Source organism: Dendrobium catenatum, unplaced genomic scaffold (genome assembly GCF_001605985.2).
Source record: "Dendrobium catenatum unplaced genomic scaffold, ASM160598v2 fragScaff_scaffold_43, whole genome shotgun sequence".
NCBI classification, from domain to species: domain Eukaryota; kingdom Viridiplantae; phylum Streptophyta; class Magnoliopsida; order Asparagales; family Orchidaceae; genus Dendrobium; species Dendrobium catenatum.
The window spans coordinates 2158787-2302965 of record NW_021318505.1 but is presented as its reverse complement, the minus strand read 5'-3'; the positions used below and the strand labels follow the sequence as shown (position 1 = coordinate 2302965).

The 144179-nt window shown below is 34.4% G+C and overlaps 5 protein-coding genes and 1 non-coding gene across 13 annotated transcripts; 1 reads left to right on the top strand and 5 right to left on the bottom strand.

Moving 5' to 3' along the window:
* Positions 1 to 5342: 5342 nt before the first annotated feature.
* TRNAV-AAC lies at positions 5343 to 5416 on the bottom strand. Its single transcript has one exon. It is a non-coding gene; the product is annotated as a tRNA-Val (tRNA).
* A 2471-nt stretch (positions 5417 to 7887) lies between these two features.
* Positions 7888 to 19990, bottom strand: LOC110092906 (protein LOL2). Its single transcript, XM_020817603.2, has 7 exons — positions 19659 to 19990; positions 16701 to 16818; positions 10988 to 11095; positions 9349 to 9458; positions 9195 to 9269; positions 8230 to 8301; positions 7888 to 8126 (listed from the first exon to the last, which is right to left on the bottom strand). The coding sequence occupies exons 2-7, from the start codon at positions 16816 to 16818 to the stop codon at positions 8085 to 8087; spliced, it is 525 nt and encodes a 174-aa protein (XP_020673262.1). The 5' UTR covers positions 19659 to 19990; the 3' UTR covers positions 7888 to 8084.
* Positions 19991 to 23556: 3566 nt separating this feature from the next.
* On the bottom strand, positions 23557 to 37481 carry LOC110092901 (cold-responsive protein kinase 1). Of its 2 annotated transcripts, XM_028693819.1 has the most exons (8): positions 37333 to 37481; positions 37149 to 37256; positions 29203 to 29318; positions 26228 to 26334; positions 25935 to 26145; positions 25601 to 25838; positions 25072 to 25222; positions 23557 to 24113 (listed from the first exon to the last, which is right to left on the bottom strand). In XM_028693819.1, the coding sequence occupies exons 3-8, from the start codon at positions 29270 to 29272 to the stop codon at positions 23751 to 23753; spliced, it is 1140 nt and encodes a 379-aa protein (XP_028549652.1). In that variant the 5' UTR covers positions 29273 to 29318; positions 37149 to 37256; positions 37333 to 37481; the 3' UTR covers positions 23557 to 23750. The 2 variants fall into 2 exon arrangements, with proteins under 2 accessions (XP_028549652.1, XP_020673253.1); XM_020817594.2 differs by having other exon boundaries at positions 37149 to 37469.
* Positions 37482 to 47872: 10391 nt separating this feature from the next.
* On the bottom strand, positions 47873 to 50987 carry LOC110092902 (protein POLLENLESS 3-LIKE 2-like). The gene is made up of 5 exons (XM_020817596.2): positions 50687 to 50987; positions 49834 to 50046; positions 49609 to 49757; positions 49455 to 49523; positions 47873 to 49292 (listed from the first exon to the last, which is right to left on the bottom strand). The coding sequence occupies exons 1-5, from the start codon at positions 50780 to 50782 to the stop codon at positions 48041 to 48043; spliced, it is 1779 nt and encodes a 592-aa protein (XP_020673255.1). The 5' UTR covers positions 50783 to 50987; the 3' UTR covers positions 47873 to 48040.
* A 7052-nt stretch (positions 50988 to 58039) lies between these two features.
* Positions 58040 to 58669, bottom strand: LOC110092903. Its single transcript, XM_020817597.1, has one exon. The coding sequence runs from the start codon at positions 58667 to 58669 to the stop codon at positions 58040 to 58042; it is 630 nt and encodes a 209-aa protein (XP_020673256.1).
* Positions 58670 to 60674: 2005 nt separating this feature from the next.
* Positions 60675 to 126419, top strand: LOC110092904 (DNA topoisomerase 3-alpha). 7 transcript variants are annotated; one of them, XM_020817602.2, is made up of 25 exons: positions 60676 to 61063; positions 61465 to 61643; positions 61737 to 61809; positions 62051 to 62173; positions 62285 to 62406; positions 62505 to 62577; positions 62656 to 62772; positions 63277 to 63360; positions 63606 to 63785; positions 63970 to 64098; positions 70649 to 70723; positions 81043 to 81132; positions 81336 to 81440; positions 89618 to 89652; positions 92525 to 92654; positions 93891 to 93943; positions 94011 to 94104; positions 94186 to 94224; positions 96877 to 96955; positions 97097 to 97168; positions 103088 to 103171; positions 114194 to 114361; positions 115667 to 115778; positions 116381 to 116611; positions 126287 to 126419. In XM_020817602.2, the coding sequence occupies exons 1-25, from the start codon at positions 60767 to 60769 to the stop codon at positions 126402 to 126404; spliced, it is 2862 nt and encodes a 953-aa protein (XP_020673261.2). In that variant the 5' UTR covers positions 60676 to 60766; the 3' UTR covers positions 126405 to 126419. The 7 variants fall into 7 exon arrangements, with proteins under 7 accessions (XP_028549636.1, XP_020673261.2, XP_028549644.1 ...); XM_028693811.1 differs by lacking the exon at positions 126287 to 126419 and adding an exon at positions 125249 to 125267 and having other exon boundaries at positions 60767 to 61063; XM_028693808.1 differs by lacking the exon at positions 126287 to 126419 and adding an exon at positions 124027 to 124171 and having other exon boundaries at positions 60767 to 61063.
* Positions 126420 to 144179: the final 17760 nt, after the last annotated feature.

The following is a 144179-nucleotide window of genomic DNA, read 5'->3' as shown; positions in this document are numbered from 1 at the left end:
AATTATTTTAATAATGAATAACAGTGTAAAGCTCTTCAGAACGGAGACCTATATCTTGTTATCTAGATATGATTAAGGCTTATATTTAAACAGAGTTACAACATACAATATATACTCATATATTATAATTCTAAATATGATCAATTTTAGTTTCATTAGTAATTTTTACTGTTATTTATTATTTTAATAATAATCAGTATTACTATTAGGCTCTCCCAATATAAATTATAATTCGATTTCTCAGAACCAAAAAATATTATGATATAAACCATTATTTTATTTTGGTGTTTGATAAAATTTAACCATCTTTGTACAATTAAAATAAAGTAATTTTAAGATGACTAATTCATTTAGTTGAGTTGTCTAACTATTAATTCAATTTACTTCAATTAATTTACTTTTATTAATATTAATATAAATATTATACATACAAAAATTTAATTATATATATGAAGTCAAATAAAATATACTTGTACTCTAGAAAATTAACTATTTTAAGTACAATAAATAAAATCCTCGGAAAAATAAAATTTCTTTTTCAAACCCTATGAATGTAGTAGTTAACATTATAAATAGTGGGTGCTAGATAATAAATTATTATAATACAAAATATTTTTGAAAAATAAATTAATAAAAGTTTTGGATTATAGTAGAAAATTAAGGTAATGATATTTGGATGGTAAGGCAATAATGTGAATAGGTTGAATTGGAACTTTTTATTATCAATAATTCTATTCTTTAATATTTGCTTGTCCTCTGTTCACGTTAATAGTGGCTATTTAAGTATTTGTAAGCAATCCAGCCCTTTAGACTTTCCATTTATTGTTCATGGCAATTAATATTAATTAAATATAAACAGTTATTAATATGTTTCACGTGTGTAAATAATGGCATATTATATCCATATAATTTATGAAATGAGAAAATATTAGGAACTAACTTGAAAGAGGTAATTATATTACTTACTATAGTTTTATTTATAATAATTAATTAGAGTCAGTCTTCAAAATACTGCATATATAATTATTAGTTGAGGAACCCTCTGAAATTGTTTTTACAGGGCTTGTAATAAAAGCGAAAGTACTGTTTAGTTATTATTATTAAGCTCGCATATGAGCTCAAATTCTGACATCGATGTTTGGACAAAACAACAGCTTCAATTAGAGTTAATATACCAAAAGTCGTTAAATAGTGTAGTAAAGTAAATATAACGAGGTGCATTCAAACAAACGACGGCCGTATATCGGGTAGAGTCGAGCTTTTGATATGATATATGCCGCCTCAACAATTTGAAGCTTGAACTTTCAAGACTCGTGGGCTCATAAAGTTGTAAGATCTAAGAGTGGAGCGTTGTCCAAAGTTATCGTCATCATAACTGGATGAGTGATTTACACCTACAGGTAGAATGTCCAAGGAGTATATACGTGAAAAGCTTAAGATACGAATTTTGTGGGTACACAATTAAATACATTAGCAAATACATTAGTTTTAATTATTTTGGGCTATGTATTTGTTGTCAGTATACCTACAATAATCAGGACGCATCTCCCATTCGACAACTCGGTACAGTAACTGCATCTCTCAGTGGATTTATAATTTGAGGAGTTGTCTTAGATTGATTTGTCGCATTAAATGTTGGTCTTTGATGATCTTAGTTAAGGAAGTAGATGTATTAGATCCAGTTTACATTTAGATTACAAGATATAGTTAGACTAAAAAATAAGTTGTTTATATAATAAAAAATTGTATTATATATTTAAATGAAAATTGAGATCTAAAGAATTTCATTATTGTTATTGTCAACTTAAAAATGAGAAGAAAATGTGCAATAGAAAAAATAAAAGTCAGGGATGTCATTCTCTATGTTCATCCCTCAGATCTAATATGTTATACATGAAAAATTATAATTGTCGATATTTCTTAATATTTATTATTATGAAGAAAATTCTTAATTTTTTCTTAAAGTTCATTTTCAGCAATCTAATTAGGTTTCTGTCATCCAATGATCGCTTAAAAGAGGTTTTGTAAAACAATCATGATTATAAATAATAGAGAAAAATAATTGTAAAAAATATAATAAAAGATCAAATAAATAGTATCATTTATAAAAATATAAATTCAAATACAATATTCAAATATTATGTCATATAAATCAATAAATATAAAATTGCATATATTTTAAATCATAAAATGACTAATTATATATATAATATATATATATAGATATATATATATATATATATATATATATATATATATATATATATATATATATATATGCTTCTATAAAGATTTAAAAAATAAGTATTGTGAAAGAGTAATGTAAATGAACAGAAAGAAATTAATTGGGACATACTTCAGTCACTTGGCTTCGAAATATAAAAAAATTTATAGTTTTTTACTTTTTGTTATTGTGAAATTATTAATTTATTTTTTCTTATGGTAATGAAGAAAAATTAATATTTTGACTATTTCAAATATTATATATTCTTAGTAGTTTCTAAAAAAAAATATCTTTCGCTATAATAAGGCTTTCATTGGACAAATTTTTATTACCTTCTTAAAGCAGTTTTCAAGTACAAAATTTTTAACTTTTTTATTATAAAAAAAAAGCTTTAAGAAACAATTAAAAAATATTCTCAGAAGCATATACCTTTAGAACAATCTTTATAAAACGCTACAAGCTACAGCTATTGATACATCATTCAAAAAATTATCTTGAACCAAGCACGAATCTGAGACAAAATCAAATTCGCGAAGCTTAAAAAAAATAATAAGAGACCATCACTCAAAGTGCAAACTTTACAGTCAACTTAGCATCTCTCTCAAAACATGAAGAGGACATTGTAAGTGCTACTCGAAGCTGGAGATGCCCCTAAACACTCTGAAGTGTGCTTGCACAGACCCACAGTCCTAACACCGAATAGGCTCGGACACCAAGGGACACCGGAGTCTGTCGAACCACAACCAGAACATGAAAAGACGTTGAAGTGCCACCCGAAGCCGGAAGTACCCCCTGACGCTAAAGTGCCACTACCGGACACCACTTCACACACCAAGAGGGCTGTCAGTGGACCACCCTGACATTGGGGACATGTTGACGAGTTATGACATTGCAAAACTTTCAGGTGACATTTTAAATGGTCATCTTTAAGGACGATCAGACCATTGTACTTTACTCAAATTCTATATGAATCATTTCAACTGGGCTAGGCCCCGTTTTTTCACTTTCTCGATTTTTCCACGTAAAAAATATTGCATTATCTTGTGTGTGAGCTAGATATTCATGCCAACACTAAGACGTATAATTATAGCTCCATCGTTGCGTATATTCTAGCCCGCAATAACTATTTCAAACAAACCCTTAGTCTTTTAAGAAAACAATAATGAAAATATATAATTCTTATTCTTCATATATAATATTAAGATGCTGCCATCATCTTTATAAAAAAAATTTTCAAAAACATAAAAATAAAAAGTATCATCTTTATTATTTTGTAAATGAAATAATTAATTTTTTTAACTTTTAAACTAATAATTATTAAATTCAAGTAATTTATTTTTTTTGAATATTTGAGTTTATAATTTATTTAATTTATTATTATTATATTATGTTTGTATTCCATACATCTATATCAAACTCAATCAATAGATATGCTTTTACTTGAAACAACTAAAAACCAAGAAGTTGATGTATGGTGTGAAAAGCACATGTGTTGACATTACCATTTAATAGGCATGGCTTACTCTTTCATCACTGTCATTATCATCAATGTCATCATCTTCTTCATCATCATCCTATAAATTTTCAAAGCTTTTCAATTCCTTTGGGAGAGCTTTCTTCCTACTTTTTAAAGTCTTTTTTTATTTATAAAAATTATCTTTAAAAACAGTAAGAAAATCATCCCAAATAAAAACTAATGATTTGTACAAATAAAAACCTATTTTCACTTATTATAGTTTTTTAATCAATCCCTCTTTTATTTTGAGAATAAGGTATCAATATTTATAATTTATTACATTAAGGATATTTTAAGAATTTCTAATATATTTTATTATATGTATATGCCTTAAACTTTTATTTATGAAAAAGAGGTGTATAAGAGGAATTAGGTTAATGAAATTTTTATATGTTACATTTCCTTTTTTTTTTTCTATTTTTATTTAGTTTTAGAGGGCGGGATTTAGGTAAAATATGATAAACTTACATACACATCACATAGGCAAGAGTTAATCCAAGAACTCTTAATTTATAGTTAAAGCACCCATGCTTAGGTTTAAACTTTAAGGGTTCGTTTTGAGATAGCTTTCCTAATGCTTTCTTAAATGATTTTAGTTATAAAATTTTTTGAATTAGAATATTTGTACAAAAATGTTTTAGAAAACAATGAGAAGTTATTCCAAATAAAAACTTTAATCATTGATTGGAAAAAGTTTAATTTCAAATTAAAATTTGAATGTCCCAAAAAAAAATTTAAAATTTTGGGGATTTACATACATGCGCTTTATATCATGATATTTATTACATATCGAATACAAACTCTTTAATATTTCACTAATAATGATTAGTTACAATATTTAATATAAAAACTTTAATATTTCATATCTAATCATTCATAGATAACTTTACAATATCAATATGTCACTTCAATATCTCATTTAATAATACACATACTCATCCTACAAATTTTTAATATTTCATTCATTACACTCATACTTGATCTATGAGTGTTATGTATGAAAATATTAAATTTTGGATGTTAGATATAATAATTGAATTAAAGGAGATAATTTATGGTAATCTTCCTTATAATGATGTAGAGATTTGTACTATTCCCTAATTAGTTTGTATAAGAGCCTTATGATTGATTTGAGTTGTCTTAATCCATAGTATATCAAGGAATTTAGCGATTTGTTGCTACGACAAAATACTATAATATAATATATTATTATAGTATTAATTATATAATATAATATAAATATATAGTATATAATATATATATATATATAATTATATATAATTCTTTTTTACGAGTTAAAGTCATCGCTTTTAAAGATAAAAACAATAAAAGAAAAAAAACACAAAAAAAAAAAAAAAAAAATAAAAAAAAAAAAAAAAGAAAAAAAAAAAAAAAAAAAAAAAAAAAAAAAAAAAAAAAAAAAAAACATGTAAAATTTAAAATCTCGATGTAATATATAATTACATTTAATCAATTAATGAATTTTTCAAATATATTATTTAAAAAAATATATAATTTTTAAATTAAATCAACTAAATGACCTGCGCCTGCGCAAGAGTCGAAAAAATAAAAAATAAAAAAAATTCACTGGAAAAATAAGGATGGCGTCGCCCGGGTTCGAACCGGAGACCTTCAGTGTGTTAGACTGACGTGATAACCAACTACACCACGACACCATATTTTAATTATGTTCACAAAAGTAGTTTTTTAATCAGCTAATGGTAAAGAGTGAGATTTTAGGTTTCTTTTTTGACGACCTTTTTATTATTTCTTAAATTAGCTTTCTGGTATAAAATTTTTAATTTTTGCACTAAAAAAGTAGTTTATGAAGCAATAAGAATGTCGTCCCAAACGAAACCTTAGTCTTCGACATTTGAAAGTTTTTTTTTTTTCAGGGACATTTAGGCCAATTATGACAAATTCATACACACATCTCATACACAAGATTGATATTCAATATATTTTGATTGGAATTCAAAGCTCTGAACAAACAGATCAAAATGAGTTGTAAATGCCAATGAACAAATCGTGCAATAGCCACGGGATACCGGAAAGAAGTAGGAAAATATGGCAAGTGACCAAAAAATGAGTGCTTGCTAGGATGGGTAAGACCATAGCGCGCTAGCTGGAAAGAGCATATGAGCGAATATTTGGTTGGTTAAAAAAGGATTGTCGTGTATTTGAAATATTTTAGAGTTGTTCGATAAGGATAAAATAAATGCATGTGATAATTTTATTTATTTGAAGTAAAATAAATACAATACAAAGTTTAAAGATAATGGTGATTAATAACCGACAATTGCGGTGGTGGATGACAAAAAAGGGTTGGAGGTAGTAGATAATGATGATTGATGGTGGTAGTAGTATGTGATGATAAGTGGCATAATAATGGTGGCTAGAGACAGGTGGCGGCGACGACAATGAACAAAGACGAGGGCGGTGGGGGATGGCTAGCATCTGTGGCAACGGGTGTTTATGGCGATGGAAAAGATGATTACAAGATGCAACAAGAGCAATAAATTTATAGTATATTTGAAAATCGCCTAAATCTGATGAAATTCCAAATACATTAAATTTATAAAAGACTAACATTTCAAATACATCAAAATTTGCTCGTTGTTTTCTATATTTTTTTGTGGTTTGAATTTGATTTTTATAACAAGAGTTGCTGATATGTGGTAGCTTTAAGAAAAGAGTTGTTCGATTAAAAAAAAAACATATTTATAATATTAACAGTCGATTTCCAAGAAGTTGTTTTTCAAATAATAATAGCTTCACAATCACTTTCTAAAACGCTTAAGCACTGTCAAACAAACCCAAATATATATTATTGGACAAAAATCTTAATTTTAATAAACACATTGTTTTTAATTTAAAATATAAATGTAATTTTCTATTTGGATTGGTGAAGTTTTTGTAAAAATGATTATAAAACCAATGTGGTAAGGCAATATTTTTGAAAGCTATTGTGAAAATCAATTTTATAGTACATAATTTTTAAAAAATAGTAAGAAATTAATAGACAAACAAAATTTTAGTTGCGCTCCAAAAAAGTAGAGCATGAAAAAAGCTATCCTAAATAGAGCTTAAATTAAAGGTATCAATAAATGACCCAACTCGAACCTGGGCTGAAAAATTCAAATGCGGGTTGACCAGTTTAATAGTGGGGCGAAGTTCGGGTCATGTATTTCGAACTGTTTATTAAACATGTCAAATTCGGGTTGACCCGACAATCCTATTTTGACTCAAAAAATGACTCATTTAATATTATTTTCCTTAAAAATATTTTTAAGGGTCTTATCTAAGAATTGCTACAATAAGTTAATCAATGAAATTTTCAATTTCATCCCACTTTTCTTATGTAATTGCCGTTTATTCTCATAATCAGTTAATCACATCCTCATAGTTCTAAGAACAAAAATCAGCTAGATTTTTAGATTAAAATTTGTTCATAGATAACATCAGAACATACTAGCTATCATGAAATATTTAGAAACGTGAGAACAAAGATCGAGAGAGACATGAAGAAATTCTGAAAAGAAGCTCAGAATTTTCTTTTTCTTAGGAAGTTAGAGATTTGATCATTAAAAAAAATTTGTTAAATGTAACTCTTTTATTAAATTAGATAAGCATCAGTGATTTCCGAATAAATAATGAATCTATATGAGGCCAATGGCTGACTTAAGCTTTGTTTGTGATAGCTTTCTTACTACTTTCTAAAACTATTTTTTAGTAATAAAAATTTCTATTTCAAAAAAAAATTGTCTTAGAAAGCAGTAAGAAAACTATACCAAACGAAACCTTAACTTAAGGTTGGCCAAATTTTGGTGAGTACATATTCTGTTCATCTTCTATGGCTGAATGTGTCGATGAATTGCTTTTGTCGGCTTGAGATTTCATTTGGGACAAATTCTTATTGCTTCTTAAAGCAATTTTTAAATAAAAAAATTTCAAATTTTTATACTAAAAAACTGCTTGAAGAAGCAATAAAAAAGCCGTCCCAAGCAAAGCCTGAATTACTCTATATAATCTACTATTGGGCTTGGTATGTTCACTATAGAGATGACTCTAAAAACTTCAGAAAGAGTAAATAATCTATTTAAGAGAGAAAAACATAAATGTACATAACATAACAAATATTAGCTTCCAGAAAACGAGCAAACTTCAGATGACTAGTAATATTTTGATATATAATCTTCCACAAAAATGTACATAGAAAAAATATTTTTCCTTGTAAAATAACGCTACAGGCTATATGCCTAGAGACATTTGACACTAGTTCATGTCCTGATTGTTTCGTAATGGCACAGCAATTACAGGTATCAGAGTATCAGAACAGAAGAATCATTTTTTTCCTGTGGTTACTCCAACTACAACATTGGTCACCTATATAATTGATAAATAAATAAAATAAAGTTTTTTTTTTCACTATAGACTTATAATGGAAACAGTCGGAACTGTAAATCAAAATGTAGGAAAGAAATCGTACCAGCTTGCCGCTTTGGTCCATTGACATAGGATTCTCAACAACAACAGTCTGGTTGTTCGAGTTTGGCAATGGCTGCAAGCATAGAAAAGAAGAAGCAGGTCAGTAAATAATGTAAGACTATGAGATGTTGTAGATAGGATTGTCATAAAAGATCATAATTTGCGTTCAATCCTATCAGCTTGATTGCTTTAGCTCAATAATGGCTTAATTATGTTTATATATATGGTGATATGTATATTATATGGCTTTTAAGTCGATTTTATGTTCATGAATGGCAAGTTAACTAGCCAAATACAGATAACAATATTTTAGCTCGTATACATAACAAACAAGAGAAAAGTCCGCCTCAAACTTAAGGGAAAATTCTATAAGATGAGTGGTGAGACCTGCAATGCTTTATGGTGCAAAAATGTCGGCCATTAAAAGAGAAGCATAATACTAAGTTAAGTGTTGCAGAGATTAGGATGCTTAGGTGGATGACTGGCTTTACTCTTAGAGATATGATACTAAATGATCATATACATGAAAAGGGTGGAGTAGCTCCAGTGGATGATAAGATAAGAGAGAGTCTCCTTAGATGATTTGGTCATATTAAATGGAGACCTTCCGATGACCCAGTTAGAAAAGTTGAGGTATTAGATTTGACTTATGTATTGAAAGGTAGAGGTAGACCTAAAAAGACTTAGTTAGAAAATATTAGAAATGATATTTTTTTATTAGATTTAAATGAGAATTTAACTTTTAGCATGACACAATGGAGAAAAAGGATTCATGTAGCCGACCCCACATAGTAGGACAAAGGCTTGATGTTGTTGTTGTTGTTGTATACATAACAAACAAGCCGAGCTGAAAAAATTTGAGTTCACTCAAACTTGGCTCATTAACTCAAACTTGGCTCATTAACGCACCTAGTTGTATTGCCATCAATTTCAAAAGAAAATAAGTGGTAAAAGTATATAACATACAGCTGAAGTGGATGGATGGGTTGGGGTGGCTCCATTTGGCATGTTTACTAGGATTGGCACCATTCCACTATTTGTCTGCACAATAAGAAAATCAGAATCAAAACAAATGCTTTTATGAGGTTAAAGAAAGAACTGTACAAGTTGTTAGTCTTACCGCAACACTAGTAACAAAATTGCATAACGCACATTTAACACAAGGTGCTCCATGAGGATACACAAGCATTGTATGGCACTGGGCACAGTTCACATGAGCAAGTTGATTTGCTGCGTAAATTGAATGATATAACATTAATCTTTAGAAGGATAGAAGTGCAACAAATACACAAATATTCAGTGCTGAATTCACGAAGTGATGAGCACATGATATTTGAAAAAACCGAATCAATAATACTTTGAAGTGGGTTTTTATTATCTCAGAATTTAGAAATCACAACTTTATGTTTGAAGTTCTATCTAAGACGACATATAATTTTGAAACTCTCCATGAATCCATTGAACAGATGCAGATGAGGCTTCAGACTCTAGAAATCAATTGGAAACGTAAAACCTAGTGGAGGAAAGGACATCCAAAGATAATAGAAAACTCATGGGAAAGGGGAGCACCATTTTGATACGTAGTTAGCAAGAAAATAGCTTACATAAAGGTTACAACAACAACAAACACAAGCTTGTTTATTGTTGATCACCTGGATAGAACAAAAGAAAGCACTAGAGCATCTGAGTAAAAGTTGATTACCAATTTCTGTTAGATAACTTGAATAAGTCAAATAATTAATCAATAGTGATCAAAGTGAAAAGTGAAAACTATTAGGACTTCCTGATATAAAGTCCTAGCCATGGGTATGATTTACCTCACTACTGGATTTGCCAGCCCTGACATGAAAAGTTTAGGTGTAGTTGTGCATATTCGACTTTAGGCCCCTACAGTTTGTTCAATTCCGCTTTTGCCACTCTTTTTGGTTTCCTGTTTCATTCTTCCTTCAGTGGAGTTCGAGCAAGGAAGAAATAAAAAATCGTAAAGAATAATTCTTCATTCCTATGTTTAGGTTCACTTAAAATAAATACAATTTTGAAACCCATTAGATTCATATTTTTTACGACCCAAGAAAATTTCATATATTCCTTCTAAATCATACAAGCATACATGTTTTCTGCACATCCTCTTCAGAGATAACAGAAGTACCTCAATGAAATACATGTGCAACCACAGAATTAAGAACATTCTCCAGATTGAAAAAAGAAAGTTAAAGATAACACTAGTATATAACAAAAAAATGCTTAAGAAATTGCCAAGGAAAATCAAAGTTTCCTGTTTTTATGTTTTAATCATATCCTCAAATCCTGATAAAAAGGTTGTCTTATTATTGGGAGCAAGTTAACAGCTACATTGTGCCTAACAACACAGTGGTACACAAAGGGGATGCCTTTAGGCTGTTTATTGAATAATTTTTCAAAGAGGCTACCATAATCACCTTTCTTGTGATAATTATACAAAATTAACCTCAGATTCGACACTATCTACTGTAGCACACTCAAAAGTGATATCAGTACTCAATTATAGAAGTATTACCGCAAAAGAAGACTGAAAAAAGTCGTGTATCGTCATCAAACAATTAGATGAGTAGAGGCATCTCAAATTAAGTAAAATAGGATGGTCAAATAACATAAACTCTTAATAAAGTTAAGAAAGCATGGATAACTGCAATTTGTGTTGGTTGACTTGGTTCTCACCATTCAAGCATCAAAAGCATGTAGATATTTAATATGAATTCAAGACTAAAAAATTTTCATACCAGATCTAGCATGATTTATGGTGTTACAACAGGAACACCGGACGCTTGTTGCACCCCGAGCATACATTAGCATTCTATGACAACCTCCACAAACAAGTTGGGCTGCATCTGTATCATCAAACAATTCTGTCATACCATTAATTCTAAATAGAAAATACTAAGAGTAGGTGAATTCTTTTCATACAATGGATGATGCTATCAAAGTTGATAATAGCAATTGCACCATAATATTATGCATAAGATTAGTATAATAAAGGTATGGATAATCTTATTATGGCCGACAGCAATCCCATAAACACTAAAGACTGTAAAACAAGAGAAAGACTGATACAAAATGTAAAATATGTTGAAATCTCCATAAAATTTCACATTCATGATGACCGATAGCATCACTGATGCCAAAAGAAAGAAAAATGGCTGGTACAAACATAATCATTAGTGATTTCCCAACTGTCCATCATCAGGTATTACACTTATCAACTTTTCCCAATTTTCAAAAATTTGTGCCAGAAGCTAGCGTATTCACCAGCGAAGTGATTCTCCTACAGAAAGACAACTGCCCGCACCATATCTTACTAGACTGAAGAGTGAAGATACAGCACTTCTTGTAACATTAGGAATCATGAAGGACATGCCACACTTGTATAAGTAACAGAACTCCAATATATTTTTATTGATGCAGCTTATCCAGTAAAAAAATGACACTATAATTCAACAGGTCAAAGTGAAATAAGACAGTTTGGATAACGATCAAGTTAACTCTTGCCTTTCATTTATAATTAAGGCTTTCGCAAGGACATGCATATAGCTTAAATTGGATAAAGAAAGAAAAAAAAAAAAGAGATATTTCCTAATTAGAGATGGCTGATTTGCGAGGAAATTGAGGGACCGTTGTTTTGGAATTTTTTGTTGCATTGTTTGCGATAAGTAGTAGGATTTATGTTATGTTTGTATACAAAATTTGATTTGAGAGTGTTGTAGCATTCTTTTTGTGAGGGATCCTAGCGGCGTCTAGGGTTTGGGAGAAAATGTCATCCTCTCAAAAGAGGATCATTGTTTCTTGCTTTGTTCGTATTTGATTTTCTATCAATATAAATCTGTTTTTGTGTTGAATCTCTTGGAGTTTGTTGCTACTTTTCATATCAAGGCGCATCAATGTCCTATTATCGTCGAGTGGCTTCTAGATTAGTTTAGGATTAAGTGGACCATGGATGGTTTAGCTAAACCCACGGCCTACCTAAGGATATTTTTTAATTAGCTTTTGGTTTTAACTTCAACCCTTTACAAATATATTTGGACGGGTTTATAGAAAGTAGCCGAAGATTTTTTTTTAGAATGGGGCTTACTGCTCTATTTATGAGTTGCACAAAGATGGATCTTACAACCCGACTCTACAGCGAGGCTGCCCGAGGATTTTAAATTTTATTTTTTAGTTAGATTTGGATTTTAGGGTCATTTGCAATTCATTTAACAATTCTCCAAAACGTGGGTCTTATGGCTTCACTTAAAAGTTGGCCGTTAATTTATTTAGTTTGGGGCTTACGGCTCCAAATAGGAGTTACCCGTGTGATTTTGATTTGGATAGGGACTTATGGCTTCCTTAGAAGTTGCCGGTTAATTTATTTAGTTTGAGGCTTACGGCTCCAATTAGGAGTTGCCCGTGTGAAATCATCCTCGTCAATCCAAAGCCCAAATAAGAGAGATTGAAAATTGATGTTAGGTTAACTATATCATATAATTTAGGCCAAAAATGCATGAAATGTATCTTAATTGCATTAGTTAGTGCCAAGGAGTAGAAAGTACACAAAAATTGGCTAGGAAATTAGCAATATAATATGCACAACTTCAATGAAAATTACGTGAGGTTTGGTTGGGGCCCTAATCAAAAGTGAGGGGCCACAAGCCAACTCAATTGTATTAAAAAATAAGTACAGGTTAATTAGATCCAAAATAACGAGCAAATTTGTTACATGGAATTTAAGGAACTTCAATAAAATATTAGTATACACGAAGATAAAAAAAAAAATACTATTGTAAATTTGAAAGAAACGAATGAAAGGAAAAAAAAAATACAAAGACAACTAGGAAACTTTATTGGATATTATATAACGAGAATGACAGAAGGAATGAACTGGAGAGAACAGTGGATAAATGGATAAAAAAAATTGTTGAGGTCATAGGGTTAATGATGTTATAAATGAACTTGATGCTTATACTGTCAAGATGTAAAATAGTTTTTAAAACAAAAACAAAAATTTAGTAAGAAAATGGATGGATAATTGCAATAGATATCTCATGAAAAGGAAAGAATCATTGGTGATGGTTGAAATGGACATGCGGATTGTGGGATGTATTACAAGTGGATTAATGACAAATATGGAATAGAAGAAAGTATCGTTATGGGAGAAGCTATATTAGATTTCATAATTGCATAAGATCTTGCAATAATAAAAACATAAATTGAGAAATGATTAAATACTTGGTTACCGTTGAAAGTGAAGTTGCCAAATAACAAACCTTCTATACATTTGGAAAGAAAAAATTCTTTTGCTGCAAATAATATAAGGTAATATTATAAGGTAATATGAGGATAAAATTTGAACACGTAATATGGACTTGTAGTTTGAGGTATATCTATAAGTAATAATCAGAAGAAAGAATTTCCTAGGATAAATTTGTGAAACATAAAAAATAAGAAGTTATTCATTTTGTAAGATAGAAAATTGTAACTTCAAAGCTGAGCCAAACGGCATGAGTAAATCAAAAGAAATAATTTCTTAGCATGATTTTTTCTCCAGATTGATCTAAAAAAGTGAATTCAAGTAAACTTTGAAGATGTGTCAAGTCAATGGTAAAGTTCCAAATGATACGTTTATAAAGATTTTAAGAGTTATGTATGATGTTCGACTAGTTTGAGCAATATTTTTTTTCAAAGAGATCTTAAAGACTAAGGGTGCCAAATAATTAAAAAAAAAGTATTCTTGTTGTAGCGTTTTTTAAAATAAGACGCCTAAAATTATGATATTTATATTTATGAGTCATCTAAAAATTTTATGAGAGGGTATTGAAACATAAGCTTACAAAAATCATGTTTGGTTTTTTGTGCCAAGATTGTTAATGTAATTATATAGAGTAATGAAAGCATAATAATATGGCCTTTAATAATCTTGAAAAGATATGAACAAATGCCAGACTTGATTTTGTGGGCACTAAAGAAAAGAATGTGTATAAGATTATGTGGTAGGCATCAAAAAAATGTACGATAAAATAGTGACTATTATTAGAATTAGTTGCGGAATGATGAGTCTCCGATCAAATAGGGTTTTTTGTATTAGCAATGTTGATGCTTGCAAAAGATACAATCTCAGATATCTTGATAAGATGCCGGCTGAGGTTTGGAGAATAATGAAAGATGTCGGAATATTTGGGTTAACAAACTTCATATAATTTTGAAGAGATATGTGAATAAATAACGTGAGAAATGATTTTGTGGTGAAAAAGAGAAAAAAGTGTATTAAGTTGCACTAAAGTTACAAAGATATGCATAATGGTGCAATGACTGTATTGAGAGTAGTTGTAAAGTGAATAAAGAGCTTCTAATCAAATAGGATTACATCAAGATCAACGTCGAGACAATATCTTTATATTTTTTAAAGAGCTGCTTACAAAAAATACACAAAACTAAGTAACTGGATTTATGCTAGATTGTTAGAGATCTTCAAGAGTAAAAATTTAACACAAAGAAGACAAATGTGTAGTACGTTCAGCTTTATCTCAACATTTGACAATCAAGTACGGAAAAATCAATACAAAAGCAAACTCCAACTAGCTCAAATGAATATTAATAATGCATCGAGTTTGCATTATCACTCAACATGAATGTATAGAGCATGTTCAGCTTCAAGACTCAACATTTGACACTCAACTACTACCAAAGTCAATACATATACATGCTCCCATTAATCCACATACATATTAAAATACAAAAGATCGATGCAATGCATCAAGTTTGCATTATCAGTTATGAATATAGAGTATAGACCTTGAAATCCACAAAAATTTAAATGACCAATAACTTTAGTTTTGTATGAAAATATATCCATATTGGATGTTGGTTGACACTGCGCAAGGTTATAAAGATAGCTAGTTGGGACTGTTGAAGGATACCTTATATTGAATAGCACCCATATACACAAGCACAACCAGGAAAATCAAATGAAACATATAAGAAATGAGTATTTGATTGGCAGAGGAAGATCAAAATTTTCTTTGTGATCAAAGCTTCTCACTGCACGTGACATATTGGCAATATAAAGCATAAGTTTGGAGTTATTAGGCATCCCTCAAGATTATCAAAAACTTTAAAAAGATATGCACTCAAATTAAGAACCTACTAAATTTGGCACGCATTTAAGTGTAAATTATATGTAGGCTCCTAAGGTTTGATTAATATAATAGCTATAATTGTATTCAAACTTATGAAAACCTTTTCACAAGTTCTTGATGTTAATTGTCTGCTCACACATTTTGCTTCAGATGTTTGGACTAATAAGGCATTGAAAGATAGGAAAAATTTCTAATATGGCAGAAATTTTAGGAATAGAAGGTTGCATGTCGTGGAGAAGGCTATTTCTATTGCTAGTTTTTCGTGGCACAGGGGTGGGGGTTGTTGGCCGGGGAGGAATGGAGGAACTTGGCAAGAAAGGAAAGATTGTGGGGTCAAAAGAAAGGCATGGGATCCCATTAAGGGGTTTGGGTTGGTTACATTTTTTATCTTATCCACACGTATTATACACAATTGTACTTTCAAAGTTTTTAATAGATAGAAATCAACTCTGAAATGAATGTGTCCAGAGGTGTCAATATTGGACCCGACCCGAAAATTTCGGATTCGGGTTCGGGTCAACCCGAACCCGAACCGGGTCTGTTCGGGTTAGGGATTTCGACCCGTTTGTAAAACTGGGTAGGGTTCGGGTTGACCCGAAAACCCGAAATCGACCCGGTTTGATCCGTTTTTAATTAATTTAGGAGGATTTTAAGGGATTTTTATGAAATAAGTAAATGATATTTCAAAAAATTATAAACATTGTTGCCCAAATTAAATTAATCTTAATTTATTTTAAATTAATTGAAGTAAATCTTACCTTAATTTGATTTAGATTTAAATAAATTGAATTAAATAAAAAAATTTAATAAAATATACCCAAAGCGAGTCGGGTTCGGAAAACTGACCCGTTTGCAAAAACGGGTCGGTTGAACACTGTCGGGTCAATTTCGGGTTGGACCCGAACCCGACCCGTGACCCGTTTTTGACAGCCCTAAATGTGTCATAGAGGATTGTCTCTACGAAATCAAAACTTTTTGTTGTCACTCTCTTGCACAAGGAAAGATACTTATTCTCATCAGCGTATAGTTGGTACTTGATACATCTAAGTATATCAATCTATAAAGAAAAATAAAATACAAAAAAACATACATAAATATAAGAAAATGTATCTCTATCACTGAACATCAACAGTGTGATTGTGTTATTTCTATAGCATGCATGAAATCGATGATTAGCTAAACATAATGGTCATGGTCAAGCAAAAACTATCAAGGGTTTCCTAACTGATGTTCAAGTGTTCAAGAAGGCATGTTCAATAAGAAAAGTGTTCTATAATTCTAATTGAAGATCCAAACACCGAGGGTCTGAATGAAAATTAAAGCAAACCTTGTGACTGCAGGAGCACTGGAGTTATTGTGTTGCATATTGCACAACGAACACTATTTGTTACACTTTCATAACGGAGTAAGCTCCTGCAACCGGAGCAGACAAGTTCACCAGGCATCTGCAATTCCAACAATCCAAAGCTAATCATAAAGCGAGAATTAAATTATTTATTGTAATGGAGATATGAAGTGATGCAGATCGATAAGTAGGGAGCAAGCACCCTGTTCAAAGAAAATTACCAGTAGCATCCATGTCAAACATTCCTGGACTAAAAAGAGTCTTATTTTTTGCTTCTGTTAATTCTTCCATGTCATTCTAGTAAAACAGATTCTTGAATCTAATGCAAGACATGTAGCACAACAGAAATAAGTGCATAACATCAACATAGCAGGACATGTAACACTGAGGAAATATGTTTTATGATCAGCATCTCACTATATCAATATGAATGCTCATAGATTTTCTTCTTCCTATGATTCAAAAGCAACCTTCTCAGGATAGCAGCAAGCAAATACACACAAGCCTACAAAAAGTAAGGGTATTTTTCATCTTAGCAATAAGAGGGTCTTCCAATCTTCTTCATGAGTGAGCTATTAAGACATGGAAACACACAAATGCCTAGCACATGTGCACATGTGTGTGAAAACATGCAAAGATTCACCATGATGTCATAATCATATACCTCTTCATCATGACATCCATACCCATAGCAAAAAAGCGCAAGAATGCAACAAACTTTTGGTATGATTTGATAAAATCTTCCGCTATAATGGCATGATAATTAAGGTTTCATGTTCTATCAAAATTGGTGGCTTATTATGTGTTTTTCATATTCAGTTAAACTTTAAAGCTCTTCCACCATATTTTCCTTTAAGACTTGGCAAAACTATTATAAAGAAGTCACACTTTATTACGTATGTTTCCATTTGAATAAATTATATTTGATTGAAGAGATAAATGATAATTTTATTTTGGGTTATTAAGTTCCAATGGATCTCTTTAATTTCCTAAAGTAACTCCTCCATCGCATATACGTTTCACATCAAATAGTGTTCTTTTATTCCATACATCCATCATTGCCTCAACATCCATTTCTCCATGTTTTCCCCCATATTCTCTCTCCCTCACCAATCCTCTTGCTTGGCATGACTTATTTGGTTTAAAACCCAACCTCAACTCTAAGCTTATGATGATGGGGCATCATGATAGCCCGTTATAAGCTTTACAACATTGAATTCCTAGTCATGTTTTTTTATAGCCACTAAATAGTGGTCAAGTAGTCAATCCATGCTATTATCAATAAATTTTCTTCCATGTGAAATCTACATATATCTATTAATTTATAATAATAATCGACACTAAATAGACTTCTTTCAAATAATTAATTAGATCTATTTAAATTATTAAATTACAAGGTTAAAAGTTACTTAAAAGTTGTCCATAAAACATAATACCACCTCATGCAACACCAAACATTATGAATAGAGGAGGATTCATTAACCCTACTCCAAATAGTTGCAAAATGGGTAATGTTGATGATGATATTTTAATGAAGAAATTTTTTCTACTATATCAAATCTCCAAAACTCTTTAAATATTCCTCTGTTCTCAATTTCAACTCCACTTACCACAAGTCCTCTTCTGTACTCACTCCTCTTAACTTATCCTCCTTACTATTCATCAGAGTCTTTGATGACACATAAAGTCATGTATTAAACATTCTCAGTTTTGCAAATGCAAGTTTTCTTTATGTTTTGCAATTTGCTTAATAAGATATATTGAGATTCTAGTCATATGATATGCTAAACCCATGTGTAAGCTAAATGTTTTTACATTATCTACTTGCATAAAAGTGAAAAAAGTGTTAAGCAGCTAGCATGTACATGAACAAAGATAGTGGGAGGGATTAGTGATGTCAGTTGCTCTTATAATTTAACATTCTAAGCGATTAATGTAGCTTTGGAAATATATAGGGGTGTGGCAGTCCAATTTCCTCGCTTCTAACCAAATTAAAACAAAAGTGGCAATTGTTTGTACATTATCATTAGTTGCAGAGACCCATTGAAGTTTGAATCTCACAAAGATATATATACCAGTGATATAATACACCTGAAAAACTTATATATCTCCCTTTGCAAATGAAAACAAAAATTTTCCCATCCATTTAAAAAAAATAACAAAGCGTAAGATGATAAAGAAAAGGATAATGCTAATATCCATATTTTAATTAATATAAAAATAGCAAGAAACAGTGAAGCTAAAGAATGAATCCCCAACATTATGGTGTGCCAATATGCAACAAAACAATGTGGCATCCCTTTTAGAGAAAATCATGAAATCTTGCACCTTTTAGAACCAGGAGAATGTGAAACAAGTGGAGGAAACGCATTATTACATTCAGTTTTCATGCCAATGCTGATGGGAATGCGTCTGTGGATGTGTTGAGGGGAGAAAATTGGTCACCTGGGCGGAAGGAAAGTTGTTTAAAATGGCCCTAGGCACTGTGCTAATTGCCTTAGCTGCCATAGCTTATGTGCCTTCAAAGCATGCCTTATATAATATCCTTTTGATCTCAATAGACTCCTTTCTATTAGATTTTTCATTACACCCAAATCCATAATTTCTCATATCACCACCCATCAGCCAAATTTTTTTGGTATGTTCACACATGTTGCCGAGGGACAACTAGGCAATTCAGTGCTGCTAAGTTTAAAGAAACTTCACGAAGAAAATTCATAACAAGAAAACCAATGCTGAATCCTGCAATTTACTTCACAAAACTAACTACATGAATTAAATTCAAACTTTAAAAGAGTAACTTTTTTCTTCCGTGAAGAACACAGGTGTAACATCAATGGAAACATTAATCATTCAACATCTATCACAACTCCAGGTAAAAATCAAACACCACTTACAACTCCAAATAGAAATTCAAAGCAAATAGAGTCGAAAATTCACCTCCGAAGAACAACGGCGTCCAATCAGTACGAGCCCGGGATTCCAAACAGGAAAATCGTGCAGATCCGCAAGACCTTGCCTTTCTGCTTCCAGCAACGATCCGGAACAAAAAAACAACAGCCCAGCAGCAAAATCACGCAGACAGTACCTTCAATTAACACGCTCAGAATCAATCGTCTCGATTTCCCTTTGCTTCTCTTCCAAGGCTAATTTGGAGACGAAACCCTATTTGTTTCTTCTTCGTTTGATTTCCTTTCCCCAAAGCGTGTTGTTGCCGTTGAGAAAATGAGAATTATAAGACTGTAAGGAGAAGAAACCGAGAAGAGAGATGATTTGATCCGTCTTACTTTGCCCCCTCACAGCTATAACATATATTGATGTTATTTGCAATTAGCCCCGTTAAAATACCTGAAATTATATAAAATTTTATGGGATTTTTTAATACATTATTTTTATCAGCAAAATCAGATATGATCAACTAAGGCCATAATCTGATCTTTGAGAATTCTTACCAATTTGAAAAAATTCATATTATGAGAACAATTTGTTATAACATTAAGATAATCTAAAGATTAAATTAATAAAAATCTAATAATTTTTTTTATTTAAATTAACAAAATCCAAATCAAAGTATTAGGAAGAACATTTTAAAAAAGTTTACTAAAATTCGACGTGTTAATGAGTTTAGCCAAGTCATGAGCTAGTTCAAATTTGACTCTCTAGTGAGCTCATGAGTTGAACTTATCAAGCCATGAGCTCAATTTCGAATTGGATTGAACTCAGCTCATCAGCTCACTAGCTAGCTTAAATAAATCAAAATTACAATTTTTTATTAATTTTTAATATATTAAGTAAAATTATGGATTAAAAAGAGTTGTACAATGGATGATATAATAATAACAATATTATTAAAATAATATTTTATATAAATTTAATTTACATATAAGTATATAATTTAATATAAACTATTTCTAATTCATGTTAAATATTTTAAAATAATATACATATATAACTAGGTTATACTTATAATTTTAAATTTAAGTATTTTCTAAATGAAATAATGACGATATAATCATCATACAAAAATATAAATGTATTACTACAAATTTTAAAAAATAAAAAGATAAAAAGAATAGTTTCTATAATTTTAAATTTAAACCAATTTTTAAATTTTATTCACATTTAATATAAATCTAATTCACATATTAATTTATAATTTTAATATAAATTATTATCAATTTATGTTCTATACTAATATATAATTTATATCTATATATTATGTATCAAATTTATTTGAATATTGTATATAATTTTTTTTTCAAAAAAAATTATCTTGAAAGTAATCCATCATGCACGCACATGATTCAACTAGTTGTTTAGTTCCACATCACTTAGAGAGATTTTTCTTATATTGTTTATGAAAGAAATAAATAAATAAATAAAAAGTAAAGTACTCGTAGTAGGAATCATGTGAGTATGATTAATTAATACTTAATATATTATTTTTAAAAAACTATGGCTAAAACAACAAAATAACTAACTTTGATGTCACTCTTTGTCTTTGCCAAACCAACAAAATTATTGAAGCTAATTTGTTTCACTAATTGTTGATACTCATTAAGGACAGATTGATATTCTTATAATTCTATACTGAGATTCAATTCAAGTTTGATCTTTTATAGCATTATTTCTTTTTGGTTTCGTTTGGGACAGTTGTTTTTACTATTTTCTAAAGTAGCTTTTTAGTGCAAAAATTTTTTTAACTAAAAAATTTTGTACTAAAAAGTTGTTTCAAAAATCAATAAGAAAATTGTCCCAAAATGAAGCCTCAATAACGAGATTAGAATGACATTCATTCATCTGTTTTATGATTTACATTAGTTTTATAGTATAAATAAAAATAAAAATTTTATTGACGCAATAGGTTTAATTTGATCTTTTGTGTTAACAAAATTTTATCAAAACTTCGACTTCGTTTGGGACAGCTTTTTTATTGTTTCGATTTTTAGACCGCAATCACCTTTATAACTTTATAAAAATTGTAACCGTCTCAAATGAATCCTTCATCTCAATTTTCATGGTTTTGCAAACTTTTTATTTACATAATTTTTCTTCAAAATTTTATGGTCTTCAATAATGCTAGTTCTTCAAAATTATATAACAATATATTTTAATAGTTTATTTATTATCATATGAGGTAAGTGATTACTTTTAATTATTTTCTATTAGAGAGAAGATAATGACAAAATAATTGTGACAAATTGTTGAAGTTGTAAAGAGCAAATTGTCCTTATTGTTGTGATTATGGCTTCACCCACAATAACATATAGATCATAGAATACAAATATTTGAATTTATTTTAATAATAAAGGATAATGTTTTGTAATATGAAAAGTATTGGAAAATGTTTGATGCTTAATTAGTGATTGTTTTTATTTTCTTAATGATTTATGGGATTATTTTCTTAGAAAAAGTATGAACTCCTTTATATAGTGGTTTGTGTCAAGCAAACATATAATTTGAACCATTTTTTGGGGCTCTTATTGGTGTTGAAGAATAATTGCCTCAATTGATGTATGGTATAATAGTTTTGGACATGCTTCTAATAAAATGTTGCATTATTGCATTCTTTCCCAATTGAAATATGATATGCTAAGGCTAATGAGCTTAATCCCTAATGTATTTCCCCCCTAGCTAAACAATTTTAATTGCTCTTTATTTCACATAATCACATGACATGGCATCCTTTTGATTGAATACATTGCAATGTGTGGGGATCCCATTCAGGCTTATTTGAGACAACTTTTTTACTGCTTCTTGAAGCAGCTTTCTAGTACAAAATTTTAATATTTATAATAAAAAACTACATCTAATAAAAAATTCGTCTCTAATGAAACCTCAGTTTCGAATATTTCTACTTCCTCAATTTAGTCAATGACAACAAGAGGTTCATATGGGTATACTTAAAACAAAATTTAGCACCATTAATGTTGTTCCAAAATTTGTTAACATGATTCATAATCAATTTGACATCACATATCTCAATTCACTTTGGCTCTATTCACATTTCCAGCTTCTCTTGAACTCGGGAGTATTATATCTGAGGGGCAACTTGTTCTCTTCAGCTTTGTTTAGATGCTATTAACTTAGATGAATAGGAAATAAACAGAGTTGGATTCATAACCAAGCCACTTTGTGTGTATTTCATTTTATTTTCTTTCACTCGAAACAAATTAATGCTTCGTTTGGGAAGGCTTTATTTCTGCTTTTTAAAGCAGCTTTTTAGTACAAAATTAAAAAAAAAATTTACTGAAAAGCTGCTTTAAGAAACATTAAGAAAGGCATCCCAAATGAAGCCTAAGCTTTCAATAATATCGTGATCATCTTCATATGATTTGTATTACTCTAACATCACTTCTTGATCCATACTTATCAAAAGTATACAACTTGAGATAAAAGAGATTTGATAACAAAACTGGTATGAAACATGAAACCAAAATTATACAATTTACAACAGTGGACTTTTAGGGGCTATTTGGTAGCAGGATTTAGGCAAACGGCCTAAAATGCAAAATCAAATCTCACGGCAAATGAAAGCCGCCGTAGACGAAAAATTCCGCCTTTTCATGCTAAATTCCCGATTTCCCAAATCTTGTTTTTTGTCGGATTTACGAAATCCATTGGCTCGAGAAGAAGAGTCCGCTTATTAGATCCCTTCTATAGCCAAACAGCCACACGGGATTTAATAAGTGATACGGCATCACAAAATTAGCTTGATCGGGTACGAATCTCGAGGCGAAAGCTAGTTGCAAACTTCAAAAATTAATTCCGAGAGCACCCCAACTCCGATTTCAGCAAGCTTATAGTCGAACTGAGCGTCTCGGAAATACGAACTCAACGACAAAAAAAGATAGATCATTTGATGTGTTTCTCTTGAGTTACCCATAGCAAATTGCTTTCATGGGTTATATACAAATTTATTGTCTCTATCTACAATAACAAAGGCAGAATACACTTCATAAAGAATAAAGAAATCACTAAAGATACAAAATAAAAATTTCATAATCATATATCTATATTTGAGGTAATATCTTACTCTCGGTTCTCAATTGCAGTGAAAGTCAATGAACCGTGTGTGTTGTTACCTGAAGATTCTGGATTTGATGAAGAGGTGGATGATGAAGATAACAACAAGTCATTTGCCTTCTTCCTTGTAACCTTCAGTTCCATGAAGTCTGCAACAAGACCAGGTTTGGTAATCTTCATGGACTCAACGTCTACTTCACCGGTCAACATCTTCACAACAGTGGACATTGTGGGTCGAAGATTTGATGAATCTTGGGTGCACAGAAGGCCAACCTTCACGAATAAGCAAGCCTTCTTGATGTCTAAGTCATCAGATAGTGTTGCATCTATGATCAACTCCAGTTTTTCTTGCTCGTAAAGTGCCCAAACCTGCAAGATAAAAACTCAATTCATGATATAAGAAGGAAAAAGAAACCAGAACTGTTACAGCATAAAATAAGAAATGGAACATGTCGCACTTACCCTTACAGATTAATCTGAAACATAATAGGTAGAGGACAGCTTAAGTTCGCGGTTCTTTTTTTGTATTTTATTATTTTCTATGATACTGAACGGAGATCTATTCTTTAAAGAAGCCACTATTATAGGTAAGTTTAATCGTGATTATGATGAACTTACCTTTCTCTTCAGAGAATAGGTAAAACATGCAAGATTAAAATTGATCATCTTATGGCATAACAAAATAAATTCCCCATATTTTTCTAAGCAATCACAAAATACCAGAAAAAATGAATTGATTTTTAAACGTGGCATCAGGGAAAAGGAATAAACAAGGAATAAAATACTGTTTTTCTAAGTAACAATCAAATCCTACAGGTTGAAACTTGTATAGTTTTAATGGTAGAAGCATGGCTCAAAGCAGTCATGGGCATTGCCAAATACACTACTTTAAGGAAGCGTGGGCACAAGCATAAGGGTTCGTTTGGGACAACTTTCTTATTGCTTTTTAAAGCAACTTTTTAGTACAAAATTTTTAATTTTTATACTAAAAAGCTGCTTTAAAAAGCAACAAAAAAGTCATCCCAAACGAAATCTAAATCTGGTTCAAACCGTCGTGCTGCTGGATCCTCTCATTCAATAAATGTATCAGAAAACATGTACAGAAGACAACAACGGTCAAAAGTCTGGCTGCATTATGTGCAAGATGGTATTCATATCAGAATCTAAGTAGGATGTAATATAGCCTCAGAAAGACTAAATGAAAAATAAATAGAATTGTAAAGAAGATGAAGCAAAAAGGATGCGATGTTCATAAAAATTTTCATCAACCATATGATATATGAGCAAAATAATCAGTGAAAGCATCTTCCTTGAAAAACTCACTCACCCTATCAAGAAGAAATTGTTCTCCATGTGGCAGTCTTGTGTTTGTATTACTTCTGCCGCTAACTATTTCCAATAGAAGAACTCCAAAACTGTAAACATCTGACTTTCGTGTAACCTGCCCGCGGATGGCATACTCAGGTGCCAAGTATCCACTATAAAACATTAGTACATCAGTAAAGACGAATAAGCATATCCCAACTCTAGGAATGCTAACTTCACCAACTTTCAGCTGCGTTTATTGTTATTTTCAGATATCCAAAAACAAGTAAATAACATGACCAGTATAAGGCTTCGTTGGGACAGCTTTTTTTTTCTGCTTCTTAAAGCACCTTTCTAATAAAAATATTAAAAAATTTGTACTAGAAAGCTGCCTTATGAAGCAATAAGAAAGCTGCTTTCTGAAGCAATAAGAAAAAGTTTTTACGGGCTTTCTTATTTGACTTTTCAAACTTTTTCTCACCAACATCACATATAATAGGACCGTAAAAACTAAAACGCATTGAAACGGAATTCACAGTATATAAACTCACGCTGTTCCTGCAACTCGAGTGCTGACATGGGTTGCATTTGGAGGTAACAGTTTTGCTAAACCAAAATCTGATATCTTGGGAGTGAGATCTTTGTCAAGAAGAATATTGCTTGCTTTGATATCACGATGAACTATGTGGGGTTCAACTTCCTCATGAAGGAATGCAAGCCCACGTGCTACTCCAATGCAGATTTTACATCTTGTTTTCCAGCTAAACTGAATGTTACTGCGGTTAGCACCTAAGAGCAAGAAAAATGAAATAACTTTATAGGGATTAATCAAAGAGAAAACTCAGACTTCATTATATTACCGTTAATAATCCTTATTTAAATTACCAAGAAGAGTTTGAGCGAGACTATTGTTCTCAAGATAATTGTAGACAAGTATTCTGTAATCTCCTTCCATGCAGGCACCATATAACTTGACAAGGTTCTCATGCACTATATCTGTTATTGCAGCAATCTCTGATAAGAATTCCTTCGCTCCTTGTGTTGACTCAGTTGACAGCACTTTTACAGCAATATTAGTCCCATTCGAAAGTGTTCCCTACAGCAATCAATCAAAAACCTAAATAACGGTACTCTCTTAAAACTTAGATGCTGCTAATTTTACAAGAAAATATAGTCACCTTAAAGACAGGTCCAAAGCCTCCTTTGCCCACTTTATTGCCTGGACTGAAGTCTTCAGTAGCTGCTTTTAATTCTTCAAAAGAGTATAATTTTACATTTCCCGCAACTGAAATTTATAAAATCAAAACCAAAACATTATTTCGAAAGAAGAATTAGATATCCTAATAATTTACCACATCAAAATACAATGAGAATAAAGCATGCTACAGGACTTCTCAGAGTTGAGATTTTCTAATGTAACTAATATGATGAATAGTATACTTTCACAAAAAAAAAAGAGGTTCACAAAATCACAAATTACCAATAAATCCAATAACGCACTTTCTATAAATGAAATCACGAAATACTAGAATTTAAGAACAATTCATAATGAAATTATCAAAAATATCCAAGAATTTCAACCAGAAATAAGAAACAGACATGAATACTTTAATACATTTTGTATAGATTTTTGAAACAAATAAAATCTATGAGCAAATTAAATTAATTTCAACAACTCAAATCTTTGACATCACTTTTTTATCACAATGAATGAATTTATCGAATTTAAAAAAATAAAAAATAAAAATAAAAACCTCAAACCAATATAAAGAAAACTTATTCCTCAAAATCATAAAGTCCGAGTAGTAGCACACTCAAATAAATTGCACATCAAATTTATATTTACAAGATTGAAAACTAGGAAAAAAAATTACCCAGGGCAAAAGTTGTGAATTTCATGCCATAGACCTGATGAGGACATCCGACCTTGGAGAGTCTACCAGAGACGGGGCTGTCGATCTACAGCCACGATTGCATCGCTTTACTTATTATTATTGTATTAGATTTATTATTGATGAATTAGTTTATTATGTTTATGAGTTTTATTGTACCTTTCCTTTTATACCCTCACTTGAGGGCCTAGTCATGAGTATGCCCTAGGGGTAAGTTGGTATTTTGTATTTTCTTCATTGTATTGGCTATTTAAAGCCTCCTCCTCCTTTGAGAGGATGGTGATTATTGAAAATAGAAATTCTGCACTTATGTCTTTGGTAAGGTTTGAGAGCTCTAGTGAAAGAAGTCCCTAGGTGAGGGCAACAAATCACCCACCAGCTGCAGGAAAAGTCCAGGCTCGTGGTCTATCTCTTCTTCTTCCTCCCTATCGCCGGCCACCCCTCCTTTTTCTTCCATATACCGCCGGCCAAGCCCCCTAGCAGCTGACCAAAACCAAAAGGTACCCAACTCCTCCACCGCCAGCCAATCAGCACCCCCCCCCCCCCCCCCCCCCCCCAATTCCACTACCAACCCTAGCAGCTAGCTCCTAGTCTCTTTCCCTCCTTAACTTCCCTCTTTCCTAAATTAGTTTGATATTAATTTGGAAAGATTTGAATTCAAATTCAAATCCTTTCTTAAATTAATTAATATATTTTAAAACCCCCTTCCCTCCCCCCTTCAATCTTGGATTGATTAAAATCTGAGATTAATTAGCATTAATTGCCCCTCCACACTCAATGAATGTGGACACCTCTCTCTCATCTCTCTTGGCCGGTCCCATTCCTCTCCTATTTTAATTAATTTTTTCCCAAAATTGGAACTCCAATTAAGAAATTAATTAAGTACCCTTTCCCTCCCTTCCACAATTAATTTAGGAATTTGAAACTCAAATTTCCCTCCCCTTTCTCCACTAAAATATGAACCAAAAGTCACCTAGCCCTCCCAAACAAAATCTGAATTACTTTCCCTCCCGCTTACACTATTACCAGAGGTTCTTGACATCGGAAAGCTGCTGCCCTGTGTTCCAAAAGCAGCCCACTTGTTGTTCCGCTGCAGCAAGGTTCCCTGTTGCTATCCTGAAGATCCCTAACTGCTGTCCAGAGGTTCCAGCAGTTTCTATTACTATCCTGCCGTCCGGAAGGTTCCTATTTGCTGCCCGGAAGGCTCCATACAGCTGTCCTCACAAAAAACTTCCTCGAAATCAGCCGCCAAGACTCCGGATCTTCCTTCTCGCACATCAAATCAAGCCTACTAACTTGACGAAGGTGAACTCTTCCTCCAAATCTTATATCTTCCTAATTGCTCCCAATTGTAGCATTAATTGATTCATAAAGATCATGTTAACTCCCTCGACTAAGCCTAGTAATTTAGAGAGTGAGCGAGTGGATCCACGTAGTGACTAATCTCATTGTTAATTTAGGGATTTCTCGTTGAAAATCCTTCATGTATGCTATGATTGAATAATTGATTATTTTGTGATCTTAACTTCTAGTTGTGTGACTTGGCCTAAGCTAGTTTCAACCCTCTTTCGTTTTCATTCATTGTTTAAAATCACTACAAATTTAATATTTAATATTGCTCTCAAATAAAAGCGTGCAACTTCTTATATTTAGCATTGCCTAAGCATTTAAGTCCTACATCAAGACCACTATTTATAAACCCCTCGTAACCTGACCTAGTATATAATGTTCGTGCGAGGTCAATTTCAATTTAATTTTAAATTAATTTCACCCAAAAAAATTACCCAATTTGTACTGCACTCAAATGACTTGCTCATCAAACTTATATTCATAAGATTGAAAACTAGGAAAAAAATTACCCAGGTCAAAAGTTGTGAATTTCATGTCGTAGACCACTATTTACATATTCAAGTTCAAAAATCACCCCTAGTAACCTAACCTAGTATATAATGTTTGTACGGGGATCATTTTCAATTTAAGTTTAAATTAATTTCACCATAAAATTATCCATTTTGGATTAAAATCTCCAAACTCAACCAATAGTTAACACAGACCTTAATTAAATTTCAAAGATCCCTATGCCAGTCGAATGCAAATAGCACCACCATTACAATAACTGCTGTACTAACCACAGATACAATAACCAACAGATACAATGTCGCAGCCTCAAGAATGTTGTTAGTCATCATTTATTTCTTTTTTCGTTTTTTTCAAAATTACAAACGCCACCATTGCACCGCCTATGGGCATAACATGCTCACCTTCACAGGGTCGGAAAGTCTCTTTCTCCAAAGTCCCTTTTCTTCGAGAAAAGGACAAACAACAACCCATAACTGTGGATTAATAGAAAATTGCAGCTTATATCGGCTTAGAACCCCTGCAAAATTAAATCAGATCATTCAGAACGACATAATCCAGATTTATTTTGGATTCAGTGTACTTTTTTAAATAAGAATTTGATTTGAGAGGAACTGAGTTTGTGCATTTTAGAAATGGAATCAATGCTAGTATCCACAACTGTTTGATGAAAATCAGTACAAAACGACCATGGTTTTATGACAGCTCACAGTTTTAATTACGTGCCAATTGCCCCAGAAATAAATATTAGATTGCTGGAAGCATTTCTATTTGTGTGAAACTAGAAGACTCTTGTCCTCAACAAATAATCTTTGACTGGAATTTAAAATACCGAATGGTGAGACTTAGGTCAGATAAATTAAGAACCCAAATCCACATCCTTGAAGAAAAGGAAATGTTTAAAATCAATATTTGAGGATGAAAGAAAGCTTGCAGCAAACGAGCAATGGAGTCCATATTCAAGTTCAAATCAGTCATTAACTAGTTAGCAAAAAAAATCAAAATTGTTTGCTTCTATAAAAAAATTCTTGTTTTTTATAATTATTGTGTATTAAGTGGTTTTCCTCATTTCATAAAAGCATATTTTTTACTTAATAAACTTTTGATGATTATTTTTTAACTCTCCTGAAACTTCTATAGACGACATCTTTCTGAGCAAAATTAACCATTTTATCTCATATAAAATTTGATTCAACTTTGAAGTTCTAATTTGCTATCTATCATAGGATATTGGAAATTCAATAACCCCACATATTTTAAATTCAAGTACTATCTAAAGGTCCTAATTTCTTTTGATTACTTTCTTTATATTTCTAAGATATACATGCAAATTTACTTTGTTGGGTGTTTAAACTTTCTATTGAAGTTATCTTAGAAAAGTATCCATAAAGCATCCAATTTCACTAGCAAATGCCATATTGGATAATTTTAGCCTAATTCACAATATCTAGATTATGCCACCCATTTAACATGAAGCAATTGGAAAAAGGTGCATCAAACCCTTCTGCATGCACACCTACAACCGGAGGAAACTTATAATTTCCACATAGCCACAAATCTCCAAACCAAGGGTCTTCTCCATCGCACCAAGCTCCGTAATGCCAAAACTCCTTGCTAAACAAGGACCATACAATTTACACTATCCATACTATTTTTAGCAACTGTCATAACATACACATATATCATAAGCAAAACATAAAACTACCTGTCAGACGCTTTATATAATAGTGATAGAAATCATATTCACTGCGAACCTATTCTTGCTTATTTTCCGAAGTACTTCTTTCACTACCTTTACAGAATTCTTTTTTCCTGACTTCTTCAACCAGAAAAGTTAGATCTTTTTCTCATGCTCGATGCCACATTTAGGTTTTCCCAGTAATATTTACCCCTCAAATCTTCATCTAGAAACACGCTCTAGCCATATAGCTAGTTCATGAAAATTTTTCTGCCGTATATAACAGCAATTTAACTAAATTATGTTTCAAAAGTAGCAAAACGAATTACGGTAATATATTTCTTCTTTGTGGGTAACCTGTTATTTCATGTTAATTATAAAGGTTACATCTTCATTTGAATGAATTTAATATTAGTAAAAGCATGTCTACATAAAGGAAAGAAAATATAGTAATAAGGAGAGTACAAATAAAGGAGAATATTCCCCATATTGAGGATATATTATTTCAAAGATCCCGTGAGGATCTCATGAAGATCATGTTTTTTGAAGATATATTGGAACACCTTGGATGATTGGATGAGTTTTGTTTGAGGTGTGGGAGGTGTGGTCAAAGGATGAGGGTCAGCCAAGTGTGGAGGTTAGGTGAGACTAAAGAGCATAACCTTTGGATTTAAGGCTTACAGTTTGGACTGGGGATGGATCTACAGAATGAAACTACTTGGCAATGTTAGGGGAATATCCGGAGGTGTGATATGAAATTTTTGGTCGAGATCATAAAAGTATAGTGAGTTTAGTGGAAGTGAATAATGAATATACAATTCGCAATAGATTCTGTAAATATTCTTTAGCGCCGTCAGCCCAGCCGAGAACTAAAACGCATAGCGATAATCTGTAGACATGCATGAAGATCATGTCTAATGAGGATATATTATTTCCTTGGAAGGGTCGATCTTTAGGTTTCCAATTGTTGTGATGGAAGGCTAAGTATGTGTGGAACACCCTTGGATGATTGAATGAGTTTTATTTGAGGTGTGGTCAAAGGATGAGGGTCAATCAAGTGTGAATGGTAGGTGAGACTAAAGAGCATAACCTTGAAATTCAAGGCTTAGGATTTGGACTGTGGATGGATCTAGAGAATGAAACAATTTGAAAATGTTAGGGGATATCAGGGATGTGACATGAAATTTTTGGTGGAAATCATAAAAGTTTAGTTGGTGTAGTGGAAGTTAGACCAAGATTAGATAGAGGTGCCCATACAGGGCAGATTTTGGCTAGTCCTAAAATATTGCCTTGGTGGAAGTTCTAATGGTGTCTTTGGGGGTTGAAGAGGCTTTGAAGTATTAGAGAGATGTGTGAATATCAAATTTGGTGGGAATTCAAGGGATTTTGAAGTTGAAGGATGAGGGAGGATATGACCAAGTCAAGTAATACACTAGTTTGCCAGCTCCCTACAAGAGGCTTGGGTAATTTTTTATTATTATAGGGAGGAGAGAAAACATGTACAATGATGCTGGAAATGTAGAAGAAGGGGTTAGAAGAGGTCGGTAGAGAAATCAACACGTAAAAAAAGATACCTGAGGCTTCCACCAAGAAAACCCAAGAGAGGGGTGAGGTGGAGTGTTCAGCCACCTAGCACACAAACTTCGAGTTTTCACTCCCAAATATTGAACTTTTATTACATCCGGTGAACGCACGCTCCTCTACGTTCGGTTTTAGATCAAAACAGCGCAATACCGAGTTTTTTGAAAAAACTCGGTACAACTCGGTACTCGGTACTCGGTACTCGGTAGCTCGATCTCGAGCTCGAGCTCGAGCTCATTAAGGACTAAACGAGCCAGGCTTGATAAGGCAAATACTCGACTCGACTCGACTCGTTTACACCCCTAGTTGGTATCAAAGCCTGGAGCTTGCGAAGATCGATGTATTGCAGAAGGTCGGCTGTCGACGACGATCGAAGCCGCAAAACAAGATTGGCGGTCGACGATGATCGACTCCAAGGAAGGTGGGCTGTCGACGATGATCGAAGCTGGATCGCCTTCTATCAAGCTCAATCGAAGAAGTCGCTCGATCAGGTAGATAGAAACCTTGATCGGATTCGCGAAACCCTTCGGTCAATAAGGAGGATGAGGATGTCGTCGGCAACCATACCGAGACATTCTTCTTCTTCGATCCCCTCGTCCGCTTCCCGCAGACTCCATCTATCCCGCCATACTCCCACGGTCGCTGATGATTACGCTCCGCTCGAACTCCCGCTCAAATGGTGTGATGCACCGCCGGAATACCCACTGCTCGAGCTTCCATTGCGATGGCGAGATCCTCTGCCTGATCGCAAAGTTCGCAAACATCCCTTGCCCAACGACTCGCTTCCGCATCCGCCTCCACAGACTACTTCCGCATCCTCTATTTCTCCGCCGATCTTCTCTACTGTTTCCGCATCCGAGCGCGATTCCGCGCCTGGCGGCGAGCGCGAATTCGTGCCTGGCGACGACCACGATTCCCTACCCGACGAAACAATCGTCTCAGCAACTCAACATGATCACAGCCGGCTCCTGCTCCCGGCCCCAACCCCATTTTCACCTTCTGTTCTGCCCGACGAAGTTTCCAGTTCGGACTTGCTGGACCGTGAGACTAATGCCGATCATGGCCTAACACCGAAAGAAAACATTTCCTCGCCGTGGAGGATAACTGATGAAGCAACTGCCCATTCCACCCCAGTTCAGCTAATCGGAACACGCATATAGCGCACGTATTCCATTCCTCTGGACTCGGAGATGCCAGATCCGACACTCACAGTTGATACTCCGATTCAATCTGACCACAGCTTGCCCGTCCAGTCCACTCGACTCAACTTGCCGACAGCAGCCGATCAGGCCACCGCCGACCCCCGCGCACCCAGCCGCCGATACCAGTCCTCCGTTCGGTCTGAATTCAACTCGATGGGTTTCTGAATCGGATTTGGAAGGACATTTCGCTTTCAGAGCCGGCCGAAGCCTTATGCTTCACTCGTCAGAATCTGATTATCTCCCTTCGCCTCACTCGTCGGAACCGATTATCTCCCTTCGCCGCTGAAACCTTTGATGGAGAGCCCGAGGCTCAATGCATCAGGTAAAGTTATTTTTCAGGGGCTCGAAATGGCCGTTTTCACGGCCACCGGCGAGGAGGCGTTGGAGCTTGACGCAGCAGTAGTCTGGCTGGGACCGATTGATTTTCAGATCCACTTTCCTCGGTGTGACTTCACAGCGTTCAAGATGATGGCGGGAAGCTACCTCGACGTGACAAAACATAAGCTATACGCGCAAGTTGAAAAAGGTTTTCAAAGTGGTGGAAAGCAGAGTCATGCTGAGCTTGGAGAGATCTTGATGGCTAGCCGTTGTTCACCTAGCAGGACAATTAAGAACCTTATAAGCGCTATGCAATAGTCAGTTTCTTCGAATCTGGCGACGGTGGAGAATAAAGAGGTTGATGTTATTTCAGTCCAGATGGGTATCTGCTCAACACATCCACTTTATTTTGGAGAAGCTACAACAATGACGGGAACATCACACAAGGAAGACAGAGCTTCGGCTTCCATACAGCCCTTGGTTGAGGAAGTCGTGAATAGTGATTGGGAGAACGCTCCTTTGGCAACAGCGGTTTAGTTTGCTAAGCGACGTGAGCGGCGAAATGGGGATATTGAGTTAATTGATAACTACTTTGTCACTGCAGGTGTGAAAATGCCTGGTATAAATTCTAGTGACAAGGCTGATTCAACACAACGCTCTCAAACTGTTCGACCAAATGTCAATAAGGGTTGTGATCTCAATTTGGAACTGTCAGGCTCTGGGAGCAAAGAAAATAGGAAACTTACATTTTATGGCCCCACTACCCCTATTGAGGAGCAAGGAATCAAGGAGCTCGACATGAGGCCTGGCGGTATTTCTTCTCTCTTCCTTATTACTGAACTCAAGGGCTGCAAAGAGTATCAATTGGAAAGTGAGAACTGGGACTTTTCTATTGCAAGCCTTGTTTCCTGCGCATCTTCTGTTAGACTAAGCAATTCTTGCGGAGATTCAATTGGTATCAAGATAACCTCTCTTGGTGCATTGCTTCAACAACAGCAACAATTTAGAATGCCATTTCTTGACAATGAGAGCAGACAACCATCCCTTCCTTCTGTTATTGTAATTAGTGCAGGATTTGCAGGCTTTGCAGGCTTTGCCGCCGCCCGTGCTCTCAAGAACGCATCCTTTCAGGTGGTTGTTTTGGGATCTGAGGATAGAGTTGGTGGTCGTGTGCACACTGATTACTCTTTTGGGTCTCCTGTTGACATGGGTGTCTCCAATGAAAATCCGTTGGCACCTTTGATTGGAAGACTTGGGCTTCCCCATTATCGCACCAGCAATGACAATTTTGTATTAATTGATCACAACATTGAGAGCTATGCCCTCTTTGATAATGATGGGAATCACGTCCCCCAAGAGCTTGTCAAAAAAGTTGGTGAGTTATTTGAGAGAATATTGGAAGATGCAAATGATGAGAACAAAATCTTCGATCCGAGAATCTGTCTTCTGCAATAATCTCTTTTTCAATAAGGCGTCTCGACGGAGTCGAGCCTTTTTTACGCTAGGGGAGAATGATGCGGTGCATTTTAAGCTAGGATAGTCCTTAGGAGTACTTTATCCATTTTGTTCTAGAATGCTCCTTTTGCTTTATAAATAGCAAGTTTTGTAATAGGGAATTCATTGAATGAAATATTAGCCTTTGAAGCTTGTGAAGCTCTCTTCTTCTTCTTCCCTGGATTGGGAATCCTAAAATCCTTCTTGCAGATATCATCTTCCGACGATCCACTACATCAGACATCCTCTCCAACTTCAAATTAGAAGGAGAATAGAAGGTTGGCGGATCAATAATCATTGATTAATTGTGTCTTCTTATCCAGTTCAAACAAAAGAATAGAGTAATAAACAATAAAAGAGAACATCCTCCATAATGAGGATAAATTAAAAAATTAAAAAACTATAAATTCCAAATAAATATTTAGCACATATGATTATAATAATATGGCAACCTAATAATTATAATAGATCCAAGAGGAATGTTATCGAATTGCTCAAGCCTCATCGGCTAGGTCACAGAAGTCATCAATTGTGGAGGATAGTAAGGGTAAGGAATAGAGATCACACTGGCTCAATGATCCCGAACAGCGAGATTGTGAGGAGCCTGCAACTCGAAGGAGGTATTGTGTGTCAAGGAGGGAGGGGAAAATCGTAGATGACGAATCCCGATGTCGACAAACAACTAGATCGATGCGAACAAGAGATAACTTGTGGCATTGATTCTAATACTATGGTATAAATCATAAATGCTACATCATTATTTGAATGAATTTGATGTTAATACAAACATATATATAAAGGCAAGAAAATATAACAATTAGGAAAGTATATACAAAAGAATATACTCCATAGTTAGGATATATCACAAGAATACATACCATGAATTCCTAATAAACATTTGGCATATGTGAAAATATTAATATGATAATCTAATAATTCTACTACTCTTAACATTTACGACCATCCTGAAGCTAATATTTTCTCTTGCTAATGCTTACTCTTTCTCCCAATCTATTCATTTGACCTATATGAATTTTTTTCGTAAAAAATTCACAACTTCTAAGTTTCAAAACCTGTATAAGTTTCTACCTCCTCAAGAATAGCTTTTAACATTCTACTTTTCTCTGGATTAGAAATAAAATCTACTAAAGGGACAGGATCTCCATCGCACATAAATAGTACAAATGAAGCAAATTCTGTCAAAGCAAACCTCCATGATGATTTGAGGATGAATTTTCATATCCTTAGTTCAATGCTCTACTATTGGCACTATCAATGTTAATTTTCATTGCAGAAAGCATACTCCAGCGCCTCCTATAGGAATTTCATCTCTGAAAATTCACATATCAAGCTTCACTTGCACCTCTAAAAAAAATACCAAATAAAGAAGGAGTTCATGTACACATTCTTACCCTACAATGTAAATAGATTATCTCAATGATTCAACCCTTGACCTCAGGACAAATGGACGCAACTTATAATCACTGCTTCAGGGAAGCCCTCGATTCTTCATCTTTAATCCTTTAAAATCAGCCTTCTTTTAATTATGATATCCACTATACTTAGCATAGATGGCTCATCAAACATTGCATCAATCCTCCTCACCACCTGTCATCATTGGCTCCCAACCATACTTCTCCGTCATTTTTTTTCACACCCGATCATAAATAAGGTGGCTTTGAACCAGTGCCTAGATCCACAGCTCGGTGAGGCCCACCTTTCTGCATGGCCAGGCTGAGCTTGCTTCCCGTGACTCCCAATTATATGCGCAACAAACTTAACAGAAATATAAATTGTCACTTCATCATTGAAAAGAGAGGGCTCAAGATCTATTTCATCATCCACAATCCCAAACACTTAAAGATGAAAAAAAAAAAGGTAAGAAGTGTTCATCCCCCTAGACCAGGCATTGAGGAACCCTCTAATATAAATTCATGTTTTCTCGTAACTTGTAAGAACCATAAGATTGCCAAAACAAAAAACAAAATTTAATAAAAGGAAATATCAAAGACGTCAGAGCTAAAGCGCGATTATAACATCAAAATTTGCACAAATACACGTTCTCAAAGCAGATCACCTGAAAAAACGCAATCCAAATGCACAGAATTCTCCGAAACCAGTAATAAGACTAGAAATCAAGAATCTCGTTCGAGACCCGCCTCAGTACCCCGACTCCACAATCCCCCTGAACGAACATTGAAGACTAAGAAAGCAGCAAAAGCTTGTAAATAAACAATGGACACCAAGCCCACAAATCTCACTCAAAAGAGAACAATCTAGAACCAGAAACCCAGTCTCAATGGGGAAAGAAGGCACCAAAGTTGAAAAGCGGCGGCGGCGGCGGCGGCGGCGGCAGCAGCGGCGGCGTAAACAAAGCTAGATGAGATAAGAATGGAGTGAAAAGAGTAGGAGAGGAAAAGAAGTAGGGGGCAAGGCTTCGACCCGCGTGGGTCAGTCAAACCCCGATGGGCCCATATTAAATGAGGACAGGGCCCGATGGGCCCCACGACTGCCAACTGGTTGACCATATATCGAATTTTGTTTCTTGCTGTGGATCCACACAAATATTGTAAATTTATTAAATTTCGTGTACTAAAAGGACAAAATTTTCTTCAGAATATCTTGCGGGGAATTTTTTTTTCAGAATATTCGAATTAAAAATATTATCATAAAACAATTTTAAATTATTAAATTTATTTTTTTAATGTGATAAATTACTATAATAAAACTTTCTATGGATAATTATTTTGTTTACATATATTTGATGGTTCAAATATATGGCCTAAAGGCGTCGGGATTAATTAGATCTTACATCTAAATTAATAAAATAAAGGTTAAATTAAATAATTTTCCAAAAAAAAATATCACATTTAATTAATTCACACGTGCTCATTTGATGAAAATAATTATTTTATTAATGGGAGGTGGCTACTAAAAAATAAGAATCCTAATTATAATTCTTATTGGCTATAAAAAAAATCATGTTTCACTTTGCCTTATGTGACTTTTCGATCCATCCAAATTAAGACTTTTGTTTTATTTGGTTAAAGCAACTTTTAGTATCAAATTTTAAAATTTGAAGCTTTTAGTATCAAAATTTTAAAATTTGAACTAAAAAATTATTTTAAAAAGCAGTAAAAAAGTGTTTCTAAACGAATCCAAAAAAGACAATGAAGTACCACACAGATCAGTATAGTTTAATGATTATATTTTTTTTTAGCTGAACTTTGATGAAATTAACGAACTTTTATTAGGTCCGATGTAAGGACGTAGAAAAACGTCTGATCGGAGGCAAAATCCCACCAAAAAACTCAGTATTGCTAGGTAGTAGTTGATAATAACGAGGAATACCGCTCTGTGAAGACCATTACCGAGTTATACCGAACTATACCGAGCAATACCAAGTTGTGCCGAGTTTTTTCTAGGAAAAACTCGGTAAAACTTTTGTATAACCCATTATAGCTCGGTGTAACTCGGTATTGGGTCTTCATGTGATGGTATTCCTCGTTATAGTTTGGTATTGCTCGGTATTTCTCGTTTTTTGGCGCGATTTGGCCTCTGACTGGACGTTCCTCTACGTCCGGTCGGAGGACGTAATAATTACTTTCAACGTAAATAAGCTGAGTATTCAACAAGCTATTTAAGTTTAACTCGAATACAAATCAAATAAGTTTAAATAATTTTTAAAATACTCAATTTTTAAATAAATAAATTTGAATAACTGTTTATTCTATTTATTTTTGTTTATGAATAACATGAATTAAAGTTCCTGAATAGTCTAGATAAAAAAAATATATATTTAAAATAAAATTTAATTAATAAAGTTAATTGTGAATCTGCTTTTATTAAATTGCTATTTTTTTTCTTTTGACAAAATATTTAGCATTCAAACACAGCTTAACTGAACTCGTTTTTTAAAAATAAATGCGAGAAAACTTTTCTCCATTAGGTACGTATTGTGAAATCTATGAGAAAAAATCATTAAACATTCACAAGCATTTTGACCAAGTACAGAAGTATTTTGTTTTTTATAAAATTCCCCAAAAAAGTTTATAAAAAAATAGATTTATTAACTCTTTTTGTAAGCCGACCATTAATTTTGGAACATCCCTTAATTGTAGCCGTAATTATTGCTTAATCAAGAAAAAACTCATTAAGGACATGATTAGAAGCCACTCCGCGACACGGGATGAACAATATTAATATATAATGATTTTATTGTCTCGTATTATTTTCATTTGTTTGAGCCTACTATATATATATATAACTCATAATTTGTACTTCAAATATGTTAAATGTTTAGTATGTTAAATAGAAAAAATAAATTTTTTAAAAAAATATTTTTGATTATTTTGAAAATTAAAAAATTAAAACTTGAAGATAATTGTATCAAAACATAAGGAAATAATGTAAAGAAGATTTTGATTTTAATATAAAAATCAAATAAAATTAAAAATATAAGAAAAATTTTCCAAAACAAATCAAGAGAAATATGGTGGCTAGAATCATTTCATCATGCTTAGTTGCATAACATGCTGGGAGTGACGAACGGGAATTGGGCTGGATCCGAGTTGCAATTTTTTTTTTCCCGTATGTAATAATAGGTCGGGTTCGGGTCAGGTCAAACAGTTGCGGGTCAATATCGAGTTTGATCCGAACCCCACCCGCAACCTATTTTTGGTACCCCTATAACTAATATGTCACCAAAAAAAGCATTGATCGAGCATGAATCTCCAAGCATGTTCAAGTTGGAAACTTCTGAAATTAAATGTAGGATCATCCAAACTCCAATTTAAGCAAACTTATAATCAAATTAAATATCTTAATGAGATGAATCAAATGACACCAAAATCTGTTCAATCCGAGCCCAAATGGGTTCAAATCAATGGGTCGAAGCATATTTAGAAAGTTCAAAGCAATAATTGGATGACAAAGTGATATCTAAATATGGAATGCTTATAGTCGAATTGAGTGTATGGACGAGAATAATCCAATGAGCCCAAGACAGCTTAATTCTGACATGAGTATGGCACATAAATGCTTAAAAACGCCCCATGTTTGAGGGAATCAGTATGGGTCGTCCGATGGAGTACTATGAAATATGTCCTAGATCTTCTCCATATTTATAAGGTGAGACACTCGCCAAAATCTATAAATAAACCTCTACTTTCTACATAAAGGTGACTTTTGGCTGGAGATTGGAGAGAACTCTAAAACTTCAAGGATCTTAGAGTTCTAGCTAACTACCATTGTAAATAAACTTCTGAAGGCCACTGTCAGGTTGTCAATCGTTGTAGGACCAGTACCACCCGTCCACAGATCTTTGTCGGCCTCCGACCGTCCAGTGATCTCTACTAAACCTTTGTCTGACCGTAGATTATTATTAGATTGTATAACGTCGCCAGACCACTGCCCGTCAGAAAACCATCACCGAACCTCTGCCCATCACACAGTCTGTCTACAACTGCTAAACCTCCGTTAGACATTGACTGCCGCTAGACCATTACATGTTCATCAATCACCACCGGCCACAAACACCCGACTACGTTCCTTTCAACCTCAGTCTCCCACTAATTACGTTCCCTCTAGCCTCTGTCGTCCACTGACTATGATCCCTTTGATTACCATCACTCGTCGACTACGGTCCCTTCGATTTCTTCTCCGCATCATGCTGGCTATAGTCTCTTTAACCTACATCGCCCACCGACAATTGTTCCTCAGAGCATCGTTGCTCTCCAACAGTAGTCCCTCCGACCATCATCGCCTATGAATTACAGTCCCTCCAACCATGATGGCATGCCACTTACGATCAATCTGATCACCGTCACCCACCAATTAGGGTCCCTCCAACCTCTGTTGTCTGCCTATTACAGTCCCTCAAATCACTGTCGTGCATCGACTACGAGTCTACGATCCCTCCAACTTATGTCGCATGACTATGGTCGTATACCAGCTAAATGAACAATCCAATATTCTCTTGAGAATAGCTCTCCTATCATTGAATTCTTCCAACCCAACTATATAATATGCTTTATATGATGTACATTAAGTCAACGCCTTCCCTTGAGAAAATGCCATCATTTGTAATCAATAAAAAATATTGTGGATTCATTTTAACTATGATATTCTCGTGATTTTTTCCCTATTTAGAATTTTTCACGGAAAAAATATTGGTGTTTCTTATGACTCTCACATCCCTCTCTATTATCTTGCAAATTGTAATTCAATTTATCCAAATAAGAGGGAAAAAAAAAAAGAAAAAAAGAAAGAAAGAAAATGATACGTGTAAGGAATTAAAAAGCAGTAATTCATGATATTTATATTTATTTTCTTAAAACTATTATTAGATTTTGAAAAAATATATAATTGAATTTAACAAAATTATATTTGAACACAAGAAAACAGAATACAAAATTTTAAAATTTAAAAAAAAAATTCCATTTTATATTCCAAAATAATATAATATATATTTTTTAATTTAAATTCATCCCAACACGTTTTTGCGTGAGGAGACTTTGATAAGAAAAAATAAATAAAAATGATTTTGATGGCATAAGCTAACATTCCAATTATAAGGAAATAAGTTGACCGATCTGGTTTGGAATTATTAAAATTATTTGACTTTTTAATTCAAATACTTTTCTTCTCGTCGACTGAGAGAAATAGCATGTGGTCTGATCTATAATCTATCTACCGACTATTGTAGCTATTCGTTTCTTCTAATCAACAAATGCGGCTCTAAGATGTTAAGATATTTTTTATGTACATTTGATCATAATAGTACATATCAATTTTAAAATTTTAGAACTTAGGCTTCGTCTGAGACAACTTTTTATTATTTTTTAAAACAAAGTTTTAGTTTTGTACTAAAATTCTATTTTAAGAAGCAATCAAAAAGTCGTCTCAAACGGAGCCTCCGTTTGGGACGACTTTTTATTGATTTTTAAAACAGATTTCTATTTTAAAAATTAAAATTTCTATACTAAAAATTGTTTTAAGAAGTAGCAAGAAAGACTTTCGTTTTATTACTCTTTAAAAAGTTTCACAGTACAAATTTTTTTTGAATATACTAAAACATTGCTTTAGAAAACAGTAAGAAAATTGTCCCAAACAAAGCCTTAAGCTTCGTCTGGGACGGCTTTCTTCATGTTTCTTAAAACAATGTTTTAGTTCAAAAAACTTAATTGTCATACTAAAAAAACCGCTTTAAGAACATGAAGAAAGCCATCTCAAACGAAACCTTAGACTCATAAGGAAAAGCACCTACCATATGTGAATATGGCGAACATACAAAAGAATGATAAAGAGGTCAGACACTACAAATAACATCAATATTTATATTTCACTACAAAAATAATACCTTGCATCCAAAGAGAAAAGAGTGGGACTTTTTTACTGTGGAGATGCAACCATGCATATTTATAAGGGGACAAATGTTATTTTCCAAACCCAACTAACTCAAGCTCATCATACGAGAATACCCGAATATCTTAGGCAAAATAAAATAAACTATAAAAAATATATTGTGAAAAATATAAGAACCAAACAAAAGAAAAAAATACTTAGAGATTTCTATATGTGATTTTAAATATCTCTTTGTGAAAGCTCACCAAAGAAGTTTATTTTTCTATTTTATAGTTTTTATGAATTTATTTATAGGCAAGAATAGATTATAGGGAAAAGAGATGGCGCACAGAGAAATGATAAAGAGGATAAGCCTTTGATCTAAAATAATTATGTGTGAGAGAGAAATATTAATACTATAATAGTAAATATGTGTAAAAAGAATAAATTTGTATAGTAATAGGAATGATACCTCAATAACATATATTTTACTAGTCATACTAAACAAGTAAGAAATCTGATTTAAGTGATATTTCTCAAGTATCGTATAAATATCAGTAAATTATTGACTCACTAACAGAGTTATCACTCTTTGGCCGTCGGCATAATAGTTAGTTCCTTATAACTCCCAATCAATTTATCAATTGAATTAGCTGATGATAACACCAAATCATTTATTTAAAGAAAAGTCCGTCGGTTTAACATCATGTACATACCAATCAGTCTCTAACCAACATCAGTGAATAATCAATCTTTACTTATTACCCCCCTCCCCACACACACACACACACATTATTATAATAAAACTATAATAGTAATAGTGATCAGCTATTACTCAATCATATATTCACACTCATTTTCAATCCATTATAATAAATAAAGTATAATTATGCTTAATTTAGAAATGTCAAAATGTTCTAACAACAGGCAACAGAAAATCCTACTAAACAAAAATTCATATTTTTAAAAATTTATTAAATTATCAGAGATCATATATAATATTTTGAAGCTTTAATTGAGCTAAACCATCATATCACAATAAATTTCTGAATCGATAAAAATTGCTTTTTTTTTTTAAACAACGAGTGAAAATTTTTAAATAAATACTCAAAATATTTGTAATCACAATTCTATAACATATAAAAAGTTACGCGATGAAAGTTTTACCAAAATAACATTATTCTCATTTTTTTATAACGAAAATATAAATTTGATCGGATAAATTCTAAAAACAACAAATTATTGAAATTAGAAATAAGATAATGACTTCTTATAGCTTGAAGAGAAAATTTTCTAACATGGTTAACGAATGAAAATCGCTCTACGGCCTTCAAACCCAAACTTCTTTTTTCACTCTCCTCTCTTTTCTCTCTAAAATACTTATTTCCTTCTATGTTTGCCGATTGAATTAAAGGAAATAGATTTTATTAAATTATGTTAACTAGCTTAAGATATTTATAAATAAATAATAATATGATTATATAATTTAATCAATATTCAATAGAAAATTCAAATAAATTTTTTTGGAGCTTAAAAAATTATTAAAAAATATCCATAAAATATCTCATTTTATTTAAAAAATTTAATGAAATTGATTTGCAAAATGAACACTTGACAATCCTAAAATCTTTATTTACAAACTACAACATTGATGTGAGAGGCCAAGCCTGTTGAATTTCTTAATCTCCAACAATAATGAACTTGGAGATTGGTGCACTCTTCACCCACACAAAATATTCCCAATTATTATTAGACTTACAAAACCAAGCTTAGCCAAATGGTATGGTCGTAAGGTCTGGCTTCTTGTGCCAGCCATAAGGATTTATAGACCCATAATATCTCTCATTTGTCTACTAAATAAGGTGATATATATGCTCAAGCAAGCTCTATAATGATGGTACTCAACCTTCTAAGGCCATATGATGTTTTATGGTTTTCCTTATAGTAAATTGATCAATCTCTATTTCTTTATTTTTATTTATAATCACATCCAAATCTACCTTCGCTTTTATGTAGACGCATTTTAATCACCAACAGCTGCACCATGTCTAGGGGTGCAAACGAGTCGAGTCGAGTTCGAGTTAGAGGGTGTTTTAGTCAAGCTCAACTGTCAAATATCGAGCTCGAGCTCGAACTCGAGTCGAGCTCGAGCTTGACTCGTTCCGCCATAAACGAGTTCGACCCGATCTTCAAGCCTCGGGCACCGTTCTAAAAAAATAATAATAATAATTGACGGTATTTTACAACTGTAGGGGAGGGGGGAGGGAGGGAGAGAGAGAGAGAGAGAGAGAGAGATTAGCATATTTTTTGGATTTGCCGCCCACACATGCGTCCGAGTCATCAGTAGCCCGCCACCCGCAACTAGCCTTCCCATGTCGAGTCGGGTCAACCCGGACTTCCGAGCCATTTACCTACCCGGGGTCGAGTTAGGGTCAACCCGTTTGAACCCCGGTCAGTTATGGGTTTCAACCCGAAGCCAACCCGTGACTCGAAATTGACACCCCTAGTGTGGGCGGTAATTTAAAACAACGGTAATTTAAAATAGGTTGGGCGGTAATTTATTTTTTTTAAATATAATAGTTTCAAGATGGCTCGTGAGCTCATGAGCAGAGTCTTATCAAGCTAGAACTCGATCTCGTTTAAGCTCGAGCTCGAGCTCGTGGCTTGATAAGCTCTGCTCATGAGCTCATAAATGAGTCGAGCTCGAGCCGGCTTGCGAGTCGAGCTCAAGCCGGCTCGCGAGTCGAGCTCGAGCCGGCTCGGCTCACTTACACCCCTAACCATGTCCATCTCCACATGACTACACTCATTCAACAAATGAACTTGAAATTCAGCATGAAAATTTAGTCCCCATACATTGCTTCCTCAGCATCAAGTATGCTCCACTCCACATGTCTTATTTTTAAGTCAAGAAAAATACTTGTAAAAATTTTTACATAAAAAATGAGGTAAGGGACTTGAAACCAATTTTCAACCCATGCCTACCGAACATTAATTTCTAACAAATGAATCTCCTCAACCATTCTCTAACCCAACCTACTAGCATCTCTCACTCTGATACTTTACTATAGCCCACCTAAACATTTCACTATTCTAAACTATGCGCAACTCACTAAATATATAGCCACTACAAACTCATCAAACATTTTCGTTGCCTTAAAAGGAACCTCAACTCATGACCTTCAAATTCTAAGAGGTAATCTCTCCCTCCACTCCTAGTCGTACTTCAGTTGAGCTGGAGACCTATCAGATTGATGTTCAACCATAAGCTACTATTCTTACGTTAATGGCACCCACATTAGGGGTGTAAGTGAGCAGAGCTAGTTCGAGCTCGGCTCGTTTATGGGCTCGCGAATCGAGCTTACGAGTCAAGCTCGAGCTCGAGTTCGAGCTTGAGCCGGCTCGGATCGTGAGCTCGCAAGTCTGCTTGAATAAATATTAATATTTTAAAAATAATTTTATTTTATTTACTAAATTTCAATAATAAAAACCACATAAGTTTTATTTAAATGTTAAACATTTCTTCTTTTTTTTTTCTAAATTTGAACTAAGTTTAAAAAATCCAGCCTAATTTTTAAAAATCCCACCTAAATTTAAAAATTTCCGCCCATAACTTGTGAGCCGGCTCGAGCTCATTTATAATGAGACGAGCTCGCATGTTGAGCTCGCTTTCCAACTACCGAGCCGAGCTCGATAAGGGCCTAAACTCGTTTACACCCCTAACCCACATCTCCTGAAACTTAAAAAAGCAGCCAACCATAACCAGCTCATCTATTGAAACAAAATATCATGCTCTTTCCACGTACAATTATGGTAGAGATAATATGGCTTTATCAACTCATTCAAGAACTTCATATTTCACTTCTGCAACCAACTCCACTTCATTGCGACAACACATCTGTAATGCATTGGCAAAAAATCCAGTATTTCATACAAGAACAAAGTACGTTATGATCGATTACCACTTTATTTACAAACACATCCCATCCAAAAGAATCTGAATCCAACATATGACATCTCAAAATCAATCGAAAGATCTCTTCACCAAATCCTTATCAACAATGAAGCTTTTAACAGATGTGTAACCAATTGACGATCCATTCTCTAGCAAGCTCGTCGAGTTGAGGGTAGGTAACATTCCACAAGCAATATAGTCATCAATGTACATCCCTGCTTGATGATCTCCTCTACAATCGTTGTAGCCACTTCCTAAATGCATCAACACAGACTGCCACGAAAAGTTTTCTTTTCATTGATGTGATAATATTAAACCAGTTAAAAATAGTCATGCTTTGATATCATATTACATGAAATTTTCATGCTACACATACATACTTGATATATGTCGTTAATTATATTAATATAGTGACCATTGATAGGTCTTGTTACGAGCAATGTAACAAATGTCATTTTGATTTTATATTGATATGATTGATGGACCAGATTATCTAGAGATGTTATTTCATAAAAATAGCAAATTTTGAGCTCTTACTGTTATATATATAGTGTGTGTAACCCAAGTGGGAGATTGTTGGAAAATTTTCTTTATGGGGGTCTATTTAAATGTATATATATAAATAAAGTATTATACATTATAAGCTATTTAAAATTGAGCCAATTAAATTCTTGATGTATTTAAGGATTAAACTATTATTTGGCTTATATGACATCTCAATTAAATTTGTATAGAATTAAATATTGTGTAGAGGCCAAGTATTTATTTTATTTTAATGATGGGATAAAATAAAATAAATACATTTAAAGTATAAAATGATCGTGGTTCATAGTTTAAGCAGTGAAGTTCTCATTTCCCATCTCGAGTGAAAAGAATGGGTCTCTCCTCTCTTGGAGAACGCCACTTCAAATGTGGAAGATCGAAAACCTCAATTTTGCATTTCAATGAATTCATATACGCTTCTGATAATTCTTCCGATGATTTGACATATAATTCAGATTCGATGAATTTATGTTTCGTCTCCATTGAATCCTTACAGGCCGACGAGTAGACAACTTCACACACCATCTTGGGCAAGTTCAACAAGATGAGTTCCTTAGACCAATAAGTCTGTCTCCTAGGTGACTTGGCTAGTCTATGCTCTAGGAATAGAAGAAGCTTTGGGCGAGTATCAATTGGGTTGATTGCTAGAGGCTGGTTGAATCAGATTTAGACTCTTATAATGACTTGTTCAACTTAATCCAAAGGACTTCGTGTGTAAGTTCATTAAATCAGTCATTTTGATTTTTTATTGCTCACATAATTAACTTTAATGTATCATTAACTGTATTTTTAGCCACCGATTGACTTGTCTTTCTTTTTCTTTAATGCTAATTGGCATGTCACATAAGCAGTGGCTCTCTAACCATTGATTACATATACATACCATAGTCACTTCAACAACAACATGATCTTGAATTTAACTACTTTTTGTAATACTTCCAATCATTTGTCTCACAAGAAATATCATCCAACTTATTAGCAATACAATTACACAACTTACAGAGTATATCTCTCAATTTATACATAAAAGAGGAATCACTTTCTCCTTTTTCCTTTCCAAAAAGTTCAAAACCAGTGAAATTGAACAAGAAAAAACAGTGAACTTATCATAATTGTTGTAAAACAGTTCAAGCTTTTGCATCACCTGTAGTGATTTCCTGGAAAACTTGAAGCCTATTACACTGCTTCCTACATCTATACCTTCCACCCATCCCAGACAAGTAATCTGAATCATCATGAGACTTACCACCACTACCTGTTAACTCAGTCCCAAGCTTTCTAACCTCCAAATTGCAGCCAGGCCGTCGATCAGAAGACAATGATCTACGTTCCGGTTCGGCGTTCTTCGCGGTTCCTCGCCACCTCCCACTCAGTTCTTTGCATCCACCACTTAGATATTTGTAAGAGGAAGTCTTTAGTTTGCTAGAGTTCATATTGTCACGTTTCAACTTTTGGGTCTCATTCCTATTTAGCTTCTTAAAGGAAGAAATAGGTGTCCTAGTTGCTGATTTCTGATTCCTGCCACAGCTTCCGAATTCAAAATTCTTATTGTCTGACCTCTCTTCCTCTTCTGCTATGTCTGCCCAAGATCTTCCAGCAAACTTTAGTGAACTACTACTGATCTCAGCATTCTCAAAAGCCAATTGCTCATCCTCCTCCACCATATCAGCCCATGTCTTTTTCTCAGTTTTATAGAAAAAGGACTCTACATTTGGCCCTGAGCTCAAATATGGAATTTCAAAAGAAATCTTAGCTCCTGCACCATCTTCTTCTTTCTGAAATTCATCAGTGAAGGCTTTTAATTTGTCAAAGCTTTGATCATTTGAGACTGATGTCACAACTTTCTTGCTGTCAACCACAAATTCCTTGCTCTTTGGCCTATGAATCTGGATGTCAAGCCTGATGAGCATATTTTCAGTCCCACTATCTATTTTTTTCCTTTCAACTGAGTACTCTGATATCATCACAGGCTTGGATTGCGAAGTAACTTTTACTGACACAGGTGAAAGAGAAGCCTCTTGAGAAGAAGACCCCCATATACTGCCCTGGGAAAGAGCATCAGGTGACACTTCATGATCCAGTGATGCCATGTCGAAATCCAAAGGAGCTGTAGAGGCTTTCTCATCACTGAAAGAGCATAGGGTAGAAGATACTGAGGAATTGTTCTTTACTGTTTTTTGGTCTGGTATCAGCTCCAATTCATTCATGATTTCCCATGCTCTCTCAAAGGATTTCTGATAGGATTCTCCATTGCAGTACTTAGTAGGTTTCTTAACATCTGCAAGGATGATTTTGGCTTCTGCAAGTCTTCCTGTCTGCATCAAGCAGATAGCTAAGTTGCACATCTTATTGTAATCTTTCTCTATTTCCAGAGCTCTTCTGCAACCCAAAACATATTAAGAATTAGGAATGTATGCTTTGTAGCAGCAAAGAACATATTCTCATGATTCAGAACTCATTAAAGTAGCCTTTTGATTTCACTCGGTTAACAGGAATGAAATCAAAAAGTTTTTCAAACATAAGATTGAGATAGAAACAAACCGATAAAGCGGTTCGGCTTCTTTGTAATTTTCACATTGCATATAAGCCCAGGCAAGGTTGCCTAACAACCTGAAGAGATAAATACGGTAAACAATCATGAACAACATGTCCAATAAGTTTTTTAAGAAATGATTTGAATTAGATAGAGGTCTACCTAGATTTTTCTTGCTCAACAGTTACATGGAATTTTTTCCCTTGTGACCTAGCCGTTTTCATTATCCTCCCACCAAAAGCAATGCCCTCATCAATCATCCTCAGCTTGTGGTTGAGCAGATCAATCTGTTCAGTGACCCTTCCACATTTCTGTACAAACATTACATTAAAAAACAAAATTAAAGTAGAAACAATATTTGAAATAGCATTTTAAGAAACAGCTTACCTTGTAGAGGTCAAGAAGAACATTATCAAGAGGTTCCTGTGCTTTTGTAGAGCACAGTCCTCGAAAAGATTTAATGGCCTCAATAGCTTCTTCGGCTCTATTCAACTGTTTCATCACTACAGCCATGTCTTTCAGAGCACTGTCAACTCTATCCGCAGAGTTTATTGCACGCCAAAACAATACAACAGCTCTGTTTGGATCCTTCTCCACCAACTAACACTCCAAAGAATTCATTAAGCAAAATTAAAAACCATCAAAGATGCTTAATTAATTATAGTGATTCAGTATCAAGAATTCATATGTAAAAAGAAAAGTGCTACACAGATTTAGTTGTGCGTTAACCTTAAAATTATTTGGAGAAATTTACTGTATTTTTCAGCATTCTTAAGTTTTATTTTTATGAAAAGGAGAGCTTATATGTCCTATGTACAGCAGAATTTATGGTTATAAATTTCAGAATCAAGAGTAAAATTTGCAAAGGTGGCAACATGATGAACTCATCATTTGCATGAGCCAGTATAAAATTCTTTTATAATTATTATTTTTTTTTCTTTTTGTGTTTCCGTAAGTTTCTTCTATTTAATAAAGCTAATTAAGCAATTTAAGCAAACTATCAAACATCTAGTCATCTTCCTATAATTCAACCCACAAAGAGGGAAGAAAAGTTTTAAACTTTTCTTTTATGCCCTTTTCAAAATCTTTGAGTAGCTAAAGAAACTAAAATATCACCCTCCACCTCATGCAGAAACCAAGCTACCCGACATTAATGGAAATGAAATTACATCATAAAAAAAAAGAGTATGAAAGAACATAAAGAAACATGAAGCTTTCTTCAAGAATAAAGACTTGTTACCTGAACATGCTTGGCCTTCACATATGGAGAATCTCCGGAGGGGATCTTGAGTTGCACGTGATCAGAAGACAAGCTTTCGCTGAAGTTATCGGCCATGGCCGGAGATTGAGCGACTTCAAGAAATCAAATCAAACCTTCTTCACTTATGGAGAAACTATTCTCAAAATGAATAAGTGAGGTTGTTGGAGGAAATCGCCGGCGTTTGAGCTCGATGGAATGAATATTACTTCTGCTTGCCGGAAGAGATTTCCAGCAGCTGAGAGTATGCAGGGTTTCCTTCTCTGTTAGAGATAGGTGAGCGATGTTTGTTTTATAAACGGCGGGATTGAGTAGGCGGCTAACGGATTCGAACGTTGGAATTGAAGAAGACTCGTGTGAGACGCACGTGCAGGAGAAGGTTACCGTAGTCTTGCGTTTCTTGGGAAACAATCATGATCATCGGTTGATTTCGCTAGAGAAGCCTCTTTTTTTTGCACTTAAAATAAAATAAGCACCCACCTTTGTTTAGTTTGATTGGTGGACGAGTGCAGTTGGAAACTTCTCAACCCGTCGCGCCTCTTAAGCGGAGCCCAATCAAGTGCGGGCCAGGAGGTTTCTGGGGTGAGTGCATCTTCTAGGTATGTCGAGTATTAGTCACGTTGTCAAATGTCATTTCGGGGCTGGCAGCAGGTGGATACTTCGTTCCAATATATATATATATATATAATAAGCAATGTTGATTCTCAAGGTATCCTGGCTCTTTTTTTCTTTTTTTTTTCAATTAAAATGCAGAACCCCTTGTTAAAAATAAAGTTGAACTCTTAAGCATTGAAATAACTTTTGATGTAATAGTTAAAATTTTATTAGAAACTTCAAAGTTAAGTATGATCGTATATGAACGCGATTGGTGATCTAATGAGAAGTTACCCAAAAAATATAAAATCATAAGGTTGTTAAGTCAAAGCAGATAATATCTCAATAGTTACGAGTTTGGGTTTTGTTATTTGTGCAATGCAACAGTTGGAAGATAAGAAATTTAACTCTATAGTTATATTTGTTTGTTGAATGATTAATCTAGGTTAAGGAAACTGATGTTGACATTGATTGTCTAAACTATTAAACATTGATGTGTTTTTTAGTGTAACAGTTGAAATTTCATTAAAAACTCTAAAGTTAAGTGTGATCATACAGGAGCACTATTGGGATTGGTGACTGCTGAGAAGTTACACCAAGAGAAAAAAATCATGAGTCTGCTAGCTCAAAGATAGTTAAGGATTTGAACTATTACATATAATCAAGTAAGCAATGTTAATTCTCAAGGTTCAATGCATTTTTAATATATAATTGATGTGATATATTCTATATGAAGTGGTATCATCTTGCCAATGTCCTACACTAGACAATTCAATGTATTTTTAACATATATTTAATACTTTACTAAAAAATTAACATAATGGAGCATAAATTTTAGTGTAATATTTCATTGCAAAATTTTGAAATTAAATTTAAGATTATTACAATTTTGATTTCAACAAACTTAAAGTCATAATAAATGTTTTGACGAGATGAACTCAATAAAATCAAAAGTATCAAATTTGACTCCAAATGAGTCAAAATCAAACATTTGAATCCTTCATCCACAATTCATGCATATTATGTTGTAATGAAAATGAAGGAAATCAATTATTTGTGCAATAACTAAAAAAAATTCAATAAAAATCTAAATAAATAACTTAAATATTGAAATAATGAAAAAAAAAACTAATTCTAAAAGAACCACCCTTGCAACCAAGATCCACTAAATAACTTAGTAAAGTTGGTTAAAAAATAGTAGTTATCAAATGAGTATGACATAACAACTCTAAAAATAACTACTATGTATTAAAACATAAATGAAAAGGCATAAGACAACCTACAATACTTAATGAATGATAAATATGCTTGATTTATAATATAAATTTAAGTGTAATGAATTTCACCGCATCATCGAGTTTAAATAGTATTATATAATATGAATAATCAGAAGTATCAATTTTTTTATGATGATTTTTTATATGATGGCAAGGATCATTCATATGAAAAATAATAATAAATGAATTTATAAGTTAATATATTGATGTACAACAACACTAGCTAGACATATTTGTTCATACCAAAATATGACTCATCAACCTTCTATCTTTTTTTTTTTTTTTTTTTTTATAAATCTATAATTGGCCTGTCAAGATATCCTAATTTGGAAATATTTTACACTAACTAATGAAAATTCATCATCTCACAACTACCTATGGATTATAATCATTCATCACATAAATGATTGTTTGATGCTTGCCACTTGTCACTTGGTCAGGTCTTAGCTTTCCATTTTAGCTCATAATGTTTCGCATTGTTAGAGCTTTTTGCTCATAGCTTCAATATCATTATCCATCTTGAAACCACGATAAACATACTAATGCTACAAATATTTCATTCTTAGATGTCTTCAACCATTAAATATAAATGATACAAAATAAGATAAACTCAAGCTCCACTAAAACTCTATTATAATATAAACTAAGAGGGTGAGAACCTAGTTCCAAGATACTTACAATCTCCTTCTTACTCAATTAATGGAACCCTTTCCTCAATCTTACAGTGTGCATAAGAGAATCGATAAATGAGTTAAAAATCCATATGTACTTTGTTTTTTTATTATTATTATTTTTAACTTTTACATTTAATATCTATATGATCAACATCATCTTCATTAAGAAGCAACCCATCTCATAGACTTAATCATCTCATCATTTATTCCAGGATGAGACCATCCCTTCTGCTCTCTTCGATAAACTAATATAGACTTATATTATCCCATGTGTTAATCCTCATATACTAATTATGATTGTTCATAACCGTCACACTTCAGGATCTATATTGGAAGAATTATATTTGTCTTTTATTTTAATCATTTAGCTATAGCTTATTAATGAACATAAGAAAGAAACATGATTGCATTTTTGTCTTATCATGAGCCTTAAATTATAGGATCTTTACCCTTTCCTAAAAACATGTAAAACCACTTAATGAACACATAGGCTAGCAAGTAATTAAAATATCACAACTAAAATAAATGCAAGATAAAAGAGAAAAATATGCTATAAATCATATAAAGAAATATATGCATCAATGTCTATATTGATTATCTGCATCAATTTATCCTTCTATAGTTAATCACATCTTAATACATTATATTATGAGTCATAGTAGCAGTAATAATCAATAATATTAATATAGTAACAACATTAATATCATGATCAATTACATTAAATAATATTCATGATAGTAAACAGTATTAGTGTCAGTCACAATAATAGTACAGTGTTCGCAATAGCGTCAGTATTAGGATTTATATATTCAATGAGTGTATCTTAAGAGTATCTTGCTCTTATATACACTTATGAATCCCAATCAGTCATCTCTTATAACTCTCAATCATTGTAATTCTTATAACTCCCCTTGAATTATGTGAATCAGGTGCCCAGACTTCTTATAACTCCAATCAATCTCCAACTCCTTATAACTTTCAATTAATGAATCATGTGGATCAGTAAGATATCACGTGGAATTATCATATCATATATCTAATATCATTCAATTCTTCATTTAAAGTGCAATAAAATAATATCAAATCTTTTAGAATGATCAAATCTATAATAAGTCCAAACTTGCATGGCGAAAGCTTATGAAATTAGAAAATAATGTATTTTTAACAAATTTACGAGAGATAAAATCCATAAAAATTAAAATAATTAAAAACAGAATTAAGAGATTAGTCACTTACAACGAATAAAATAAAATATGTAACATGAATAACTAACAAATATGATCCAAAGACCTTTTATCTTCTTTCTCTTATTCCCCTCTTTCAATTTCTTTCTAGCCAAGCACCCAAGTGAGGAAGTCGGTGGGAAGAGACAATGATTATATATATATATATATATATATACTATTTATGGCTTGATACCGCAACACTCACTAGATCAGCGCCAATGCGCTCTACTTTAGAAATTTTATATTTTTCAAGAAAAAAATTTCACATATTTGACTTATTATAATAACTAATTAGAGTTTTCCTTCATTTGAAAGAAACAATTCAATTAGACCCTCTCTCATCCCAGGAGAGAAAAAAAATGTAGAAGTCCTTGAATCCTGAAGATTTTTATTGCTCCAAGTATTAGTTGGAATGCCATCAAATTGTATCTGAATTCCCTCGTTAACCTTCTTTTGCTAACATATGACCATTTTGTTCCATCATCATTCTAGAACTTGGGCCATCCAACAATTATCAGTTGTTCAAGGGACCCTCGTCAGTCTAATCCCGATCTTACATATGAATGATCACATCAGCTATCATCACATGACATCATTAGTCCCCCGACCTCCATCATAGCCTAATGCCTACCATTGTTTGATATTTGTTGATGTCTATTGCCACCTAATGACATCCATAATTTATCGTTGTTTAATATTCCCTATTTTTGTTTTGAAGGAAAGCTACCTTAATTGTATATAGTCGTAGATAAAATACTTCCCCCTCTTACCATAAAAAGTTATCTTAACCTTCTCCTAATCGGCCTTTAACTCAAGGTTAATGCGGTATTCAATGGTAGAAGCAGGTGCAAAATGCCAAGAACGAATACCCAAAAGGCCTTTAGCCGAAGCTTTACTATAGAGGATAAAAAAAATTGTGTTACCCTTCTCCCGGAGAAGAGATACATGAAATACTGTCAAGAGGTATCACTCTTGCTGAAACTAGTGAGCCAATAAAAAAGGCTTCTATGTACTAAACTATCCAAAACGGGAAAGACAACTAATGGGATGACCATGCCATAACAGAATGTGGGATCAATTCTAAAATAAATATTAAATGCAAAAAGAAATAACCGTAGGCATAAATAACTAAGCCAGCCAACTGTGATGCACTGCATCATTCTCCCCAATCAACTGAGGAGTCCGACTCCGATGAAGAGATAATTATCCGTGCATCGTCAGGCGGGTGGTAAGGGGAGAGGTCAGCAACATTGAAAGTATTAGAAGTGTTGAAATGAGCTTGTAAGTCCACGACATAAGCATTGGGATTGATTTGTTTGAGGATAGGAAAAAGGTCCATTTTTTCGTGGGCTCAATTTGAAGTAAGTTCTCGGAGCGAAGCGTTCACGTCGGAGTCGAACCATTACTAAATCCACAGGTTTGAAAATCTTCTCTTGGCGGTGAACGTCGACCTTCAGTTTGTACTTGTTATTGGACTCCAATAGTTTGACACGAACTTCCTGTAACATGGAAGAAAATTGGTTAACAAAAGAGGTTGCGGGCTTGCTGGAGCACTTTGGCAGCACGACAACGTCGATGGTGTGATTTGGTTGTTTAGTGTACACGATGCTGAATGGTGACCTCCCACTGGATCGGTTAGTCATACTATTATAAGCAAATTCTGCTTGCCCGAGGATTTCATCCCATAACTTGGGATGCTCTTGAACGATGCATCGTAGCATGTTGCCAAGGGTTCAGTTCACCACCTCTGTCTGACTATCGATTTGCGGGTGGTAAGCGGAACTAAGCTGAATTGAAGTGTGCAGACTCTTCCATAACTCTTTCCATAAATGACTTATAAATTTGACGTCACGGTCAGATGTAAGGCTCAAAGGTACCCCGTGGAGCCGAACAATTTCAACAAAGAAGATTCGTGCAATATTAAGGGTGTCAAATGTCTTCTTACAGGGAACAAAATGAGTCATTTTCGAAAATATGTCAACAACAACCATTATGGAGTCATGACCCCGTTTGGTTCTAGGAAATCCCAAAACAAAATCGAGGCTCAAATCCTCCCATATGGTGTCCGGCACAGGTAACAGAAGGTATAATCCGTTATGCCCTCCCCCACTTTTGTAACTTTGGAAAACCGAGCATCTTTCAACAAACTGCATAACGTCTCTTGACAAATGGGGCCAAAAAAATGAGACTGCAATTGTGCAACAGTATTTGACCTTCCAACATGAGCGGACAGTCCACCGCAGTGAACTTCTTTGATTAGTTGAGGCCTCCAAGAGGAGTCTGGAATGCAAAGTTGGTTTAGCCTAAAGAGAAATCCATGCCTTACGGAAAATTCCTTGCTCGTTTCCTGTTTGGAGGATTCTTTGTCCATCTCCTGGTTCAAGCATTGAGCCCAAATTTATCTGAAATCTTGATCAGCGACATACAACTCTTATAAACACTCTAGCCCCGTGATTTCCATCTGCAGTTGAGTAGGAAGTGCGTGTCTTCGGATGAGAGTGTCTGCCACCTTGTTTTGCGATCCCGATTTATGTTGAAGGACAAAAGAGAATTGTTGTAGAAATAAGATCCATCTTGCATGCATGCGGCTGATATGCTTTTGATTGTTGATGAATTGTAGCGAACGATGGTCACTACATAAGATAAATTATTGATGCAGTAGATATGGCTCCCATTGCTTTAGTGCTCGAACAACTGCGTAGAGTTCCTGTTCACACACACTCCATTTCTGTCGCGACAGACACAACTTCTCACTAAAAAACTCCACCGACTTGTTCTCTTGGCTCAACACAGCGCCAATGTCGATTGCCGAGGCATCGGTGTCCATGTGAAATTGTTTGCCGAAGTCAGTAAGGGCAAGTACGGGGGTTGAAGATAAGGCCTTTTTAATAGACTCAAAGCTTGCTTGATGTTCTTGTCCCTAATAAAATTGTTTGAACATGAGACAATTGGTGATTGGCGCCATGATGGTACTGAACTTCTTTATAAACCGGCGATAGAAATTGGCGAGACCATGGAAGCTGCGTATGTCGAAAAAGGACTTCGTGTTCGACCATCCCGTGATCGCTTCAATTTTGCGTTGGTCCACCTGCACCCCTTCAACAGATATAACAAATCCAAGAAAGTAGACACTTGCTGCAGCAAATTCGCACTTGGATGGGTTTAAATATAGCTCATTTTGTCTAAGAGCAGTGAATATAATTGTTAGATGGCTTAAGTGGTCCTCCATAGAAGAGCTATATATAAGAATGTCATCGAAATATACGATGCAAATTTTATTAATAAGGGTTTAAGAACCTCGTTCATTAACCTCATGAAGGTTGAGGGAGCGTTGCATAGCCCAAAGGGCATCACCTTCCATTCATAAAGTCCTTAACGAGTCTTGAATGCAGTATTCCACTCGTCGCCTGGTCGAATGCGTATCTGATGGTAGCTGCTGCAAAGGTCAAGTTTAGAAAAAATTGTTGCTCCGGTCAACCTTTCCAGTAACTCCTTAACCCGCGGGACAGGAAATCGGAACTTGACGGTAATTTTATTGATTTCTCGGCTATCTATGCACATACGTCAGCTCCCATCCTTCTTGGGAAGTAGTGCGGGTACTACGCATGGGCTCAGGCTCGGTTGAATGAGTTTATTCTCCAACAGTTCCTCCACTAACTGCTGTAGTACTTGATGTTCCTTCGGGCTCATTCTATAATGAGGAAGGTTGGGAAGAGTTGCCCCCGATATAAGAACAAATTGATGCTGCAACGTTCTCAATGGTGGAAGGGTCTTCGGCAAGGTAACAGGAAGAACATCATGAAATTGAGACATTAGTTGAGTAACTTTACTCTCCGGTTTACTGTCACAGTTTGGCAATGCAAGTTCCTTAACATATAATGCAAACAGGAGTGATGTTTCACGCCAAGTAGAGAGGAGTGCTCCACCTGTCACTATATGTATAGCCGCTTTGGCATCATTGGCCTTTGGAGTATGACCTACAGGTTGAGATAAAAGTCTGAGTTTCCGCCCTTTCCAATCAAGAGAATAAATGTTGGCTCTTCCGTCATAAATTGCACCGGCATCGAATTGCCAAGGTCTGCCCAAGATCACGTGGCACACGTCCATATCCAAGACATCGCATAATACCTCACAAGAGTAATGTTTGCCAATGGAGAACTTGATCTTGTACATGTCAGACACAATTATATCCATGCCTTTCTTAACCCAGCTTATTTTATAGGGTTGAGGATTCTTTGTGGTTTTAAGTTGGAGAGCTTGCACCACTACACGAGAAACTATATCTCGATACATCCACTATCAACAAGCAGGTCATAGACTCAACCCTCAATGGTGCAGTTAGTTCGGAAGATGACATGTCTTTGCATATTAGAAGGTGTCTGCGGAGCCAACAGTAACTTTTCTAAAGCACAAATGAGGGGCTCTCCTTCATCTCCAACCACCTCTTCAACATCAGTATGTTGTTCCTGCTCAAGAATTCCTGGTTCATTCTCATCTCCATCACCGGCTCCCATAAATTGTAGCTGTTGATGCGTGGGGAACTCATTGGACTTGTGTCCTTGTTGAAAGCATCTGAAGCATTTGATCACTTGTGGTCGTGAATACATATTCTCCTTGGTGACCATTCTTGGTCTTTGTGGGATCCTTATGTTTACCGTGAGATTGCCCAGGCTATTGGGATGGTTGCTCTCGACGGGCGAAGGAGCCTTGCAGAGGGTCGAGTTTAGTTGTTTTGCGGCATCATGCCCAACACTGATCGGCATCCGCCTAAATGATCCGCTGCGATGGTGGCGGTCTAGTTGTATTTCAGCTTTGAGTGCAAAGTTCATAGTTTGAGATAGGGACTAAACATAATTTAGTTCCAACTTGTCTTGTATGGAGTCTCTGAGTCCTCCGATGTAGCGAGCAACCAATTGGTTTGTAGTTTCATTCAGATCATTTCGGACACTAAAGTGATAGAACTCTTCGGTATACTCACTAACGGAGCGGTTTCCTTGGGTGCAATGCTGATACTTGAAGTACAACATTTGTTCAAAATCAGTGGGGAGAAAATGGGCTCATAGAAGCTGCTTCATCCGGCTCCAAGTGTGAACCCGCCCACGGCCCTCGCGACGAAGAGACTGAAGAAGCTGTGACCACCACGCACTGGCTCCTCCCTTAAGTTTGCAAGCAACATATTGAACTTGTTTATCCTGATCAATCTCCATGTAATCAAAAAAGTTTTCAATAGCTCGCTCCTAGTCTAAATAGTATTCAATATGGAGTTTCCCGTCGAAGAATGGAATATCGAGTTTAACTCGAAACTCTCTCGGGTGCCTAGCGTGCCCCCATGCCGGTGTTGATGTCTCCCTCCGATTTCATCTCCTGAATCTGACATCCCGTTCGGGATGTAGCTTCCATCTCCTCCTTCTGAATCCGACGATTCCATAAAAGGTGGAGCTCCTCTCCTATCGCGATGTAACTGGCCTCCATACCTGCCAGCCGGTGTGATAGCCGGTGTGGTCAGCCGCACAGGTTTGCGAGCAAGGTTCCGGTGGCTGCGGTTTTCACCTCACACTGATGTTCCACTATAAGACGAGTTAATGCAGCAACTATATCATCTAGCCGCTTGACTACAACCGCGTGTGCTGCCCAGAGCGCGTCTAGACTGCAATCCTCCTCACTTGAGACACGCTTGCTTGACTTTGCCATCTCACCGAGCCGCTGGCTCTGATACCAAGATGATGTGGTATTTAATGGTAGAAGCAGGTGCAAAATGCCAAGAATGAATACCCAAAAGGCCTTTAGCTGAAGCTTTACTATAGAGGATAAAAAAAACTGTGTTACTCTTCTCCCGGAGAAGAGATACATGAAATACTGTCAAGAGGTATCACTCTTGCTGAAACTAGCGAGCCAATAAAAAAGACTTATATGTACTAAACTATTCAAAACGAGAAAGACAACTAGTGGGATGACCACGCCATAAAGGAATGTGACATCAATTCTAAAATAACTATTAAATGCAAGAATAAATAACCGTAGGCATAAATAACTAAGCGAGCCAACTGTGATGCACCGCATCAAAGGTCGCATAATAAATGGAATAGGAAAAAAAATAGGTCGCATATTTTATTCAATTATTTATTTAATTTAGATCACATGTGGACTGGCAAGTAGCAACCGTCTATTTTCCCGCACTTTATATGAGAATGACTATCCGAATCACCACTATTACGCGCTGTTTCATTTCCCAATGCAATCCCACTGGGTCCAGCGAGCTCTCCCCTAACTTGCCCTAAGTCCGACGATCACATGTCCATCCGCGGCCAGATTCGGGTTCTGAACGTGGCTGAGAAGCCTTCGGTGGCGAAATCGGTGGCGGAGATTCTATCCCGCGGTGGCAGCGGCATGAGGTCCCGCGAGGGCCGCTCGCGCTACAACCGCGTTTTCGAGTTCGAGTACACAATCGGCGGCCAGCTCTGTCACATGCTAATGACCTCCGTGACTGGCCATCTCATGGAGATCGACTTCGAAGATCGCTTCCGCAAGTGGCATTCCTGCGACCCCGCGGACCTCTACCACGCCCCCATCCGCAAGTACGTCCCGCAGGTTCGTCATCTCCGCAGCATTTGCTCAAACGGTTCTCCTGCATTTTAGGTTTGGTAAAAAATAGTACATTTTTGTATTGGAGCTGCGTTTGTCTGCTTTGAGGCTTATGCATTTGCGACGTCCGCCTGAGATATATATATTTTTAAACTTTAAGGCTTAGTTTTTTAACAATTTAGTTGGCTTAAATTTCAATACCCGGGCATTATAGAAAGCTCTATATTGCTCCTACTCTTCCTGGATGAATTTATAGCTTCGGAAATACACTTTCAGGACAACTTTTCTATCTCAGCAGGAGTATTGGCAGCTAAATTTTATAAATAAACAGCGGAAAACTTGTACAAAATGCTAAATGAAGCCTAAAACTCATTGAACCATACATAGCTGGTGTCAACTGTGTGCAGGACAAGTTGGATTTGAAAAGGACGCTGGAAGAAGAGTCTAGGAGGTGCCACTGGCTTGTATTGTGGTTAGACTGCGACAGGGAAGGGGAAAATATTGCATTTGAAGTGGTTGATGTTTGCACTTCTGCAAATAGTCACCTCAACATATGGAGAGCTCGTTTCTCAGCATTGATAGATAGGTATTAAGATATAGGGATCAGGCCTTTTGATATTCCAGTCTTTCATTAATTTACTTCCTATATTGACATGCAGTGGTAATTTCATAATGACAGGGAGATACATGCATCTGTTCAGAATCTTGTTCGACCCAACAAATTGTTTGCAGATGCAGTGGATGCCAGGCAGGTGGTTTAAGAAACACATCCCTTATGAGTTGAAGATACTGCCAATTGTAGAGTGTTAGGGAAACACATGGCTTCTTTATCTTCATTGCTATCGGCCCAATATTTGCTTTTTTTCTTTCTATGTTATTTTTTAGGCCTTTGTTTCTTCAATAAAAGAAGCATTCAGTGTTGACTTCCAGTTTCTATTCCACTCAGTTAATTAGAAACCTACAAAGATACCTGATATTGGAAACTCTTGGCAGGAAATTGACTTGAGAATTGGTGCATCATTTACTAGGTTTCAGACAATGCTTCTAAGAGATGCATTTGTTTTAGATTTTGCTGGGGATGATCGAAGTATTGTTCTGAGCTATGGCCCTTGTCAGGTTTTGTAAATAGAGACAATGTTACCTTATTAACTCTTCTATATCTGTGTGGAATTAGGTTTGTGTGCCATGCTTATCTAATTTTTTTTTTCTGTTTCCTTTCTCCTGCAGTTTCCTACTCTGGGTTTCATAGTTGAAAGGTATTGGGAGATACAGGCACATGAACCTGAAGAATTCTGGACCATTAATTGTTCTCATACTTCCGAAGAGGGCACTGCTACTTTCTCTTGGATGTAATGAAATAATCAGCTGCATTCTTAACGTTACTTTGAAGTTGTTACAGATGAGTTTCTCCCTTTTACCTCATTATATATATATTTTTTTAATGCAGGAGAGGACACCTATTTGATTACACATGCGCTGTTATAATTTATGAAATGTGTGTTGAAGATCCCATGGCAACTGTCAGTCACTTGTTAATGTTTCCAAGTTGCAGATTGGTTTCGCTAATGAGCTTAATTGATAAAAAAATTATTTTTCAGGTCACTGATGTTAAACATAAGGAAAAATTGAAGTATCCTCCTTATCCACTAAGTACTGTCGAGCTCCAGAAACGGGCATCTAGATTTTTTAGGATGAGTTCCGAACATACAATGAAGGTGAAAATTTGGTAACTATTGCCAAGATGGTTTGGTTTTGCAGTCTGGTTTATTTGACATTGAATTTGTTCTTATAGGTTCAAGAAAATAGTCCGGTAGGGTTTATTGTTTGCTTTCTAGTCATATGGGTGTTATGCTGTTGTGCGGAAACTATTGATGTATTAAATCATAAGTTTGTTGAAAAATAATGTGTGAACATATGATTTTTTATTTTTATTTTTAAGATAAGCCAACTAAATTATGTTAGCGCTGCTCATGCTTTGATAATTCTGCGAAAAAGAGGTAAAAATCTTTCTAACAAGTTATTAGGCAACCCAATAACATGGAAACTAGGTTTGACTTTTCACAATCTTTGGACCATAGATTTCTTACATCGAGACTGAGTTGAATTCCTTGTCATCAAATATTCATCTTATTTTTGTGCTTTATTTTGGATTGATTAGTTGGTTTCATAGTAAGCTTCATTTTCTGTGGTAATCTTTTTCATATTTTTTGAAACGCTAGGTAGCTGAGGAGCTTTACCAGGCTGGATTCATCAGTTATCCACGCACAGAGACGGATGGTTTCTCAGTTAACACAGATTTACATGTTTGTACCTTATTTCACGTTTAACCGTATGATGTTGTAATAATTTTATTTTAATCCAATGCTCATTTTGAGAGCAAATTTAGTTTTCTTGTGTGACTAAATTTTATTGTAATTCTACGTATTTTTGAACAAATGAAGGTTGAGTTACTTTGACCTTTCAGCAAAATTTGGTTTTCGAACAATGTTGAAAGAGTACACATGCATAACATCTAGAGAACTGAGTTGATTGCAATCTGATTCCCTAGGCTATTGTACGTGAGCAAGTTGTAGATCCAACTTGGGGTCCATATGCCCAACAACTTTTGGACCCTGAGGTGAGGCTTTGGAGAAATCCTAGTAATGGTGGACATGATGACAAAGCACATCCTCCTATTCATCCAACAAAGTTATTTGCTGGTGTGCCAGGATGGACTGAAGATCATAAGGTTTGTAACAACCTAAGAAGTCATTTTCAGGCGACAGTTGGTAATCTCTATCTCTCTCTCTAGACAATGCTTTGTTAAGCCTTTTTTTTTTTCAAATCTTCTGCTATGAAATTTATTATCTATGTTTTTCAATCTTATTACTTGCATATTGAGCTTTTTATTGATCTTTGTTTTATCCTTTCAGAGATTGTATGAATTTGTTGTGCGCCATTTCCTTGCTTGTGTATCACAACCAGCTGTAGGAGCTGAAACTAAGGTTGAGATTGATATTGCTGGTGAACAGTTTTCTGCTACCGGGCTTGTGATAAAAGCAGTGAGTAACCTCTTTTTACACTTCATCATTGGAGTTGAAGAGGAGCTCTCCATGCTTTCAAATTATATTTATCCTCGAAGATAATCTCTCTTATTGTCCACTTGCTATTTTTTTTTAATATTGTGATGATAAATCTAATTATTCCAATTAGAGGCTATTTGATTTGGAAAAAAAAGGAATGTAAAGTAAATTGGATACAATGTAAGGTAAATGTAACTTATTTTGAATATTTAGGGCTTAGTTGATTGTAAAGTAAATACTGGGGAATTGTTTATCTGATTTGATTGAGTATATACATGTGAAGTAATTCTGGAAGAAATTGTCGTATCTTCTTTTGTTTCTTTCTGAAAGATATCCAATCAATCATAATGGAGGTGATAGAGGGTCTTTTTCCTTGCCATGTCCTTAATATGGAAATCAGGGGTCAAGGAGCCATTCCCATGACCTGTACTGATGAGAATTTGACTCCACAAGAAATTGAAGAAAAAGCTGCCGAACTGGCCTATTTCTTGCGTGTGGGTTGTTTGTTTGGGTGTGTATAGAGTAAAGTAAAAGTAGTATAATCATATCTAGAGTAGAACTAGCAACAATTTAAGGATGACCAAAAATGATCAATACTATTTCATTATTCCCAAATACATTTGAAGATTGAGGTCCAAAATGCTGATATATCTCATTAAGTTAAGTCCTATATTATAAAATCATTTGTCTATCTTCTCTGCATCTATCTAACCTTTGATTCCGCAAGTTTTGAGAAAAAGGAATGACTTATTATTGGGTTCTTGGATAAGTTGTTGTAAATAGCATCGATCTCTTTATTAAAAAATTCTGTAATGCTTGATAGCTCTTTCATGCGTTAAATGAACCTTTTTTATTCCTCAGAAATTCTTGTTGTACTTTGAATTGTATTAGAAAATTGAGTTACACTATCAACCATTATAACAATGTTGTGTTGAAGAGTTTGGTCAATTGCAGACCCCTTATTCTTTTTTTGGTGGGATACTGATAGGAAATACTTGAGTTCGCAAGCAATCCTAACCCAAACCAGTGAAAATTCAACAGCACAACTGCTTTCCACAGCAGAAAAACAGCAGGAAACAGGGAAAAACTGAGAGAAACGCAATAGAAACTCGTAGGGAAACGAAGCAAACACTTTTATTTCAATAGAAGATGAAAAACACTTGCAAGATACAACTTTCCTTCAATTCGAGAGGAAGGAAAAACTCTCCAACGATCTCCGGCAAAGCCAAGAGCCCAAGAACATCAAACCCTCGATCTCAAAATAATTCAAATTCAAGATGCTCTAAATCCCTCCAAAACTCCTAATTAAAGACAAATGAATATTTCAAAATACCTAAACAGCCCTTAGTTCAAATAATTTCCCTCCTAAACTCACCCAAAGCCAACGTGGCTTTCCTCTGATTTCCGCTCAAACCGTGCTCCCCCTCTGTTTTTCCGCTCAAACTGTGCTCCCCCTCTGTTTTTCCGCCTGGAGTAACAGTGGGCCGGTCCGGGCTGGACCGGTCCAGCCGGCCCCTCCTGAGCCGGCGTAACAGATACATCTCTTAGAAGATGTGATATTGTTCGTTTTATTATTCATGCATGATCTTTTGAATATCCAGTTCAGCCCAACTAATAGGTTGTAATGCATTTATGTTAGTCTCTACATAACCTGAGTTATTGTTATCACCCAAGTTAATTTGTTGGGTGCCAATTGGAGTTTGCTAATTTCTCAATTTAGCCCAATCTCCATTAGCATGTCCATCATTGTAGACCTCTCTTACTCTATGTAATTTGCTTAGTAGTATTCATAAAAGTTTTATCTCTTGGAATAGTCTGGATCACTACAAACATAAAGCATTAGCCTTATTTTATTTTGTATTTGTTGAAAAAGGTACTTGATAAGAAAGAATGCCTGGATATGTGATGAGTACTTCTCAAGACTCATTAATATAATTTTTTTTTTATTTTCATTCCAAGATGCTCTAAACTTTTTTAGTATGACTCCAAGCAATTATTTTGTTGCTTATTTATTACCACAATTCCATGCGATTCCATATGGTAGTAGCAATTTGGTTTCTCTTCTTCAACCATTCTCGGAGTCATATAACATTGCCTCACATCTCCTTCTAGCACAACCTCTTCTTGTTCATTCATTTTTTGAGACAATGAAGTCATCCTCACCTTTTGTAATTATCCGGTTATATATGATACAACATGCAAGCACAATGTTAACTTAGGTTTCCAATGGAAAGAAAGGTTTGTGCTTTATATTTGCAAAACAATTCTTCAATGAATCAAATGTATGCTCTACACTTTACATAGTGATGAATGTTGAAGATTGAATTGCTCTTTGCAAAAACTTCTTTAGGTGATACCATGCGGCACGATATTGAGATATTGAGAAATTAGTTTTTCTTTGTTAGAGCACTGATAAAAAGTAGACATAATTTCAACAAAACCAGATAAATACACAAGAAATTTAGGAAGAAAAACAAAAAAACTCTTTTTTATTGAAAGAAATAAGAAGAAAAAAACACAAGATACAGTTGGATTATCAATTGGAGAGGAAGATCTGGCTCGCCGAAATTCTCTAGCCGTTGGCTAGAAACCACTCAACCTAAGCAAAACTAATTCCATCAAATTCAAGCATTATCTGAAATCATTCCATAGTTAGCCTTAAATAGGCTCACATAATTCCTTCCCAAATCAGCTTCCTTTCATGAATAATTTTCTCTCATATTTGAATTCAAATTAAATATTTTTCCTTAATTTATTCTCTCCTAATTGTAATTAAAATTTTCATAAATCAATTTCCTTCATTCCACCTTAGTGGGGCCACCGGCTAAGCTGCCGATCCATCAATACTCCCCTCCCAAAGACCACATTGTCGTCAAGGTGGAACGAAGGAAACTGTTGTTGATGCATTGAACTAGACAATGAACTGACATTGGGTCAAACGATCTCTGTCTCAAGCATCTTCCCAATCAATCTCCCAATCTTTTCGTTCTGGATTTAAGCATGACGATACAGACGAACACTGATTGGTGAGACTTCTTCCTTCAAGATGATATCATGCTCGCGTTTCTGCGGAGGAGACAACCCCTGAAATGGTTGGAACACCCCTTGATACTACTGTAGGGGCAGCTAAACTATAGCCGTGCTTCTATCTTTTACCCATCCTTTTTCTCCTTCCAAACTCTATAGCTCCACAAAAAATTCAACTCCTTTTACCCTTTTCTCTCCTTTGAAGTGGCTCCAAAGGTGGCATCTCCTCTTCTTACCCCAAAATTTTCACCTCATGATCTTCCCCTCTCCTTATCGGATTAGGGTTTCCTCCACTCCATTGGATGTTGGCAGCTTGATGCAGGACTAGGTATATGATTTAAATGAAATAAGGTTTTGCATGCTTCAAGTAAGAGCAATAAGAATTAAAAACGTTAGCTACTAAACGATAATAGAAAACAAAAGAGAGGTGGCTTCGCTTAGGCCAAATCACACGCCAAAAGTTGAGATCACCAAAGCAATTAGAATTTCAACATATGCAAATTAAGAAGATTTTCAATAGCATCCCTAGATTAACAATGAGATTAGAAAGCATAGAAAATCAAAACTCTTGCCATACGTTTACTAAGCATTGGCAGATAGCTTTGCACGATTCCTTGTGCTTGATTCACAACCTACAAGAGAAGAAGATTAAGAGAAAATTGAATTGGAGGAAAAGTTCACCCTCGTCGTGGGACGGTGGTGATTTGCCACCGAACGGTGGAAAGCTGCTATTCGATGGCTTCGAACAAGGTGAAGATGACACGATCTAAGTACTCCTTGGCGGAATTGTCTATTTCCGAATTGACGTCGAAGAAAGTCGACCAGAGGATGTCGACGAATCCTTGCTCATTGTAGACGAAGCTAGAGTCAAGATCGGGATCGGCCATACATCGATTTCGTAGGGTTAAAGTGTTGTAGACGATGTCCTTTGCTCTCTTTAAGGATTCCTCTTGAGAGAAATAAGTTTCTCTTAAGAATCCAAGTGAGAAAAAAGGTAAGAGGTGGCCGGCCAAAGGAAGAGGCTTGTGGAGAAATTGGTTCAAAATTTGGGGAGGAAGGATGGAGTGAAATTCGGGAATTTGTTTCCCTATTTAATCCTTAAGTTTGGAAAGGATTAAAACAGGAAATAGGTGAGAGGGAAGGGCCGGTAAGAGGAGAGGGAGAAGTTGAATTTTTTCCCAAAGTAAGATGCTTGATTTTGGAAAGCATTTAGTGGGTGGGCATAGAGAGAGAGAGAGGGAGGCTTGGGGCAATGAATCAAGCTTTCTTGATTTAGAATATTAAATTAGGAATGAAGGATTTCATTCTAATTTAATTTAAAATTCAAAAGGGTGGAGTTTGGAAACTTTCCTAAAATAGACTTCGTATTTTAGGAAACCATTCAAATTCAAATAGATTTGAATTGTGAATTAATTGAGTTACCTAAAATATAAAGACCTGATTAGGAAGGATTTAATTGCAAGCGTTGATGGAAAAAAAAACTCTAGGGGGGGCGGTAGCTAGGGTTGGATGGCCGCTGGTTTTGGTGAGGGGGAGATGGGGGGTCGGTTGGGAGATGGGGAGTTTAGGGTGTTAGCCAAGAGGGAAAAAGGTGGGGCTTATGGTGGGCCGGCGGGTTGGGGGTTTTTGGAGGGACTGTGGAGTAGAAGGGAAGGGAGGGAGAAAGGGGATGAAGACAAGAAAGAAACTAATCACGAACCCGGACTCTTCTAAGGTTGGGTGATTTGCTTCCCTCTCCAAGGGTTTTCTCTCCAAAAACTCTCAAGCTCTCACAATAATTCAATGTGCAGGAATTTCATTATAATTCATTCATTACCTTCAAAAGAAACACAAGGGGGGTATATATAGCCTCATACAATGAATGAGAATATAATAGACGACTTAGCCCTTAGGGCTTACACATGACAAACCCTTAATTAAGGGTAAGAAGGGAAATACAACCAAAACAAATACAAAAAGCAAATAACTAAAACAAATACATATGATGACTCAAAAATAGATTGACGCAATCGTGGTTGTAGATAGTCGGCCACATCTATGATATAATTTCCATAATCTGATGTCCCCATCACAGCTCCCCCCTCCTCCAACGACGCCGTTTTGATTTGGACTTCGAACATCTTCCTCATCATATCCTCCATGATGGTAAACTTCCCACCGATCTTCTCATGGATGACTAAAATTTGACTTTGGAAATAAAAAAATTTAGATTTCAGTTGTCTAATCTCCTCTTCCAACACTTATAGCTTTCTTTCTGCTATAGGTACCTAGATCTATGCTCTGATACCAATTTGATAGGAAGTGATGCAATTCCAGCAAAATTAGAGAACCAAAAAAGAAATTTAGGAAGATGAACACAATTTTTTTTTATTGAAAGAATTGAGAAGAAAAACACAAGATACAGTTAGATCATCAAGTGGAGAGGAAGATCAGGCTCTTCCAAATTCTTTAGCCGTCAGCTAGAGCCCACTCAACCTAAGCAAAACTAATTCCAACGAATTCAAGAATAATATGAAATCACCCCATAGTCTTAAATATGCTCCCCTAATTTCCTCCCAAATCAACCACCTTTTCCTAAAGAATTCCCTCTCAGATTTGAATTCAAATTATATCTCTTTCCCTTATTAGTTCTCTCCCAATTATAATTAAATCATTCCTAAACAATTTCTCCTCTCTTTTTGCCCGCCGCCCACCCAATGGGGCCCACCGGCTCAGCTGCAGGTCTATCAATACTTGCCATCAACTAGATAATATTTACCGGCAACATTTATTTTACTTATATTTTTGGGAGTATCACAACTAATTATGAAACTTTATATGGCGTCAACTTTTGTTTATTTTGGAACACAAACTATCAGGTTGCTTTAATGCATTTCTAAGGACAATGACATCTTGAACTGAACCTTCCCAACTGGCTAGAACATATGCTAAGCCTTCTTTGGCATGTTTCTCTCACAGATGTTAATGTTATGTAGGGAGTGGTATTTCCCTTGGTATTTTGGAAACGTCTAACGTGAAATCAGGATATTTTATGCAACCCTTTGTATATCATGCTTTTGTTGATACGAGCATGATTTTTTAATAAAAAATATAAGTGTCGAACATTGGTTGGTTAGAAGTTATACTTCGTTAAAGGACAATTTATATAGGACATATTTTTCTTGCTCTTCCTCTGATGATTATCATATTTAAACTTACAAATATGATTAGAAAGCTTTCTCATATTATGATTAGTGTATCATATGAAGATTCAGTCCATGCTGTTCCTTTTATTTAGTTTAAAGTTCAATTATTTGATTTAAATATTACATATAGCATGGTTGTAACTCCTTTTAAGCTATTGCTTATTTTTCAATCTTTCTGCGACTCACACTTCTTGTAAAGTTCATCAATTTAAATTTAATCCATATTTGGCTAAATAGCTAAAGTTTTTTATTATTTGAATTATTGTCAATATGTTCAAGTATTTCTCACCGTTTATCTCTTTACCTTTTTATTGTAGAGAAACTACTTGGATATTTATCGATTTGAATCTTGGGGAGGTGTAGTCATTCCAACCTATAATATTGAGCAACAGGTCAGTTAAATATGGAAAAATATGAATATCTTTAATAAAAATTTCCCTCCTAGTTTCTATTCTATTTATGTTGCATTTTCTTAAAGTATGATTTATATTTATTGTGAGATTTTGTAGAGAAGCCCACAGTGTTCTCGTCGAGAACATTGCTTTATTTTCTAAAATGTAGATTGATATTATGGCCATGATTTTCGTGATGTTGGTATTAAAATAGATTTGGGAATCAACACTTCTTATGGGCGTTGTATACTTAATTATCCATTCATTTTGGGAGAATACATTCTATTAAGGAGATAACTTGACTTTAGTTTCCAAATTACTTGCTCTATGGTGGTGAACTCTCAAATATTTTTTGTTATATGTTCTGGTTTGGACAATGGGTGTGGGGACGAATGGTAAATCCTTTGAAGATCTCGTGATTCCATTGATTAGAGGTTTTTGGGTGGGCTAATCCAAAGAGTTGGGGATCCTTGGCTAGGCTATTTCAATGTAAGCTTTAAGTTAGGGAGCTATGTGCTACAAGTATAGACATTATGCTAGCAAGCTTGTGTTGATCATAACTATAGATCCTTTGAGCTTGTCATGGTTGTTTATCAACCATTGGTTGTCTTATCGAAGACAATTTTTTATGGATCAAGTGCAAAACTAATTTAGTGATTAGTGAGAGTGTCATTACCTTTTAGGGTTGAGGGGGCCCTTTGGGGATCTGGTTGATTCTCTGGAAAGAATATCGGTGCCCAAGTATTTTGGTGTAGTCGATCTTACATCACCCATTTAGTTAGAAGTCAATGCAGGTTTTGTGTCACCACTTGAAGTGGAAATGCATACAAGTTGCATAATCACCTCTTTGGGTGGAAGCTGAAGTTGATTTTTTTATAGTCTTTTAGATTGGATGGTGAAGTTGATTTCATTTTATCTCTTAAAGAGTGAAAGATGGTGTTGATGCCTTGGCATCTTGTTGAGTGAGGTGTGGACCATCATTGATTTTGTTGGTGCAACCTTTGTAGGTTGAAGCTACGAAGTCGTAGATGTGTAGGTATATTTATTTAGGTAAGCAACTTTTTTAGCATCCAAGCTCAGTTTTGAAGTTATGTAATGTCACATTTTGGGTTTGGAAAGCAGTACACTCTAGCAACACGAGACGCAATGAAAGGATATAAATATATCTTTTGTATTCACAAAAGAGAAAAGTGCATAAATCATTAATACAATCAAATATATCAGAGTAAATAATAAGAAGAAAATTAAATGTTTACTTTATTAATATTAATTTAAAAAATAGTACACCAAAATAATATGACTATTACAAGTAAAATAAGTCTGAAAAAAATAACAATATGAATGAAACTACCCGACCCAAATTAAATGCATAATAATTTGCTACAAAATATAAAATATCAAATATAGTCTACGGTTGATAAATCTGTTCCTGAAGTGATTGTCCGCTAACACATTGGCAGGACCTATTGTAAAGAGACAATCATAAATGAGTTTGATAAATCAAACCTTACAGGTAACTCATATATTAAAGTATAAACAACAATGGAATGAGGCATGTAGAGTGAACAACCAAAAGAGGCGAGAGTAACATCATATAGTCACTAAATCAAAATAGAAATGACACATGCCATGTTTTCTATGGTAGATGCTAGTGCTACAAGGAATATGCCAAACTACTACTAATGCTAAATCCTTTCAATGCTTATAAATGCAACCAAACTAGGTATCATCGTACCTCAAAATGACTTATCAATCATTTTTTATTTTCAATTCATGTCCAATTATATATTTATACATTTATACGTATATAACTATAATCAGTTTATCAAATATCCATCACCGAAACACAAACCCAAAGAAATATAGTAACACAATCATAAGTTTTTTTTACAAATAACCAACATGTATTATATAAATCAACATGATAATAACAAATTGTATAACCACCATAATTTACAACATGGGTATAATTTAGTGTATTAAACAGAGCTGATATGTATGAATTAAATTTTCTACAGCATTAACCATTTTAAATGATAAAAGCTTGTGCATCAACAAATAAAAGTGATGTTATTACTTTTACATGATGCTTTCAATATGAGTGATAAATAAAATTCCTAACATGCACAATACTAATAAATAAACGTTGAAAATAGAACTGACAATCTAATATCCAAAAGTCTAGTACAAGAAACAAGAATAACACCCCTAACAAAGCAGGGTACATTTATCCCTTAATAAATAACAGTTACTTATGTCTAGACAAGTGATAGTAAACCCCAAGCCAAAAAGATGTTCAATCGACAACATCACTAGGATAACAACTCAAAGGCCCTATAAATGAAAATTCTAATTTAATATTCAGGATACCACTAAAGGAATCAAATGCTTGAAACATAAAGCTTATATAACTCAAACCTAAATATATACATTGAATATTAAAAATCAAGCCTATAAGATTCATGATATAAAATGATAAAGTCAAAAACATCTAAAATAATATAAATTTTATAATTTATGAATTAAATTACAACATAGAATGAGAACTTACTGTCATGAATAAAAATATAGAAGATAAGTGAAATAGATTAAGATGTAACTCCATTGATCCATTCTAAATATGTCATGACCCAACTCAGGGCTTAAATTAACGATGCGGGAATAAACAGTTGGATAGTTGATTTGAATTTTAATTTGCTAAAACTATCACCAATGAATTGAAAGAGCCACTAAAAACTTCTAAATAAAGAAGTTATATTAATTATCTTCCCCTCGGAGAATCTCTTCTATGATATATATTATCTTATCTTCTACTCATTTTAAGTTAATCAAATAATACCTTTGAATGTTATTGGAAACAATAGTGAGTTATAAAGAACTCAGTGAGTAAATTATTCTTCTAAATTTCTGTGACACTAAGCCTTTGAAATAATATACATGCTTATTTCCAAACATAAAGTAATTTCATTTAAATTCATTTCAAACGTGACCATCAATATTATACATATATCATATTTTTATCCTTTATCGTAAATAATACAACCGTCATAGGAGTCACCATCTAAAATAATATCAGTAAAGGTACTCATTTTTCATTTCCTTTTTCTTTTTCATAACATTTTCCATTTACATGCACATGTATATTGCGTCCCCAGCCAGTATTATGAGGGATGTGCTCCATCACTCTACATGCACATGCAAACATATCTATCTTAACAATTTCATTTATATAACATTCATTTATTTTATATGAAAAATGCAAATCATAACATATTTATTTTCATTTGATTCAACATGACTAATCATTGGATATGAGAAAGACAAATCATAGTCTAGCTTGCAATAAAAACTTAATAAGCAGGTATTACTATTTTTCGATGCATTTAATTTAAGAGAGAATAAAATCATTATTGTAATTAAAAGATATGGATACTCACCTTAATTAGATGCCTTGAAAATTCACCTTTGTTATCACTTTGTCGACGCCATCTTAACACCTATATGATTACATTATACTTTATAATTTATCTCTAACCCAAATATTCTTTAATTTTAGTATTAAATTTTACTCCCATAAATTTTTACCAATCTAACAATAATGTACTTTTTTATTATTATCATTATTATTATTTTTTTAAATAAATACTCAAATTATTTCATATATTAAATTTGTAAGATGAATTTTGCTCTTAAACCATTAATTATTTCAATAATTAGCTTTGAAATCTTATTATATTTAATTTAAATTTAATATCAAAATATATGATCATGAATTTTAAATTAAATTCAATAGCATTTCAAAATTTATATTTATAAAATTTATCTATAATAAATTTTTTAGATAATGTTAATTTAATAATTTAATTACATATTAGTTATTATCGAGTTTTAATCTAAAATCTAATCATTATTATTTAATTTAACTAAATATAAAAAAATCTTTAAACACTTACATTTTCTTAATACGCCCTCGTCCTTGCCCTTGCGCGTGCTTGCCTCTTTCACTTAAGCTTGCTCCCGACCTCGTCCTCTACTTCACTCAACTCCTCTCTTTCTCTCGATTTCCCCCATCGTCATTAATGCAACCCAAGAACTCTCTCTCTATTTTTTTCTTTTGCTTTCTTTCTCACCCTTTTTCCTCTCGACTGTTGCTTTCATTCGCTCGTTTAATTCCAATGGAGTGAACAGATCGTAGTTTTTTTCCCACGAGGAGTCATTGCTTTTTGTTTATGAACACATCTTCTCTTGCTATTGCGATCGAATCCACTGTTTGCGCCAACCTGCGCTCGGCATGCTCCCTCGCTCGCTATCTGCTCGCCTGCGGTTTAATTGCTCGCCTGCCCATTTTTGTGAAAGGGTCAGGTTCACATGAACTTGACCAGCCAATTCTTACAAAATGCCCAAAAAAAATTATAACAATAATTTACTCTCGTTTGAACGATCTCGGTTAGTCAGTATGATAGAGGGGGAATACTCAAACTAGATCCAAGAGAAATAAGGAAGTAAGATGGGAGCTCTTTTCTAACAATGACGTTGATTTGGGGAAAACACCATGAAAAAGAGATAAAAGAGGGGAAAGATGAATTTGGTGGCTGCTGTTTGTGAGAAGGAAACAAAGAGAAATGATAAGGTAAAGATTTGGTGGCTGTAGAGAGAAGGATTGAAGATTGAATGATGCCCTAGCCTCCTATTTGATTTAAATGGCGAGAAGGTCAGGAGCAGGAACATCGCGAGGGGAGGAGGGAGAATTGCGTGATTCATATGATTGGAGAGAGAGAAACATGCACTTGAAAGGAATGGTTGCTTCGTGCGGCTTTGTCGCGATCCTGAGCAAAGGGAAGGGGGCGGCTCGTGCGACTGGTTCTCATGAGGTGCTTGGACCGACTAGTTCAGGTTCAAATGGGCAACATTAATTTTCTAGACTTCCCAATAGCACCTTGTAAGATTGCTGTTGAATTAGCAAGCTTTGCAGTGTACTTTAATTTTGTAGGTGCCTTGACTTGTTTTTTAAGGTTAGCTCAAAAAGTAGTCACTGGATCAATCATTTTATTTAGAGGTCAAAGAACTTGGTGTGGTCCTATTGAAAAAAAAAAATTATTTTTATCTTTTTAGTATTGCTATTGTAATTTTTTTTGAAGAATTTCCTTTAAACTTTTAAGTATTTTAAATACCTTAAATTATAAACAACAAAAAATCAATGATTGTTACAGGGGTTCATTAGTAATTTTAAGTATTTTGCTAGAATTGTTTAGGATTTTATTTTTTCTTGTTGATATAGCAAACTTAAGGGATGCCATATGGCGTTGCAATGCCATGGTGCAATGTTGGCATGGATGGGATATTCTGACTCTCATACATGCTTTTATTTTGCATTAAGGTGCCAATCATGTGATGGTCCTTCTCGGTTGGGTTTGTCATTCCGGATTGATGGAGTATTGGCTCATGTATACTATTTCGGGTTAGGTTGTCAATACTTGAACTTATTATGCCCATATGACTTTTTTGGTTCACGGAGCTTCTTGGATTTATTCTACTTGTATCAATTTCAACTGAATTTAAAACATGGTATTTATTTTGTGATGTGTCCTATTGTTGATATGTTGACTATGGATTGGTCTTTATGTTAAGTTCAACTCAATGTGGTTTGCCTTTTAACCTTGGTTGGACCTCTCCAAATGTCACAATTGGGGGAAGGGCTTATGTGAAATTTAGGTTTACGACTATCATCTTCATTCGGCAGAGGCAACCTATTGGGGAGAGAAATTGAGCAAGGTAAATTGTTTGATTTAGTTTACATCATGAGTTTTACATGCTATAGGGGTATTTATATCCAAAAAAAGGAGCTAAAATCAACCACTTCAATGCCTCTAAGATCTGACCTAAAACTGCAAATTTCATGTCAGTATTCTCATATTTAATCAAAACAATAATTTTCCAATGTCGTTTTACAAAAATAGCAACTCCTAAGGTCTGTATGGGGGTAGCTTTTTCATTACTTTGCTTTTAAGATCACAACAACATTTTTGTTTGTTTACTGACTTCTTGTTGCTTTTTTGCTAGAAATTTCTGTGGTAGGAAGCATTTTTTAACAATTAAATCTATTAATATTTGATAGTTGTAATAAAGTTGCTGTTTGACTCTTTTTAAATTGAATATATTTATAATGATCAACGAAGCTTTACAAAACGTTACTTTTCCCAGAATAACTTTACAACCACCTTTAGAAAAAAGGCTTAGCCCTCCCAATCGGATTCTTAGTTTTTCATACTGCATAGAAATAATGTGTCAATCCTAGATATATTTTTGCATCCATGGAAATTGATGCATACAACTAGATAGAAAAACCAAAAGGGAGAACACATGGGCTTGTAGAACTTTTCTCGATTCAAAATTTAGAAAGCCAACATCAAACAAACCTCCAAACAAATGAAAGTTGGGCAAAACAAAAACTAAATTAAAAATAAAACAAGCTACCCTCAGAACAACCGACTAGCGGTCACCTCACATGCAACGAAATAGTAGGTAAAATAAAAGAAGTTCTTTAGGACATGTAAACCAAGGGTCCACCACAGCTACTTGGGCCAACGTCCACCACAAAACTCCTCCGACAAATGCTACCAAACCGGCCAACCCGCACCTCCAATAGCTTGAGAAGAAAGATACAAGTGGAGTGAAAACTATTGGAGAGAAGAAGTAGGTAAGAAGCCTAAGATGAAATCAAAGAGAAGGAAGAAAAATGGAACAAGCTCGCAATCTTTCCCAAGAAGAAACCCTCAGGTTTTTAGAGAACTTTGCTTGGCAAACAACAACTTCTAAATGCCTCAAAACATCACATATATATATAGGTGAAAAGCTGTAGCCAAACAGCCTCAATCACCTCTAGCCGAACTAACCAAAAAAGGGGAGTAAAAAGACTAACAGACGACGCCTGGAACATCACCCGAAGGGACCACACAGGGGACAAGAACAGACAGCCATGGGAACAGGAGCCAGGCAGAAAAATCGAAAGGCCAACAGAGAGGGGGGAAAGAACCAGGACCACTCCCATTTATAAGCTAAAAAGGAGCTGAAACAAGCAATAATGAGCTGATTTTAGAAGAAGAAAACAACAACTCACCAAAGGGGAAGCTAAAACCGAGACAACCAAGCCTAACCGAGAAACCCAAGTCAGCCCAAGAGCTAAGGAACCAAAGAAGCTAGTACACCCAAAGTATTACATGTCCAAAGCACTACCTACTCATGATCATTGGATGCCTTCCATCATATGGTAGCATAATAAAACAAAAAATAGTATTCATATTAAAATAATAGTAAAAAAAACTGAAATTTGCATGCATCAGAAATATACCACCTATAACACTGGCTATAATAGAAAAGTATCATATAAGGAGATAAGGAGCAACTGAATCAAAGGCATGTGGAACACAATGCATATCTGTGAAGTAATGACAAGATTATCATAATCAAAGCTATATGACTATTGAAGTCAAGAAGGTAGTAGCAATACTACTTAATATATTCTTGCAAGATAGTGAAGTAGAGGCAAAGTAAGTGACAAGGTTAATATAAAAAAACTTTATGTTCTACTAATTTTATGATATTTATTTTAGAGATCAAATTTGTAGTCTAAATTTGCAACACAGTCTAATGCCACAGCATGACTCCCCATCTAGCATTCACATATCTTTTTTAGCCCCACATCATAGAGTAGTTTTAAGTAGTTGTCTTTATATATTGAAAACGCTAGCCACCGCTAACAAGCCAAGTTGCATGAGATGACAATCATCATTATTGAATTTGCCTACATATGCTTTTTGAATGAATTTTAAAAAAATTGTATATGAAAACTGTTACTTGTGGTCAAAAACAAGGAGGTTGGATCAAGTATTTTCCAATTTCAGTTGGTTTACATGAAGGATCAGCTTTAAGCCCATAACTTTTTTGCTTTAGTCGTGGATGTTCTTACTAGACATTTGCAGGAGGATGTACCCTGCAGTATGCTTTTTGTTGATGATATTCTTCTTGTTGATGAGGCTAGATAGGTAGTTGAAGGAAACTTAAATTATGGAGATCAACATTATTAGAGTCTAAAAGTTTTCATTTGAGTAGATCTAAAATCGAGTAATGGAGTGTAATTTTAGATGTAATAAATGGGGGGATTGTGACTTTGGTCAATTCAGTAATAAGAGTACATGTTTTAGATATCTCAGGTCTATTGTCTAGACTGATGGTGAAATCGATGAGGATATTATTAGTAGAATTCAAGTTGGATGGTTGAAGTGGAGGAATGCATCAAGCCTGTTGTGTGATTAAAAAGTACCCCTCAAACTTAAGGGAAAATTCTATAAGATGTTGGTGAGACCTGCGATGCTTTATGGAGTAGAATGTTGGCCATTAAAAGAGAGGCATACATTTAAGTTAAGTGTTGCAGAAATGAGGATGCTCAGGTGGATGAGTGGCTTTACTCTTAGAGATAGAATATGAAACGATCATATACATGAAAAGGTTGGAGTAGCTCTAGTGGCAGATGAGATTAGAGTCGCCTTAGATGGTTTTGCCACATAAAACATCGGCCTTCTAATGACCCATTTAGAAGAGTGTATATATTAGATTTGAACTATGTTAAGAGATGTAGAGGTAGACCTAAAAAGACATGGTTAGAAAATATTATAAATGATATTTTTTTTATTAGATTTAAATGGGACTTGACTCATAACAGGATATAATGGAGAAAAAAGATTCATATAGCCGATCCCACGAAGTGGGATAAAAGGCTTAATGTTGCTATTGTTGTTGTAAAAAGATTTAATAATACTCATGTATGCTATTAGAATTTTGATTAAATTAAAATTTAATATTTTAAGTTCAATAAGATTGGCTTGAGTCTAAACGAGTGGCTCGTTATGTACAAAATAAGCTTTAAATCAATGGTTTTTAAAAGCCTTTAGTTTGAAACGGGTTCGATGATTTTTCGGTGGAATCAGTCGTTCAAACTGTTTCGAGCTAGTTCAATGCAAAGTCGATTTTCGAACTTGACCAGACTAGCAACTTGATCGGTTCACTGTTGAATCAGTTTAACTGGTCGGTCTGATTTTCAAAATGTTGGTTTGTACTAGGAATACACTTGTCAAATTACAACACTAGCACAAGTAAACTAAAGCTTTTAAGGTAATTAAAACACAAGAGAACACTAAGGATGTTAAATTTGGATTCACGGGTCGGGTTTTTGTTTAAATTGAAAATTACATGATATGAATGTATGTCAAGCACGGACCCTACTCATTTATTAAATAAGTCAAAAGTATGAACAAGAACTTGACTCGAGTGATCCCTACTTGATCAAACCTAAACCGACACGATACGACACACAAAAATCGTGATGGTTTAATGTCAACTTGTCTGAGATGAACATGATTACTCAATTTGGATATCGTAACTTAAAAAAACATAACAAAAAATTATAAAATAATATTACTTTTTCATGAAATAAAGAATCAAATAATAAAATCATTATTTTTGGGTTAACCTGAACCTGATATTATTCCTTTGAATCACTTAAAGCTGATTTGAAGTGGCCCCGATTCTTACACGGGTTGATCTGAACCTGAATTTTTTGTGTTGGGTTAGAGTAAACTCCAATATTGTTATTCGTGGAGAGTACACATTTCTATCTCGTAGATACAAACATCATAGGCATGGTTGCTTCAAGTTATGCTTAAAAACTTTGAAAATACAATACCAAGACATAATATTTATTCAATGCTCAATTTTGTGCTTCCAACAAGTATTTACTTTCAGATCTCTTAGGAGGGAGAGTGGGGGAAATAATTGACGTTCACATGATGGCCACGAGACAACCTGCATAGCTGAAGTTTCAGTTTGAAGAGTTGGCTGCTTTGATTTTCTATTTAGACCTCTTAATCCTGTGTTCCAAAAAACTTTTGCAGAATCTTTGTTGATTGCAGCAAACATTTGTTCAGCAAAAACAGTTTAAAAGAAAAAATGTTTTAGTTGTCTGTGGAATTTATAAATTCATTCTCGTGGTGATCAATTTCTCTACTGGTTTATTGCAGGTTTATTCTTCAATGTTCTTAAAAGTTTTTATTTTACGTTGGCATAGATTCTATCATTTTGATTCATTAGTTCCATGTTTTTGTATTACGAAGCTGGAGAAGCAGATATTACTATTTTCAGAATGTAATACTAATTGCTCATGGATGCTTACGATTAAATTAGTATATTGGTGCCCCTAGCTTTCTTGTTTATGTTAATTGGACACTTTTTTAAGGTTGAATTCTTGTGTTGTGGTTTTTTTGCAGTTTATTCCTACAATTTTAACTCTTGATTCAGGGGTCACAAGGCCGCCCCCTCTTTTAAGCGAGTCAGATTTGCTTAGTTGTATGGATAAGGTGATTGAAGCTCCTGTTTATGTGTTATTAATGGATATTTGTCTCAAAATTTGTGTCTAATCCTACTGATAATCGTATCAGACAAACTGAGGATTTCTTAATTGTGAAGTACCATTTAGATTTGATTTTGTAATAATGATGAATTTCATAGTTGGCTTCTTAGATAACCTCCTCATATTTTCCGTTTTTTGATCTGTTTATAGGCTGGCATTGGTACGGATGCTACCATGCATGACCACATCAAGAAGTTGCTTGATCGGCATTATGCAACTAAAGATGCAAATACACGTTTTTCTCCTACAAAACTTGTAAATTCTGGCATCTCCACTTTGATAGTCTCAAATGGAAGATCTTTCATATCTAGATATTTTTAGATAGTTTTTATCCATGCTTGCTGCTTTTATTGACTTGTTATTCTCCAAAAATTTAAATGATTTGAGTAGCTTCTCCAACAAAACTCGTGAATGTCAATATTCCATTTTGATTTTCTTAATAGAGAATCTTTCATTTTTAGAATTTTTATCTCCGCTTACTGTTTTTCCACCTGTTATTTGAGATTTTCAAATATTTAGATGTTTTGAGTGGCATCGTCCTGTACTCTTAAGTCTAACATGTTGACAACCAGCGTATAGACTAGTACAGTTATCACGCAAATAACACATTATGTCAAATTTCACTAAACAGTATTTGACTCTCTCTTTGGGTTATTATCTTGAGATTTATGAGCGACTCCCCTGCAAGTGCTAGTTTTGATAGATCTGCTTAAGTCATACAGGTGACAAAGTGGGACATTTAGAAATTAGTAATTTGATGAGTTTTTCACAGAACTCCTGAGCATTTGGATGATTAATTAAGTTCACCTCAAGCATTGTTACGAGTCCTTATTGTGCTACTTTTATCTGCCAACCAGGTTTTTTCTCATTTTCACAGGGTTCACATTTATCCCATGGAAATGAACACAAATCTACCTTTTTATTGAAGCAAAGAAAAGTAAAGTATTTGCCCTATTGATGGTGAAATTCATTAAATCTCCATGCAATCATTCACATGCAATCATACAATATTTATGGATGCTAACATTTCATTCAAACATATGCTCCTATTTAATGTAGTTATGCATTTCTATTTTAAGGCATTTTAAAAAAGATATAGGTGCATTCTAAAATATACATCAAAATTTGCCAAGGTACATATTGCATAATAAAGGAAGAAAGGAACATTGCATAATAAAGGAAGAAGGAACATTGCATAATAAAGGAGGAACATAGCATAATAAAGAATGAACACTATTGAGTATATGGAGGAACATGTTATTGAATATATGGAGGAACATGTTATTGACTATATGATACTTTTAAATAAACATTTAGAGAGGAAACATTCTGAAAGTTAAAGAATTACATGTATCTACCTAAAGTAGCAAGCAAACTCTCGGACGTGTGCAAATTGCCATTTATTCTTTTGGCGCCTTTCCTCTACCATTTCCAAAACCTAAAAAAATGTAACTTTGATTATCCAACATTAATCTTAATTAATTGTCATTAAATGAGCATTTTAATGTCATTATTTTCGGATTTAAATTAATCATAAATTTGTAAAGTTCAAAGTTTGGTCCAAATCCATGATTTCCCTTTTTTAACTCTTTATAATTACCTAACTAAAGTTAAAGTGACATGAATTTTCGGTTTTGCCATAAAACCCTAAATTTGGAATCTTAATTTCCTTATTTTCATCACCTAATCATGCTAAAACTTCCTATTTACCTAATGAATATTTAGGGCATGAATATTTTCGGATTTCTTTTAAGTAAAAATTAGGAAAAATGCAAAATTTTAAAAAATCCTAATTTTTGTCCTTCAAAACATTCCTAGGGTTATTAGGAACAATATTTGTGAAAGTACTTTCAAAGGAATTAAGTTTCGAAAAAAGCTCTAATTTTGAAAATCTCAAAATTTTGGAATAAAACTAAAATAAATGTTTAGAAATTATTATTAAACTTTCCTAATCATTCCTCTTTAAAAAAAATCTTATAATCTTTAAAAATGGGGAAACCCTAGATTTTTCAACCTAAGAAAATCTAAGCAAAACAAAGAGATTTTTGTTTTAGAAACTTACTTCTTCTTCCTTAAGATTTTCCTTTCGATTTCCTCCAAAAATCATTGCCAAAAACCATCGGCCGCCGCTCACCCGAAGCTTTGCTTGCCGCCCTCTCCCTCTCTCACGTTTCGCCGAATGAACAAATGAAGGGACATTTCGGTCCCTTTTGAGGCCTTTAGGGTGATGAGGGAAATGGGGAAAACCAAATGATGCATGTGCCCTTACATGCATAAGAGTTATTTAGAGAAGGGATGTCCTTTTTAGTCATTTGTCCTTAAATAATCTTTGATGATTTTTAATTTCTAATCCATGCGAAATTAACCCTAAGTCCTTTATACCAAATCGATCGAAATTAAATGTAGAATGTTATAAAAATTATTTATTCGAATTATGATAACTTCAAAAATTTGCCTATTTTTGTCAAGGTGCATTGCAACGCGTCGTGACGCTACGACTTGACATTTTTTGGATTTTACGGAGTCCCGAGAGATTTTTTCTTGTCTTTTTTTTTGCAGTTCAATGCAAGTTATGGTTATTATTAATAACTTTGGTGTCAAATAAAACTATCTATTATGAAGGCAATGCAAATATATATTAAGTAGATCTAAAACTGAATATATGGAGTGTAATTTTAGATTTTAGTAATAATAGATCTAGTGGATAGATTGTGACTTTGGCTTCTAATCTCTTTTGTCTCTCCGCAAGTGCCGCTCCACCTGTATCCTTCTTCTCAAAGTGCAGCAACTTTAGGGTGTCTGTCGTGTTGTTTGTAAGTCGTCGTCATATTTTTTTTTACTTGTTTAGTTTAAATTGAAATGTAAGAGTTTGTTCTTCCCTATTTTGTTCGTCCCTCTTTTCTCGTCTTTTCTCAATTTCGTCGATAGAAGTCCGTCGTCTCTTTTGTGGGCGAAGGGTATAGGCTCCCTGTATCTTTTGTCCGCATCACTTTGGATGATCAAGTCATTAATAAGATCATATGTTATAGATATCTTGGGTCTATTGTTCAGAGTGATGATGATATAGATGGGGATATTATTAGTGGAATTCAAGTTGGATGGTTGAAGTGGAGGAATGAACCGGACTTGTTATGTGATAGAAATTCCCTCTCAAACTTAAGGGAAAATTCTATAAGATGCTAGTGAGACCTGTAATGCTTTATGGTGCATAATGTTGGCCATTAAAAGAGAAGCATAATATTAAATTAAGTGTTACAGAGATGAGGGTGCTCAGGTGGATGAGTGGCTTTACTCTTAAAGATAGGATCCGAAATGAGCATATATGTGAAAAGGTTAGTGTATCTCCAGTGGAAGATAAGATTAGAGAAAGTCACCTTAGATGGTTCGGTTGCATAAAACGACGGCCTTCCTATGACTCTATTAGGAATGTAGATGTATTAGATTTGACTTATATTAAAAAAGGTAGATGTAGACCTAAAAAGATTTGGTTAGAAAATATTAGACATAACCTTTCTTTACTAGATTTAGATGAGAATTTGACCTTTAACATGACACAATGGAGAAAAATAATTCATGTAGCCGACTCAACATAATGGGATAAAGGCTTGTTGTTGTTAGTTAAACAAGCATAAAAAATGTTTTATCAACTATGCTTTATCACATGACCCAACTTATTATGTGACTTCTTTTTCCATGTGAATTAAAGAGCTTATATAGACAAAAGCAATGCTAACATATAGTGTCTAAGTGATGTAGGACTAAAAGACCAAGGTGAAGTTCTCAAGTTCACTATACATACACTACATATTTCTACATATATTTTTTAATTAAAATTTAATAATGCAAATAATATTTAATATTTGTCTAATATTTTTTCATTTTATTTAGTTATATAATATAAAAATTGATTTTTTTTAATTTTTATCTATTTTTTAATGATAACTAATATAACATGTATTTATAGATGTAATTTTATAATGTAAATTTTGTATACTTTCTATAGATATAATTATATCCAAATATATAACATAAATTAGAAATTATTTACATTAAATTTAAAAATATATATGTAAACTAATTTTATATTAAATATGAATTATATTATTTGTAAAGTATGATTTTAAACCTTCAACTCATTCTTAGTTTGAATATTTGATATATATGATAGGATGAGTTTATGTTAAAACGTAAGGTTAGATTGTCATATTGTTATGTTGATTTTATTACTTTTAATACTATTATTTTTTATTACGTCATCCGGTTCTTCCCCAATCAAATCGGTTGAACCGGTCGAACCGTGAACCTCTCATTCTTCCGGTTCGTTGTCCGGTCTGGTTTTCACAACCTTGATTTTATGTCTACTTTTCTCATTTGTCCTTGTTCCATTTTATTATCATCAAAATTTATATCTTTTGATTAGTTTAACACCCTATCTACAAAGCTTTTGTCATAAATTCATTTCAAACATGTTTGAATTCATTTTTTGTGGCTCTTTAAAAACGAAGTTTTGTTTAGTAGTAATCTTCTCATGCAAGGGTTAGATCTCTGAAATTGCTCATGCAAGGGTTAGATCTCTGAAATTGTTTACAATAAATTTCTAGATTCTCCTAAAACTTTTAGAACAGTGTTCTAAACATAATTTGTTATTTTATCTCACATCAATTTCAATTCAACATTAAATACCAATTAGCCTCTTTAAACAACTTATTTCAAAAGACCAATAACTTATCATGTTTGAAGTTACACGATATTATCATACATAATTTCTTTTGATTGCTTTCAAATTTAACTTGTTCTTTTTGTTGTGTGGTTAAACCTTCTCGTTGTATCATCGTAACAAAAAGAAAAATCTTTTCTTAGAAATGTCTATTTTTGATTTGGCTGCTATTCATTTGATATAACTAGATACTCATATCATTTCTTAAAGTATGGATTTGTTACTATATGATTGTCTAATTTTAAAGCAAGATTGCTTTTCCCATTATGTCATTTCCAATTTTATACCCACCATGATTCTTCATATATCCTATCTTATTAAAACATACAAGTCCATTAAGTCATTGCTAATAAATATATTGTTTTCTATATGCATACTTAATAATTCATTCATTTTTTTAAGGAACATAAGCATAAATCACATTTATAATGTTCTTATTGATAATAAACTCACTAAGAATTATCTTCTCATCAGTTGATTCAGTAATAAGCAATAAAAGGGCTTTAATAAATATCATATCAACCTATCACTTAACTTTTTCCATAAAAAAATTATTTTTAGTCTCTCTTTCCACTATCATCCTTGTCATATTTATATTACTTACCTTTCAACTTACAACAACAAAGATAAATGTACATGACATAATTTGTAATGGATGTAAAACTGATAGTGTTCAGTAATGATCAATTATCATGTGATATTTTATTATTATAGGTTGACGCGTCTAAATCTTTTATACAAATAATGGAGATATAAGTTAGGCGATAATTTCTAAAGTTAAATTAAATTATTAAATTGGGGAAGTTTGATTGGAGTACCATTCAATAAGAGAATTTCATGAAGACTTGTAGGTTTTTTAGAACTATAATTAGATTAATTTTGCTATATGAATTTGATTATCATAACAAAATTTCACTAACAAAATTGAGTTTTCTCAAAATGAGAATGCTAAGATTGATGTGTGACAATTTAGGAAGGGCATATGATAGGAAATACTTCTTGAAATAGAAGAAAACCTTGGCTGAAATTGAATTTCAGCGAGCCCAAAACAGTAAACAAGGAAGATCTTGGTGGAATCATACAAGAGAAACTTTTTAATTGATGATAACGACATAACACTAGAGTCCCAAACACCCTAAGAACAATCTAAATTCTGCAAACAACACATTCCTCTAACCCTAGAAATTCACATACTTAAAGCAAACAATAAATAACAAATACCCAAATGGCCCTCCACCATTTCCCTCCCAAATCTGTCATATTTTCTTAAATATTTTCCTCTCAAATTAGCCCTCAAATAAACCCCCAAATGTGCCCTCTTCAATTTTGGAACATTTTTTAATTAATCTTCTACAAATCAGCCCTCAAATATGCCATCTTTAATTAGGAAATATTTCCTAATTAATCCCCTTCAGCCCCCTCTCCTGCTGCTTTCGCTCCTGCCATATCAATACTCCCCCCTCCAAAAAAAGAAAGGTGCATTGTCCTTAAGATGGAAGGATAGAAAATGACTGAGGAACACCTTGTCTTTGACCAACCCTAAATCTCGGACGTCCTCCAGGTTCTGCAGCTCCACCATGTAGCCCTGCCATGCTTCTTGTATTTCTTTGACCATGATTTTGAGTGAAAACATAGTTTTGGACAGGCTAGGATCCCCTCTAATGACCACTTTACTCCCTTCAATCTTGAACTCCATCATTAGCGTTTGCCAATCAATCGATCTTTCCAACTTCTACAACCATTTTATTCCCGACATTAGTGCTCCCTAGCTCCAATGTGTGAAAGTCCTCCCTCACCTTGAATCCCTGTACTGTGCTGTAACCGTCTTCCCATCTGTGCTGTAACCGTCCCCTACACACTCCTCTGTCTGTCACCGTCTTCCCAGTGCTCATTATCACCCCATAGCACCCTATGTCCACTAGTTTCACCCTCAATTTCTCTACTACTTGGTTGGATATGAAGTTGTGGGTAGCTCCACTGTCTATCAACACTACTACCTCTCTGTCGGCTATTTCTCCTCTCACTTTCATGGTGTGATGCGGAGTGAATCTCACCACTGAGTTCAAGTAGACCTCTACCATATCTAAATGCAGCTTTTCCACCTCCACCGATGCCTCACTCCCACCTCCCTCCTCAACCTCCTCATCATCACAAATGGTGAGAATCAGAAGAGTTAGGTCCTTACACCCGTGGCTCGGTGTATAACTCTCATCATATCTAAAACATAACCCTTTTGACACCTACCTTTCTGTAAGGCGCTTGAAGATGTCTCCAAGGTGATATGCCGAACTCCAGTGCCTTTCTCCTTTGGTGCTTCCCTCTGAAACGACATTGTCTGGGTTCTTGGTGCCAGGTTCGTAGAGTTACCCCTGTAAGCCCCTCCCATGATGTGCTACTGCTGGCCTTCTCCCTCTGATATTTTTCCTCCACCCTCTGAGCAAGCACTATTGTCTCTCTCAGCCTTCTAGGTCTTAGCACCCTGAGTTGTGCTCGTATGTCTTCACTAAGCCCTTTCATGCAATTCTCTTCCAACCCTTCTTCAGAAGTTCCTTCCAATCTTCCTGGCAACAGCTGAAACTTCTCATGATACTCCATGATTGTCCTCTCTTGAGTTAGGGCATATAACTGTTTGTGGAAATCTCCTTCCTTAATGTCTTAGAAACACTTCAACAAACACTTCTTAAATTCCCCCCATGAATAGATTGAATATCAAGCCTCCCTCCACTGAAACCAAGCTAGGGCTTTTCCCTCAAAACATAGCCCTTCCGCTATGAGTTTTTCCCCTTCCGTCGGGCCATTAATCGTAAAGTAATGCTCTACCCGATACACCAAACCTTGAGCATCTTTCCCTTCAAACACTGGCATCTTCAATTTTCTCAATCTTGCATCCATACCCCATCTTTAGATGCCTTCACCCATCTGAAACAGGTAAAAAAAAATTAAGCTCCATTAAAACTCTATTGGATTATAAATTGAGAGGGTGAGAACCTAGTTGCGAAGATATTTATAATCTCCTTCCTATTCAATTAATGGAACCTTCTCTTCAATCTTTAGTGTGCGTAGGACAGCCACCAAACCACCAAAAAAACTGTGTACTTGTTTCTTTTCTTTAATCTCCTATTCATCCTCTAGATGCTCAATATCAGCTTCATTGACAATGTATAATTTGACTAGAGTTTAACAATTCATTGTAGATGTCAGTACTTGTTAGGACTTCATACTTTTTTATATGGTATGTTATTGACTACGATCTTTTTATGAATTGCTGCAATAACAGAATATCTAGATCATATTGCACTTTCCATTTTAAAAGGTTATATCTGAAAATGATTGCGATAGAGTATTCTTTTGAGATGAAAAATCTATTACCAATTTACCAAATCTGTTTACTCTAGGAAATAGGAGGGGATTCTTCAACTATGGTACGATGAAATTTTAAGTGCATGCCAATTTTGCAGTTTTTTGTTTATCTTTATTCTTCTTTTGGTTAGAAAATAAATACTAACTTTGGTGTTATTACTTTCCATCTTTCAAAGAGAAAGCATGGGTGTGAATGCCCTAAACAAGATTTCTTTTGTTTGATAACTTTTATTTGTTTAGATAGTTTATTTTGTCTATTAAACTAGTAAACCTGTTCAATCTTCTTAAATTTGTAGTTGCGTGATCTTTACATTTGTAACTCATTGTTACTAAACATCGAATATATTAATTGTAGGGAGAGGCATTGGTGATGGGATACGATGACATGGGGTGAGTTAACAATTATATTAACATTTAAATGTTAAAGGCATCAACAATTTTGTATGTGGCACACTCTTCATAATATCATTATATTTTTGGCAGGTTTAGCTTGATTTTGTATTACTTTTGTTATTTGAATTTATTTTCATTTATATTCATTAAAACGATAATTGATGCAACATTTGTATAAATCAAAATTTTTGTCATATTTTAATTTTAGCTTCTAGAAAGTTAAATTTTCATAAATTATGAAGCTAGAGTTGATTTGAAAGGGCTATGAATGAAAAAGGTTTGGGTTTGATGCCATTTTTGTTAGATCATTTTCAAAAGAGTAAATTACATCTAGCCCCTAAGATTGAGGGCATGCTTCACATTTGTTCATATTTTAAAAACCTAATAGTTGGGCGCCAAAGATTGATTATGCACTTCAAATTGGTTGTTCGTTGACCAAATTGTTAGATATTATCTGGAATTTTAAAACGCCCTTTACTTATAAGACCATTGAAAGACCTAGTGATGTAGAACATAAGTGCAACAAATGATTTGATTAAGAAACTTGCACGCTTAAAATTTAAAGAACAATCATAAGAAAAATTATATTGATTTAACGATAAGATAAAACAATAAGGTGATAAAATAAGCTTAGGCCAAATCACATGCATATGAGTTAAGATTATAAAATAGTCAATTAATCTAACGTTGCATACATGGAAGGTTTTCAACAAAATATCCCTACGCTAACAATAAGATTAGTCACTATGCAAGGGTCCCTCACTCAACCCCCTAGATCACTAAGCTTTAGCGGAGGCGAATAAACATGAACTTTCAGATCTTCTTGCGGATGAAATTTCTTTGCTACAATTTCTAGATTTCTGCTGCCGATGGTCCCAAGGTAACGCTCTGATACCAATTTGATAGGAAATACTTGAGTTCGCAAGCAACCCTAGCAATAATTAATAAAATAGCAGAAATAATGCGAAAATCTTGATGAAATCAATCCAAAATGATATATTGTAATAATGAAACAAAGTAAAAGCAAACCCAAAGCAATATACAATTGATCCTCAATTCGAGAGGAGGATCGATCTCTCCCTCTCTCTAGACGATGAATCTAGAGCCCAAGACGCTAAAGAAAAACTCCAAGAGAACCACTCAAAGCATGTATAATCCTAACCCTAAACAAGCCATACTATTAATACATTGATTTCCAAATTCAAACATCCCTAATTCAAATTTTCCCTCTCACCCTAGCCGCCCAACCCTCTCTCATCAAATTGCTCCTAGTGGGGCCACTAGTGTGGGCGGCAAGAGCTAAAGGAGGCGGCACATGTCCGCCTCCTGTAGACCTGAGCCGACCTTTGGGCCAACTATGCCGGTTTAGGATGAACCGACCTAACAAAATTCCTAAATTTGTTGAAAATTTTGACAGCATGTGCACTTTACCCTCATGAGGTGTTAATGGGGAGAGAATTTAGCTAATCCTGCCAATGCTAAGAAAGCAGACATCATGTTGAGTGAGGAGATGAGTTTATTTGTCTTTTATTTTTTCCACTACAAGAAAGATATGCATGGGTAGTGCATGTGACACCTCGGCATGAGAACCTTCACTTCACTCTAAGAATGATGCTCATGGGTAGCTCTGCAACCTTTAGTTTTACGACAGTATAGTGCGTGCTTCGGCCTTCTCTTATGCTAGAAGTTAGTGGTCAATGGCACCAAGGCATCGATGGATGGTAGTGCGAACAACTTTTCAAGGGAAGATAGTGCTTATTATTAAAGAGGCACTTGGGACCCTTTCTTTACATGAGAATTCATCCCCGCATATTTATAGAGGGGTAAGGGGGAGCGAGCTACTTTTAGTATTGCGTGAGTAAATGACATGAGGAGGTGTGTGTATGTTGGGGGTTGTAATTATATTTTGGATGAGTTGGACTGGTGAGGTTTGCAGGTGGGCCTTTTAATTAAGGAGAAAATTGGCTCTTTACCTTCTTATACTATATATCATAGCTTGGGACTAAATTTGTCGTGTTTCACCCTACTTACTGCAACTTACCACCAATATGTATATATAACACAGGTTGGTAGATTTATTTTGGGGGCTTCTTGTGACCTCTTTGCAACACAGACTTGATTTTGGTGCATAGGATGAATTGTTGTTCCGTGACAAATTCTAGGAGCATCTATTTGGACCCCTCTTAAGATTGTAGATAGGATGAACCAACTTGACCCTAGGCTTGATGCATTGCCAAAATGTGGAATTGGTATAGAGGTCAACTGTTGGTTGAATCCGCCTTGAATTTAATGCAATTAGGAGAATTGAACTTGGGTACTTTTAGAGAAAACAAAGATGTGATGGCATGAAAGTATGCTGGATGAAGTGGAACCTATAATTAATGTGCAATAATCTCAAAGAGCCATTTGCCCTAAACTCCATCCAAATGACTTGGCTACTCTTGACCTTAACACCTTTCACAATGTTCAAAGTGTTAAAACAATAAAGTATTTGTCAGCACTGAAAATCCATCAGATTAGAAAATAAAGATGTTGTTGAGCTTTCATTGGTGATTGGAAACTTGAATCTCTATTCTTTGTAAGACAGAATGGAAAAATCTATGCATTTTCATTTGATAGTTTACAGGAATTTTTACTATGTTCTTAAACTAATGTAGGTCTACGCAATTAGAATCCACTCCGTCAAGGGATTGAAGTGCTGAAAGAAACACTATATATTTTTTTTTGTATTTAAATTTCCATTACTGCAGGATGGCACTTATTTGCCTGCATCTTTTGGTAATTTATGCACATGAATTTATATTTCTGTTGGTTGAATGCTTGATCTTTGCTTAGATTTTCACTCTTTATAAATGCCATCCTTTTTCAGATATGAGCTTTGGAAACCATACCTTAGATCTATGATGGAGTGCGATATGAAGGAAGTTAGCATGGGTTCAAAGAGTAAATCTCAAGTGTTGGAAAGTTGCTTGCAACAGATGAAAGCTTGTTTCTTAGATGTAAGAGAATTCTTCCTGATACTATCAATACAATATTGTATTTTTATCACCTGTTCAAGTTAATGGAGGTCAATTATTGGTCAGTTAAGGAAATGGTGTACTGATGTGCTTCATTTATTATTAGTTGATTCAATGCAAATAATTTGTGCGCTCCTTTTCATACACTGTTGTTTGCAAGCTTATCTTTTGTCATTTTCCTGGATTCATTTTTTGAGAGGCCAGTGATACTGACATAGTAGAATGTTGTCTTATTTGTGTCATCCTTGTGCTGCAAGTTTGTATTTTTTGTTATATTAATTTCTTTCATGCGCTGATGTTATGGGAGATTACAATCTTGGTTATCATGTCTTACCCAAATGCTGAGTGAATGAATCAATTTGAAACCTTGCACTCGGGTTAATCTTTAAGTTTTGTGTTTTCCAGAAACTGTAACTTGGACCTTCACTTTTTTTTTTTAATTTTATAATTTCTGAAGAAGCATGTTTGATCAATCTTTTTAGCACTTTAAAATTTATATGGCGCTATTCTGTTTAGGCTGGGAAGTATCTTGCATATTTACCTGCTCGATATGCAACTGGATACCATTTAGATATATATATATATATATATATATATATAATTTAGATATAATGAAGAAGGCATGCCTGAATTCGTGGTTAGTTGACTACATTGTGAATTAGATGTCATTGGTTCGAATCTTGAAAATAAATTTCACTACATAGCAATGGTAAGCCTACATACGTGAACTCCTCTTTAGGCTATGAAAGGATATTTAACTAATTCCACCTATACTTTTCTATATACAATGCACAGCTGAATTTAGAGGTCCCTTTTTGGAAGATTTATTCTTTAATTTCAGCATTAATCTAATTCTTTTCTTGCTTCTAGAGCAGCGGTCTTCGTTGTTGTAGTTTTATCTCAATTTGCTACTTATATTGGACTTTTAAAGCTAAATTTAAGCATACATAAGCTCCTATTCTCTATAAGAAGGCCTATCTAGTGCAAGAGGCATCCGCTAATGTGTGGTTTAGGAAGGACACAATCTTACATCTATGTTGCATAGAGGATTTTTCCACGATTTTAGAGGATTTTTCCATGATTTTACTCTTGGCCTCCAAATCATGATGGATGCAACCTAAACATTGACCAAGGCTTTCCCTCTCTGCTATGTTTATATGCATTTGTTTTTGAATGTGTATATTTGGTAATTTGGCTAGAACCTTGTATTATCTTCAGGCAAGACAGAACAAAATAAAGCTCTTAGATGCAATGGAAATGTTCTTTGAGAGGTATTGTAAATTTTTAGCCTTATTTTTTCATGGTTCAAGTTTTTCCAATTCATTCTATTTTCAACAGATCTGGCAGATCTGGAGATGCACAAAATTTTGGAGCAACTGTGATGCAATGCGGTGTTTGTAATGAATCAGATATGTTACTTAAACGTAGGCCGGTAATAAATTGATTGATTTATAAGTTTTAGAGCAAATCATTCTGAGAAGTTTTTGTTCGTAATATATACTTTTATTTACAGAACGGTGATTTCATGGTCGGTTGTCAGCGTTTCCCTCTTGTGAGTTTCCCTTTATCAGTTCTGCAAACCTTTAAGAATATTATATCTGTAATACAGCATTATGCTACTCAAATTTATTTAAAGAAATGTATCAATTATTTAATTAATCTATAAGCAGCAGTAATTTAATTGATTCCATTTGCTCTGGTCAAACTCTTATGCTTTGCGTGGTATTTTAAGCCTTTGCCATGAAGCCTCCAAAATAGTTTACTGAGTCATGATAAACTCTCTTTTTAACGACATATGAGTTATTATTTTCTGACCTAATTTTTATCTATGGTACCAATTTTATCCTAAACTTTTAACATGTTTTTATGGGCAAATGAACAAATGATACCGTATCCATAACTGTTGTTTTGATCGTGGAGATTTGTTGAAGAAATGCTCATGATCTACACGTGGATTAAGAATTGCAGTAAGGTTAAGAAGATTTGAGGCCAACTTGACATTACTTGACTTCTTAACCTAACTGAACCCACACTAAGCTGAAAATAACCAGAGACTTGAAATTGTGGTCCTATTGGACTCAGTTTAAAAGGTTCAGGTGATTAGATTATTTTAGGCTGGGTATCAAGTGGTTATAATCTGCAAGATGATTGGTTAGTTGGGTACAAACTTTAGTAGCTTTTTTTGTAAGGGTAAGTTGCGGTAGATCCCTGAGGTATTTTCAATCTTGCGCATTTGAAATTTCATGAAGGTCTTATTCTTCAACTTAGCACCCAGAACATAATGATTTTAGTGGATTACCGTTAGTCTTAAGCATGTGATCATGCATATGATGCGTAAGTGAATGCGACACATTTTTGTTGGCCATAATACGGTAAGTGAATATTTAACATTTCGCTTGGGTTTTCTTAGTAGAAGAAAAATCTGAAGTGGGATAAACCCTTTTTAGCTTTTCAGAATAATTTTTCCTTTGTTCTTGATGAGAAATCTGATAAAAAAGGACAAATGTCAGTGGATCAATATTGGACAAGAAGATTGAACGAGCCAAAAAATCCCTTGACAAATGTGTGGTTTTTAGCCTTACCAGGAATCCCGTCACAAATGTGAGTAAAAAAAAAACTATTGTGATGTGAATAATAGTAGCATCTATTTTTAGTAACCCCCTCAATTTTGACTCAGATTTTGCCTCACAGGAAGAAGTATAATGGGAGATGATGGTTGCTAATGTGTGAAAGCCTCACATCATCTAAATAAGGCTCCCAAATGAGCTTATAATGTAGGGATATTTTTGGTATTAAAGGTAATATTAAAAGAATAATAATGGTGGAGACCTATATAATACACTATTCACTGTTAGGGACCCACTTGTAGTATTTTTAAAAATGTAGAACAACGTGAGATGTGGTCTACACTTCAGGAACATGTGTGCAATTTATCATTTTTGTAATGCAAAACTATTTGGCATAAATTTCATTGATATGTTTTTATTGTATAACTTAGCTCTAAAAATATGTGACATCAATTATTTATAAAAGTTGAACCATTAAATCACAAATCAAATTCTTCATTTCTTTTACTTAGAAAAGAAATTTCTTTTTTAAGAAATATTGTAAGATAATTTCATGAGAAAGTGTGATTGCACAACATAAAAAAAGTAGTTATGAATATATTATTTTAATGATATAAAGAAAACATTGAAAGCAATACTTATCATAGGTGGATTCCCCTAAAAAATTGGCTCAGCTCGGCTTATCTACAACAACTACATAAGCATCGGCGATGATCAACTACACATTTGTAAAGGGAGATTAGGAATTGATCACTGGGCAGTACGAGAATATCAAAAACTTTGTTTTAATGCGACTGAGCAATACAGTTGCACACATGAGATTGTCTGGTACCATTCCTCCAGTCTTTGTCCTAAAAAAAGTTTATTTTTCTAGAAAATTAATGTACTGAGTTTGGTAAGCTAACCTTTAAAATGTTGGGTGCACTTGTGATCTAGGGAAATCATTGTTGTAGGCTTGTAATGACTATAGAAACACCATTTTCTGTAGTGTTAAGCATCTTCTTGTAATTCTTGATGTTTTTTATTCTCAAGTCGGTGCCATAAGAATTTTCTTCCCTCCTGCTTCCATTTGGTTTAATAACATCCAATTCATGTATCATGACCGTGCTTAGTTTTCATAAAGCTCATGTAAATCCTTCTTATTTGCTTAAATTCAGCTACAATAGATATATTAGGTTTACAAGATATATTTATATACTATCATTTTGCAAAGTTACCATTTGAGTGGCGTGGCAACTGTAGTTACTTTACTATATGCTATTGTTTAGCTTATGGACGACACATTCATTATAATGCTATTGTGCAAGTAGTGCTTTAATGGATGGTATAATAAAGAATGCCTTTCACTTTCCTTCTGTGAGTATATTTTGGCTTTGTTCAGGGCATAACAGATGCCAAATTTTTTAAGTAAATTCCAAAGAAATCTGAAGATAGAGAATTTACGCTAATCCTTCTTAAGAATAGTAGGCTAGTAGCTTGTGAATTTTTAAATTTCTGATGCATACATTGTAATATAATGAAATCAATTTATTTTCCAAAATAGTTGCTGATCAACATATGATGGGATTTTGAACCCTTTAAACTCATTTTAGGGCTATTTGCCCTATTTTTCTGCTTAATTTTCTTTTATCATGCAGTGTAGGAATGTAGTTTGGCTTCCAGGAGCAATATCAGATGCAAATGTAACTGGCAATATTTGCCCCAGATGTACCCCAGGTCATCCAGAAATGAAATTACGTTTCTTTTCTTTGCTATTCTCATTTATATGCTTAATGCATTTACTTACTCCTTATCATACTCTCTAGATAAGCTTTTCAGTTTAGGTATTTATTTATTTATCTATTTTCTGGAGCACAGGCCCTGTTTTTCTTATTCAGTTCAAGTTTCGCCGAATGGAGATACCACCTAATTATGATGTTGACCATTTGGGTAAGCAGAGCATGGTTTTTATTTTTGTGAGAATGTTTGTATGTTTGTCTTTTATTTTCATAATATGTTGATCGGCAACTCTTTAACCTGTTTTTGAATAAAGACAATACTTCGTTTGTGTTGTCTCCAACCTATGATGTACCGACACTTCTTCTCAAAGAGGCGTGCAGTGTCCGACACCGTATCCGACACCGTGTCCGACACGACTCTCATCCGACACTCCTCCGACACGTGTCGGACACGCCGAAAACGTGTCTGATTAAAAAATATTAAATGCAGATTGGACACGCGTGTCCGACACGCGTATCTTAAATATTTTATGAATTTTTTTAAATATAATTTATTGTATTTTGCGGGATTTAAACTAAATTTCTTATTTCATATCCACAACACCAAATCAACGTCCGCACTTAATACCCAATCATCGAATATTCTCATTTTAATTTCTTTTTGTTTGCTTATATTTTTGTGGTTGTACTAGACATTTTGTACTAAACATCTTTATGTTATAAGCTAAACAAGTTACCATAAAATTGATTTATTATTGTTTTTCATTTTTAATATAATGTCATCTTAATTTCTATATATTATATTAAAAAAAAATTATGCCCTGTCCACGCTGCACCTGTGTCCTATATTTTTAAAAAATGTCGTGTCCGTGTCGACGTGTCGGTGCATCATAGTCTCCAATTGGTCCTGATGCTGATTTTCTAGTTTCTAGGAAGCAAGTGCATTATGGTATGACACTGAATTGTTGGATTTGACAAATTTTGAAAATGTAGTACTGGCATTAAGTGTACAGTAGGTTAATTGGAATAGATACATTGAGACACCCTGGGCCTACACATGTGGACAATAATTAAACAAATAGCCATACATATGTGCATGCCTGCATTATTTAATGTAGTGATGAGGATATCCGACCATGGAAAGTTTATCAGAGAAGGGGTTGAAAATCTACGACCATGATTGGACCACTTTATTTTTGAGTTATTATTTGTATTTAATTTATTTATGCATCTTTTCCATTTTTACCCTCACTTGAGTGAGTAGGCTTATGTGACCACAGGGAGCACTTTTGTCATTTAATTTGTTATTGTATTTTGACTATTTATAGCCCCTCTTCATTTTGAGAGATTTGATTATGAAGAAAAATTTTTGCACTTTGTTTCTTGGAGAATTGTGAGAGTTTAAAGTCCCTAGGTTGGGTGGTGGGGGGGGGACCGGCAACTATGGCTTCGTTTGGTTATTTTGTACTTTTGTAAAAGACAGTTTTAAAAAACATTGATTCAGAAAATGGAGTTTTCTAACGGAGAATCATATATAAAAAGCTTTTTCAAAACAGCAGAAAAATGACAAAAAAGGAGTTATTGGGAACGTGATTTGATGAACCAAACAATAAAGAAGAAATAAATTTGTCGTTTTAAAACAAAATAAGTACTAAAAACTTCCAATCAAATGAAGCCTAAGAAGGAGAGGGGCAAGACGAAGTGGCAGCCTCCCTACCCTCTTAGCCGTCGCCGACCAATCACCCCTCCATAACCCACCGGCCTTTCTCTCCCCTGCCTTCCCCTCCTAGCCGCCGGCCATCCACCCCTCCACTTTCCCTCCACACTTTCAAACCAAGCAATCAAAACTTTCCAAACATAGCATATCATAAAATTCTAAATTCAGCAACCCTCTTAAAAAGTCTTTAATTTCATATTTCAATTCCTTTAAAATTTGAAATTTCTTTCCTAAAATAAGATGTGCTATTATAGGGAAGTTCCACCATTCATACCAATTTGAATTTTGAATAGGTGATACTCTAAATCTCCTTTCCTAATTTAAAATTCTAAATTCAGCAACCCTCTTAAATTCTCCAATCAATTTCCCCTAGACCTAGTCGCCCTTTCCCTCTCTCTCTCTCTCCCCCCAATTACCACCTTTCCAATTTGGAGTCCCAATCAAAGCCCCATCAAGGGGCCGACCACTCCCTTCCCTCTCTCCTATTTGGGGAGATTCAAATTCAAAAATCCCAATCAATCTTCCCACTTAAAGTTGCCATTAATTCCCAATTATTCCCCACTAATTCTTGCCCTAATTGTCATGCCCATTAAGACAAGGAAATAGTTCCAGATTTTAATAACTGATGGAATTAATTTCAGGATTTGGAATTTGCTTCCCTCCCTTATTCAAAACCCATAACCTAGAATTAAAATCCCCTCCCCCTCCCTATGGCCGGCGACCATTCGCATCCCATCCACTTTAATTATTCTTCCTAACCTCTTCCTCCCTCAAGAAAGAAGTTGAAGTCACCACTCTTCCGTTGGGCCAACTACAACTCAACCGTGAGGGCACATCAATCCATCGCCGACTACAAGGTATTGGATTCAAAGCGAGCTCACCGACGATCATCGCCCGGATCATAAAGAACTTTTTTAAAGTTCAGAAGCTTAAAGAAGGTGAACTCTCTTCCGAATATATTTATCTTCTAACTCCTCAATTGTGGCATCATTAAAATTATGAAACTTCTCTGCCTAGCCCTCTATTATAAGCATGTGTGAGGGATCTTAGTAGTGACTATTCTAACTGTTAATCGAGGGATTTTCTTTGAAAACCCCCACGTTAAGCAAAGCTTGATTTGCCTCCTAGTTGATATTGGTATCAACTGTGGGGAATATCTGGACAACATTATAAATTCTGCCTCATATTGCATAATGGAGCGAGCACTCTGAACCAGTCTGATGAATCTATCTTGCATTTGCCTCCTAGTTGATATTGGTACAAACCATTATCTAAACACATTTACAAATTCTCCTCAAAGTACCTGACCACTAGGTCTCCCTCCAAAAGTCTTCTGAATCTAACTTTGCCACCATGTCTCTACCTCTCCTTCAAAGATATAAGCAGCTAATGTCATCCTTCTATCCTCAGGACATGACATACCTTCAATAATTGTCTTATTCCTCGTCCGTCAATTTTCTGCCTTTATTGGTCCACCACCTGAGAATAAAGGTGGCCTCATGTCCTGAAATAGCTTTAGATACTTGTCTATAAGAGCACTCCCATTGCCACTAGCCTGATTCTGGGAGCTTTTAATCATCTGTGTCATTGCTGTCATTATCTGAGCAAATATCTCCATAGTAGCATTGTTGCTACCTCTTTGAGGTGCTGCTACTGCTGGTAGCTCCCTCTCTTCTTCACCCACATTGCCATTAGTGGCATTGTGCTCAAGATTCATAGTCCTAAGATATAAGACAATCATATGTCAAAAGAAGAGAGAGAAAATTCACATAACATGCATCCTATACATTCTATGAGTTATACAATCATTATATTGGCTCTTTCATTTTGATCAATATTTTTAAACCTTTGGCTCTTATACCGCTTTTGTCACGACCCGACCCGGTAAGCTCGAATTAACGAGGTGGTAACATACAATCGTACGGTTAATACTTAAAACTTTAATTCTAAAATTAACATAAACAAATATTCATTCAAATACAAAATATGAAAGAGCTACTAAACATCCATTTCGATCATTTTTATTACATCAGAAATAAAAAACTCATAACATAAAACATAACTACTTCAAGTACCGTCATACATAATCCATCAAATTTAAGCAGGTTTTCTTGAAAAATATTCCCACAACCAGGGATGAGCTAACGCTCAGCATGTAATAAATATTTCTATTAAATTCATAAAGTAAGGAATAAGAAACATTATGCTTAAAATTTTCATATGACAGGACTTAAATAACTTTATGAAAAAGTATTATAAATGTTAAGAATTGGTATTAAGTATGCACATTCTATATTAACTTTGAAGAGCTCTTTACCATTTTCTCCAAGGAGCCCTTTATTATTTGGGTACTCAGTATCACCATAGACATTCTTTCATACATTATTTATTATAGGGGAAATAATAATATGCATCAAATCATATTTTCCTATCTACTGTATTGTTTTCATGAAGTTTTACAAGTTGACATTTAAATAAATCTAAAAGGAAAAATATGCCACACTAACTATCATTTGTTGCAGTTTGAAATGAAATTAAATGACATGCTAATTTCAACTTAAAAATTATCAAAACATATGCATTTTTAACATTTGAAGAGAAAATATATGAAATTAAAAGAAATATTAATACCTACCTCAAAAAGCTAAGTAAACATTCTACGAGTACACTACGCTACTTATGCTTAGAGCGTATACCTTCACTTATATCCAACTTCTAAAGTTAATTGCAAAATATTATTACTAACTCATTAATCATAATACATTTTCATTAAAGAAATATTTTAATATTAATTAATTATTTTCGATTTTACTTAAAAACTATGTTTTTGAAAATTATATTTTCATTATTTCCATCCTATAAGCATGCCAAAATTCCCCTTTCTCCTAATTAATAATTAGGTTAGTATATTTTCGGATTATTTTAATAAAAAAGTTAGAAAAAATACAATTTTGTGAAAATACTTAATTTCATTCATTAAAAGTATTCTTAAGATCATTTGGAACAAAAATCATTAAGGAATTTTCTTAGAAATAAAAAAATATGAAAAACCCTAATTTTCTAAACTCACTAAAAAATTGGGGAAAACTTCATTTCTATGCTTTAAATCATTCCACCAACTCTCCCTAACATGTTTTCTCAAACATATTTGAGTTTTAGGAAAACCCTAATTTTTCATCATAAGAAATCTAAGGGAAATCAAAGATATTTTCGATTAGGAACTCTCCTTCTTCCTTCCCAGGGCTCTCACTTCGATTCCCTCCAAGAAACGCCGCAGAAAACCTTTGCCGAGATCGCCTAAGGAGCCTTGCCGTCGCCCTCTCTCCCTTTCTTCCTTCGGCCGAACGAAACCAGGCGTGTGAAATGAAAGGGGGACCAAATGGATTCGGTCTCTTAAAGCTGTGGACGGTTAGAGAGAGGAGCAAAAGTCCTATTTACCCTTGCATGCGTTAGCTTTATTTAGAACTAGGAAGGGCTATTAAGTAATTTACCATTTCATTTATAAAACTTCGACGATTTTTATCTCCTAAATGGTGCAAAATTTATCATATATTCTTTATATCGAATTGATCGAAATTAAACGTAGAATTTTATAAAAATTATTTCGTCGAAATTTGAACATTTTTTAATTTTGATTATTTTCGTCGCAGTGCATCGAAATGCGTGTGATGCTTACGATTTGACATTTTTCGTGTTTTACATTTATCATCCCTCTATTTTTTTCATAATCTCTTCTACACTTGCAAGAGGCCAATGATGTGCTTTCAACTTCTTAATCTCATCTTCATTAATTATGGAGAAGAGCAATTTCTATAACTTTATGTATATTGTGGGTTATTTCAATTGGGTAATGCCTCATTAACTTTTTCCCTTTCTTAGTTCTCCACATAGAATACTTTTGTGACTCTAATATTTCTTTTCTTTTATTTGTGTGCTAGATTTATGTGTAAAATTGGTATACAAAACTCTCTATATTATCATTAATATTCTAGCAGGCATCAATTGTAATATATCCTCATTATTGAGGATATTTTTCTTTATTGTATTTTTCTTATTGTCTTTTTTTATTGCTTTTATATGTGCATGGTTGTTCTAGCACCATAATTAATAAAGTAAATTATAGTTTTTTATTATTTCTAACCTAAGTGAGCTACTTCCCGCATTTCTCACTTCCCAGTTCTTGTTACATGCACAAATACAAAACCCATATTCTGTGGTTCAAAATCAGGATTACATGTGAAATATGTCGCTATTGTTACTTCTGCTGCTCGCTCATTATGATCTTTTTGATACTATTGTTTTCATTAACTGATTGTTGATGTGCACTTTCCTGTCCGAATCATCAACCTGTTTCCGTGAAATGCAAATATTAGGGTAATCTCAATGCTAATTAAAAACGGTTCTGCTTTTAAGGGTGTGTTGGTGGCTGTGATGATATCCTCAGAGAGCTGGTAGAAATTTGTGGAACTGGTTCAAGGAATGCAACTCCCATGACAGGTCTGTATTGTTTAAAGTTTTTAGAGCATTGATGCAAACAACATTGGCATATGCAATATGCAACTGTGTTCGTCTAGTTGAAGTCCTAACTGCTTTCGGTTTTGTGACACCCCCCTGTTTATATTACATTTCTTCCTTTGATTGCACCTAAACTTCTTTTGATAGTTACTGTTTCTATAAAATTGACCCATTACTGTGATGGTAAATTACTTTCATGTTGCCTATTTTAGTGTATGTCTATGCATGCCCCATATAGTTGACTCATAGGTATACAAATCGGTTCCTATCAAAGGGTTTGACTGAAGATGAGGGTTGTGACAAGTACATCTAGAAGACTTGCCTAAGATAGGTATTCATCTGAAGGAGCACTCGCCTTAAGTGAGTTTGCCCCCTTCCATAGCAGTTGTCTACAACCCAGGTCTTCGGTCTTTCGAAGATGTCCCAGTTCAAGACAAGAAGCACACACCTACAAAGCCTACGACTACAACTTTATTAGTTGTGCTTGACCGGGGCTTGTAGCCACTTCTCACCAAGAAACTTGCCATTCATTCCTAGGGACTTGTCTCATACTAGCCCTCGAAGACTTTCCCATGGCACTCACCCACTAGCTTTCGAAGACTTTCCCATGGCACTCACCCTACTTTGATTTAGGAGGGAAATAGGAGAAGTTTATTTAAGGCTAAGTTTGGGGTTTGTTTTGTTTATGCAGAATTTTTTTTAGAGTTGTAGTTTTCTTTTTGTAAGGGCTTTCTAGCGGCGTCTTGGTGGAGCTATGACGAGATGCCAGCCTATGCAGAACCATGATTTCACTCAAGACCATGGTCAAGGCAATATGGGTAGGGTTGGGCTACTTGGTGGAGTTGCAGGGCCTGGAGGAGGTTTGAGACTCAGAGCCAATTGTGGTCCCTGATGGTGTACGACAGCTTCTGCAATAGTTCTCTAAGGTTTTTTAGTCGCCTAACAGATTATCATTGCCCCGGGAGCACGAGCATGCCATTACCTTAAAGGAAGAAGCTTTTACTATCAGTGTCAAACCATACCGATACATGTAGATTCAAAAGGATGGGATAGAGAAGCTTATCAGGGAGATGCTTAAGACAGGAATAATTAGGCTTAGTGTGTATCCTTTTCTAGCATCGTGTTACTTGTGAGAAAGGATGATAGTTGGAGGTTTTGTGTAGATTATAGGGCCTTGAATAAGGAAATGGTGTTGAACGAGTTTCCTATCCCCGTAGTCGATGAGCTGTTGGATGAGTTGTTTGGAGTGGTCATTTTCTCCAAAATTGACTTGAAGTCGGGATACCACCAGATCAGTTGAAGCCGGGGGATGTGCACAAGAAATTTCAGAACTCATGAGGGTCACTACGAGTTTTTGGTGATGCCTTTTGGCCTTACCATTGCTCCAGCAACCTTTCAATCCCTCATGAACCAGGTTTTACAACCCTACCTAAGAAAGTTCGTCTTGATATTTTTTGATGACATACTGATCTACAGTTGTATAGAGACAGAGCATGTGGGTCACCTGAGGATTGTACTGGAGACTTTGTGGGAGCAATAGCTGTATGCCAACTTGAAGAAGTGTTCTTTCCCACAGTCGGGTGGAGTACTTAGAGCATGTGGTGAGCAAAGCAGGGTAGCAGCAAACCGGTCCTAGATTGAGGCTATGTTGGATTGGCTTTTACCTAAAAACCTAAAGGAGTTGAGAGGGGTTTTAGGCCTCGTTGGATATTATAGGAAATTTGTGCGAGGGTCTGGCACGATAGCATGGCCCCTGACTGAGCTGAAAAATGATAGTTTCAATTGGGGGGAAGCAGTGACACAAGCCTTTGAGCACTTCAATTGTCCTGGTCATCCAAAGGTGACCTTATTTGTTTGGGTGACATTTTGTCGTCAAGATAGACTAGAGAAGTTTAAAATTTCTATTGGAGCAGAGGATGTTAACTGAAAAACATCAGCGGTGGTTGTCCAAGTTATTAAGATATGACTTCGACATTCAATATCGCCCGGGACTCGAGAACAAGGTTGAGGATGCACTATCACAGAAGATGGATGAGCGACAGTTGACTGCCTCCCGATCTGTGCTTCTTGTTCATCTGCGACCTGAGCCTGAACACATACCTGTTGATTCCTCCCCTCTCAGCACGACCCCACACCACCTAGTGACTTCACCCAAGCAACTCGCATGGTCACTTTGCTCGCACGACATCTATCGCCGCTTTGTCTGCAAGCCGAGCACGCGACGCCCCCTGCCCTACTCATACTCCTGAGTAGTACTACACCTTAGCTACACGAACCCGGCCTCCGTCGTCCACCTCTTCCTGCACTCGCACGATGCTAATGTCCATGCGCGTGACCTCCTGGCTCCGATCCACTTGTTTCCCACACGATCAGACCCATTGAGCCGCATGGATCCAGAGCTCCGAACCTGGACACAACCTCGCCTACCTGATCACATTCACCTCCCGATCTTTTGAGCCCGAGCACCGTCCGTCTCGCACCCGCTCTCTTGTTTGAAGTAGCAAGTGAAGAAAGAATATATATATATATATATATAAGGAAAAAGACTGATTTCGAGGTTGATCCTTCCCCCTGAAGCCCTTGATCATCGATTTTAATCCGATCAAGCAGTCTTGAAAGGGCAAGTGCCCTTCCAATCTCCCCTCGCGAGGATGGGGCGTCAAAAGGATGCCAAATTTGGGGAGTTGAAGAGTTTTGACTAAATTAAAATATTATCTAATTAACTGATCAATTTAATTGACTTAATTAATTATACTAATTAATTAATTAAAAAATAAAACTAAAATCTTCTAATTAATTGATTAATCCATTTAATTAATAAACTAATTAATTTAAAAATCAAACTTAAATCTTTAAATTGATCAAACTAATTGAGTAATAAATTTAAAGCTTAACTAATTTTAATAATGAATATTTAAAAATTTAAAATTTCATTAACGAGCTGAGGAGTTAATTTTAAGTTGAAATTTTAACTTTAATTACCTAACTATTTTGTTAAATTAAAACATAGTTAAAACTAAAATTTCATTCAAATTAATTACCTAATTAACCAATGCAATTAATTCAAAATTAATTCAATAAAAGTAAAAAAACACTAAACAAATTTAAGTACAACTCACATCAACTAAAGACAACTCCTAAAGCTAAAACACCAAAAACTTTAACAAAGAAAACCACAAAGCTCTCAAACACTAGCTATAGCTCTAAACACCAAACCCTCCAAACTCAGGTCTTTGCATACACCAGTTTCTAGTAAACTCCCTCTTGTGCAAGCCCCGAACTCGTGGAAACAAATAACCCGGGTCGATGCAGGGTAGTAAAGAAAACACTGGGGCTAAAATAAAACATTGGTACTGAAAGTAGAACACTATTACTGTAGGCAAAACAAGTGAAGAAAACAAAGTGCTAAAAGTAAAAATACTAGAAGTAAAGCTGCAGTGCTAAAAGGGAGAAGTACTATAAACAAAGCTAGTACTGTGAGTCAAACACGTATGCTAGAGGCAAAACTACAATGCATAGTAATGAAAGCCAAGTGCTAACGTAAAGATGCTATCGTTGTAAACAAAATGCTACTAATGGTGTAGAAATAGTGAAAAGTACAAAACTAAGTGTTTGATACTAAATCCCCACTAAGCTAAGTTTTATAGGCAACCTTTAATAGAGGTCATAAGTCCTGCTTTAATTAGGGTATTAGGGAAAACTTTCCATGACAGATATTATGTCTCTGATAAAATATGGGTTACTTTCAATGAAAGCAGTAAGACCCACACTTAATTAACATGCAACAGAAACTTTCAAGTGAAGTAAAACTGCCCTAAGCTAAACTTAAACATACAGGCCAATTCTAAATGTAGAAATCATAAGACCTATCCAAATTCTAGGCAACTTTCAAAGGAAGTTGCAAGCCCCTACCTTAAATCCAAACACACGAGCAACCTCTAAACGAAGTTGTAAGCCCTGACCTAAACTTAAAACCTACGAGCGACTCCTAAGTGGAGCCTTATGGCTCGACCTAAATCTAAACCTACCGGTAACTCCTAAGCGGAGCCGTAAGCTCCAAACCAAACTACCATAACACTAAAACTCACATTTAACCACTTAAGTTAACTCGAGATCCCTGAAAGGAGGTAACCCATGGCTGCTAATCAGATTCCCTAGATACTACGATCAATGATTGTTAGTGTTGGTAGATTGAAATCTACGGTATTCTCGGGATGAATGAATCATGGGATCTTGATCGGCTCTACCTCCATCCCCTCCCCCCTGAAAAAAAGAGGTTAAAATAGTTGCTTGTCTAAAATTAATTCATCATTAATCAAGAGTTCTCTTCTACGTGATAGGAGGGGTAATAACAATGGGGGCTTGCGCTCATAGGAAGTAGGAACCCAAAACTAAATAAACCTCAATACAACCATCGGGGGAAATCTAGTTAATTAACATCTAATCTACCTCAAGGAAAAAATGGAACCTTAAGCCCAAGAAGTAGGCTTGTCAATTTCTGACACGACCTAAAAACCCGACCCGAAAATCTGGGTTAGGGTCAACCCGTGAAATAAACGGGTCGGGTTCGGGTCACGCGACTTCTAAATTCTAATACTTATATTATTTCGACTTTCGAGCGAGAGGCAGCTGTTCGCCTGTTTGAGACTTCGAGTCTTCGCCTCTAGAGTCTAGCCCTCTTCCATCTTATTCCGTTTTAGGGTTTGCACTCGTCTCCTCTCTCTCTTTGGGTCTTCAGGAGCACTGAATCAGTGGTGTTCTGTTGCTATCTTCTGCTATCGGGTTTCGACCTCTCGAATCCTCCTTTCCGGCTTTCTCGTTCATGACGGTTAGTAATATCTTCAATAACTCTTGACCTCTTGTTGTTTTGGACTGTCGGTGGTACGATTAGACGCTGTTTTTTATTTCTATTTAGTTTTTTTATGGTAGATTTGTTATTTTTTTGTAACAAATTTCGAGTTTTGATTATTGCCTATCGGTGTTTGAGGCTTGGAGCGTTACCGATTTAGTGAGTATGTGATTTCTGAAATTTGTAGATGGAGGATTAGCTAATTAGTGAGATTGAGAGCTTGAGGTGGGTTGAAATGTTGATTAGGGTTTCTTTGTGAACTTGAGATCAGGAAGTTGAAATCTTTTATGTTATGGTTATGATGAAAATGACCGTCACAGCATCACTGAGCTGCTTGTTGCTATCTTTTATGTTGGATATTTTGAGTAGGGAACTAGGTATTGTTGGCTTGCTGTTGTTAAGTGCTGACTGCCTGATGTAGTGACTCTTTAAGTCTGTTAGTTAGTGTTGCACTCTTGACTTATTGCACTGTTGGCTGTTGCTAACTTGCTGTTAAACACTTCACTTTACTACTTAAGGTATTGTTATGATTATTATTTTAGTTCATACAACATAAATTTAAATTCATAACCCATGACAGCATGTTGACTTGCTGTGATGATTTATGGCTTTATGCTCACTTGCTGATTTTTGTAGAGAAAGGGTTTAGGGTTATACAAATAATCAAATAATTGCTTTTTTGCCTATTAATTTCTCTTCTTTATGCAATCATGTAATGTGGAGTAATATAATTTTTTATTTAGATAAAGGATTCAAATACAGTTGTTGCGAGTAATCCTTCTGATCATAATGAGCACATTCCTACTGATAATGAACAGGAATATGATAGTGATGAACTTAATAATGCTAGTGGAACAGCTCAAAAAAAGAAAAGGAGATTAACTTCTAATGTGTGGGGACATTTTGAAATGTTGCCCCTTGCAAAGGATGGCAAACAACGTTGCAAATGTAAGAAATATGGGGCTACATATTTATGTGATAGTAAAAATGGTACAGGAAATCTGAGACGTCACTTGCAAAATTGTAAGAAAATGAACTCTCAAGATATATGTCAACTTATTCTTCAAAGTAACTCAAGTGCGTCTATTTCTGTGGTTGAAAACAAGTTTGATAATCAAGAATTTTGCAGCTTATTTACTGCATGTATAGTTATACATGATTTGTCATTCCAATGTATGGAATGGGCTGGTCTTAGATCATTACTTCGTTATTTGCGTCTTGATTTGCACCTTGTTTCTAGAAATACAACACAAAATGATTGCAAGAAAAAGTTTGTTAAGGAAAAAGTTCAAATACAGTCTCTTCTATGTAGTTGTATGGGTAGAGTTTCCTTAACTTTAGATTTGTGAACTTCTATCAACATAGATGATTTTATTTGCTTGACTGCATATTTTATTAATAATAATTGGAGATTACAGAAAAAAGTTATAAATTTTGGTTTCATGCCACCCCCCATGATGGGTTAGCATTGTTTGAGAAACTCCAACAATTTTTGATTGAATGGAAACTTGATAGCAAGCTTTTCAGCATCACTTTAGATAATGCATCTACAAATAATGTTTATGCTGATTTTCATCGGAACCATTTGAATTTGAAAAATGGTCTTCTATGCAATGGTGAATTTTTTCATATGAGATGTTGTGCACATATAGTGAATCTTATTGTTCAGGAAGGTTTGAAAGAAATTGATTCATCTATTCTGAAGGTGCGGGAGAGCATTAAATATGTAAAGGGCTCTCAATTAAGAAAGCAGAAGTTTCTTGAGTCTATGAGGCAAAGTTTTTTTGAAAGTAACAGAGGCCTTAGACAAGACGTGCCAACTAGATGGAATTCTACTTTTGTTATGTTGGACAGCACAATTTATTTCAGACATGCTTTCAAGCATTTGGAATTGGGTGACTCCAATTACAAATGTTGTCCTTCATCATCTGAGTGGAAAAAAATGGTGAATATATGCAAGTTTTTAGCACCCTTCTATGAAATCACTTGTCTCTTCTCTGAATCTAAGTATCCTACTGCAAATATGTATTTTCCATATGTCTCTACTGCATATGCCACGTTGAAGATGAATTGTCTTTTGGGCTGGAGTATATAAGAAGAATGACTGTTGGTATGCTTGCAAAATTTGAAAAGCACTGCCCAGACATCAGTGTACTCTTGGCAATAGCTGTTATTCTTGACCCTTGATATAAATTTAACTTTGTTGAATTGTGTTACAAGAAATTGTATGTGGGTAGTTACGTAATTGAGCTTGAAAAAGTCAAGGAGAAGTTGGAATCCCTATTTGCAAACTACTCAACAACAATTGAGCAAGCCTCAACTTTTGAATCTCAAACATCACAATCTTCATAAAGGACTCCTTCAACTACTCAATCAACAACAATCATTAAATCACAATTCCTTTAAGTTATACTTTGCCAATTTGCATTTCACAATTCCTTTTCCTCTCTTTCAATTATAAAACCTATGATCATTTGCACAGGATTATGACACTTTTGAAGAAGAAGTAACAATGCCAAGAAATATGAAGTCGGAACTTGAAGTATACTTGGGCGAACCCAATTTGGATAAGAATAGTGAGTTAGATATTTTACAATTTTGGAAACTCAATCAGCACAGATTACCTCAGGTCTCAAGCATTGTTTGTGATGTATTGTGCATTCCAATCTCTACTATGGTATCCGAAAGTGCTTTTAGCAATAGTGGTAGAGTTCTCGACCAATATCGAAGTGCTTTGAAATATGATATTGTGGAAGCATTGGTATGCACTAAAGATTGATTATATAGTGACCAAGGTAATAAATTAATATTACTATATAGCATATAGTTTTGTTATGCAATTAAGTTGTTAACAAATTAATATTGGTGCATTTGTAATAGATGCAAAAGACCTTGATCTTGATGCGATGACCGATGACATAATGGGTTTGGATGTTGACAAAAATCAAATTGGAGTCGTGAATGAGTCAGTGAACATTGCATTTTAATTCTTAAAGTTTAGAGACACTATTTTAATATTCTTATTTATGTAGTTGTGTTAATTGTTAAACATATGGTGGACTGATGGGTTGATGTTTCATATGGTGGATTGATGTTTTATTCTATTTTGTTGAGTTTTATCTCACCTTTACTTAGTTTACTGTTTACTTATGGCTACTTTAATGCTGGTGGAGGAGTTATGTATCTGTTGGTGGTTTAATGGCTTAGTGAGCATATGTGTAACACCTGTTTTTTTTTTCCATTATTTGGCTTATAAAGCTTGATGCCTGCTATAATTCTGCTGGTGTGGGAATGTTTGGTAGTGACTTGGTATTGGTTTTGAACTTTTGGTGTTGGTGTTGGACAGTTGGTGTTAGTGTTGTCGGGTTGGTGAGTAGTGCTGTGGTGACTTGATGAGTTAGTGTTGGTGTTGGCACTTTGCAGGTTGTTTTCCTGCTGTAATCAGCTTTGGTGAGTTAGTGCTGCTGTTGTCAGGTTGGTGTTGGCAATTTGGCATTTCGGCTGTTGGCCTTTAAGGTTGTGCGCATTCTGTTTTTTTGTTATTTGGCCTTTGAGTTTAGATTGAAGTGTTGTTTTACCTGCCTGGTGCCTGCTGTAGACTGAAGTCTGTAATGTTGTTTGGGCACTTGGGCTGCCAATTGCGAAGCTGCTGCCTGCTGTTGGTTTTTCTGTTGCTGAGTGTTGTTGGGCACTTGGGCTAATGAGTAATGGCTGTCAGCTATAGAGTTATTGCCTTCTTTTGGTTTTTTCTGTTGTAGTTCTGCATTGCTATTGTTAGGTTGGTTGGTTTTATAAATTGGTATAAGTGATTTTTATGGCTTGAGCAAATACTATTAAATTAAATTGATTAAAGTCATATTACCAATTTGTAACTTTGGAGGGTGCAATTTTTGGAGTTGTTGCAGCTGATGTTTCTTTGCTAGGTTCACCCTGAGCCTAAGGCTTTGGCCTTTGGTTGCTAGCAAGCAGCAATCAATGAATTATTGCTTTTATTTATTTTTTCTTTCTTTTGCAATATTGCAAGTTTTTTCTAAGTGAATGGTGAGCAATTGATGATTATGCATTTATGCATGGAGCCATCAACCATGGGACTGAAAGAGCGAAAGGGAAGTAGGGAACAATTAAGAACTTGTTTTAGACTTATTGTTGTTTAGTTAAGTTGTATTTGACTATTTGTAAATTGTAATATATTTTTTTAACTTGTAATTTTTAAGTTGTAACTTGTAAGAAATTGTGAATACAATTTAAATTTTATTGTTTCTCTTATTTTCAATAATTTGCTGAAGTAAAAAAGAAAAAAAAATGAAAAAAAATTCTGGCGGGTTGGTGGGTCGGGTTCGGGTCAACTCGTTTAAGCTCTGCCAATTCGGGTTCGTTCCAAACCCGACCCGTGAACCCGAATTTACACCCCTACCAGGAAGCAGGGTTCATGTTGTAAGCATCATCTTTTCCTGAGCGAACACTCATTCCGAAAACAAATAGTCGCTCACAATTGGCAAACTAAGGGCCGCACTTGACTTGCTCAACAAAGATTCATGCTTGACTCACCTTAATGAAGAGTGGCCCTCAACTGATTATTAAGTGTCGCTTTTGTGTGATGTGGTAAAGATGTAATGTTTCTAAACAATCATGTCTTTAGAAAGAAGCAAGTAAAAAACAAAACAATTAGAAAGGATAAGTCTTAGTCACAAACAAGAAGTGTACACAATACTTAAAAACTTTTATTTCTTAACATTTTTGTAAATACATAGTGTTTTTACAAATTACATTATATGTTGTGATCCTACTTTCTCCCCAAGAATAACCTATATACAGTAACTAATAAGGGTCTGGAGATACTATCCCTTTCTATACTAGATCTCACAGGTTGAAGCAATCACCGGCCATGAACTAACTTAATTGCAACAACTCCAGGAACTTGTGATTCGCCATCACCTCGACCCTTAACTCTTACACCTCTATGTGCAACGGGGCAACATCATCACTCTTTGAGCCCGCCTTCTTTAGGACTTTGATCTTTCTTTCAAACTCTACTCAGATATGACCAAGCTTACTCTTAAGGCATGAACTCACCCAGTAGGAAGAAGACAATGAGGTTGGGATCTTAGCCTCCAAACGACTGGTTGGGGGGATGATTTGCACCACGTTGGAGTTGTCGCAAGTGAACCGTGAAGAGTTCTTTGACTTAGGACGGCTGCACTTGGTTCCTTGTATGCCCAGCTTTTGACCCTCAATGATCCTCAGCGTAGAGTGGTCTCTTACAGAGGTCTGCATATGCAGGCCCACCATTTCCTGCACCAACGGAGTTGTCCCTATCTCAGAGTGAAGGATCGTGAAGAATCAGGTCTTTATCCAACAAACTAAGAGGGATTTTGAACTACCTATCATGAAGGTCCATTGTCCTTGTGTACAAACTAGATGCCTACTGAGTCCACACAAACGACTCAAACTCACTCAACAGTTGACCTAGAAAATAGCTCGAGATTAGATGAACCGTTGGGTTGCTCATGGCTGGTGACACTCGGCCCTTGAACATTACTTGATTAAAAATGAAAAAAGAACTCTTCTTACCTCCACTAGTCACACGCGACTGCTCATGAAAAAATCGGATCCAACATGTAGTGTTCAAGAACTCAGTGATATGCTAGTTCACTTTGAACGCTCCATGGAGGAAGCACTCGACGGACTTCCAACTTTCTTATTCATACTAGCATGTATATGGTGAGATAGCTTTCTTGAAATTCTGTGACCTTGAAGAGTGTTATTGATATGTATTTATAGAGTAGCATGTTCTTGAAAATGCTGGTTATGATTTTTGGTCTTAACATCTGAACTATTAGGATTTGCTTCTATGCTTATATAGTCGTTCAGTATTTCTTTATGCTGAAAAATGTAGTTAGGTATGATTTATGTGCTCTTTCTACCTAATTTATTCAGCCCAATTTAAGATTATGGCTTCAAATTGTGAATTATGTGTTTTAGTATTTTGAGCATTGATACTGCTATAGTTCTAGCATTCAACCATACTTGATCTGGATTTATAAATCTTCTTATTTGCCGTGAATTAATTGTTACATCTGGTGCTCATTTAAATCTAGTTGTCCTTCATTAGTGAAAATTAATCATTTCTTATTATTTTTGCTTCTTGCTCTCAGCTAGAGGTCAAACATCGGATCCTCCAAATGCTACCAATAGAAGAAATACCGGGTCAACTCCTTGTTCGCGTTGCAGACAAGCAGGGCATTCATCTAATGATTGCCCCTCTCAAGTTTCCCGCTCATGCAGAGCTCAGTCTACAATTTCTAATTCTAGAAATAGTGCAGGTGATATAAACGACTTAGATTTTCTGTTCTCTAAATATTTTTTCTATCCTTATTTTCTTAACACTATTTTATTTTAGAAGCACAAATTGCTTAGCACGAACTATATGGTCGAGTGGTATTGCATGGATCTTTAAAGGGGAGGTATAAGCTTCCAAAATGAGGAGCTTTATTTATATTAAATGCTTCATTCGAAAAGCTTACACCATATTGCAAAATAAAGCAATTACAATTGCGGTAATATAAGCCATATCAAGCATTCTCTTTTTGCTAAAGATGGAACAGCCTCCACTTGCTGTTATTATGCAATTCATTTGACACGGACTTAAATAGTTGAATTTTGGAAATTGTCTTATTTAGCTAGTGATTGGATTTGTGATACGGTTCTTCCTGAACCGCCCAAACCGGCCCCGCCTGGGCCGGTTCATGTATACAGGAGGCGGGCTAAGCCGCCTCCTTCCGTGGGGACTGAGGGGCCCACTTTGGGCGGGATCTAGAGAGAGGGAAAGGGGGTGGGCAGTTATTAGAGAAATCCGTTTGAATTGTATTTGAATTTGATTTATTCTAGGAAAGCTTTTATTGGCTTTGTATTAGGAAGTATGTATTAAAAGGAAGAGGGGGGCTAGGATTAGGGAGGCATGACTATTGTTTCTCTTGAAGTTCTCTTTGGTGTCTTGGGCTCTATGCTTCTCCTCTATAGATTGGGAGAGAACGATCCTCCTCTCGAATTGATGATCGATTGCATCTTTGTTTCGTTCTTGCTTCGCTTTTATTTCTATAAAATTATCTACTGAATTTTTATTGCTTCCACCCAAATTCTTCTACTTTTCTTGCTGATTTTACCGTGTATTGTTAGGTTTGCTTGCGAACTCAAGTATTCCCATTAGGGTTAGTGCGAACTCAACTATTTCTTATCACTTTGCCTAGAAAAGTAAAGCTGATTACTAAAATTGAAAAAAAAAAGTTCATTGAAGATTATACTTTATTCGGTTTCTTTTAGACATTCTATTTTGGTTTGCGGCTGGCATTTGTACTTGATTGCCAAATTTGAGGAACTAAAAATTTTTTGTTTCAAGTTTTCATACGGAGAATAAATGCTGCTGTTCGATTTTTTTTTTTTTTTTCATATTCATGAATTCCTGAAAAGCTATAAACCGCATAGGATGTTCCATTCCAAAATTAAGGTGTAAAAAATAACTTCACTCACACTCGCATAAACAATGAAAATTTTGGAAATAAAAAATGAAAGAAGTTATTACTTCAACCTTGATGAAACGGTATTTATTTCTTAATTATCTGCTATTGCAGGCCCCATATTGTGTAATTGTGGTGAACCATGTACGTTGAGGACTGCTAATACAGAAAGCAATAGAGGAAGGAAGTTCTATGCCTGTCAGTCACGAAATTGTGATTTCTTTGTGTATGTTCAACAAAACCTCTGATGAACTTATACTTCCAGAAAGCCTTTATTTAAGCGTCATGCTAGCAACTTTTAATAATTCTAAAAATATAGCTTTTAGGTATGGTTGTTTTTTTTGTTGCTTTTTCCAGTTTTACAGTGTCTTTTTGTGTTGGCATAATTGCAAGATGATCCATTAGGGATTGTTACTTTTATAAATGGATCACGAGTCATGAAATTGGTCTGCATTATCTATACTCGTTTGTGAAAGAGATCCAATCAGGGCTTCAAATGCTTCACTTGCAGCCCATTTCTTGCATATCTGAATGCAACTTTAGGCTCTATTTTGTGCGATGATGGGATTTCCCAGTCGGCGCACTGGAACCCTGGTTCTGAGGATGAATTATTTTATATTCCACTTTTGAGAAATGATGGAGACTGCACTTTACTTCCAGATTTCCTATGTGACATGCTTGACAATTGATGCCCAATATGGCTGGCCTGCACTCATCCTCTAATTTACCTACTTTTTTAATTTTTGAATCTATATGGCATCAATGCTATAAGCTTATGATCACATGATTAATAGATCTGTTATACTACTGCTCATCCTTGGAATGCAGATGGGAAGAAAATCTAGAAAATGGTGCAGCACAAGGTCGTGGTGCTGCTCGTGGGAACAGTGGAAGGTCATCATCCTCTACTGCAAGAAGGGGTGGCCGTGGTCGAGGCGAGAGAGGAGGTCAAGCTGATGGCCTTAGATTTGTATCGGCAACTGGCGAGCGAGTACCAGGCAGTTGCTTTGTCTGTGGTGATCCCTCTCATTTTGCAAATACCTGTCCTAACCGAGGAAGGTAATTTTCATTCTCCTTGTTTGTTTTTTAGGATGGAAATATTGCCATGCAATATTGTTTTAAATCCTCTCATTGCATATCAGTTTTGTAAAGGTTGCTTTGGATATCTTAGTTTTGTTTATTGTTGGCACTATATCTATTTTGCCAAAAAGAAAGTCATAGAGTTCAAATCTGTTTAAAAATTCTCTCATCATGAATTTATCTTTGTTCATTTCCAAACTTGACAATGATTGTATATTGCATGTTAGGAATTTGTTATAGATAATATATGTTAATAAGCATAACATGCAGAATAATAGAATGATTAAGAGTATTAAAATGTTTGATAAATAATTTAAGTGATTTTGTGTCTTATGGATTATTAATGAGTAGCTCTATATATACTTCATATTGGGGAGTGTATGGTAACAATAAAAAAAACAATGTCTCCTTCAAGGATTATTGTTAAATCCCAGCCTCTCGTTCCCTTATTGATCTCACAGCTATGAATAGGGATCCGTAAGAAGCCCACCTGAATCACGTTAATTACTTTCCATAGCTAGGCAGCTGATTTAGGAAGGATTATATTAAGGCAATAATTATGTAGTTATTTTTTTCTTTAATAAGACTCCTTGTATAGATCAATAAATAGGGATTATGTTGTATAATAAAATTAAAAATTTCCCTCTCAACCTCTCAAGCTTACAATTATTATCTTCTCCTATCTCAATCTACCTTTTTTTAGAGTTGTCTATGAGCTTGAAAATTATCATTTATCAAGACGATACTCCTAGTTCATGATACTCCTAGTTCATAATAATTGGCGCTCTGGTTGAGAAATCCTCTTGTTGATAAGTGCTCCTCCACTCCACACTCATTGTACTAAAGCCATTTCTCATCATCTGCATTTTATAATCCATTGCGCCAGATCAAATCCATATTTTGATTCATGCAAACTGAAGAACTGCCATGTCATTGTGAGACTTTGCCTCGACAACATTTCTTGATCTTCATCTCATGCACTTTCAACTTCAGCTCAGAGCTGTCAATCTTCATTGCACAATTTCAGTCCTATGACATTTCTATATCTCATTTTTGATCCAAGCGTTTATTCAACAGTCACCCCCACATCACCGATCTTCATTGTGAGACTTTGCCTCGACAACATTTCTTGATCTTCATCTCATGCACTTTCAACTTCAGCTCAGAGCTGTCAATCTTCATTGCACAATTTCAGTCCTATGACATTTCTATATCTCATTTTTGATCCAAGCGTTTATTCAACAGTCACCAGATCCCATTGGGACCTCTAATGCTAATCTCCCATATTGAGCTCCAAATCCATCTAGATCCACAATCAGCTCATTCTTTTGCGATCTCAAGCTACACTTCCCATTCTCATTTTTCCTGATCATCAGATCCTACACACCTTATCTATTGCAAAAACCATAACTAGGACTTCCCAAGATTCAATTGCTTACGCCTCTTGATGTGAAAAATGTATGAAAACAAGAATTGCTTTGGAAATTAATAAAAATTTGAAAAGCTTTACCAATTGTAAACCTTATGTTTCACCAAGTTAGATTCCTGAATTCTCAATTAGAAGTTATGTAATAGCATGGGGTTACAAACGAGATTAAAAGGATACTTGCAAATAACAACAAAATAAATAAGTAAAACTAACGGCAATGAATAACAAAAATTTACGGCTTAACAAATAAATATTTTCACCTTAAGTTCCCTCACTCTCGCTCATGAAAGTAGTGTCTTTAGCAGAGGTAGAATATCAGCAACCCTAGCTTTAGCAGAGGTAGAATATCAGCAACCTAGTGATGCCACTAAGAGATAAGTGGCGCTTATGGTATAGCTTGCCGGAGAAGTAGTCGAAATAGAAGAAGTCGATGGACGGTGACCAATATCCCAACGGATGGATGCGAGGCGTTGATCGGTAGTGGCAGATAATTTGTAGAGAATTATGTTCGCGTATTCTTCCACAGATTCGTCAAACTCCAAATTGAAATCAAAGAAAGTTGATCGTGGGATGTCGACGAAGCCTTCTTGATCGTAACGAAGCCGGAATCAAACTCTGGATCCGCCATCCATGGGCAAAGATATCTCCTCCTGCTTGGGGATTATTGAAGGCCGGCAGCTTATGGAGGAGGGAGAGGGGAAGCCGGCGGTTTGGAGGGGCTTGGATAGGGGAAAGGGGTTATGGTTGTGGGTTGAAGCTCCTTGGACTTAGGTTAGGAAATAGAAGCGGAATAGTTTTGGAGAATTAATGAGGGATTCGGGATTAAATTGGAGAGAGAAAATAGTAGAGAGGGGGGCCGGCCATATGGGGAGGAGAAATAAGTGTCTAGGTTCAATGTATGTGGGCTAGGGGTGTAAGTGAGCCGAGTCGGTTCGCGAGCTGGCTCGAGCTCGACTCGTTTATGGGCTTGCGAGCCAAGCTTATCGGGCTCACGAGTCGAGCTCAAGCTCAAACTCGAGCTCGAGCTCAAACTCGAGCTCGTTTATTCGAGTTCGAGCTTGAACCAGCTTGGCTCTTAAGCTCGCGAGCCGGCTTGAATAACTATTAAATTTAAATTATTTTTTTAATCCGGTCTAAAACATTATTAACATGAAATGAATTATTTTCTAATCCAGCCTAAAACACGCTGGGCTCGAGGTTTTGTAGCTCGCGTACCGAAGTTGCACAGGGCTCGAAGACAGTGTGACAGATGGACACATGGATTTGAATTTTGAGAGATAGACATTAGTTCTATTGAACATTAATGAATTTGATATTAGTTTTTTGGCTTTGGGCGGGTTGGAGAAAAAGTTAAATCCAGATTTTTGGAATTGGTTGAGCGGGGGAAAAGCATTCTTTGGCCTATGCTTTAATATTAACTATTGAAGTATTCAATGTACTGCAGCATTTAACATTTAATATTAAAGCTGAATTCAGACTTCGGGAATCGGGCTCGCTTGCGGGAAGCCTGATTCTGGCTCGTCGAGCCGCTCGATAAGCTGGCTTGCAGTGCAACGAGTCGAGCTCGAGCTCATCTTTTGAGCTTGACTCGAGCTCGAACTCAAGTTTGAGCTGATTACCTGACCGACGAGCCGAGCTCGATAAGAGCCAAAACTCGACTCGACTTGTTTACACCCCTAATGTGGGTCATATGCATTAATTAAATATTGGAATTAAATCTGAATTTAATTTCAAATTTAATGTAATTAGGAGGCTTCCTAATTAAGGATTATCAAAGTGGAAAGTATTTGAAATTCAAATGGTGAATTGATTTCAAATAAAGACACTTTCTAAATTGATATGAGCTATTTTAGGAAGATAATTAAGGGAGGTTTGAATTTTGAAATTCAAAATTCATGGAGGGAATTTGGAGGGGAGCGGCTGGCGGCTAGAGGAGCCAATGGGAGGCCGGCGGCTATGGGGTTTGGAGGGTCGGCCGGCGGCTAGGGGAGCCAAGGGAGGCCAGCGGCTATGGAGTAGAGAGGGGTTCGGTTAGGGAAGAAGAGATGGGAAAGGTGGTGGGAGGGGAAATCAAGAGGAGGACGACAGTATGGGGGAAGAAAGAAAAAAAAGATAGGAAGAAAATAGAAGAAAGGTAGAACCGAGAGCCCAAACCTTCCGGCGGCTGTCGGGTATTACGTTGGCCTTCTCTTAGGGTTCTCTCTTCTCTTCGAAGCACACAAGCAACAAGAGCAAAGAAAAGTTGAAATTTTTCTATTCATTCCTCATTCCTTATACAATGCAAAAGACCTTTATATATAGGTCTAAATAATAAAAGAAAAAGAAAGACTCAATTGCCCTCGGGGTTACAACAAGAACTCACCACCCATAGGGGTAAAATAGGAAAAAACTAAAATGCAAAAGTAATAAGCAATACATGAATACATCAAAAGTAATGGCCCCGAATCGTAGCCGTTGATCTACGATTTCTCTGATGATACACATGTTTTTTGAAATCTTTGACTGATGTCCTCATCACCTCTGCCTTACAAAACTTCTTTTCGCTCTTTCATCTTCATCATGTTCTAAATTTTCCTGTGCTAAAACCGATAGAGATGCTAGTTTCTACCTTTGCCAGATCTAGATGAATTTGAATCTACTTTGATTGCAAAACTCACGATTACCGACTCGGCTTTTTAAGTATAGGGTCGATCTTTAGTTGTTGTTATCTAGCTCGCCCAACACCTGTCAACCTCTGCAATAATTCATATCCTATGTTCCAACTTGATGCAAATGTGTTTGATTGAATGCCCAAGAGCACCAACTACTGAAATTAAGGCAACAACTAAAGAATCGGATTGCCTCGACAATATTGATCAGAAGCTTGGAGCGATTTAGAAGACTAAACACGACATTAATTTATGAGTGAACAACACTCGACTCCCAAACTCTAGCTTGTCCGAAAAGATCTCACAAAAGTCTGCCACACTTAATCCAATGACAAATGGCAAGCGCCTTGTGGCCTTTGAATCTTTAAGGAGGGAAATTATTTCTGTTCGAGCTCTTTGTATGATTCATCCTTACATCAATATATTTTGACCAACTCCATTTGTCCAATCAACTATCCAAACACCAACCCCATATCAGCCAATATAGTTCGTCTTGTCGATAATTTGTGTATATGGCATTTATAACTGGTCAATGGCTTTCCCATCGCAATGCGGCAATTGGTTGCCACTTCCCTCGCCTCCATTTGATTGTTAACTGAAAGTGTTACTTGATAGCCGCTCGTCTCCTGTAATTTCGCCAACATTTGCGCCTGCGTGTTATAACTTAAATATTCTACATGACTCTCTCTCTCTCTCTCTGTCGGATTGATATTGTCTTGTTATGGAGTAATGATTGATTTTTAAGGGGGTGTAAATGTTTGGCATATGCCATGAATTATGTAATTTAATACACATGATGGGTATGATAACAAGTGTAGTATTGATATTATAGCTTTGGATAGAAAGCTTAAGGTGTTTTAGGCTTCGTTTGGGACGGCTTTTTTACTGCTTCTTGAAGGAGCTTTCTAGTAAAAAAAAATTAACTTTTATACTAAAAAGTTGTTTCAAAAAGCAGTAAAAAAGCCATCCCAAATGAAGCCTTAGTGTCTAATAGGTTATTAATGAGTTAAATATGTATTATTTAGCTCTATATATATTTCCAATTGGGCAACATATGGTATGCCCATGAAATGAACAAATCCCTTTTACTGTAAATCTTTCAGAATATGGTCGCAGATTTGTAACGAACTGTTCCATAGAAATTCTGGAAGTCGGTGAACTGCACTATTTGTTAGGTATATAACTGATATAACTGATATATTTGTTGGGTATCTTTCAGAATATGAAAATAACTTCTCTGCCAGACGCGGCACCTGTCATTGGTTATCTGTGTTACATACATGGATATCTCGTGGAGCACAGTTCCACACCATTGACTCTGTAGTCTTGCTGCTTTTTTTTTCAAGGATTTAAGATCTGAATTTTTTTAAAGGTTGTGCGTTCTGGTATGCAGATGAATCATTCAAATGTTTCACACTTGTGATTTCATTTGGGACAGTTTTTTTTTTTTTTCTGACTTTTTAAGTAGTTTTTTTGTACAAAATTACTTTAAAAGCAGTAAGAAAGCTCTCACAAACGAAGTCTATTATATCAGCTCCTTAACCGTCAATTTTCTGTAGAATTCCCTGACTCGTTCTATTCAACATTTCTAATTTGAAATTTGACCGTTAATTCAACGGTCTGATGTGAATTCATAGAAGACCAATAGCACGAGTATTGGCATTCCCTAGTACTAGCTCGATTCCTGTTGTTCAATGGAGAACTTAGATTATCTGCCTTTCGTGTAGTCGGACCAATTCTCCAGTCTGGTCAAGTAAGTTGACTTGTAACAATCACGGCACACCTGTCTGTGATTTTGCATTTTGATGCTTAGAAAAAATTTTCTGGTACAAATTCAAACAAATGAATTCCCTTTTTTTTCTTTCTTTTAATTTCTAAATCATTTTTAATTTTATACTCTAGACATCCTTGATTAAATTCTAATTTATTAAATTAAATTAAATTTTAAAGTTAATTATTCATCATGCTAACCAAAATATTAACCATAATCAAATAAATATTCAAGTCATTTGAAATTATTGTATTTATTTATTTTATCATTTAAATTTTAGGATTCCTAAACCCTAAACTAATCAAAATCGTATTATTTAACATTTTAAGCAAACGAAGCCATCAAATTACAAACCTTTTATTCATGCAGTTTTTCAATTTATCAAAATCAAATATCTCGCTTTTTTTATTGATGTTAAAGCAACTGATACATTTTATCCTGTATTTCTATGTCATACAATCAAATTTTAATTGCGAGAAACTATAAGTTTTTTTTTATATTCATATTAAGATAAATGTTTTATTTGAGAGTCTTTTTTTTTAGTTTAAAATTTTGTTTAAAGCATTAAAAAAGTAGTGGCCTAAAAGCTATCCCAAATGCTTTATAAAACTATTGTAGAGAGTAACTTTTTAAAGTTGTCGTAAAAACTTATTTTTTAATAAAATTTTTTGGAAGCTATTAAAAAATTGCTATCAAATAAGAATTGTGGTTGCGGTATGAAAAAAAGCTAAATTTTTTAGGTCATTGATATTGAATTTATGCTAGGTTGATTGTCTTAATTGTTTATAGTTAAAATGATCGATTAATTAAAGGAATCCAACAACTTCAATTCATCTAATTAATTTGATCTTAAACTTAGTACATTTACTGTCAAATTAGCAAGATCATATGCTTTTGGAGTAGATGGACCAACACGGTTCTTTGTGTGCATGCAGAAAAGTCTTCACTTTGGAATGTTGGTTAAAAAATAATAAGAAGTCGTGCTCCATATTCATTTGAAGCGGTTTTCATGAAATTTCCAGTACTCAGTTCAAACTCGTATTGGTGATTACTCTATAACCAGTGACTTTTAATGTTAAGCCAATTTCAATTACACTGTAACCATTATTCGGTCACCGGGGCGACTGACTAATACGTTCAAATTATGATCACTCAGCCATAATCATCTGAAAGCTTTTCATCTCATACAAACTCGATAATACTTTCCAACAACAACTCTTAATATTCTAGTATTGTACAAATTTTTGTAATCAACGCTCGGATAGTGAAATTATTTTAGCTGGACATGACTCCTTGGTTTTTCCTTTTTCTTTTTAGATTTCCCAAGTAAAATCTCTGCTGTTATATATGCTTTTCTTTATTTATTGTTTGTATGCTAAATTTGTGTAAAATTAATACGTAAAATTCTTTTACTTTATAATCGTGAATTGTTTAGCCCACAACATTTTAAATTATGTTTGTAATTTGTTAAATTATATTTAAAAATCCTCCTTTTTTTGTGTGCATTTTTTCTCGACTTTATTAGCATTCAATCTTCTCTATGGAGATGACCTACTTGTACTTGGCCAGGCAAATCCTCCTAATGCGGCTTCCTTAACTCAACATTTTGTCGCACTTTGCCCTTACTGGTCTTCATGTAAATCATCACAAAAGTTTTATCTTTCCTTCTCCCAACACCTTTAATGTCTCGAAAGTTTGTAATATCCTCAATATTGCTAATGCTGGAAGTTTCATAAATTGGGATTCCTATTAACACCAAAAGGCTCCATTTTTTTTTTTTAATTTTAACCCCCTTTTGCACATATCTGCCAATCTCCTTGATGACTAGAAAGCCAAATTGCTGATTTTTGCTAGTAGGCTTCAATACATTTGTTTCACTATATGAAATACTTTAGCCTTTTGGATTAGGAAAAATTATTCTGTTCGGACAGTGCACCGAGGGTATTGAGTGGTACCACAGTCGGTACCGAGGGCGGTACCGAGCGCCCAATGATGTGGCGTTTTTTTATTGGTTTCTAGTCATGTTCGGTGTCCGGACGCAATAATCACCATTAGATTAGGGGATGTATCATACCCAAAAGTTGCTATAAGTAAATTGATAAGATTTGAGCCAAATTTTTTTTATCATAGCTTTATCTTTGCCAAGAAAATGCATCTAATATCATGGAGAAATACTTGTATTCCCAAGAATTTGGGAGGGCTTGAGATTCTTAGCATTCCTTTATACTATTCCTACTGTTGTGCTCTCATTTCTAGAGTTAATCATGACGATCTCCTTGCTAGTTGGTGTAGAGCAAGATATGGAACCCCATGGAAAGTACTTTCCCCGAGCTCTTCTGGGTTCTGGAAACACCTTATGAGTGTTGCTGAGAAGATAAAGTGGTTCTTCTATTTTTGCATCACTCCTATATCTACATTCTCTATTTTGGGAATGCGGGCTCTGAAATTTGCCCCCGACCTCTCTACATCGTCTTTTATTGACGGGAAAAGTTTATATTTAAATTCAGGATAAATTTTCAGAAGATAAATTGTGTTGTAGATAAGACATTACTCATATATTTCGCCCTCATTCTGAGTTCTGGTTTTCTATAGGCGCAAGCCCCTATTCTTAATTATCTCTCTCGATAATGAGAGAGAATTTTCATTTAAGGTTAATCGTGAGATAGATGCTGAGCACCCTACATATAGTAGCAACAATTTGAAGGTTGAATTTGAAAATGGGATTTGGAGTTTATGATTTGAAATATATTACCGTCTACTTTAAATAGGTGATGGGAGAATGAAGATGAGCCCAATCAAGATCACATAATTTCATCGTCCCAGGCAGTCATGCTCGCTAGTCTGCTTTGTCAGAGGAGGTAGTCAGCCCAATCTAACAGAAGGAATCTTGTCAGCAAACATGGGTTGTTTCGTCCAATGATACCTTGTAAACCTGGGGTGGATGTTTGTTTAAGGAAATACATTTAAGTTTACATTAATAACAAAAAGGCTTTATGCCCATCAAATAAATCATATGATTCATTACTCAAGGACTTGAAATTATTATAAAAATATGGGTTCTGGCCGTGATTGTAATATAGTGGTGTCATTTTGCAGCAAAATCACCCAATTAGAGGGAATGTGACACATCCCTTCTTGTAAGAGAATATTTGAGAGTGAATGCCAGTGATACACCCAACATAATATTTGCTCTTTGTGAGATGAGATTAATTTCAAATTTATCATCGCGGAAGGCAAATGAAGTTTAGTTTTAAGTTTTTGGTGAATTAAATTTACATTTAAAATTTTAGAATTTAAAATTTTAAATGGATTTAAGCATTGACATCTATGTTTGAGATTTACATTCAATGCAGTCATTATCAGGGCAGCGATGAATCACTTTAAAAGATTTGTATTTTTTTATTAGGGTTTCATGGGTATTCTGAAAGACATTCCCCTGCGGTTAAGATTTACATTCAATAGGGTAGGCAATGACTCACTTTAAAAGATTTATATTTTTATTATGGTTCTTGGGCATTTTGAAGGACAAATTTTCCTCTGGTTGAGATTTACATTCAACATGGTCATCATTTGTGAGATATTTAAAAGATTGATAATTTAAACCTTGTCAACTATATTTACTTGATAACAGAGGATCATGTTACCCGAGAATCTATTATAATGAATTTAATTGAAAGAGCCTTTGTGAACTTTAAATTTAAATATCCCGTTAAAATTTTGATTTGGTATTCATTTGTTAGTTTAAGTCATGTCGACTCCAGTCCTTCCAAGGAGTATGATGAAATTTAAATATTTCACCTGTGCAGCATTCTCGGACCTTTGAATTTAGGAATCAAATGTGACTATCGGAGCACACACCTGATGTGGGATTTGGGCCTCTTCGGTTGGGTTTTAGCTGTTCGCTTATTTTCAAAAGTTGGCTGAATCAAGGTAGATCACACTATTCATATATTAGTTTTAAAAAATACGGAGTTTTTCCAAAAAAAAAAAAGTATTAAATTTATATTTTCACTATAAAAATATGAGGATTATTTTTTGCACTTGTAAAATTTTAACTAGTTAACGAAACATGTGGTTCTGTTATGCTTTAATTGTTACACTACAATGAATTATGTGTTATATTAAATGAGTTATATGAGTTTTGATATGAGAAATGTTTGTTGGGGTATATAAGGGATCAGAATCCTTTGGATTGTCTTATTCTGGGAATTTGAAAATCTTTGAAATTCATTCTGTTGGGAGTCATAAGTGATCAAAATTTTGTATTCTATTTTAAAGAGGGGGAAATTTTGTTGAGAGTTATAAGCGGTTAGATCTTTAGATTCTGTCTGGGATTAAAGAAATATGTTATGTGAAATAAATCTCATATGAAGTTTTAGTTTATTTAATTGTTCAGTAGTATTATTTGAATATTTAGATAACTACTATATTATTATTACTTTGCTTAGTAGAGTGAATTCTTTTATTGAATTTGATAATTTTGAAAATATTTAATAAAAATATTATTTAAAAATTTAGAGCATAATTTGTGGCTTGCTGAGTGGTTTTAGTTCACCGTTATCTTGCTTTCTATTTTTAGGGTCTTGGAAAGTGAAAGAGTTCGTTGAATATCAGTTTAAGGAATATGATTTGAGTTTGTATGATTGAGTTTGTAGGTATTTCTTCTTTTAATTTTTTAAGTCATGACTAGTTTTATTACTCTCATTTATAGCTTTTGTTTATAATCATGCACTATAATTGTATATGCATTTTTTATGATAAATAAAAAATAAAATTTTTAAATGAGTTTATTTTCAGTATTGGATGTTATTAGCAGCTCTATGTTTACTGTTATTTTTAATTTAATTGGAAGAAATTTTCTAAAAAAAATTTCTAAAAACTTTTCAAATTTTAAATCTTAGGATTTGCCTGTTATAACTCAACACGATAGAACATGTTCGTGGGTCTTACAGGATCGGCCTTTCATGATATATATTCTCCAAATTCTTACCCCTAAAAATCAATGATTAGCCTTTCATGATTCATTAATTTATCAGAAACTTTAATCAATATTTCATTACATATATAAGAGAGAGATGCCTAAGATTTCTTTGCCATAAATCAAGTAATCTACCACTTTCCACTTTCAGGTATGCGCGACATTATATGGTATATTCATAAATTAACATGTTTATTTCCATAAATAATATTCAATAAAAAATTTTACAAAAAAAAAATATTAAATAAATAAATAAAACAACATTTGGATAATATGAACCAATTGAGATACACCTAAATACATAGCTATTGATCAAAGCAGATTCTTATTTTCATGTTGGTGGGCATACTCCATTGCCACCTCCAGGTCCATGATGACAATTCGAAGGCCCTGACCCAGGTCCTCCCGACCCTTTCGGCTTCGACTCGAATATAAATCCCGCTCTAGTCGTTATTAACATTTGCTCTCTTTTCAAAATTCTCGCCGCTTCCACCATCGGCGATTCCCGGAGAACACAGCTTCCCATGATTAACCACCCAAACAAAAATAACCATATCATAAGACCAAGATTTCTTGTAGAAGCCATGATTTGCCAACCAGCTACTAACAAGAGAGAGAGAGAAAAGATTATGGAGCCTTATAATCTAGCTGAATTGATGAGAGAGAGAGAGAGAGAGAGAGAGAGAGAGAGAGAGAGAGAGAGAGAGAGAGAGAGATAATCTAGCTGAATTGATGAGCAATGGAGTGGGATGGAGAAGTTATGAAGTATTTATAGAACAAATTAGAGTCCCTGACCGGGTCTAATCTTCTGCATATCTACTCGTGATTTTCTCACTTCAAACTTCCCTTCCAAAGCGCGTTGTTCATGGTGTTGAAAAGTGGAGCATGCAAGGACTTGACAAAACTTAAGAAAAAATTATTTTAAGTTCAAATTAATTAAAAGAAGATTAGTTGTTACTTGATCAATTACTAATTAGATTAAACAAACATTCCAACTGTTAATTAATAATTAGTCACTTAAGTTTATTAGTTTATTAAATAATCTCTAATAATTTAATTATTTTTTTCTTAGTTATTATAATATGCATTAATCAGCATAACTTGGATTAAAGTTATTTATCTCTATATGCTTATATATAAAGGTGATTGTAAAGTTTTTATGTGGAATATAAATTAGCTAATTTTATCATAAATAATAATTTTTTATCACAAAATTTTTTGTTAAATAGTGAAAAACTAGCCGAAAGTAATAGTCAAATGAAATTATGATTATTGTTTAAAAAATAAAATAGCCAAAATGTTGCCCCAAGCAAACCCATAAGGACATCTCTAACAAAAAAAAAACTCAATTTTCAATCCAAAATGCATCAATACATCAAAATACAATAACTCATCTCCAATAAAATTTCATTTTATAACACAAAAAGAATATTCTTTTTATATTCTCTCATATTTTATTTTATATTTTAATAATATATTTTTAAAAAAAATTTGAGGGTGAACAGTGATCTAAATAACATTTTTCCTATTATTTTTGGCGATCAAATGGAGCAAATCAATGAAGCCAAATATCAAGTTTCAACTACTATGTTTGTAAATATTGAGAAAAAAAAATGAGAAGCACAAAGCTAATTAAAAGCTCCTTTTTTTTTTAAATTAAAAGCTCGTTACTTTGAAGTTTGAAGCTTCCATTTGAGTAGAAAGTTCCTGAGGATTTGCGGTCAGTTTAAAGTTAATTTTATAAAAAGAGTTGAATTATTCAGCTAATCAGTTTATTCTTAATTTTAATATTAAACTGATTACGTGTGAATTTTTTAGCTTCATGGTAAAGGATTTATTAAATAGGTATGATTCAACTCAAAATCTTGATAATAAATAAATTAAAAAAGTTCATTAATTGGCAAATAAATTGTATTGCAAATATATTTTGGTTGTAAAATATTTATTTTAGCAACAATTTCTCTCTTAATAATTTTTAATAGATCAATCGTTTGTTTCCTTTTTGCATAATAATCGATTCTATAATATTTTATTGAACATTCAAACAATTTATAGTCACATTAAAGCTCTAGTTAGCCCAACTACTCTCTCTCTCTCTGTTGAAAAGATAAAGCTCTCTCTGTCTGTTTGAAGATCAATTATTACGTGCGGTCACCGAACGCGTTCATAAACCAATAATCACGCACCACGTCACCTGAAACTCGATATTGAGCACTCAGTATTGCACGGTATACATTCATATAAGTTCAGATTTGACCAGACGTAATAATTACACCTGTTTAAAAGATAAAGATTTTGTTTGAGACAACTTTCTTAATACTTTTAAAGCAGTTTTTATTACAAATATTTGTTGAATTAAAATTTTTTGTGCTAAAAAGCTGCTTTTGAAAGCAAGAAAAAAATTATTCCAAATGAAACCGAAGAGTATCAGCTTAATGTGTAAGCTATTAGAAAACTATTATTAGCATTCAATATTTTAGCAAGAGATAGTTCAATAGCATTTCATGGCTATAAAAATGGCACAAAAATCATTATATTAATAGCATATTCTCAACTAAAATAAGTTATTTTTATTGATAAATATGTGCTAAAATAAAACTTCCAAAAAAATATTAAACAACGATCGTACATCATAAATCAGCTTATAGAGCAAATTTTATTGCTATTTATACACCAATCACTATCATAAAAACATTAAAACTATAAATTAGATGATACACCACACTTTATAATAATTCGCTATCTATTAACCTTTGATTGAGTTAAGTTCTTCAATCTCTTATAATGGGGGGCATATTCCATCCCCACCCCCAGGCCCATGGTGAAAACATGAATGCCCTGATCCTGGTCCCGACCCTTTAGGCTTAGACTCAAATACTAATCCAGCTCTAGTCGTGATGATATATCGCGCATCTTTCAAAACTCTCGTTGCCTCGGCCACCGGCGGTGCTTGGGAAATGTTGCCGCCCATAAGTAGCCAAGCGAAGGAAAACACCAAGAGCACAAGGCCAAGATCTCTCCTTGTAGAAGCCATGAGTGTAGTCAAGTATATGAATATGTATTGCTTTGTGGAGAGAAGATGAAGAAGCTATGAAGTATTTATAATAAGAAAGAGGTACCTCAGCCAGTCTATACTTTGATTGTGAATCAACATTTTACTTGCAATTTTCTCAGTGCCAAATATTTCTTTGGAAAACGCGGATTTCAGAACTTTTCAAAAGGAAATGAGTGGAGGCCCACATGAATTTAATTTTTATTTATAAGATAATTATTTAAATGTCCAAAAAAAAGATATAATTATTTAAATGTCCAGGGGGTGTTATTAAAAATTATTGATTATACAATTAAAATATATACAAATTCAATAAATTTAACATAAAATTATTAAAGTAGTAAAAAATATTATTTTATTTCAATTGATCATTTCTTAATATTATTTTATTTCAATTGATCATTTCTTAGTATTTCTTATTTAATATCTTATTAATTCATCACATAATAATAATAATATGTTAAATAAGAATATTCTTTCTTTTAAGATAAATGATTTGATTTGAACTTGTCTATTTACAAACTTATTTACTCAAGGGAAGAAATAATATGTTAAATAAGAATATTCTTTCTATTTACAAACTTATTTACTCAAGGGAAGAAAATAATTTTTTTTAGCTTCGTTTTGGACAATATTTTTTATTGCTTTCTAAATCAATTTTTTAGTACAAAAAAATTTTGACCTAAATTTTTTGTATTAAAATGCTATCAAAAACATATGTTAGTTGTAGGCATATCGGATTTATCTTAAAACGAATATATTTTTAAGATAAATGAGTTGACTTGAACTCGAAAAATTAGATTAAAAAATAATCTAATTTGACTATTCATTTACACGTGGGAAAGATATTTTTTATCTTTTTTTTTTTGGCAGTAAAAGAATAGTTAAGGCTGGGGAGCGCGGGCCCCAATTTTATTTTTTTTTAATTTTACATGTGAAGTTTACATAAATAAATAAATATTATAAAAAACTGTTATTTATCAGTAACTTATAATATCAAAAGTTTACATTATTAATTTATAATATCTTAACATTCAGCATAATACTTAATAAAATTATGAATAACTTTAAATTATATTAATAATTTATTCTAGTTACAGCATTTTGTTACTATGCTAATAATGTGTGAAAGAGAAAGAAATATTTTGAAGAAGTGAAGTTGCTTGAGAGATTGAGGGTGACGATCATTTTTAAAAAAATTATTTGTTTTATGAGTGAATATCATATTTTAATTGTTAAATATATAAATAAAGTATTTTTAAATGTTATATACATAAATCTCATAAAAACATTAAAGCCAAAAGACAGCCTAGATCATACCCCTTTTTCCTTCATTGCACTTGCTCAGAATCCTTTCCTTAGCAATTGTTTCTTGTTTGTCCCTCGTTATCTTAAGCTGAAAATGTAGTTTTTTCAAAATTATTATTTTTACTTACTTCTTCCTTTCAAGCTCATTAATTAGTTTATAACTAATCATCATTCCAACAATAATTAATTCATAATTATTCATTTAAGTATATTACTTACTTCACTACCAAAAAATGGAATCTTTCGCACTGGGTTATGGGCGGTTTGAAAACCACTGACAAAACCGGGTATTCGCAGCGGTTATAACCAATAATAATATAATTATAATAATAATAATTATTATTATGCAATGTCTTCCTCTTTTTGAAAAATCAACTATGTTTTTTTTTTCGCTTGGACACAAAAATCTATTCAGTAATATTTGATTTTCCATTCAAAGTTTCAAACGAGGTTAGTCCAACTTCTCTCTCTCTCTCACAAAAATTAAGGGGTCAGCTAAACTAGTAAGCTAGCTAAATGGGTTTGAATGTTTTAAAGTAATCTTTCAATAAAAAAATTAAAAAATTTATATTAAAAAATCATAAAAAAAATTGTCCCAAATAAAATCAAAGAGAGGTCTCTTTCCCGGTCTCCACGTTCGTGAATTTATTTATTTTATTTGGGAAAATTACTTCACACTTTCCATTGGGAGTTTCGGAATGGAGAGGACTACTAAATGGGTTTGAATGTTTCTACTGAGATAAAAATAAAAATATAAATCTTGAAGGGGTGTTTTAGGTGAAATTATTCTATGCGGAGGGCTAATGCAGTTTTACGTTCGGAGTTAAATTACGTGCAGTCACGTCAGCGAAACCGAGCTGTGGTTTCGAGCAATACCCTGCCGCGGTACCGAGCGAAGGGGTGGCGTGGTGCATTCTTGTTGGTCTCCGGACGATGTTCGATGTATGCACATAATAATTAATCGTGTTTTAGGCCTCATTTGTTTTGGCCTTTTTTTTTATTTTTCTATTTAGAAACGGAGAATTTTTTTTTTTTTTTTTGTTATTTGGATGGGACGTTTTTATTGAAATGTTTTTTAGGGAATTTATTTTTCTATTATTTTGAGAAGTTTTTTTATATTTATTTCTCTATTAGAAAACCCCATTCCCTAACTCACTGCTTCTAAAAGTAGTTTTTTATAAAAGGAGAGGAAGAACCAAACGAAGCCTTAATTTTTTTTTAATTTTTAATGTAAGATACAAAATTAAAATGTACTAGGTTAATTTCTTATTTTTTTATTTCAATTTTATTACTGGGTTCTTTAATTATGCTTTGTTTGGGACAATTTTTTGTCACTGTTTTTTTTTTATCCTCAAGAAATTTTTATATTAAAAAATTATTTTAGAAAGTAGTAAAATAAATGTTCTAATGAAACATTAGGTTTTTTTAAGGACCACATTTTTTACTATTTTCTAAAGCATTTTTTATATAAAATTTTTCATAAAGCTATCCCAAATTTAGGTTTCATTTGTGATAGTTTTCTCATTGATTTCTAAAATAGCTTTTTAGTATTAAAAATTCTAATCCAAGAAAAATTTAACTAAATTATTGTTTTAGAAAGCATTAAGAAAGTTGTTCCAAACAAACCCTTAGGCTTCGTTTAGGACAGCTTTTTATTGTTTCTGCTTCTTAAAATTTTTATACTAAAAAACTACTTTAAGACACAATAAAAAAGTCGTTCCAAACAAAATCTTAGTCTTCATCTATACATAAACACAAGATATATAACAATATGATATTTATTTCAAATGAAATATAATTTCTTTTGATGAGTTAAACTCAAACTTAAATGATTGTCTTCAAATATAAATTTAAATAAAAATTTATATTTAAATTTTAGCAAGAAACAATTGATGACATACTTATTTTCCTAAGTGCATTTGAAATTCATTGAAAACAGATAAATTTTAAATACACGATATTACAACCAACTCCATCACAAATTTATTTTAAGAAATTAAGAATATAGGATTTTTTTTAAAATAAATCTATAGTTTAGAATTATATTGATATATTTATATTGTGCTAGCTATTTAAATAAATGTATTTTGATATTATATCATATTCTCATATCCCTTGCATAAAATATATATTAAAAATACCTTAATTTTATAAATAAGAAAAACTCTCATTATTCTAACAGTAATCTTACCTAAAATGTGGACATTTGCCGATAGGTTTGATTAATTTTCTTATTTCTTGATTTTAAGGAGATATATCAATATATTGACATTTAAAAAAAAAAAATATGGTGCTTTTGCACATTAATTTGTGCAATGTTATTTAGATAGTATAGAGTTGTTTTTAATTTATTATATTTCTTTTTATTATTTTTATAATTTCCTTTCTCTTAATAAATTTTAATTAATATTAATCATTAATTCTTTTCATTTTGACAAATTAATCGATTCAGTAATTGAATGAGACTATAAAAAAATTGCAAGTCACATTGGAGTTTAATTAGTTCAATCTCTCTCTCTCTCAATCTCTCTTAGTAATTTGTAATTAATATAAATCATTAATTAATTTCATTTTGGCAAAATAATCGATTCAATAATTGAATGAATATTAAAAAAACTGCAAGCCACATTGGAGTTTTAATTAGTTCAATCTCTCTCTCTCCCCTGCCCCCCCCCCCCCCCTTGCTGTACGTGAAGATTAAGACTTCGTTGGGACGACTTTCTTTCGGCTTTCGGCTTCTTAAAAACAGCTTCCTAGTACAACGTTAAAAATAACGTTGTACTAGAAAGCATGTATTAAGAAGCAGCAAGAAAGTCATTCCAAACGAAACCTTAGAGCATTTGCTTAACTAGTAATCTTTTAGGAACCTGGTTTTAGCATTCAATATTTAGCAAGAAACAATCATGATATCATGTAAGGCTATAAAAAATGCACAATAATCATTTTATTAAGGACAAAATTTCAATCAAATTGAGCTATTTTTTACCAATAATATTTGCTAAATTTATATTCGATAAAGCCATTTAACGATTATAAATCATTAAAATAATTATTTAGAGCAAGTTATCATGCTCTTTATACATCAATCAGTATCATAATATAAAGTTATAAATTAGATGTCACACCACACTTTATAATAATTTATTATTTATTAACCTTTGAATGAGTTAAGTTCTTCGATCTCTCATAATTGGGGGGGAGGGGAGGGGCGCATATTCCACTCGTGGCACCAGGCCATGGTGATAACAATGAATGTCCTGATCCTGGTCCCGCCCTTTAGGCTTAGACTCACAATACTATTCCAACTCTAGTCGTCATGATGATATATCGCGCATCTTTTAAAACTCTCGTTGCTTCGGCCATCAGGTGGTGCTCGAGCGAAGGAAAACATCAAGAGCACAAGGCCAAGACTTGTAGAAGCCATGAGAGTAGTCAAGTACAAATCTTCTGAATCAGAAATGGAATGCCAAAAAGAAGCGGATGAGCTCTTGTTCTGTGAGAGAAGATGGAGAAGCTATCAAGTTATTTATAATAAGAAAGAGTTCCATTGCCCAGGTTTTACTTCGATATGTGAAATCAACAGAGATTTTTCTTTGTAATTTTCTCACTGCAATATATTTTCCTGGAAAATACGGATTTTCAGACTTTTTTTTTTTTGGGAAAAACCCGGGGCTAATAATAGCCCATATATTGATAAACAAAAGGCCTATTACAATAAAACTATGAGAAAAAAGAGAAGACTAACATCTAAAAGAACATACAAAATTTACAAAGACTATAGCAGCATAAACAAAATAGACGGAAGATAAAAACATAGACTCAGCATTATAGAAGCAGCCTCATCATCATGAATTCATCAGAAGAAAGTCCATCAACCAGGCAGAGGCACCGGTTGCCCAAAACCAAGGACTGAAGATAGAATTCCTAGCAAACTGGCCATCACAGCAACCACTGCCTGAAAGAAATACCCGCAAAAACGAGCAGGTTGCCACGCAGGCCCTCCATGGCTCGGAGAGACTGCCCTTGACATCATCGTCTTAAATGTCTAGCGTCCACCAGCAATGCCAACCATAGTCTCTGTAGTATACCCGAGAGATATAAGTGAAAGATTTCAGCAAAGAGTGGAATGTCTGATAGATATCAAGCTCATACATCCCAAAAATTTCTCCCAGGTCTGAACAAAACTCGATGATAAAAACTAAACCATGTATAACATCCTGGGAGCAAAAAAGTCCGTGAAAGCATCCAGATCTAAAAATTCATCAAAATTTGTATATAAGCAATATATCCAGCAGACCAAAATAACAGAACAGAAGGCCTAAATTTTCGAAAATCTGTTGAGTAAAGTTGAATTGTTCTTCCATTTTGCAGTTTTAATTCTCACCCCAGTTGAAATGTTTGCAAATCACTTAGTCACATTGTTCCTAAGATTAGAGAAACGCCGGTTGTTTCTCTCCCTCCAAACATTGTAAATAATGCACAGATCGTTAAAAAACAAAGATCCTTTTCATGTCTGTTGTAAATCATAGAATTTTCAAAAAATTCCAAAGCTGAGAGAGAGTCGGCCTTAGTAAGAAACAGCTAACATATGGCAAAAATGTCTTAAGAATATAAAAGGTGAAGTCACATTCAAAAAATAGAGTGTGTGATTCTCAGGTGATCAGAGCAAGAGAAACAATTAGGGGCACGCCCTAATGCCTCTAATCAAGAGGTTGTCTTAGTTTTAAGTCTACCAAGTTATTGCCATTCCAAGCAAAGCAAGCAAATTTTAAAGCATTGATTTTTGTGCCAAATGGAACAATGCCAATCCACCGTAGGTAAAGAAGAATAGAAAATTATGTATATTTTTTGAAAGTCCAATTTGTGGAGCCATCCAACAAAAGCTCATTTTTATTCATGTATTGCCACCTTACCGATGCTATCTTGAGTATGAATAGGGATGCAGAAGGTAAATGCATTCTATCATTAAGATGAAATCTCTTTCTTTCAGAACTTCCAAAGAAGGTAAATGTATAACATCAGCCAGAAGTTGCCCAGTAAGCCACGGATCCCACAAAAAAGAGAAATGACTATGCTTCGACCATAGAAAGATAGATATCTTTTAATTTATTAAGCCGTTTCAGAAATTTATGTGCCAAGTTTTAGAACAGCATGGGGAGGATGTTTCCAAGGATGTTAAAAAATTTAGCTTGATACCAGAAACTGAGAAGATTTGATTGTTGTAAAATCTCCCTAAAATAGAGCAGAAAACAACCAAAGTAAAGAGCTCAAGAGAGGGAATTCCGAGACCTCCAGCAGATTTAGGCCTAGTGACAGTTGACCAAGAAATAAGATGAAGTTTTCTCTCAGTCAAGTTGTTGTGGAATAAAAACTTAGAGCAAAGTTTGTTGATAGTAGCGCAGCAACCCTTAGGAATGATCGATCCTCTAATCCAATAGGCAATGGTGTTTGTAATAGTAAATTTTAGGAATTGCACCCTACCTGCAAAAGAAAGAAATTTGTTTTTCCAACCAGCAAGTAGAGCATAAATTCTGCTCATGAGTGGTTGAAAGTAAGAGGCTTTGAGTCTTTTGGTGGAAATGGGAATTCCCAAGTATGTTAAGTGAGTGTTGACATTTTGGATATCAAGCTCAGCACAAGTCAGGAGGTTATCCGGATGGTCATGAGAAAACAAAATAGCACTTTTTTTGGTATTGATATTTAGGCCGGATATAGAAGCAAAAATCTGTAATTTTCTATTCAGGTGTTTTGCATTATCAATAGAAAGTTCCCCCATCACCAAGAGATCATCAGCATACATAAGATGATTGATGTGGATATCTCTACAGGTAATACCTTTAAATTTCATATCATCAGAAGGATCAATAAGAATATTTGATAAACCATCCATATCAACACAGAACAAAAGGGGAGATAAGGGGAAACCTTGTCTAAGCCCAGAGCTTGATTTGAAAAAACCTTCCAGAGAACCATTTAGACAAATGGAGAAATAAACATCATTAATGCACCCCTTAATCCAAGAAACAAAAGTATCAGGAAAACCCTTCTGCAAAAGTCTAGCAATGATAAATTCCCTAGAGACCGTGTCAAAAGCCTTCTTAACATCCAACTTGACACAAAATTTTTTATGATGGCCAGCAAATTCTCTCAGAAGCTCAGTAGCAAGAATAATATTATCCGTCAAGCACCTCTTTGTGATAAAACCGGATTGACTTTCATGTATGATGTAAGGAAGAACAATTTTGAGTCTATTGGCTAAGATTTTAGCAACAATTTTATACAGAACATTGCAGAGTGAGATAGGTCTAAAGTCATTGATGTGAGAAGCATGAGAAGACTTAGGAATTAAGGCAATGGCAGTTGCCTTGACACATTTTGGAAGGGAGCCAGTGTTGAAAAAATTATTGACAGCATTGAACAGTTGTAAACCAGTGAGATGCCAAGTTTTCCTATAAAAAGCATACGAAAACCCATCCGGCCTAGGTGCAGATTTTTCATTTCCATCAAAAACCGCAATTCTAACTTCTTCAAAGGTTAAGGGGGCCACAAGCATGCAACAGTAATGAGAATGAACCAAGTTGCCTTTAGGGATGTTAAGTGGAAGGTTGAGAGCGGGGTGGTAAGAATTGAACAGACCCTCAAAATGCTTAATAATAGCGTTAGAAATGCCAGTAAAACTAGTGAAATGCCCATCCGAAGTGGTAATCTCTTTAATGCAGTTCTTGTTGTTTCTGCTTCTAATATGAGCAAAAAGGAAACCAAGGTCATCCTCTCCTTTAGAAAGCCAAAGAGTTTTGGCACGTTGGGATATCCAAGAAGTCCAGTGACTTTGCAGATAGGCTAATTCCTTATTGATGTTTTTCAGATTTTGATTCAACTCCACATCCAGTGGAAAATTTTGGAGCTCAGATAAACAAAGATTTTGCTTCCTCTTAATATCCAACAAGGCAGCAGAAAGAAAAGTAGAAGAGGACCAATTCCGATTTTTAAGAGCACTCTTAAGCTTTTGTAAACTGTGGTGAAAAGAAGCCATGGGACTTCTAACAGATCTAGAAGAAAAAGCTTCAAAAACATCGTCCCAAAAACCCTCCATGTTGATCCAGTAATTCTTAAATAAGAATCTAACAGAATAAGCCTTTTCATGAGAAGATTTAAAAATTAATGGAGCATGGTCCGAACCAAGATGAGATTCAACCATGTAATAAGCATTTGGAAATAGGTCCATAAGGACATTATTCACCAGCACTCTGTCCAACTTGATGTGTATAGGGTTATCCACCCTTTGATTGAACCAAGTATAAAAAAGACCCGTAGAAGATAGATCTTGAACCCCACAATTGAAAATCATGTTGTTGAGTTCTCCCAAAGTACTGTTGGAAGAGATAGAACCCCCAGCTTTTTCGGTTTCAAATCTATAACAGTTAAAGTCTCCCATGATAATCCAAGGATGATCTAAATAGGGAGAAGAGGAAGCAATATGATCCCGCAGTTTTCTTCTATCTTCCACATGATTGGAAGCATATATCACAGTCAAGTAAATCGGTGGGAAAGATCCCGCAGAAAGTATGCCATGAATGAATTGAGGAGAGGAGGATAAAAGGTTAAATGAGAGAGCCGCAACATCCCATTTAATCCAAATCCTACCAATAGAGGAATCCCCAAAGTTATTACAACTACCTTCGTTATCAAAAATGCAATGAGATCTCAAAAACCACGGATCTTCAACAGAAGAAGTCAAGATTTTAGCTTCCAAAATACATAACATCTTGAGGTCATTAGTGCTAACAAGAGACTTACAAAAATTTACTTTGTCAGGGTTGTTATACCCTCTCACATTCCAGCTGGCTATCTTAGGGAAAGACATCATGATTTTTGACCTTTGGCCTTCTTGGCCGATTTGCCCTTAGGCTGCTTTGTCTTCACAGGTGATTTACCATTTTCAACAGAAGATCTAGTGTTATGACGGTTGCGATCTGAGGAGTTTTGGGTCTGAGGGGAGGAAGAAGGATTATGTGTGGAAGTGGTAGGGTCATCATCCGCAATGGAGGAGGAGGTGATTTTAGTCTCCGAGAATATTTCAGTGGAATCTAGAGGATTTTGTTCATCATCTTGTAGAGAAGCAAACTTATTAAGGAGAGGGAGTTTGGGAGGTGGCTGAATGCATTGAGAAGCTGGTAAACCAGAAGATGAGATTTCTTCTGTAGGAAAGTTGAGATTCGGAAGAAGCGTGATTTTGGAAGGAGAATTCTGTTTGTCAGATATAGTAGGAGGGTTTTCAGAAATTGGTAGGCTAACAGGAGGCTGAACCCGGGAGGGCTCCTATAACAAAGCAGAAGCAGGAATTAGTGATGTCGGAGAGAGAATGGCCTTAGGAGCGGAAGAAGCAGGCAGAACAGAAGTGGCCAGAGGAATATAAGTGGAGGGATTTGGCTTAGAAACAAGATTGATGGGTTTTGTTGGCGGGAGGACAGAAGGTGATCTGTGCGGGCGATTGGGAGGTAATCTCGTGGTGCTGCGGCCACGAAATTTAGGAGGCTGCGGAGGTAAAACGGGCTGGGGATTGGGATTTTTGGGGCATAGAGAAAAAGGATGAATTAGAGACCCACAACCTTCACATCTATCAGGTTTCCAATCATATAAAACTTTCAAAACTAAATCTTCACCATCAATCTCAAGAGGTATTACATCAGGCAAAACAGAATTCTTAGAGATGAGGACACATACCCGTGCAAACGTTAATCTAGTACGATTTGCAGTTAGGGAATCCACAGAAATCGGAACACCTATAAAACTTGCAATTTTAGAAATACCAGTAGGGGTCCAGAGAACCAGAGGGAAGTCCACGATTTTTATCCAAATCGGAATCGGCGCATCTTCATCACGTTTAGGTTTGAATTTAGGCGACCAGCGCTGAAGTATGAAAGGTTTACCCAACAAAAACCATGGCCCTCCAGTGAGTACCATCTCCAAATCCTCTTCAGTAGAAAACTTTAGCAAGAAAAAACCATCTGCTAAAGAAAGGAGGGACAACGAGCCTTTAAGCTGCCAGAGTTTCAGCGTCGCTTTGAGCAGACGTTCGTAGTATGGCCGAGGACCCAACGAATAACCAATCAAAGCATTAGTCCAGATGTTTTTCCCTTCTGATAAGTCATCAGCTTTGAATGATAGTTTCTGACCAGAGGAAAAGAAGGTAACCGGAAAAGGAGTCGGCTTGGAGGAGGAAGCAGAAACGTTGGCCTCATAAGACAAACCTCCAGGAGACGGGCCAAGCACGGAGGGGGAAGTGAGAGGAGGAAAATCTGCCGAAGAAGCAGCCATCATGGTTGGGAGGGAGAAGCCCCCCTAGGGGAAACGAAAAAGAGCTCACAGTCGGCGCAAACCCTAGCAGAGCGAAAAAAATCTTTTTGATTTCAGATTTTTTCAAAAGGAAAAGGGCCGACGCCCACAAGAATTTAAATTTTACTTTAAAGATAATTATTCAAATGTTGAAAGGGTGTTTTAGAAAATTTTATAGAGAAAAAAATTGCTCAGTTAATTTCCTATAAATTAAGGGTGTAATTGAGCGGAAAATAAACACATTGGAGTTTTATTTTATTTGACCCATAACGAGTGTACTGAGTCAAGCTGATTTGTAAGTCGGCTCGGACTCAACTTTGTAGATGGCTTATGTGCGGAGCTCGATGAGCTAACAAGTTAAGTTTGAACAACCCTAAGTCGACTTGTGCGCTGACTCTTCTAAAAAATGTTGAAATTAAAAAAACTTAAAATACTTGCAAAATCAATAAATTTAACATAAAGTTGCTAAAAATACTTTGAAAAAATATTATATAATTTTTTTCTCATTCAAGTGATATCTTCTTATTTTTTGTTTAATTTTTTATTATTTTCATCATATTATTATATTAAATATTTGAATCAGATTTTTTTTCTTTGATGCTAAATGAGTTGACTCATAAACCAACTCAAATAATTAAAATTAAGGCTTAGTTTCTGACGTTTTTTTTTTATTATTCTTAAAATAGCTTTTTAATACAAAAATTAAAAAATTTATACTAACAATCTACTTTAAAATACAGTAAGAAAGCCGTCCCAAATCAAGCCTTAATATAACATTGTATTAACTTTCCTCACAAGTCACATCTATTGCTCTTGCATTCGAAACTATTGATGTCGAAAGACACCCTCGACCAAAACATAAAAGCCGAAAGACACCCTCGACCTTGAATCGATCCGTTTTTTTCAATCGGGTCGAATCCTTTAACTGAACCAACCTGTTAGCTAAACGGGTTGATTGTAATCCAAAATTTTTAGGTCATGTTCGTGTCGTGTCAAATATTGACACCTCTACCCTCGACCTCTCCCCCATTACAATCCTAGCATTCTCATACTTCTTTTTCCTTCGTTACATGGTGTCTTCGTGCTCTAATTCATTTTCTTAACAATTGTATCACGCTAATTACTGATTATCTTAAGTTAGAAAATTAGCTATTTTATTTTTTATTTTTCACCTATTTTTTTAGGATTTTGTCTTCTTCCTTTCATGTGCATTAATTAGTGATTACCTTGTTAATCACTAATTAACTTAAACCATCAAGGCATCACTCCAACAATTTATTCATAATTATTCATTTAAGTATATTACTTAATTATTTAAATAATACCTAGCAAAAATAATAATTATTTTTTCCTTGTTAGTATAGTATACTTAATATCATCCAAATAATTTTAATGATTTTACTCTAATTAAAGTTACTAGTATTTAAATAGTTATCATGAGGCTTCATTAATATCTAAATTAAATAAAATTATGTTTATTGAATTAAAAAAATTTATATATAGGGCTGTTTTAATTTCCTCAAAAAAAATATTTATAGGGCTTTTTTAATTTCTTCTTATTGATTATTATTATTATTTTGCAAATTTCTTCCTCGTCATAGGTCTTTTTGAATCAACAGTTTTTTTCCACTTTGACACAACAATCTATTCAACAATATTTGATTGACCATTCAAAAAAGGATATAGGGTTAGTCCAACTTCTCTCTCTTCTTCTCTCTCCTCTTTCTCTCTCTTCTCTCTATGTCTTCCTCTCTCTCTCTCTTGAAAAGATTTAAGGTGATCAGCTTAACTAGTAAGCTAGCTATTAGAATTCAATATTTTAGCAAAAAAAATAAATAAATAAATAAAAACAATTCATATCATGCATATCTATAAAAATTGCAAGATTACCACTATAAAAATTAAAATATTAAAAATTAAATTGAATTATTCTAATAGCATTCAATAAAATAAAAATTACACGAAAGAAATTTTAAACAAAGATTATACATCATGAATCAGTATATTGAGCAAAACTTTATGCTCATATTATTCATCAATCAGAAACAAACAGTTATAAACTATAGAAAATATATGTGACACTTCATTATAATTTAATGTTTATTTATCTTCTTTGTTAAGTTCATCATCCTCTCAGTTTGGAGGGCATATTCCACCGCCGCCACCAGGCCCATGATGACAACCTGAAGGCCCTGAACCTGATCCCGACCCATCAAGCTTGGACTCAAACACGAATCCAGCTCTGGTCTTAATGAAATACCGCTCCTCTTTCAAGACTCTCGTCGCCTCCGCCATCGACGCCCCGCGCAAAATGCCGCTGCCTATTAGTAACCATGCAAAGGAAAACGCTAAGAGCACAAGGCCAAGATCTCTCTTCATAGAAGCCATGAGAATTGCCGATCGATCGAGGAGTAACAAACCAACAACTATATATATAGTTTGCTAGTTTAGCTATGAACGGAGCCTCTGGCCTTCTGAATCTGAAGTGGATTATTGTAAGGAATAAATTGGTGAGCTTGCTTTGTGGAGAGGAATTGGAGAACTTAACGAGGGATTTATAATAGCGAAGAGAGGTCTCTCCTCTTTGCCGGTCTGCACGTTTACACTTTTCCTTGCGAAACGCGGAGTTCAGGATTGAAGAGTCGTGAAATTAACTGAGAAAAGAGCAAACTGCTGCATGGGTTTTTGCCTTTTGGGTTGGTCGGTTGATTACTTTAGTCAGTCTCCTACTATACATTAAAAAACTGTTGTAGAAATTACTAAGAAAATTTAGTAAGAAAAATTTAAAATTTTGTACTACATTTAAAGAGCTTGTAATAAGATTTAATGATAAACACACATTTAAAGATTAATAAGTGCTCCTGTGCAACAAAGATGATGGACCATATCATATTACATCACACATTTTTGGAATCACAAATTTATGATTTATTTTTTACAGCTTTTGATCATAGCTGTTTCGTCGCTTTTAATAAATTTTTATCCTAGAAAATTATTGTAGAAATTACTAAGAAAACTTATTATT

Excerpts from the sequence above, each read along its gene's own strand:
- LOC110092906 (XM_020817603.2), bottom strand. The coding sequence starts at position 16,818 with ATGCCTGGTGAACTTGTCTGCTCCGGTTGCAGGAGCTTACTCCGTTAT. Across the intron at positions 9,459-10,987 it reads CATAAATCATGCTAGATCTG|CAAATCAACTTGCTCATGTG; the intron begins GTATGAAAATTT and ends CAATTTACGCAG. Across the intron at positions 8,302-9,194 it reads CCCATCCATCCACTTCAGCT|CCATTGCCAAACTCGAACAA; the intron begins GTATGTTATATA and ends CTATGCTTGCAG.
- LOC110092901 (XM_028693819.1), bottom strand. The coding sequence starts at position 29,272 with ATGGGTTGTTGTTTGTCCTTTTCTCGAAGAAAAGGGACTTTGGAGAAA. Across the intron at positions 26,335-29,202 it reads GACTTTCCGACCCTGTGAAG|TTGCGGGAAATGTAAAATTA; the intron begins GTGAGCATGTTA and ends TATAAATTTCAG. Across the intron at positions 25,223-25,600 it reads ACTCGAGTTGCAGGAACAGC|TGGATACTTGGCACCTGAGT; the intron begins GTGAGTTTATAT and ends AATGTTTTATAG.
- LOC110092902 (XM_020817596.2), bottom strand. The coding sequence starts at position 50,782 with ATGGCCGATAACTTCAGCGAAAGCTTGTCTTCTGATCACGTGCAACTC. Across the intron at positions 50,047-50,686 it reads TGAAGGCCAAGCATGTTCAG|TTGGTGGAGAAGGATCCAAA; the intron begins GTAACAAGTCTT and ends TTGGAGTGTTAG. Across the intron at positions 49,758-49,833 it reads TTCTTCTTGACCTCTACAAG|AAATGTGGAAGGGTCACTGA; the intron begins GTAAGCTGTTTC and ends ATGTTTGTACAG.
- LOC110092903 (XM_020817597.1), bottom strand. The coding sequence starts at position 58,669 with ATGGATATAATTGTGTCTGACATGTACAAGATCAAGTTCTCCATTGGC.
- LOC110092904 (XM_020817602.2), top strand. The coding sequence starts at position 60,767 with ATGTCCATCCGCGGCCAGATTCGGGTTCTGAACGTGGCTGAGAAGCCT. Across the intron at positions 62,407-62,504 it reads ACTGCTACTTTCTCTTGGAT|GAGAGGACACCTATTTGATT; the intron begins GTAATGAAATAA and ends TTTTTAATGCAG. Across the intron at positions 81,441-89,617 it reads GTTTTTCTCCTACAAAACTT|GGAGAGGCATTGGTGATGGG; the intron begins GTAAATTCTGGC and ends TATTAATTGTAG.